This window comes from Corvus hawaiiensis, chromosome 2, assembly GCF_020740725.1.
Source record: "Corvus hawaiiensis isolate bCorHaw1 chromosome 2, bCorHaw1.pri.cur, whole genome shotgun sequence".
NCBI lineage: Eukaryota > Metazoa > Chordata > Aves > Passeriformes > Corvidae > Corvus > Corvus hawaiiensis.
Window position 1 is genome coordinate 32,188,457 of NC_063214.1, and position 113,489 is coordinate 32,301,945.

The window sequence follows — 113,489 nt, forward strand, 5'->3', positions numbered from 1 at the left end:
GTTGTGAAAATTATCTTCCTTGACTATTATATCAATCAATCTTTATAGTGTGACAGTGTATTAATTTTGTTAACATATATTAGTTCACATTATAGACTGTATTGTCACAAAGTTGTGAAGTTTTACTGAAGTTAGTATTGTTCCTGCTTAAGTAAAAGAAGCTAAAGGATGACCTAGTCCTAGAAATATGGACTTTGACAACCAAGATAACAGCAGCATCTTAGACCACATCTTCCCAGCATCTTCTGGCATCATAGCAAGTAATTATAGCAAGACGGACTCCAGGGATGTCTGGATCAACAGATAAGCAGTAAGAATTCTGCAAAAATGCAGGTGCTTTGCAGAGATTTACTGTTATTAATAATCAGGAGTGTGGGTGTAAGTGATTAGTCAAATCATGTATTACCTGCATGTTTGAAGGGTATATGAATTGTGTGTAAAACCACATGCAGGCTGCCCCAGTTTGGCTGGGACACCTCATGCACGTGAATTAACATTTGCCCATTGTAATTCTACGCTTTGCATCCTAACCTCTCTCCTCAGTTGGCACGGGCCAGTTGCAAATTTTCATGAACAGTCTCAAAGGCGAAGAAACAGCTATACTTGTGCCAATTCACTGCAGCTACAGTCTGAATGTCTGTTTATCTATCCATTTTCCAGCATCCTACCTATGCAACCCTAGTGTTCTGACACACTCATCACACAGAGAGAATGCCAGTGTTCATCATGCCAACACCTAGAGGGAAAAACAGTCATTTATGCTGTGGACCAGGATTTGGGGAACTTTAAAAAGAGAATGGCTGCCTGGGATCCATGACTGGTTTTACACCAAGCCTAGTTCCATGCTGGGACTGGACACTATTTAGTCAATTCTGTGCAGACCTGCAATCCAGCTGTGTAAGTTCAATACTGCTACTAGGTTTTACCTGAATGCCCAGACCTTGTAAATTAATTTTTTGCTTACTGGAACATGAGACACTACAGGGTTTCTGAAGCTGCCAAAGGGAGAAAATGTAAAATTCATGAGCTCTACAGCCATGGCCCAGGAACAGAAATGCGCAGTGAGGGAGATGTACATTTATCTTGTATATGTTGTTATTAAAGTCCTATGAACTCCCTAGAAAGTATGAATGTATAGGTATATCTTTTAAAGAGGTATTGAAGTTATGAACTTGTATGTTTTGCAATCTCCTTTATATTCTATAAAGCACCTAAGACTAACCCTATCTGCTGATCCATGTTGATCCATGTTCCAAGCTTCACTCACTTCCTTTGGATGTGTGCTGCAACCACAGTTCTTGACCAAGCATAAAATTCCTAATTTCTGCTTGTGAAAACCAGAAACAGCAAACTCCTGTTGGAATAGCACGGACCGAGTACCACTGTATTTTTTTCAGTATTGTCTGTTTGACTTGGAAGGAAGAGGGGCTCAAATAAACTCTAATTATCCTACTGTTCTGTTGCTTCCATAAGAGGATTTGGAAGTGTTCCATACTTAAAGGAGATCTGTGCTAGATTCAGGTGACTGTTGCTCATCTGAAGAATGACTCCAGAAAACTGCAGAAGATTCCGAAAAGCTCTGTTTTCGGTTGCACGCCTATGCTTTAGTGGAAAAAATGGACCAACAGTTACGCAGATGGAAAGGGAAGTTGCACTTCCTAAGTGCCCTGGGATTTAAGCAAAATCGCCCTGCTAAAAAGATCACATAACATAAAGCTTATTCTTGGAAGCCCAGTAGAAAAATAAGGACATTAAGTCACTGGCATTGAAAGGCAGAGAGGTGAGGGCTCCACACCCTCAGGAAGCTGAACAGAATGGAGCTGAGGTTCTGTGAGAGAATGTAAGGTACCCACAGGATTTTTCTTTTTGGCTGCCAGAGATGGTGACTGGTGCCACCCTATGTCCAGATCCATCAGTAAAGGTCTGTGAGCCTGCTCAAACTTGCAGCAAGGGATTACATAAATGACTGCCTTTTTCATTTAGCTCTTGGCTGAAAAATGAGTAGGAAAGGAGAACTACAAATTTAGTTGGGAATAAAATGATTTATTTTCTTTCCTAGAGAAAAAGAACGTGGGAAGTGTTAAAACAATTTTGTTTAGCATGAAACTCCATTTAATGTAATTATTTCAGGAGTTTTTCAGAGAAGGGAATGAATGGCTGGATACATTTCCTGGCAGGAAAAGTGTTTCATGAACAGAACCACTCCAAACCCTGGCAGTTCCTGGGTCTCAGTCTGCTGCCTGGATGCCAGCTTCTTTCCCAAGGAATGCTTAATTACTTGTAAGATATGGAAACATCTCAACAGAAAGATTAATTTCTCATTCCATCTCCCATGCACAGACTGGAATATTCAGAACCCAGAGGTGGCAACATATTTATAGAAAACAGTTTAAAAGCAGTGTAGTGCAAAATGGGAATTTACTTCTAAGGGCGTAGTCCCACAGACATTTCAACCCCAGAAGAATACGAACCTCTACTGAGACAGGTGACCTTACACTCTTTTTTTTCTCTACCCTTTCCTCATCACCTTCCCAGTGCTATCAGCAAAGATTTGTGCAGTGATCTGGATCAAGGACCTGATCTGTCTGAAAACTAATTCATCAAAAATTATATGTACAATTTTACTTTATGGAACTGAATAAATGCTACAGCTAGAAGATGGATGGGAAGGCAAAGGGTGTGCAGGTTGGGAGGGGACAGTCAAGAGAGTTGATGTTTGTTTTAAGTGGACATATGCCAGTCCCCAGAGTATGAGGCCTTTGAAACTGAGTATCCCGTAACAGGGATGTGTTTTCAGTACCCCTTGCTGTTGCGGTCTGTGTATGAAACTGTTCTCTTCCCACCAAAAATAAAGCTGCAAAAAGAAAGAAAGAAAATAGCTAAGAAAGTATGCAAGAATATGAAGCTAAACCTGAAAATGCCTCCAGAAATTGTTGAAATGCCCTTGTTGAGTAAATCTGGAAAAAACTGAGGGTGTGGAGGTGTGAAGTCACACAGGTTTAGCCACAGGGTAACATGAAAAGAGTAAACCCCTTAGGCATTAGGCAGCACACCTGCAGAAGGTGAGTAAGCACCTTCAAGGTAACAAAAGCAATGAACAACTGCTTCTCTTCATCGTGTTGGGAGTAATCTATACAATCACATCAGCTCTCCTGCTTATCACCCTGAATCATAGAATCATAGAGTCACAGAATACCTTGAGTTGCAAGGGACCCATGAGGATCATTGAGTCCAACTCCCTGCTCCTCACAGAACTGCCTAAATCTAAACCATATGACTAAGTGCTCCTTGAGCTCCAACAAACTTGGGGCCAAGACCACTTCCCTGGGGAGCGTGTTCCAGTGACCGACAGTGCTCTCAGTGAAGGAATTTTTCCTAATGGCCAATGTAAACTTCCCCTAACACAGCTTCATATAATTTCAGGGGAATGAAAAGACAATAAAAATGTTTTTATAAATACATCAGCAACAAATGGAGGGCTGAGGAGAATCTCCATCCTTTACTGGATGCTGCAGGGGAAACAGTGACAAAGGATGAGGAAAAGGTACATAATAGACCTTCCTTGCCTCAGTCCTTAAAAACAAGGCCAGTTGTTCTTCAGGTACCCATCTCCCTGAGATGGAAGACAGGGATAGGGAACAGAATGCAGCCCCCATAAACCAATGGAAATGCTCAGTGACCTGCTGCACCACTTAGACACACACAGGGCTTTGGGTCCAGATGGGATCCACCTGAGGGACCTGGATCACCAGGGAGGGCCAGTTGACTGGACATTGACAAATGTGATGCCCATCCACAAGAAGGGCCAGAAGGAAGATCCAGGGAACTAAGGACCTGTCAGGCTGACCTCAGTGCTGGGGAAGGTCATGGAACAGCTCATCCTGAGTGCCATCACACAGTCATGTGCAGGGAAACCAGGGATTCAAGCCCACCAGCATGGATTTAGGAAAGGCAAGTCCTGCTTGACCAACCTGCTCTCCTTCCATGACAGGGTGACCTGCCTAGTGGGTGAGGGAAAGGCTGTGGATGTTATCTTCTACCTGGACTACAGTAAAGCCTTTGACACCATTTCCCACAACATTCTCTTGGAGAAACTGGCTGCTCATCACTTGGACAGGTGTACTTTTCACTGGACTAAAAACTGGCTGGATGGCTGGGCCCAGGAAGTGGTAGTGAATGGAGTTACATCCAAGTGGTATCTGGTCACAGGTGGTGTCCCCCAGGGCTCAGTGTTGGGGCCAGTCCTGTTTAATATCTTTATCCGTGGTCTGGATGAGGGGATCAAGTTTGCAGGAGACATCAAACTGGGTGGGAGTGTTGATCTGCTGGAGGGCAGGAGGACTCTGCAGAGGGGTCTGGACAGGCTGGATTGATGGGTCAAGGCCAGTTTTGAGAGGTTCAATAAAGCCCAGGTGGCCAAGAAGGCCAATGGCATCTTGGCCTGTATCAGCAATAGCGTGTCCAGCAGGACCAGGGCAGTGATCATCCCCTATCTCCTTGGCACTGCTGAGGCCACACCTCGAGTGCTGTGTCCAGTTCCAGGCCCCTCAGTACAAGAAGGACATTGAGGTGCTGGAGCATGTCCAGAGAAGGGCAACAGAGCTGGGGAAGGGTCTGGAGCACAGGTCCTATGAGGAGCTGCTGAGGGAGCTGGGGGTGTTTAGCCTGGAGAAAAAGAGGCTCAGGGGGACCTTATCATGCTCCACAACTCCCTGAAAGGAGTGTGTAGCCAGGTGGGGGTGAGTCTATTTTTCCATGTAACAAGCAACAGAACAAGAGGAAACAACCTTGAGTTGTGCCAGGGCAGGTTTAGATTGGAAATGAAGTAAGATTTGTTCACCAAAAGGTTTATCAAACACTGGAACAGGCTGTCCAGGAAAGTGGATTAGTCACTATCCCTGGAGGCATTTAAAAGATGTGCAAATGTGGCAATTAGGGACACATCTTAGACTTGGCAGGGTTGGGTTTATGGTTGGATTTGATGACCTTAAAGGTGTTTTCCAACCTTAATGATTCTAGATTTCCTTGTGTCCTATCTTGGGTCACCAGAGAGAGGAGATCAGCACCTCCCACTCCATTCACCCCATGAGGAAGCTGTAGATCACTCCTCAGCCTTCTTTAAGCTGAACAAACCAAGTGACCTCTTGCTCTGGAGAACTTTGATCATCTTGGTCACCCTCCTCTGGACACACTCTAATAATAACCTGATGTTCCTCTTACACTGTGGTGCCCAAAACTGCACCCAGACTTGAGGTGAGGTCACATCAGTGCAGTGCAGTGCAGAGCAGAGCAGAGCAGAGCAGGACAATCCCCTCTGTTGCCCGGCAGGCGATGCTGTGCCTGATGCCCCCCAGGACACGGTTGGCCCTTTTGGCTGCCAGGGCACTGCTGACTCATGTTCCACTTGCCATCCACCCAAACCCCCACATCCCTTTCCACAGGGCTCTCCAGCCTCTCGTCCCCCAGTTTGTATGTATTAGAGTCCAGGCTGTGAACAGAGAGGACTAAGATTTGTGAAAAAGGTACAAAAAAAAAATTGAAGAAAAACATGGAATAGGGAGTGTAATTTTCAACTAGAGCTCAGGAGAATATTGAGCCGGTGAATGTGTCTGGAGAACAAGCAATACATTTTTCCTTGCGCTGAAGCCTGAACACGGGGTAAAGATATCATGTGGAGGGGCCTAGAATGTCTCTGGCTCTTTCAGGAGAGCCCGGAACTCCAGCTGTCTGTGGGCGTGAAGTCACCCAAGGCAGGCGATTTCGGGGCGCCCCTTCCAGAGGCTGCACGCTGGGGCCGGGGGGCGGTTCTGCGGCTGAACGGTGCCGCCCGGTGGTCACAGCTGGTATTGCCGGCCGGCGGAACCATCCGAGCGCCCCAAAGCACCGGCTCCGCCCCACCGACCGCCGGCTCATCCCTCACGCTTACCAGAACCAGGGGTATGAAAGCATTGCGTATGCAAATTTTAGAAATTCCATGAAATAAAGAACCCCAAAACTTGGAAAAGGACTTGGAAAGGTACTAACCGTCTCCTTTTCTGGGTCCTTACTAGCACTGCACAGTTCAGGGTACTGAACTCGGTAGGGAAAAGTAATTTGAAACTATCTACCTAATCTCTAGCATTTCAAGGATAGTCATGAATTCTAAGTGATGCTGCCTGTGGTTTAAGTAAGTCTTTTTTTCCTGAGTTTATGATTTCCTCTGTGATGCTTGTTGAAGCTGTACTTTCAGCCAACATAGTCAGGAAGGATCCTGAGTGCACCAATAAGCCTCAATTGTTCTAGACAAACTCACTTGCACTCTCCAACAGTGCAGTTTCTGTCCCTTGCCCCAAAAGCTGTATTTAAACTCAAATGTCGGCACAGATTCCTTGTCTAAGCTATGCTGTGAGCAGATCTTCACCTTTGTTTTTGGTAAGATGGGTGAAATGCACCACCAGCCTGCAGATCCCTCCTTGCATTTGTTGTTAGAAAAAGCTCCAGTGATCTTTTATGGACCATATTTACAAATTGCTTGTTCTCATGTGGACAGTCTCCTGCTGGCTCATCTAAAGGCTTTCTCTCCTACTTAGTGACCACTGGATTGATGCATAAACGTTCTTGGGAGCATTTTAAAGGCAGATTGTCATTCAGGAACGGCCAGCTTAAGGTCTTTGCCACTCACACAAGTGGCTACATTACTTTGCCAAAATACAGACATTTTTATCAGATCCCATTAGCATCACTGAGACAATAAATCTTGTACAGGCAAGAGCAGAGAAATGTCATCTTAAAAATACAGTAGGTTTTATGGAAAATGTCATGGAACTACTTCTACAAGGTCTATCAATTAGAGTCAGGCTTGTGAGGACCATAGGTACTTAGATCTCACCTGCACTGCAGCTCACTTGCTGCATAAAAGAAGTAACAGTTTTGACAAGGTATAACCAAGTGAAGAGTAGAGAGCTGCAGGGAAAAAAAAGAAAGAAAAAAAAATGGGGAGCTTGCTGCTGTGCTTTGCAGCAAGATTGGACAGGTCATCCAAATAAACAAACAAACAAACAAATAAATAAATATTATGTATGCATGCAAAATGTGTGGTATGGTTGTTGTTTTGCTATAGTTGATTATGTGTCTGCTCAGAGAGGACATAGCAAACAGCTTGTCTGGGCACAAAATGCAGATGAGGAAGAGGACACCTCTCCTAAAAGCAGCTAATGTAGGCTGCTTGCAGTGAGGTGCTTTCTGGTTTCACATTCAATAATATGAACAAGGATGTGGTTGGAAGGTTTCTATCTGTAACTGCAAGTTTGCATCCTTGACAAAGAATTCTCTGGCTCAGAAAAAAAAAAAGCTTCAAAAAAAATGCTGCAGCTTCAGATAAATTCAAGACTGTTTTTGAGGGTCAGTTTGTGGCCTGTAAAGAAAGTAAAGCTATTTTGTCCATGGTAAGGTGGGTTTGCTTTTTTTCCTTAAACAAACTAGCCTAGTGTCTTGCTTCTACCTCAGTGTCCTAGGGACAGACCTTAGTCCCAAATTACCTATCTTTTGCTTTCTGTAAGTCCATTTTTCCTTTCTCATTCACATTTATCCTAAAACACAGCCTGTGTCAACCCGCCTTACAATGAGTGTGTGATAGTCTAATCAGGCAGTCTAGTATTTCTATCTACCAACTTCTTGTCATTCCTTTCATATGAAGTGCTTTTTAATGAACTGCTGAAATTCTTCATTTTCCTGGACTGAGCTACTGCCTGAGCAAGACTGAGTCAATAAATGTTTTGAGCCAATCATTTAAGAGAAGAGGTAGTTGCCACATGCAAAGAGGTTCATGCCTAGTCAGTTCAGGGTTCAGCATCCTATACTCAAGTTCACATGTGAAGAAGAACAGAAAATAATGTGAAAAATTCACGTTTAAGGTACATTTGTCTTTTCTTTCAAAGATGGAACATAACTCATAAAAGGAATACTCCAGGAAAATGGGACTGATTTCATAACCAGTTTTTCAGTAATTCTCTGGTAAAATGATTCTATGGAAGTGGAATGTTGAATAGGAAAAGTATTAACTTCCGATTTTTTTCAGGAAATTAAAAAGAGAATTAAAGAGGGAGGATTGGGAATAAAGAGAGACTCTAGTAAAAGTAGAGAAAATAAGAGCCACAGCATGACCAAATAAATCCAGTGGAATGAATTAATGAAGACTGAAAAAAGGAAGGTTTTGTAGGGAAAAATAAAATCCAGGCAACACATAGAACATCTGGTTTCAAAGTGCCTGATGTCTCTTGCTGACATCAGTGCAGTTGCAGGACAGGAAAATGCTGACATGGTTTGTTGCAGTGGGGATCCTGCAACACGCATATATCAAACCAGGAGTCCCGTGGAAAGGAAATATATACGGACAGACAGATTCTTGATAGCTGTTTCAGAGATGTTTATTTCTCCAGCCGCATGGCCGGAGCTCTGCCCAGGAACTGTTCCAGTCACGGGACCAAGGGTCCTTCTGCCCGCGCAGGGAACACAAACCAACCAATGGGAACGAGGCTGAGCAGGGACAGGGTAGCCCCGTGTCTGTGCCCTCAGGGCCCCTCTCCCAGGGCTCCATGGCAGGGGAGGGACCCCAACACCTCACCCGTTTTATTTTAATAAAAGGAGAATGAAAACAACTGGATAAACATAACAAGAACAGTTTCAAAACAAAACAAGCCACCCTCCTGAGTCTTTAAATGTCCAAACAGATTCTCTGGAACATCTTAGGGCTGACAGAAGGGAGACAGAACTCTGAGCATGCTTTGTGGGGAAACTGAGGCAGGAGAGGGTTTAACTTCTTCCCTCCCCCTTTTCATCCCCCACTCGGCATTGGAAAGGGATTTTTGGGGAAACAATTGGCAAAAGCATGGTTTTGTGAGGGAAACCATGGATGAAAAAACGGATTGGGAATACACTGGGGGTAATAGGACATAGGGTAAAAGGGAAAGGTGGGATTAGGAAAGGGAAACTGTAGGGGGGGCTTACAATGGAGATACTGTCTAACATGACTACGATTTTTTGCATATATACTGCCTTTTACAGGAACACCATCAGGCCCAGTGACCTGCGATGCTTGTAACCCTTTTCTCCCTAGTACAATATTAAATTCCACCACCTCTCCATCTCCCAAGCTTGGGATGCATTTTTCAGGGTTATTCTTTTTAATAGCAGTTCTATGCACGAATATGTCTTGCTGGTTGTCACACCTTGTTATAAAACCATAATTTTGCTTAACATTATACCATTTTACTATCCCTAAGGTCTTAGTTGCTACGATCTTTTCCTTTTTCCGAGTGGCTGCTGTTTTCTGTCTCGCTGCGTCTTTGCTGTCTCCTTCGGTCGCTCCCGTGTTGGAATTGTCGAGGCTGCTCGTGCCTGCGCGCTCTTCCCGGGGTTGCGTTCGGGGCTGTGCGGGCCGGGCCGGGCCACGCCGCTCAGTCCTCCGTGCGTCGCCTCCTCTGGTCGCAGCTTCGCTGCCGCTGCCGGGCGCTGCACCCACGTCTCGGCCGGGCCCCCGAGCGACGACTCCCCCGCGCCCCGCTCCAGCGCGCGTTTCGGCTGGGCGCGGCTCCGTTCCACCGCCATCGCCGCCAGCCGCCGCCCGCGCGCCGCCCCTCTCAGTCGGGCGTTCACGGGGCTCGCTCCACCACGCACTGCACAGGACCGGGCAGGCACCGCCGGGTCCCGCCGCGCCTCGCTCCGCCACCGACACTGCGGCTCGCGTGGCTCCGCCCGCGCGCGGGAACTGCCTCGCTGCTGCTCTCAGAGCGCTCGGCGCACGTGGCCTGGGCCGCACGGTCCCTGCGCCACGCTTCCCTTCACCAGGACACAGCTGACATTGCTCAACAGTCTCAGTAACTAAATAATATTCACGAAAATATTCTTCCATCGGCATATATTTTGACTCCAGTATTAACTGTGTCCAAACGGTTTTCCAAAAGCCCTTGGTAAGAATTAAATCCCAAGAAACATAGAAAAAGTTCTTAAACAACCATGCCAGGAAGTGTTTCAGTTCTTTTTGAGCTTGAATCAAGCTAAAATTTACAAATCGTTGTTCAAGAATCATTTTAAGTTTAAGATAAATGTCCATATGCGGCTCTGAGAGCCAAGAGTCTTCCCACGGTTCCTCCATAGTTCAGATATGGAATAGCAAAGCAAAACCAAGAAGAGGAATCCAAAGTTTCCAGGGTTTACTCACACAAATCAGTCGCTTAGGGATCGGGGATCGTTCTGCTCACAAATCTCCACCATTTGTTGCAGTGGGGATCCTGCAACACGCATATATCAAACCAGGAGTCCCGTGGAAAGGAAATATATACGGACAGACAGATTCTTGATAGCTGTTTCAGAGATGTTTATTTCTCCAGCCGCATGGCCGGAGCTCTGCCCAGGAACTGTTCCAGTCACGGGACCAAGGGTCCTTCTCCCCGCGCAGGGAACACAAACCAACCAATGGGAACGAGGCTGAGCAGGGACAGGGAAACCCCGTGTCTGTGCCCTCAGGGCCCCTCTCCCAGGGCTCCATGGCAGGGGAGGGACCCCAACAATGGTTGTTGTTTTTGTTCCTTCTTACAGCTGCTGAATGCAAGAACACACTGGAGCTGTCAGGATCAAGAGGTGTGACTTCTTTTTTTCCCCCTCCTTTCTCTCAGATGAGTGTTCTCAGACCTTCTAGTAGCCTCCCTGTTTCAGTTTTCAGCTCCAGGGATCATCAGTCCAGCTTCTTGGAAAGCTGCAGTGGCAACATTCCTCTGAACCAGCAGCTAGCCCGTGAGGAAGCTTTCCCAGCGCCGGGGCTTTGTGCTGCTCCGGACAGTGCGAGCATCCTGCACAAACATGTCGTGGCTGGCGGGCAGAAGAGGCAGCTCCCATGAGCACAAGGAGTTTCATTAGCAGTGACACAAGAGGTGTGTTGCTGGTGCCTGGAGCCTCCTGCTGAGCCACGCAAAGACAGCTCTTGCCCAGAGCTCTTTACCAGCTGAGCAGAGCTGTGCTGGTTTCAGCTGGCACTTCCCACCCTCTCTGAAGGGAGGTACCCCGGACTGCTTCCTCATAAATACAGGCTGCTTACCTTTTGTTAACCCCGGAAGACGAATGAAAAAGGAACACCTCATTAGTAAAGTCTTTTCAGGGGTTTTATTTCAGATCAAAAGCACAATTACTCCCAAATGCCAAAGAAAATTCTGAGTTAATCAAAAGGCTTTTTATTGATTTTTGCCAATACCTCTGATAAGTTTTGTACATTTTTTTTCATTGCTAGTTTACATATAAAAATGAGATTCACTGGAAGATATAAAACTGCCTTCTCCTTGAGAGTGTTCTTAAAATCTGCATTTTCAGGATGTATGGAATGTGGTTCATCCACCTCAGTCTAAGGAATGCTCATCAGTGAGAAATCCACAGAAAGGTGAGCCCTAGAGTGTGTTCATGCCCTAGGGGAAGGGGAAATAGGATCAGCTCACAGTCAGTTGAATTATGTGTGGGAGGGACAATTTCTTTTGACTCTTGACTGCGCTCAGATTTTACTAATGAATAGGGAACAGGTTGTTCTTAAATCTTGTTTAAGGATTGTGCCTGTTCAGTAAAATGCTGCTCAGGAGATGGCTGGCACAGCTCCTGGTCAGGCCTGGTGTAGGCTGGGGGCAGACACTGGGTCAAAGAGAGAGCGCCAGTAGGCAGGACAGGTGCCCAGAAAGGGGCAAAGGGCCATTATGCAGCCATTGTCACCTGCAGATCGCTGGTTCCTGCAGCCATCGTCTCCGTCTGGCACTTTCTGCACAATCTGCTAATTTACGAAAATTATTTAGACCAAACCTTTAGCTGGAAGATACAAAAGCAGTAGCAGCTGGATTGCTGGGACTTCCATGCTTCCCGGTGTTTCACGGGGGATGCCCAAATGATGGAAGAGGAAGGATGAACATTCTCACTATCGGCTAGATTTTTTTTTTTTTCCTCGTAAGTGTTGGGGTCCCTCCCCTGCCGTGTAGCCCTGGGAGAGGGGCCCTGAGGGCACAGACATGGGGCTACCCTGTCCCTGCTCAGCCTCGTTCCCATTGGTTGGTTTGTGTTCCCTGCGCGGGCAGAAGGACCCTTGGTCCCATGACTGGAACAGTTCCTGGGCAGAGCTCCGGCCATGCGGCTGGAGAAATAAACATCTCTCTGAAACAGCTATCAAGAATCTGTCTGTCCATATATTTTTCCTTTCCACGGGACTCCTGGTTTGATATATGCGTGTTGCAGTATCCCCACTGCAACAAATGGTGGAGATTTGTGAGCAGAACGATCCCCGATCCCTAAGCGACTGATTTGTGTGAGTAAACCCTGGAAACTTTGGATTCCTCTTCTTGGTTTTGCTTTGCTATTCCATATCTGAACTATGGAGGAACCGTGGGAAGACTCTTGGCTCTCAGAGCCGCATATGGACATTTATCTTAAACTTAAAATGATTCTTGAACAACGATTTGTAAATTTTAGCTTGATTCAAGCTCAAAAAGAACTGAAACACTTCCTGGCATGGTTGTTTAAGAACTTTTTCTATGTTTCTTGGGATTTAATTCTTACCAAGGGCTTTTGGAAAACCGTTTGGACACAGTTAATACTGGAGTCAAAATATATGCCGATGGAAGAATATTTTCATGAATATTATTTAATTACTGAGACTGTTGAGCAATGTCAGCTGTGTCCTGGCGAAGGGAAGCCTGGCGCAGGGACCTTGCAGCCTCGGCCACGTGCACCGAGTACTCTGCGAGCAGCAGCGAGGCAGTTCCCGCGCGCGGGCGGAGCCAAGCGAGCTGCAGTGTCGGCGGCGGAGCGAGGAGCGGCGGGAGCAGCGGGACCCGGCGGGACCCGCACGGCCGCGTGCAGCGCGTGGTGGAGCGAGCCCCGTGAACGCCCGACCGAGAGGGGCGGCGCGCGGGCGGCGGCTGGCGGCGGTGGCGGTGGAACGGAGCCGCGCCCAGCCGAGACGCGCGCTGGAGCAGGGCGCGGGGGAGTCGTCGCTCAGGGGCCCGGCCGAGACGTGGGTGCAGCGCCCGGCAGCGGCAGCGAAGCTGCGACCAGAGGAGGCGACGCACGGAGAACTGAGCGGCGTGGCCCGGCCCGGCCCGCGCAGCCCCGAACGCGACCCCGGGAAGAGCGCGCAGGCACCAGCAGCCCCGACAATTCCAACACGGGAGCGACCGAAAGAGACAGCAAAGACGCAGCGAGACAGAAAACAGCAGCCACTCGAAAAAACGAAAAGATCATAGTAACTAAGACCTTAGGGATAGTAAAATGGTATAATGTTAAGCAAAATTATGGTTTTATAACAAGGTGTGACAACCAGCAAGACATATTCGTGCATAGAACTGCTATTAAAAAGAATAACCCTGAAAAATGCATCCCAAGCTTGGGAGATGGAGAGGTGGTGGAATTTAATATTGTACTAGGGAGAAAAGGGTTACAAGCATCGCAGGTCACTGGGCCTGATGGTGTTCCTGTAAAAGGCAGTATATATGCAAAAAATCGTAGTCATGTTAGACAGTATCTCCATTGTAAGCCCCCCCTACAGTTTCCCTTTCCTAATCCCACCTTTCCCTTTTACCCTATATCCTATTACCCCCAGTGTATTCCCAATCCGTTTTTTCATCCATGGTTTCCCTCACAAAACCATGCTTTTGCCAATTGTTTCCCCAAAAATCCCTTTCCAATGCCGAGTGGGGGATGAAAAGGGGGAGGGAAGAAGTTAAACCCTCTCCTGCCTCAGTTTCCCCACAAAGCATGCTCAGAGAATTCTGTCTCCCTTCTGTCAGCCCTAAGATGTTCCAGAGAATCTGTTTGGACATTTAAAGACTCAGGAGGGTGGCTTGTTTTGTTTTGAAACTGTTCTTGTTATGTTTATCCAGTTGTTTTCATTCTCCTTTTATTAAAATAAAACGGGTGAGGTGTTGGGGTCCCTCCCCTGCCGTGTAGCCCTGGCAGAGGGGCCCTGAGGGCACAGACACGGGGTTTCCCTGCCCCTGCTCAGCCTCGTTCCCATTGGTTGGTTTGTGTTCCCTGCGCGGGCAGAAGGACCCTTGGTCCCGTGACTGGAACAGTTCCTCAGCAGAGCCCCGGCCATGCAGCTGGAGAAATAAACATCTCTGAAACAGCTATCAAGAATCTGTCTGTCCGTATATATATTTCCTTTCCACGGGACTCCTGGTTTGATATATGCGTGTTGCAGGATCCCCACTGCAACACGTAAGGGCATGAATTAACAATTATGGGTTCTAAGTTTTGAAACCGTATGATTTGAATGCTGAATAAGTGAATTCCTGTGATAGACTAGTCTAGGCAAAAGGGGGTTGAGCTCCTGTTTGTCAGACTGGCTGCATTTCTTTATAAGCTCATGAAATAAAGTTTAGATCACAGGTATTTTATCCTGTAAATTTGAGATCTCCCAATAGACCATGACGACGTATTTGATTTGATAGCACCTCAAAACACTGAGTATATCCTAATGCTGCTCTATATGCAGACTTTTCTAGAGATACTTGACATTTTCCCTCAGGTCGAGGAAAACTGAGGGTAAATGATGCATAAGAACTTGTTTTAGGGACAGAAAAATGTTGAAAAATTCCAAGTAGGAAAAACAAGGCTATAAATAACGTTTTCGCTGGACTGCATTACGAGAGGCAAGCTAATGTCTTTACAAACAATTCGATGGGTGAAGGTATGGGTGTTAATGTCTTTGAAATGGGTCTTAATGTCTCTACTAACTTTGGGCAGCAGGTTTGCTGCAGAGCCCACACAGCTTGGCTCCTGAAACCCACAAGGGTCTGCACAAGCCTGAACTTCTGAAGTTTAGGGTAAAACAGTAGGTTCGAGGGGGGAAGATGTGGGAGGCGGTTCGGGAAGGCTGTACCTTCCCTGTACCTGAGCCAGTGGGGAAAGGAAGAGGGCAACATGCGGCCGGGAGTTTGGGATAAAAGGAAGCTGTGCCCTCCGAAACCTCGAGAGAGAAAACCCCGCGGGCGTGTGCCCCGGTGGGCTCTCTCCCTTTATTCGAATGAAGTTGCAGGACTCCTCTGTCTCCTTTTTGGACATAAACCCTGGCGTTTGTGGATTTTCCTGACAACTCTAACAGTTTTTTAATATAAATAAACTTTGTCTTCTGCTTTCTTTTAGAGTATCTTAATACAAATTTAACTATAGTGAATAATATGAATAGGAAAACATCCTTTAGCCCTCCTGCTGGTAGAAATCCAGCCTAGTTCTTCTTAAATCATCTTGTATAACTGCAGAAATAAGAGATTAATTGATTTCTAGTCTTTTATATTCCTATGTGTCTGCATATACTAATTTATTGACATATATTTGATAAGAGATTAATTGATTTCTAGTCTTTTATATTCCTATGTGTCTGCATATACTAATTTATTGACATATATTTGATGACTGCTTTATTTCATAGTTTGAGAGAAAATTGTGCTATCACATTTTGCATGTACATCAATACAAGTTCATTCCTATAATCACATTGCTCCCCAAACTCTTTTTTTAGCTTCACTAAACAGCTTCAAAAGCTTGTAAAGAAAATGTAGTAAGTGTTCTTCTGTGGATTCAAGTATATTTGTTAAAGTCAATAGTGTTAAAGCAACGGAGAAACTCACATATATCTTAGTTATGAAAGTTTATTAATGCTTATTTAAAATCCTTTGTCTTTCTCTATGAAAAAGTCAAGGTACTCAAGTTTTCAAATGGAATTGTAAAGTTTATTTGTACTTTATTGTCCTGGTTTCAGCTGGCATAGAATTAATTTCTTCTCTGTTGCTGTTGCAGTGCTGCGTGTTGATTTGGAAAGAGAATGGTGTTGGTAACACACTGATGTTTTGGTTTTTTGCTAAGTCATATTTATCATGAGTAATTTATCACCCCTTTTTCCATGTCTCATACTCTGCCAGTGAGGAAGTACACAAAAGAAGCTGGGAGGAAGTATAGCTGGGACAGGTGACCCAAACTGGCCAGAGGGATATTCCACACCATAAAACGTCATGCCCAGTGTTTAAACTGGGGGGAGTTCATGGGAGTTCATGTTCACAGTCAGTTCACAGCCAGCCTGGGGTTGGGAAGTGAGGTCTGGCATTGGTCAGAGGGTGGTGAGCAATTGCACTGTGCATCACGCGTTTGTTTCATTATTATTATTACCAGTAATAATCATTGTTATTCTATTTGACTTTATTTTCAGGTATTAAACTGTTCTTATCTCAACAGAGAAGTTTTATTTTGATCCCCCCCTCCCCATTCCACCGTGGGGAGTGGGGGGAGGCAGAGGGGGGTCAGCAGCTGTGTGGTGTTTCATCTCCAGCTGAGCTTAAACCCACCACAGTCCTTTTTGCCAGTGTGGGGCATGAAGGGTTGACATAAGAACAGATCCAACCAGAGCGTGTTGAGATTTTTTTTCTTGCAAGAAGTACTTTGATTACCAACAGAACATCAAACATCACCACAAAGAAGGGTGTTTATGGACTTAACTGTTATTTCTGATTCTCGTCTTCTTTCCCAAAGAAGAAGTGTGTTCAAGCAAGTATAACTAACTGCATGAGTTCTTTTCTCAGGGTGTGATAAGAATTAGGAAGTATTATAGGGCTTCTGTACATTGTTGCACAGTGAAAGTGGCCTGATAGATCATGCTCATCAAACTACAGAAAAAGTTATTAATGGCACTCAGATTCAGCCCACCTTCCTCTCCATGTTTAGCTGGTCACAGAATCAGCTTCTAGTCAATTTTAGCCAGTATGTAATAATCTGAACAGTGAAAAAATGGATAGTTGTCACAGATACATAAATAGTAGTATTCTTTCTCAATCACATCCTAAGTGCACATACCAAATATATTGTTATATCATTAATTAGAACTGCCTTAAATACTGTAGGGTTATACCTCTGTGTTGTAGTATCATCAGCCAGAAAGATTTCTTCCTTCTCCCATACAGTCCTGCTAGCATCATAAAATGCAAGCTGTGTTTCTTGGTCCTGCCAGTATGTGCCTCTCACTTTATTCACTGCCTGGCTCCATGTTATTTTTATGTTCTTTGCAAAGCCAAATGCTTTGGGTTTATTTTTTTTTAATCATATGGGTAAGACTGGGTGGGAGCAAAGAAATTAATTTTGTTTGGTGGTTATATGTGAGATTTTGTACAGATGTGCCAGAAAGAGAACGCTGCAATTAAATACTTTTATCCCTGTGTGATAAAATACAGTTTCAGGCTGGTTTTAAGGTTTTGCTGACTTGTCTTCTTTCCTTGGTTTTTCAGTAAACTGTTGAATAGTTAATGAGCAGTATCTTCTACTCAAGAACGTGAGGCAGCCAGCATCCTTTAGGATTTATTTGCAGCTGTGCTGTAAAGCATTCTTCTTTACTTACATCAGATTTTAGAGGTCTATAGCTTTTGCTTCCTCTGCAAAGTATTTTATTGGCTGCACTGACAGCAAATATACTCAAAATCAATACCTTGAGTGTTAGGCATTGCTTAGGTGAAGGACAAGCAGATATAATTGCTGCATCTCGGTTCACAGCATTGCAAGTTGACTAAACGTCCTTTCCTTGACATTCTGTTCTCTTTATTTGAGCCTCCACCTAGCTCTGTTCAGGCTGAAGCAATACACCTGTTGGTCTCCTGTCTGCTATTTCCAGTTCTATCTTCCCTCTCACCACAGTAGTTGCACTGTTTATAGACAAGAGGACTTAGCTTTATGCCAACTTTTCTCTTTTACCATTTGACTCCTAATGCTGCCTGTTCTCCCACTGGCTCTCCTTTCTAAAGCACTCACAAGCTGGTCTATTAGTCAGAAGCAAAAGATCAGTAGGCCTGCAACACGCTTGATGCTGGCAGCTAAAAGAGGAGGCAGACTACTAGGAGTTGTGATCAGCTGCCCAAGAAGTTATCAGTCCTGCAGGGCATGATATTCATGGCTTCTGAGTAGTGTGATATGAAAGACGAAACCTGTGAATATGAGGATGTGCTTTATTCTACTGTTGACTGCCAAAATGAAGGAGGCTTTCAGTATAATTCCTCTCACTCTGTATCTGTGTTTGAAAGAACAGAGGGTAGAATTTGCTGGATGAGGTTGTGTAGTTCATCGTACCAGATGAGTGGGTGGGGGAAGCCTGAGAGTTTCTTGTGTTCTTAAAAACTTACAAGATGACAAAAAGTAATCATCTGAAGGTCTAGTAGTGGAAATTTTAAAAGGTTGCTTTGTAATCCGGAGATTAACAAAAGTAGAGTTTGATCAAAACTGTGAGGTTTGGCAGGCCTTGATGCAAAAGGACCACTTAGTTGGTACAGGTACATTGTTTAGAAATTATGAATTTTAGTTGAGGAAGAGGAAAAGCAAGAAGATGAGAAGAGAGGAGAATGGAAGTAATCTGTAAAAGTGTTGCATGCGAATTCTAGAGCAAATCAGGGATAAGCTTAAGGTTAATACAAATGGCAGGGGAAGATAGAAAGTCTGAAATGTTATGTGATTCAACTTATCTGTAGCTTTTACCTGCCTGGAGGAAGGAAAATTATCTGAGATCAGTAATGTTAAAGGAAAGAAAGATACCTGGGTAGCCATTGCTGCTTCTTTTTATCATGACATTCACTAAATACGTGAGGAGAAATTATCTGCTGTGCATGAGAAGACTTTTTCCTTTCTCTGGGTTTGTTGGTTTGTTTGTTTGTTTCCCTCTTTCCCTCTTTCCCTCTTTCTTTCTCTCTTTCTCTCTTTCTCTCTTTCTCTTTTTCCTTCCTTCTGTCCTTCCTTCTCTCTTCCCTTCTCTCTTCCCTTCTCTCTTCCCTTCTCTCTTCCCTTCTTTCCTTCTTCCTTTTTCTTTTCCAGGTGGATTCTCTTGATTATCCACCAGGAGGGGCACAGAGACAATCTTGCATTTACTGCTTCCAACAACCAGTTCAGGGAGTTAAGACAGCATATTAAAGTGCAGGCAGCAGAAGTTTACACTGAGCATAAAACCACCTTGTCAGAAAAAAAAGAAAACCCAAAACATTGGGATGCATTACTGTGCCAGGAGCCTTCAGTATGACTGAGCACATGCAGGTCCTGCAACAACAAAAAATAATCTCATTTACTCTCAATTGTGAGTTGCTGAACAGACGTTTCTGTCAGTAGGCCAGTTTCTTTCCCTTCCACCCTCACCAATGGATGTTCCTGTAATAAACAGTCCATGCTTTAATTCTATTATATCTGCAATAAGAATTTAGAACTGGTTCAAATGAAAAAAACAAAGAAGCCATCCTGAAAAAAGTGGATTGAAATTCTGGGCCTGGGTAGAAAGGAGCCAGTACCAAACTTTCATTTCCAGTGTTTTAGCTGTGATGGCAACCATCTTGTGTTGAAACTTCCATGACCTTTATTGAGCAACACACAGGGTTCTGAAACAGAGGCACCATCAGGGAGTTAGGGATCTCCTGAAAGAAAACCTATCACTCAGTCCTAAATAATAATAGCGTTCAAAATTCTGACCTTGAAGAGAGCTAAGAGACCCTTAATTTATGAGATAACTATTTTTGCAACATCTCTGGATGTTATGAAATCCACACTCAAACCCAGACTGTTACAGTGGGCAGACTGAAATCCTTCTTTGTGTAACTCATCCTCACCAGAAGTGTTGTCTGAAATTAAACTGACCAGAGAAGAGATTATGGAACGTGCAAATGATACTAAATGCCATTATCATACATTTTTCAAATAAAAATGCTGTGACAATGCTAGTCTGAAACAGCTGGCTTACAGACAGGATTGAGTTTTCTCTCATGCAAAATGTTCCTGATACCCATGACTGGAAGGTGGCATATGTAACACTAATTTTTAAATAAACTTGACAAATCTAGGAAGAAAAGGGCATGTTTTCTACATCTCGTCTGGGCTTTTTTTCCTGACAGGATAATAGTTAGAGCATTCAAACAATTTTTTTCCACCTAAAAAAAGAAGAAAGAAAAAAAAAAGAAAAATGGGGGGAAAAAGGCACACTATTTTTTCTAAATTTTTTTAAATTGCAGGAGTAATAGTCTAATTTTTTTTCCTGAAAGAAGTATTTGTATTTACTGGATTAGTTCCACTAACATTGCTAGTAACAACTTTCTTCCACATCTTGTAATGTCAGAGTCATACAAAAATTTAAAAAAAACCATGGCTGAAAGGATAATAATGACATTTGTTGAGAGTGAAGCCCATGTTACATGTGTTCATTCCCATTAAGAAGAAAGTAAGCCTCTCACAGCACTGAGCTGATGATTTGGTGAATAGGTTATTGGCCACGTTATGCTCAGAGTGACAGCAAGACATTTTGATGCCTTTACTTTTACAGCTTCATCAGGAAGACCAACCTCCCAACAAACTCACTGCCAGGATTAGGTGATGAGGTCTCTCTCTCCCACACGTAACCACTTAGACTTAACTACTGGTGTGCGACAGGATGTTGTGAGTCAGGTTTTCTTCTTGAAATTCTTTAACTTTGTATTAAATACTTAAATATTTATTGATCATGGAATCTGCTCCATGTGGAAAGTCTAGGCTATAAATCTGTATTTTTTATACAGTTGAAAAACATGAGTCATTAATCCCTTTGTGATACCCTACAGCACAGTGCACTGGAGAGCTGGTTTGTCTGGATTCAGATCCTGTCTTGAAAAAACAACAACATGGGATTTTAATCTAGATATTGTTCTCAAAAGTTTTACCTATAATATTGCTGTAGACCCCTCTTCTGCCCCCTGTGCCACATAAACCCAAAGGAAAACTCTTAGCTCTGTGTTCTGTGTGAAAAAAGGTTTCTTTTTCCAGCCCATCTACCTGGACCTTGTGACAACTTTTACAGCTTATCTAGTTAGGAACTTCATTGGCTACTCCACACACTAGTTCCCCTCCTCATCTGCATTATGTTTTTGAAACCCCATTCTCAATATCAGCTCTGAGATTTTTCTTGTCCAGATTAAGAGCCTGTGTACTTGTGAGTCAACACTTCCAATGCAGCATTTCACAGTCTCCAGTTTAACGACAGACATACGTATCTCTGCTACATTAGTTCCAGTCCCTTTTCCATGAATATCTGCCAATGCAAAAATAAAGAACCGTGAGAAATAATCCTCTAAGGATCACAGTAAACACGCCCTCACTCCACCAGATGGTACCCTTTCACTTAAATAAGAAAGAATAGTTCCAGTAGCACAGATCCTGTATTGCTTGATATGAGCACTGGCCCCTGGGGCCACACTTCAAAGCTATAAATGGCAAATGTGAATGCTGTGATGGTTCCCTCTGTACTTCCAAAATACCATGGTACGACAGCAATCACTCTTCTTAACACAGGTTAAAAGGTTGTGTCAGAATCAGTGGTATCACTCTGGATCCTGCAAGATGCAGTTACAATTAGTACAGATACTTCTGGACAAGAAGTTGTTAGATACTTGCTTCAGGAATAACCCAATTTTCCTTCATTTTTGCTGTGTGCTAAGGCTGCAACAAGCTCCCATGTAAAACTCTTACAAAATAATATCATGCATGCTTATCCTAACAGGTGGAAAAGGAAGAAAAATAAAGTCTAAGCATAGGTATTGTGTTTTTCCAGAAAGAAAAAATCCAGCAGTTACCAATACAAAATAATACCACTTTATTTTGTTACACTAAACATTTTCTGGTTTATTCTGGAAACAAAATATCAAAAGGTGAAATAAGACATGCAAGGGTTAATAAAACCTCAGTTGTCACACATGACAACATCCTGTCTGGTAGAGTACGAAAAGCTTCCAGATGAGTCAGTTTGAAACTTTGTGTGTGTTTTCAACACATGCACTTCAAATAAAGTGTTTGCTTGAAATCTTGCAGGAAGGAGCTTGTTTTTCAGCATAGATGTAGCTGTTACAGAGCTATCTGCTATTGGTTTAAGGGAAGCAGGTGAAACAGACCTATATAAGTCCCATGTAGGGTAGGTTTACTGACTACCAAGGCAGAAATGAGGATGTGGACAGCTCTGTGTGTGGCCATGTACTTCTTTGGAACAAGTAAGGAATCAGTAGAGCCATAATACCTGCTCTGCTGCTGGGAGAATGTGGCTTACTTGTTTTACTGTGTTTTTGTTTTGTTTTGTCTTACAGGAGCTGAAATCACCCAAACCCCAAGTCTTGTGGTGAGAGAAGATGAGAAAGCTACTCTGAAATGCAGTCAAAATAATGGTCACTCTTCTATGTACTGGTATCTGCAGCAGCCAGGAAACGGAATGCAATTGATTTATTCTTCCTATGGAGCAAATCAAAAGCAAGAGGGTGACGTTCGCGCTGGATTCCAAGCAAACCGGCCAAGGACTGAAGAATTCTATTTGGATATTTTGTCTGTGAAGTTGAACCACTCAGGCATCTATTTCTGTGCCAGTAGTTTGGACACAACACTTCAAAGACACTTGCTTTCTTTACATAAACCTCTCCCCTTTCAGCACCTTCCCTCCGAAGGGAGACACTCTCAGCACAGGAAAAGGGTGCGTAGGGCAATCACCTACTCACAAACCAGATGTTACCGAGAAGGGGGAACAAGAATCGGTAGAAATAAGACCTAGGCAAAATAGGTATTTGAAGTGCAGGTTAATGCTGAGCTCCTCTTTCCTGGTCAGCCATTTATCCTCCATCTCATCAGGACAATCAATAACAATGGTTAACCAAAATAAAATAAAGTAAATGTAAATTCTAGCCTACACAGCCACAAGTTATTGTCCTCTAAGACATTTTCTTGCCTGACACAGAACAATTGCTTGACATATACAAGTCTGAAATACTTTAGAGATCGTGACTCCTATGTGCACTCTTATTCTTTCCTGAACCACAGTGGTTTTTATTGTGCTTGGAAAGGTTACCCTAATCACAAGAAAAGTCCAGAATTACCATTGACAGCAGTGATGAAAAGGAGTCTGAACAAAAGATGATGCAGGAATAGAATCTGAACAGAACTAATATGCAACAGATTGGATTGAGAAGAGTCATTGCCATGACCTACAAGTGCATAGAAAAAATCCTGAAAAGTTATATGTGTATGGAGGGTATGAAGTGGAATGAGAGGTAGTCAAAGTAGTATGCACCTTAGAATGAATTCACATTCAAGAAAAAATAGCATGTAGGTTTTCATTTGTTCAGAAATTGTTCTGACTATGGAGTTTATTTCTGGCTGCATAGTGATTCCCATGCCACTATGTGCATCACATCTATCTATCTATCTATCTATCTATCTGTCTATCTATCTACCGCTCTCTCAACTCAATAAGCAGCAACAATCAGTACTAATCTGGTTTATTCCTTCTCTCTATGGCTGAGTTCTGAGGGCTTTTTTTATCCAAGGCAACTTTGCAATGTTTCTCAAGGTCTTGTGGGTTTCTGACTGTGAGCTAAGTCCTGATATGAACACTGCTTCAGAGAGCATCCATATTTTGAAGACAAAAATATAGAGGGATGAACAAACAGGATGTGAATGTAAATTTATTTACTACATAACCTCTCCCTGACAGGATATTTCTGGTTTTGTATGAAGACTCTTGTGTGTCAAACAAAAAGATTTTCCAGTGTCTTTCCATCACCACCATTCTCCCAGGCAGTGTAATTGATGCAGTGGGATTAGTCATAGCCTGAGATACTCTTTGGTGTAAGCCTTTCACGATGATAATATAACAAATTGTCTTAAATTGCTCTAAACCAAAAAAGCACTAAGCAAGGTTCTTGTGATGTATAAAAGTCACCTGCATAATGTGCTAGTTCTGAAATTAATAATAATAATAATGTGTTTCCATTTTGGAAAGCTTTAAATACAGGATGTAGAATGGGAACATTCCATAATTAGACATAGCATCCACACTGTGAAATTATTCTTAGCCCAGTCTGAATTATGTCAGATTATATTGTAAGTGTTGTAGGGCAAAAGAGTATTACAACACATGCAGGATAACCATACTGATCTCCAAGGGAAAATTTCAATTTGGGATTATTGTGCAGAGTTTCTTCATTGGGAAGGGAATTATTGGATTACAGGCACATCCCTGGAGAAGAGGTGAAAGAGCCTTTATGTGAGTCCTTTAAATATCAGCTGAATGGCTAGGAGAACGACTTTGCAGAAAAGTAATTGAACGTGGATAGGCAGCAAGCCCTTTCAGTACTGAAGGCTAGTTGCATTTTTGGTTGCATTAGCAAGGGTGTAGTTAGCATGTTGAAGCACTCCTGAGACTACATCTGGAATGCCACCTCTCTAGTCCATACACATGCCTGCCCCAGCCCCAGCCCCAGGGCAACGGAGATACCAAAAATGGTAGGGTGAAGCAGAGAGTCAGTCACCTAGATGATGAAGGCACTGGAGCAGAAACATAAGAGAGGTTGAGGGAACTGATTTTGTTCATCATGGAGAGAAGGCTAAAAGATGAATAATTGCATGACTCCAACTGCCTAAACAGTGTTGTAGTCTTAGAGGGGCACAGTGGAATCAAGTGGGAACAAGCCACAGCAAGATAAATTCTGATTAGACATAAAAAAAATACTTTCTCTTGATGATGCTTCAGCACTGGAACAGGATTCTCGGAGATCTTATCAAATCTCTGTCCTTGAAATATTCAGAAATCATCTGGACAAAGCTCTGAGCAACATGAGTTGGAGCACTGAAGTTAGCCCTGTTTTGAACAGGAATTTGCGTTGAGACACCTCCAGAAGTCCCCTCCCATCATAATTTTTCTACAAGTCTGTGATTTTTATTGTCTTGCTTTGCTGATTTGAGATGCCTAGAAAAACCATTAGGGTTTTTTTAATTTGTAAAAGCAAACAACTCCCCCAAACCCTCAAATCTTTTAATTTTTTTTATGTTGCACAACAGAAACAGCAGCTGCACATGCAGGACCCATCTGCAGACTTGAGCAAGAAGATTGTGTGATAACTTGAGGCAAAACACCCAACAGCTTTCATGAGACCGTTTATGTGTCACTTTTTCTGTCCAACTGTAAAATGGTGAATAGAAAGCCACATCCTGTGCCTCGTCCTGAGAAGCTGGGGTGGTGTTGTGGTAAGAGAGGCTGATGCGTTATCAAAATGGTTTTTTGAGTAAATGTCAAACCACATCCTGTTTTGCTAAAATTTAACTGCTGTTGCCTTAAAGAGATATTTTCCAGCACATTTTGGCACACGACCTGCTCTCATTCTGAGGTACCATTTTCTGCTGAGGCCTTTAGAGACATTTTCCCCTGCTGTTGACTCTATGTTAGAAAGAAATTCCCTTTAGGGTCTCCACTCTATGCCTCCTACTCCTTTTCCCTTGCTGGTGCATTCTCAGATCTTCTGCTTCCAAAGCTCCACAGGTGCTCCCCTACCATGGTCTGTGTTATTCCTGTGTCTATTTGGGAAACATTTATACATAAAATCTATGACTCAGTTCTTCATCTACTCCTGCGTGTGCTACTACTGAATTACCAATGGTTTAACTTGTGGTGTGAGGTAATAATGAGATGCAAAGTGGATGAAGGATCACCAGAAACACTCTTCAGGTTTAGTAATCCCTTGGTTTTATAGTTTATGTTGCACAGAAAAGGTGCCCCTAAACACAGTTTTACACTCTGGTTCCCTTTGCTCCTCCACTACAGATTAGATTCCCACCCCTCAATCAATACAATGTTTCAACTGTATCCTTTTTTCCCTATCTCTAAGTTATGTCTTTATTTTCACTCCCCCATCGCTTTTCTTAGGTCTTTATTTTCTTGTTTTCTTACTCTTCCTAATTTTCCTTTTTACTGTTTTCTTTAAAAGGTCAACACAATCTTATCATACTTCTGCCATTGTCATATGCAGTATCTCCCTGGAATTTTTTTCCTCTTTTTGTCTAAAACCCTTCCCTTCATTCTCATTAGCTGGTTCCCTTGAAAATTATAAGAGACACAGTGTAATTGTAGAGAAGTGGACTTACATAAATATCACCTGGAAGACCTCACTGTGTCCAAAGCGGTCTCCTGTATGGTTAGAATGAGTGATAACAAATGTGTGCAGAACAGAATTCTGCTGCTCTCCTTGGACCTAAGCATCAGCCCCATCACAAACATCCTCTGTACAAACCACTCTTGAAAATGAGCTTCATGGACAAAAACTTTCCTTTAAACATACTTCAAACCAAAAGAAAAAAAAAGAGGAGATATTATATGAGCCCAGATATGTATCTGCCCATCTTTTAAAGTGCTCTCTTTGCACAATCACTCTTACAATCAAGGGAGTGTGTGGGCAGGAGAATTACATGGCTTGTAGCAAGCTTGGAACAGAACAGGATTGGACTCCTGTGCTTGGTCTCAGTTTCCAGCAACTGAGAGCTATGAATTCAGTGTGGGAACATTCTTCTTATTCCAGAATCTTAAAGGAAGTCTCTGTCACTTACCAAATTCTTTTCTTCCATAGAACTGCTTAGTTGTGTCCCTCTTTCCAAATGTAGCTTGTCTGCTCCAAAACTCCTATGCCCAAGTTTGTCCTCTGTTCACTTTGACCAAGTTCTGCCATGACCACTCTGAAAGTCTGTGTGTGAGAATGGATCTGGGGGTTTGTCTGACAGCCTTGATAAATGCAGCCATTTTCACCAAATGTCCTAATGACTTATATTCATCTTAATGTGTTTCAGACTGAGCTAGAATTATTTTTTAATATTCCATTCTGCTGTGCGCCAGTCTACTCTAACCTCATAGAATATGAATAATGAGGCATCTTGGGAAAAGAGCCCATCGTCAGAATTGAGAGACTTCTCTCTTTGTTTACCTTTGTCACACTCCCTGAAATGTGCCCCTTGCACAACCTTCTCACAATTCCCACTTGCCAAGAGCTGTTCCTTTGGTTTTGTCTCCAAAGAAGAAGGGGACACCTTTCTCTAGACTAGGTTGTTCACATCCTGTGAATGTAAGAACTTTAGAAGCATTTTTGTAAAAAGTGTTTATCAGGAAACAGTTCTCCTTTTTGTTTGAAGCAGCCATGAGACTCCGTAAGTAATTTCTGTAATCATAACACCAAAGAAATCTCTTGGTTCAATAGGATATTTTCTCCTGTTCTGAAGTGTTATGAGGAGATTAAAGTAGTGACAAGCACAGAGCAGGAAAAAGAACTCCATTTCTCAGCATTATACCCATCTGTCCTCTAGCACTAAGATACAGCTTTTCTCTTTAACGACTTAAAAAGAGGTATCCCATATTCCTCTCAAATTTGTCATCAAATTCTTTTGAAACAATGCATTAAATGTCAGGTGACTTTTAATCTATCCACCAAATTTTTCTTCATTTCCACAGTGAGTCTGCTGCCATCGCCAAGCTCACCTGAAGAAAAAATAACGGTGAGAGACAAGGCAGCTGCCATGCCTCTCCTGATAGGATGTGAAAGGATGTCACTTCTCATTTGGCTGAAATTCTGTTTCCTTCTCTATCACCTTTGAATTATGCATCTATTTTGGCTCAAAATCAGCCCCTGGTGAGGGCAAGCCTCTAAAGCCTGCAGCCCTGCTCCGCTTGTTGGTACACAGTGTAAGTACTGGATGAGTCTCTACTGTTCCCATGACAGGTAAGTTATTCCTATAAGGATTATCAGTGAATGATCTTTAAAGGGAATTCCTTCAGATGCTATTCATCACTGAAAATTGTATAGTAGGACGTCATTACTAGTGAAGACCAAATTAAAAACAAGAACTCATGCTTTTTCAAGGGAAAAGGAGCTAAAACTTTATTCCTAAATCAATTTGATGAGTTCTCAGCCTCTGAGCATTACAAAGGTGCTAGTTTTAAAGAGATGTTACAATAAAATAGGATACAATATGATATGGAAGTACAGAGAAAACTCAGCAGTGATTACAACAAAGTGAAGAACAGGAGGGCAAGAGACAATCACAAGAAAACTATATGCAGAAGTTCTTAGAATCATAGACACTTTGCTATGGAAAGATTGAGAACTTGCTGTCTTCCTGCTGATGTGATGAAGAGGGCTCTTCATTTATTCTCTAGATAACTTGGCACCAGTCTAATTGAAAACAAAATGGAGTAAAATAATGAGAATAATAAAATAACAATGATAATAACAACATCAAGGAGCACCAAACAGCAGAAACAAATACAGGAATTGGCTGGATGACCTTGCCCAAAGATTTACCAGCAATGGCTCAATGTTCAAGTGGTAACCAGTCACAAAAGGTTTCCCTCAAGGGTCTCTACTGGGACCAAAACCATTCAATACTTTCATCAGTGTGTCATTGACACTGGGATCAAGTGTACCCTCAGCAAGTTCACAGATGACATGGAGCTGTGTGGCCATTGATGTGTCTGAGGGAAGGGATGACATCCAGAGGGACCGGGACAAACTTAGAGACTGGGCCCACATGAACACTGCAACCACCAGGATCAGTACAGACCAGGGGATGAATGGCTTTAGAGCAGCCCTTTGGAGAAGGAATCTGGGATACTGGTGGATGGAAAGTTGTAGGTCAGCCCGCCTTGTGTACTTGCAGCCCAAATGGGCAACCATATCCGGGCCTACATCAAAAACAGTGGGGCTGGCAGGCCTGGGCAAGCGATTCTGCCCCTTTGCTCTGCTCTCAGGTGACCCCCACCACGGCACCTGGAGTTCCGTGGCCAGCTCTGCAGGCCCGGCACAAGAACACAAGGACATGTTAGAGCAGGTCCAGAGGAGGCCCACAAAAATAGCCATAGGGCTCTAGTGTATGAAGACAGGCTGAGACAACAACTCCTCTTCAGACTGGAGAAGAGAAGCCTCTGGAGAGGCCTGCCTGAGGCCTTTCATTAAATGGGGCGGGGTGGCTTTTACGAAAAACAGAGATGTTTTACCAAGGCCTGCAGTGACAGGGCAAAGGGCACTGCTTTTAAATTAATATGGGGTAACTTCAGATCAAAGGAAGAAATTTGTTCAGGTGAGAGTGGTGAGAGAGTGGAACAGGTTTCTCAGAAAAGTTGTGGATACCCCATCCCTGGAAGTGTTTAAGGCTTGGTTGCATGGGGCTCAAGCAACCTGGTCTAGCAAAAGATGCCCCTGCCCATTTCAGGGTGGAGGTGGAGCTAGACGACCTTTAAAGGTTCTTTCTCACCTGAACCATTCTGTGATTCTATGACTATGATCCAGAAAAGGAGAAATCTACCCCATCCAGTATATCCTTGCAAAAGAACCAAAACTATACCTGAGACTCTCATCATCCTTGCCCTCAACTCTACCAGGTCACTTTTCAAATACATCTCCCTGTTCTGCTTGTAAAAGAGACAAGTGCTGAGGCTTTTGCTGCTCTCACTGGGTATATCTTTTAGCCATAGAAAAAACTTACTAATAAAAAGCATTTCCCGGCAGTTAGTTCAATTTATCCCATTTGTTCAGATTGATCCCACTGGTTTTTGTAAGTCCTTGTAAAGGTTTGATCAGATTTATCCCCTGTATCACCTCAAAAAAACTGCTTCTTACTTTCACTGCAGGCATAAGCCCCTTTACAATGGTTACGGAAAAGCATGATATAGCTGATATTTCCCTTATTTACTTTCTGGAGAATTTCGCCTTAACTCTCATCTTTTTCACGTGTTTAAAGAGGATTGTGAGAAGGAATTTCTCTGCTAGATGGCATTGATTTTATTTGAGTCCTGGAAAAACAGTAATAGAAAACCCATCACTTGTGATTTTTCAAGCCAGGCTGCACAAAGCCTGGCAGAGCCCATGCAGAACAACCACACCTCTGAGAGCAGGTTTAGCCTGCATCCACTGTTCCTTGACTAGTGAGGAAGCCCAGCCTTCCAGGGGCACTCGGACTTACCTTGGCTGTCCACACCAGACCGCTCACCAAAACTGCATAGACCAAGGCTTTGCCACAGAGGATGAGGTAAGTGAGCTTCAGAGAATTTCCATACCGCAAGTACGACTCTGCAAGTCAAGCACCATTTGTGTATTCAATTATCATCATCATCATCATCACGAGATGCTGGATCTAATGGAGCTTTTATCAAATGTGAACCCTTGAAATCTTTAGCTAAGCAACATAAAGGAAGCCGAGCTGAATGAGTGGCTCTGTTGACACCAGAGAGCAGGGGATGGGACAGAACATAGGGACTCAAAGAACCAAAAGAGAAAGCAAGTCCAGGAAAGACAGAGATTGGCTTTATGCTAGCAAAGTGCGGTGTTGCCACACCTACTGATAAACTGGGCTGTTCATCTGAACATTCCTGTTAGGAATGCAGAATAGGCTGCATCAAAAGATACCAATTTTTTATTTTGTCTCATTATTGTCAGTGGCCTTATGAGTGCTGCTCAAGGAAGTTTTACAAAGCCCAGAATAACTTCGAGAACTTTTATTCTTGTCGATTTTTTCACTCTTAAGGGGTTGCCGTACTGTTGAGATACCAGCTCAATCTTGGTTCAGCCTTAAGATTCCTGAAGCCTTAAAGAAGTGGGTGACAAACAGGAGTGTGCAAATATGTATACAAAGAGGAGAGAAATGTAATTTGCAATATGGCTATCCTCCATACGTGACACCAGTGTGGAGGGGGATGTGGCTTGTCACGGGAAGTGTTCTGAGTTTGACACCAAGAAATTTTCAGAATGTCATATCCTGAATCTTGATGTCAAAATCACTTGGATAAGTAGGGATCATTTCTTTCATGGCTGAGCAAGAATATTCCCAACAGAAGTCAGTGTCTAGGAGCGGAGGAGGTGATAAAGAGGAAATTACAGTCTACAGGAAGATTCCATGATTTCTTCTGTTTTTTCAAAATGGAATCATGTGGAAGAGATAAACCCCAAAACAGAGCTAGATACAATATGCACAAACAGCCCTCCCAAAGAATTTGCTTCTCTTTTTTTTTCTTCTTTAATGTCACATACAAATCACTTAGATGAGAAAGTAGAAGCTATTCATACAGCAGATATCTCCCGCCCGTTGTACTTAGTGTCAGTAAAGCTGGAATTAAAATGCACACTGATATTTGCCTGAGAGAAGAGGCAAAGTTCTCTTTATGTGAGAAGCCACACGTACCTTCCGTGAGTGCACAACCTGAAAGACAAAAATGAACTGAAAGTCATGTTTCTCTTCAAAGCAAACAGAACACAGATTTTAGAAATTTCCATTTACAAAACACTGCCTCATTCATTTTACATTATTAAGTGTTTTATTATACTGTACAACTTACTATACTACAGAGATTTGTCAGTGGAAAGCCTGAGGAAACTACAGATGTTTAATGGCAATGTAGGTACAAAGGCCCAGGAATGTGAAGAGACACATGCTAATACTGACATATTTCGACATGTATTTCTGCATAACAACACCCTGCATGGAAGCTCTATATAGATGTGTTTCATATCGTAGCACATGCTCTTTTGATTAGTGATTTCCATCTTGTACAGCATGGGGGGGGGGTGTCTTTCTTTACTCACCAGCATCGCCATAGATAAATTTTTGCGCTGATTGCGTTGTTCCATTCTGAAAAAAATTGGCAACACACTCAAAGCGATTCAAAGGGTTGAACCATTCCCAGGCTGGCATCCTCAGTCGGCTGGTCAGTGAGTAGGTACTCCCATTCCGTGTGGAGGACTCATCTGTCCCCACCCCTTCGGTCCTTTTCACACCATTCACCCTCCAGGCCAGAGTCAGGTGGTCAGGGTAGAAACCAGAGGCCAGGCACACCAGTGTGGCCTTGCTCTTCTGCTGGATCTCTTGCTTTGATGGGGAAAAGATGGCCACAGCTGGAGGTATGATTTCATCGTTCTTCCCTGAAACACAGAGCAACATGGCCCAGAGCCTCCATCACTCTATGCAATCAGAAACCCCTGAAAATGGTCCTGAGTTTGTGCCCTGTTACTCCTGAAAGACCTGGCCTTTTAGCAGCTGTCTATTGGACAATTAATGTCTATTGGGTATCAGACACAAGGACACTGGAAGCATTTGGTTTCACTCGTTACACAGAAACATAAAGGGTCTGGCCACAGAAATGCACAAGCCTAAGAATTTCTTGTATTGCCTCTGTCAGAAGAATAGACAGCTGGAAAGGAGCTGAGCAAACAGGTGGGCAGAAACGTCCCCAGTTTTGCTGTAAGGCCTGTATTTGCAATACTGTATTAATAGATAGGAGTCTCTTCAGTAGGCTGAGGTACATTCCTGGAGATGGAGTTAAGACATGGTGGTCATTGCAGCGTTCAGAATTATACTGTCATGGGATACCCTACTTGGCCCCCCATCTAAGAGATGACTTGGAAGGAAAGAAGGAAGGAAAGAGCTGATCTTTCTCACTGTCTGAAGTCAAGAACACTTGAAGCAGGTAACATGAATCTGCCAGGGACAGGTTTTGCCTTTTATCTTAACGTGCAATCCACTTCCAAGAATATTAAACATCTCTTTATGTAATTTATTATTTAGGTGATCCTAGGTACAAGAAGCCTTGATCCTAGGCTACCCACTCTCCCAAATCTCATCCCAATGATGCAGGATTCTATACACTCACAAACCAACAGTTGTTCCCTGCCTTAAAGTGATTAATACCTACTTGTAAGACTAATGAGAACAGACTTCAGTCAAAAGCATGTACAAGACAGCAATGAGAAATTACTCAGAAGCCAAGCAGTGACCCTAAAAGCCAGGGGGTTTTGCATATACTATTTAGAGTGCCTTTTTTGCTCATCTAGCATGAGAAACCCATGAGATCTGTAGAGTGCCGCTGGAAAAAGAAAGGCAGAGAAAACTATGAAGCCAAAGAGAAAATTATTACTCCAGGTTGGGTTTTTTTGTATGAAGGCACTATAAATTGTAGCTGTTCTTCCTGATCACTCTCTCCTTTGCAGAGGAAGAGAGCTAGCAGAATTAGCAGAAATTAATATCTTGCATGGATCTTGTCCCCTAAGCCCTCATGTTTACATTCAAATGTTGCCTTAATCGTGACCACCAGTGCTCACTCTGCAAAGATCCCTGGGCTGCCTCTGTGTGGGCTTGTACAGACTTTAGATGACTTAGATGTTAATAGAGAGGACTGCCTAGAAGGTTTAGCACTGCTCTGCTTTCCTTCCAGTGGGTACAAAGAGAGTTTGATCGCTTCTACTTCTCCCTTCTAGTACTTGGCATTAGGATTTCTTTTCCTATTCAGAAGTATTTCTGACAGATTCTTCTGCTCCTAGCCTAAACAGCTAATGAGTGAAGAGATGGAAACAGATAGGAAGACACAAAAGAAAAGGAGAGGTTTAAAAGACTAAAGAAAGAAAGAAACAAACAAAAAAAGGAGGGGAAGGTAGGTGAAAAATGGAGACAGAAAGAAAGAATGATAAAACTACTGAAACTACTGGAAAGACAAAGAAAACCAGAAAATGAGCATGCTTGAAATGGAATAAGGAGACTGCTAAAAGCAAGAACTGGAAGGAAAAGTCTGATCAGCAGCCCCTTTTGTTTTGGTCTTCCACACTGCTCATGGTAGACACTGACACAAAGCTTGATCACTTCCATGCATAAACTCATGCATTCCCTGTCATACAGTTTTCACCCAGCTGAGAGCAAAGTACCACAGCTCCTCCATTCCCATCATGGCAAGGTCAGTTTCATAATTTCTTGTTATCTTTCCCTGCTACTTTTATTTTAAAATCATCTGTGTATATGCTACATATCGTTAATGCAAGGGAAATTTTCAAGTGTTCTCCTCACGGAACACTTGGGTTAAGAACAACTCCTTACCTATAACTCTGAGCACAGTGCCAACTCCAAAGTTAAGCTGCAGGTTTGCACAGCTGTACAAAGTCAGGCTATAAGGCACAGTGTCATTATGCTCTTCCTGCCAGCCACATTGTTCCTTAAAATGGTACTGTTTAAAGGATCAGGCACCACTGAGTATTTCTACAGTTTGCTATCAGATGGGGCAGTAGCAGATGGAAAAGGTAACTTTGCCCTGTGATTCCAACCTGCCTTGATATAGGTGATGTTAAATCCTTTGCTGGGATGGGAGAAGAAAGAGAAAGCAAATGGGGACAAGGAAAAAGAATACGGGAGAAAAGTATGCGGAGAGAAAAAGAACACAGTCCTTGCTGAGCAGTAGAAGTTGTGAGAAGGATTGTTAGCAGAAGCAAGCACCCCAAAGCAACTTTAGACAGCCTGCCAACCATCTATAGAGAGGCAAGCAAAGTGCCAGCAAGATTACTCTTTCCCTCTCTGATTCCGCACACTGGAGAATCCAGACTCTACCTCCAAAATGCTGCTTTGGATCATTACACAGATGAACTGCAAAAACCTGCAGACCAGAGAAGCGTTTTTCATTCCCAACTTCTATAGTGTTTTCTTGGAGAATGGGAGGAAACAAAATTATTTATTCCCTTCTCCCTTTGTGAAGTTCCCAGAAATGAAAGACAAAGGCTGCAGACACAAGGACCTCAACATTTGTGCCTCCAAATCCTACACTTCTGTAATAGCACATCTCATTTAATAAGCAACCAGTAAAGCATTAATCCTGCTCTCATGGCTGTATGAAAAATTATCATCATTCAGCTTTTAATTAAGAATGTTCTTGTCCCCTAAACCAGTATCACATAGATCACAGAGATCTGACTTTGGACTTACCCATGACCGTAAGTTTTGTCCCACTGCCAAAGGACAGTCTATTATTATTCACACCGTTTTGCAGCTGCAGAAAAACCTCTCCTCTACTCCCAGTCCTCTGAGCCAAGCCTGTGGACTAACCCTCCCCTCATGTGGTACCAGCAAGAGGAAAAACACAACGTACATTTATCTCAGGTCTCCTAAAAAACAGGTCTGTAAGGGAACACCAGCAAATCTGTGTATCTGAACAGGTGAGATCAACATCAGAAATACCCTGTCCAGAGCCCTTTTGCTTCAGGCTTAGGTGAATCACTTGCTGGAGCTTCCACCATTTCTTTAGAGGGTATTTACCAATTTATCTAGGTGTCACATTAGAATATTAGAGAATATTTCCCATATACAGACATTCCCTGAGAGATTCTTCTCTTTGCTATGAATCATATATTCTTTTTCTCTGCTTTCCAGTGGCTGTTTAGCAACTATTCTGAAATAGTAAGGCCATTGTCCTTTGTGATCTCTGTATGAGCCTGTTTAGTGAAAAGAAACTGGGTCTGCTGTGGAGAGCTACTTTCTATAACAACAGGCACTTAAGCAGCTGCAGAGAGATTTTAGTATTGCCTATTATATAGCTGAGTATTTATTTGTGCTTCCTGTTTTATCAACCAAAAATGCTAGCACACTTGTTTTCCCAGTTATCTGAGATAACACATGCTGTAACTTACCCTGGGAAGATCCAAGGTAATTTAGGCTTGTGTCATCTTCATTTTGTTTTCTAGACCCCTTCAAAGTGGAACTGTAAGTCAGTTCTTTGCAGACAGATAAACAGCTTTTCACTGACTTGTCCTTAATCATCCGTAGCCCCAGCAGAACCAGCGTTATAGAGAATAGATATACTTTTGGAGAATTTTTGCATGTTGACTCATTAACAAAACATTTTTTTATGTCATGCACGTTATTTATGCCACTCCTTATCCTAATTCTTTCTATGGGCAGCTTTTTCTTTACTGAAAATGCATTCATTCAGTTCTTCAAAATGAAAGATGTGTCCCTACCTAGAGGACTCAACTTATTCTATTCTCTGAAGTAGACAGGGTGGCTAGCACACCAGGAGAATGCCAGTTTAATGATCAAAGGGAGGATAATAATGAAATTCTCGAATGGGAAGACATAGCATTTGAAGTGAATTGCAAGAGAAAACAGAAATTTCTTACCCATTACTGTAATTTTTGTGCCACTGCCGAAACGCATATCAGCATTACGCACAGTGACAAAGTGATGTATCAGAAGCTAAGAGAAGGGATGCACTGGAGCTGGTTTACTATGAGCAGAAGCTTAAGAAATCACTACTGTATTTGAAATTCCAGAAATCATGCAATCTCTGTCTGAGGTGATTTGCCTTTGGCAGTGAACTAAAACAAATCCCTTTGTTTTCCTTTCCATGGCAGGCCAGCTGTCTTGAATAGTCTTTCAGGATCCCATTCAATTTTCTATATAGGTTAAAACAATCCACACAAGGAGAGCCCAGAAGAATCTGTTGACTGGTCCCAGACAAACCCTTGATATCCATTAGGAAGAACTGCAGTGAGACAGTAGGGACAAGGATTAGAGGCAACCTTTGTTCTCACAGGCATGAGGCAGTCAGCAGATATTGGAGGCTTATTTAAGAGAGAAAACCCCAACACATTTTATGAAGTGCCTCTGAGAGATACCTGCTACATGTGTAGAATTCTTCTTGTAACACTTGTACCAAATTAAGAAAGAACCTTTTTGTCATCTGTTGCAAACATTGGCGAATCAGGAAAAATTAATCAGAAAACTAATTCCTGCTTTGCATGCTCTGATGGGCTTTAGGTGCATCTGCAGTCAATGTGGTTTGCTGAAAATTAATTTCAATATCCCAGAATTTCCTAGCTTGCTTCCCAGAGAGGGCAGTTCTCAGGTGATGAAAGTAAGTCCCAGCATACAAGGTCTGTTAAGGGAAACCAAGGCAGAGCACGTCTGCTCTGCTGCAGGATGCTCTGCAGCTGCCTTCACATGCTGTGCCACAAGGCTCATGCACCTCTGGGTTTTTGTAAAGCCTTCCTGGCAAATGTATCATCGTGGCCCCCCTGCCCCCCCCATCCCCACAATGATACAACCTGGGACAAAAACAATCCCACCCATGGCTCCACCCCCTGTTTTGTCAACCAGGAAGGACTGCCATGAGAACCTCTGCTGGTTCAGGGGGACTGTGGTAGACCTAATTTCCTTCACAGTGGCTATGGTGGGGTTGTGTTTTGGGCTTGTTCTGCAAACACTGTTGACAAGATAGAAATGTTTTTGTTATTGCTGCAATGCTTGCACAGCACTCAAGGGCTTTTCTGCTTCTCATACCAGCATGCTGGCAAGGAGGCTGGTGGTGCATGAGAACTTGGCAGGAGGGACAGCAGGGACAGCTGATCCCAACTGATCCACGGGGTATTCCATATCCTGTGGCATCATTCTCAGTATGTGAAACGGGTGAGAAGGGGGAAGAAGAAGGAAGAGAGGGACATTTGGAGTGATGGTGTTTGTCTTCCCAAGTCACCGTGACGTGTGATGGGGCCCTGCCATCCTGGGAAGGGCTGAACACCTGCCCGCCCATGGGACGTGGTGAATGAATTCCTTGTTTTGCTTTGCCTCTGTGCAGAGTTTTTGCTTTGCCTCTTAAACTGCCTTTACCTCAAGCCACGAGTTGCTCACTTGTGCTTTTGCAATTCTCTCCCCAGTCCTGCTGGTGGGAAGTGAGCGAGCAGCTGAGTGGGGCTTGATCCTGCCTGGGGCTAAACCATGAGAGAACCACAGACCACATCCTTCCTTTGCCATTGCCATTTCTATGTGATAGTCCAATTACCTCTTAGTGTATCCATTATCCCTCAATTTATAATCTCAAGATTTTTTGCTTATAGTGAAAAAGCTAACACTTGTTTTTCTTTGCTTGCTTGGCTTTAAATGCAGTAATTTTTCACTTGGTAGCATCCTGGCAGTGTTCCAGGCTGCTTTCCTTTCCACTCTTTCTCTCTTCTGCCCCCAGGATGACAAACCAACTTCAAGCCCACAGCAACTGGTTTGCAATGTGGGTAATTTGCTTACTACAGGCTGGTGTCTGTCTTGGTAGCTTGGTCTTGCTTGAGAGCATCCTCCCAGGGCTTGTGACTCTCCTATGAAAAGGCTTCATCTAGGAGTAAGAGCAAGCCTTCCTTCTGCAGACTGTCTGAAGGGATGGGAACTGATGGGAACAGGTAACAGGCTACTTTTATCTCCCTCCCTTAAGCATAAGAGGCCCAGTCTTCTCTCACAAAGTGTCAACACATAGTTACCAACCTAACCAAGTACCTGCAGTAAACATGTTTTTCATATTGGTCTTTAATGTCTTCATTTGAGTCTAACTTGATATGAAAAAGAGACTGTAAAACACAGGACAAAATCCTTCAAAACGAGGTCATTCTACTAGGAAAATCACAAAAAATTTTCTATTGTTTTCAAATATTCCAGATCTTCTGCATCCAAAGCTGCACAAGCGCTCATCTGACTTGGTCTGTGTTATTCCTACATGTATGCAGGAAACATTTATACATAAAATGTATGACTCTGTTCTTCATTTAGTCCTGTGTCAGCTTCCTCTGCATTAACAATTTTTAAACTTGTGGTGTGAGGTAATAATGAGATGTAAAGTGGATGAAAGATCACCAGAAACACTCTCCAGGTTTAGTAATCCTTTAGTTTTATAGTTTATGTTGCACAGAAAAGGTGCCCACAAACACAGTTTTACAGATACACACTCTGGATCCTTTTGCTCCTCCACTACAGATTAGATTTTCTTCCCTGTTTCTCAACTGTATCCTTTTTACCCTGTCTCTAAGTTGTGTCTTTATTTCCATTCCTCCTTTGCTTTTCTTGGTCTTTGTTTTTCTTTTTTCTTATTTATCCTACTTTTCCTATTACTGGTTTCTTTAAATGGTCAACACAATTTTATCATACTTCCTCCATTGTTTAGTGCGCCTGGACATCTTTCCTTCTTTTTGTCTAAAACCCTCACCTTCATTCTCACTATCTGGTTCTCTTGAAAATTATAAGAGACACAGTGTAATTGTAGAGAAGTGGACTTACATAAATATCACCTGGAAGACTTCACTGTGTCCAAAGCGGTCTCCTGTATGGTTAGAATGAGTGATAACAAATGTGTGCAGAACAGAATTCTGCTGCTCTCCTTGGACCTAAGCATCAGCCCCATCACAAACATCCTCTGTACAAACCACTCTTGAAAATGAGCTTCATGGACAAAAACTTTCCTTTAAACATACTTCAAACCAAAAGAAAAAAAAGAGGAGATATTATATGAGCCCAGATATGTATCTGCCCATCTTTTAAAGTGCTCTCTTTGCACAATCACTCCTACAATCAAGGGAGTGTGTGGGCATGAGAATTACATGGCTTGTAGCAAGCTTGGAACAGAACAGGATTGGACTCCTGTGCTTGGTCTCAGTTTCCAGCAACTGAGAGCTATGAATTCAGTGTGGGAACATTCTTCTTATTCCAGAATCTTAAAGGAAGTCTCTGTCACTTACCAAATTCTTTTCTTCCATAGAACTGCTTAGTTGTGTCCCTCTTTCCAAATGTAGCTTGTCTGCTCCAAAACTCCTATGCCCAAGTTTGTCCTCTGTTCACTTTGACCAAGTTCTGCCATGACCACTCTGAAAGTCTGTGTGTGAGAATGGATCTGGGGGTTTGTCTGACAGCCTTGATAAATGCAGCCATTTTCACCAAATGTCCTAATGACTTATATTCATCTTAATGTGTTTCAGACTGAGCTAGAATTATTTTTTAATATTCCATTCTGCTGTGCGCCAGTCTACTCTAACCTCATAGAATATGAATAATGAGGCATCTTGGGAAAAGAGCCCATCGTCAGAATTGAGAGACTTCTCTCTTTGTTTACCTTTGTCACACTCCCTGAAATGTGCCCCTTGCACAACCTTCTCACAATTCCCACTTGCCAAGAGCTGTTCCTTTGGTTTTGTCTCCAAAGAAGAAGGGGACACCTTTCTCTAGACTAGGTTGTTCACATCCTGTGAATGTAAGAACTTTAGAAGCATTTTTGTAAAAAGTGTTAATCAGGAAACAGTTCTCCTTTTTGTTTGAAGCAGCCATGAGACTCCGTAAGTAATTTCTGTAATCATAACACCAAAGAAATCTCTTGGTTCAATAGGATATTTTCTCCTGTTCTGAAGTGTTATGAGGAGATTAAAGTAGTGACAAGCACAGAGCAGGAAAAAGAACTCCATTTCTCAGCATTATACCCATCTGTCCTCTAGCACTAAGATACAGCTTTTCTCTTTAACGACTTAAAAAGAGGTATCCCATATTCCTCTCAAATTTGTCATCAAATTCTTTTGAAACAATGCATTAAATGTCAGGTGACTTTTAATCTATCCACCAAATTTTTCTTCATTTCCACAGTGAGTCTGCTGCCATCGCCAAGCTCACCTGAAGAAAAAATAACGGTGAGAGACAAGGCAGCTGCCATGCCTCTCCTGATAGGATGTGAAAGGATGTCACTTCTCATTTGGCTGAAATTCTGTTTCCTTCTCTATCACCTTTGAATTATGCATCTATTTTGGCTCAAAATCAGCCCCTGGTGAGGGCAAGCCTCTAAAGCCTGCAGCCCTGCTCCGCTTGTTGGTACACAGTGTAAGTACTGGATGAGTCTCTACTGTTCCCATGACAGGTAAGTTATTCCTATAAGGATTATCAGTGAATGATCTTTAAAGGGAATTCCTTCAGATGCTATTCGTCACTGAAAATTGTATAGTAGGACGTCATTACTAGTGAAGACCAAATTAAAAACAAGAACTCATGCTTTTTCAAGGGAAAAGGAGCTAAAACTTTATTCCTAAATCAATTTGATGAGTTCTCAGCCTCTGAGCATTACAAAGGTGCTAGTTTTAAAGAGATGTTACAATAAAATAGGATACAATATGATATGGAAGTACAGAGAAAACTCAGCAGTGATTACAACAAAGTGAAGAACAGGAGGGCAAGAGACAATCACAAGAAAACTATATGCAGAAGTTCTTAGAATCATAGACACTTTGCTATGGAAAGATTGAGAACTTGCTGTCTTCCTGCTGATGTGATGAAGAGGGCTCTTCATTTATTCTCTAGATAACTTGGCACCAGTCTAATTGAAAACAAAATGGAGTAAAATAATGAGAATAATAAAATAACAATGATAATAACAACATCAAGGAGCACCAAACAGCAGAAACAAATACAGGAATTGGCTGGATGACCTTGCCCAAAGATTTACCAGCAATGGCTCAATGTTCAAGTGGTAACCAGTCACAAAAGGTTTCCCTCAAGGGTCTCTACTGGGACCAAAACCATTCAATACTTTCATCAGTGTGTCATTGACACTGGGATCAAGTGTACCCTCAGCAAGTTCACAGATGACATGAAGCTGTGTGGCCATTGATGTGTCTGAGGGAAGGGATGACATCCAGAGGGACCGGGACAAACTTAGAGACTGGGCCCACATGAACACTGCAACCACCAGGATCAGTACAGACCAGGGGATGAATGGCTTTAGAGCAGCCCTTTGGAGAAGGAATCTGGGATACTGGTGGATGGAAAGTTGTAGGTCAGCCCGCCTTGTGTACTTGCAGCCCAAATGGGCAACCATATCCGGGCCTACATCAAAAACAGTGGGGCTGGCAGGCCTGGGCAAGCGATTCTGCCCCTTTGCTCTGCTCTCAGGTGACCCCCACCACGGCACCTGGAGTTCCGTGGCCAGCTCTGCAGGCCCGGCACAAGAACACAAGGACATGTTAGAGCAGGTCCAGAGGAGGCCCACAAAAATAGCCATAGGGCTCTAGTGTATGAAGACAGGCTGAGACAACAACTCCTCTTCAGACTGGAGAAGAGAAGCCTCTGGAGAGGCCTGCCTGAGGCCTTTCATTAAATGGGGCGGGGTGGCTTTTACGAAAAACAGAGATGTTTTACCAAGGCCTGCAGTGACAGGGCAAAGGGCACTGCTTTTAAATTAATATGGGGTAACTTCAGATCAAAGGAAGAAATTTGTTCAGGTGAGAGTGGTGAGAGAGTGGAACAGGTTTCTCAGAAAAGTTGTGGATACCCCATCCCTGGAAGTGTTTAAGGCTTGGTTGCATGGGGCTCAAGCAACCTGGTCTAGCAAAAGATGCCCCTGCCCATTTCAGGGTGGAGGTGGAGCTAGACGACCTTTAAAGGTTCTTTCTCACCTGAACCATTCTGTGATTCTATGACTATGATCCAGAAAAGGAGAAATCTACCCCGTCCAGTATATCCTTGCAAAAGAACCAAAACTATACCTGAGACTCTCATCATCCTTGCCCTCAACTCTACCAGGTCACTTTTCAAATACATCTCCCTGTTCTGCTTGTAAAAGAGACAAGTGCTGAGGCTTTTGCTGCTCTCACTGGGTATATCTTTTAGCCATAGAAAAAACTTACTAATAAAAAGCATTTCCCGGCAGTTAGTTCAATTTATCCCATTTGTTCAGATTGATCCCACTGGTTTTTGTAAGTCCTTGTAAAGGTTTGATCAGATTTATCCCCTGTATCACCTCAAAAAAACTGCTTCTTACTTTCACTGCAGGCATAAGCCCCTTTACAATGGTTACGGAAAAGCATGATATAGCTGATATTTCCCTTATTTACTTTCTGGAGAATTTCGCCTTAACTCTCATCTTTTTCACGTGTTTAAAGAGGATTGTGAGAAGGAATTTCTCTGCTAGATGGCATTGATTTTATTTGAGTCCTGGAAAAACAGTAATAGAAAACCCATCACTTGTGATTTTTCAAGCCAGGCTGCACAAAGCCTGGCAGAGCCCATGCAGAACAACCACACCTCTGAGAGCAGGTTTAGCCTGCATCCACTTTTCCTTGACTAGTGAGGAAGCCCAGCCTTCCAGGGGCACTCGGACTTACCTTGGCTGTCCACACCAGACCGCTCACCAAAACTGCATAGACCAAGGCTTTGCCACAGAGGATGAGGTAAGTGAGCTTCAGAGAATTTCCATACCGCAAGTACGACTCTGCAAGTCAAGCACCATTTGTGTATTCAATTATCATCATCATCATCATCACGAGATGCTGGATCTAATGGAGCTTTTATCAAATGTGAACCCTTGAAATCTTTAGCTAAGCAACATAAAGGAAGCCGAGCTGAATGAGTGGCTCTGTTGACACCAGAGAGCAGGGGATGGGACAGAACATAGGGACTCAAAGAACCAAAAGAGAAAGCAAGTCCAGGAAAGACAGAGATTGGCTTTATGCTAGCAAAGTGCGGTGTTGCCACACCTACTGATAAACTGGGCTGTTCATCTGAACATTCCTGTTAGGAATGCAGAATAGGCTGCATCAAAAGATACCAATTTTTTATTTTGTCTCATTATTGTCAGTGGCCTTATGAGTGCTGCTCAAGGAAGTTTTACAAAGCCCAGAATAACTTCGAGAACTTTTATTCTTGTCGATTTTTTCACTCTTAAGGGGTTGCCGTACTGTTGAGATACCAGCTCAATCTTGGTTCAGCCTTAAGATTCCTGAAGCCTTAAAGAAGTGGGTGACAAACAGGAGTGTGCAAATATGTATACAAAGAGGAGAGAAATGTAATTTGCAATATGGCTATCCTCCATACGTGACACCAGTGTGGAGGGGGATGTGGCTTGTCACGGGAAGTGTTCTGAGTTTGACACCAAGAAATTTTCAGAATGTCATATCCTGAATCTTGATGTCAAAATCACTTGGATAAGTAGGGATCATTTCTTTCATGGCTGAGCAAGAATATTCCCAACAGAAGTCAGTGTCTAGGAGCGGAGGAGGTGATAAAGAGGAAATTACAGTCTACAGGAAGATTCCATGATTTCTTCTGTTTTTTCAAAATGGAATCATGTGGAAGAGATAAACCCCAAAACAGAGCTAGATACAATATGCACAAACAGCCCTCCCAAAGAATTTGCTTCTCTTTTTTTTTCTTCTTTAATGTCACATACAAATCACTTAGATGAGAAAGTAGAAGCTATTCATACAGCAGATATCTCCCGCCCGTTGTACTTAGTGTCAGTAAAGCTGGAATTAAAATGCACACTGATATTTGCCTGAGAGAAGAGGCAAAGTTCTCTTTATGTGAGAAGCCACACGTACCTTCCGTGAGTGCACAACCTGAAAGACAAAAATGAACTGAAAGTCATGTTTCTCTTCAAAGCAAACAGAACACAGATTTTAGAAATTTCCATTTACAAAACACTGCCTCATTCATTTTACATTATTAAGTGTTTTATTATACTGTACAACTTACTATACTACAGAGATTTGTCAGTGGAAAGCCTGAGGAAACTACAGATGTTTAATGGCAATGTAGGTACAAAGGCCCAGGAATGTGAAGAGACACATGCTAATACTGACATATTTCGACATGTATTTCTGCATAACAACACCCTGCATGGAAGCTCTATATAGATGTGTTTCATATCGTAGCACATGCTCTTTTGATTAGTGATTTCCATCTTGTACAGCATGGGGGGGGGGGTCTTTCTTTACTCACCAGCATCGCCATAGATAAATTTTTGCGCTGATTGCGTTGTTCCATTCTGAAAAAAATTGGCAACACACTCAAAGCGATTCAAAGGGTTGAACCATTCCCAGGCTGGCATCCTCAGTCGGCTGGTCAGTGAGTAGGTACTCCCATTCCGTGTGGAGGACTCATCTGTCCCCACCCCTTCGGTCCTTTTCACACCATTCACCCTCCAGGCCAGAGTCAGGTGGTCAGGGTAGAAACCAGAGGCCAGGCACACCAGTGTGGCCTTGCTCTTCTGCTGGATCTCTTGCTTTGATGGGGAAAAGATGGCCACAGCTGGAGGTATGATTTCATCGTTCTTCCCTGAAACACAGAGCAACATGGCCCAGAGCCTCCATCACTCTATGCAATCAGAAACCCCTGAAAATGGTCCTGAGTTTGTGCCCTGTTACTCCTGAAAGACCTGGCCTTTTAGCAGCTGTCTATTGGACAATTAATGTCTATTGGGTATCAGACACAAGGACACTGGAAGCATTTGGTTTCACTCGTTACACAGAAACATAAAGGGTCTGGCCACAGAAATGCACAAGCCTAAGAATTTCTTGTATTGCCTCTGTCAGAAGAATAGACAGCTGGAAAGGAGCTGAGCAAACAGGTGGGCAGAAACGTCCCCAGTTTTGCTGTAAGGCCTGTATTTGCAATACTGTATTAATAGATAGGAGTCTCTTCAGTAGGCTGAGGTACATTCCTGGAGATGGAGTTAAGACATGGTGGTCATTGCAGCGTTCAGAATTATACTGTCATGGGATACCCTACTTGGTCCCCCATCTAAGAGATGACTTGGAAGGAAGGAAGGAAGGAAAGAGCTGATCTTTCTCACTGTCTGAAGTCAAGAACACTTGAAGCAGGTAACATGAATCTGCCAGGGACAGGTTTTGCCTTTTATCTTAACGTGCAATCCACTTCCAAGAATATTAAACATCTCTTTATGTAATTTATTATTTAGGTGATCCTAGGTACAAGAAGCCTTGATCCTAGGCTACCCACTCTCCCAAATCTCATCCCAATGATGCAGGATTCTATACACTCACAAACCAACAGTTGTTCCCTGCCTTAAAGTGATTAATACCTACTTGTAAGACTAATGAGAACAGACTTCAGTCAAAAGCATGTACAAGACAGCAATGAGAAATTACTCAGAAGCCAAGCAGTGACCCTAAAAGCCAGGGGGTTTTGCATATACTATTTAGAGTGCCTTTTTTGCTCATCTAGCATGAGAAACCCATGAGATCTGTAGAGTGCCGCTGGAAAAAGAAAGGCAGAGAAAACTATGGAGCCAAAGAGAAAATTATTACTCCAGGTTGGGTTTTTTTGTATGAAGGCACTATAAATTGTAGCTGTTCTTCCTGATCACTCTCTCCTTTGCAGAGGAAGAGAGCTAGCAGAATTAGCAGAAATTAATATCTTGCATGGATCTTGTCCCCTAAGCCCTCATGTTTACATTCAAATGTTGCCTTAATCGTGACCACCAGTGCTCACTCTGCAAAGATCCCTGGGCTGCCTCTGTGTGGGCTTGTACAGACTTTAGATGACTTAGATGTTAATAGAGAGGACTGCCTAGAAGGTTTAGCACTGCTCTGCTTTCCTTCCAGTGGGTACAAAGAGAGTTTGATCGCTTCTACTTCTCCCTTCTAGTACTTGGCATTAGGATTTCTTTTCCTATTCAGAAGTATTTCTGACAGATTCTTCTGCTCCTAGCCTAAACAGCTAATGAGTGAAGAGATGGAAACAGATAGGAAGACACAAAAGAAAAGGAGAGGTTTAAAAGACTAAAGAAAGAAAGAAACAAACAAAAAAAGGAGGGGAAGGTAGGTGAAAAATGGAGACAGAAAGAAAGAATGATAAAACTACTGAAACTACTGGAAAGACAAAGAAAACCAGAAAATGAGCATGCTTGAAATGGAATAAGGAGACTGCTAAAAGCAAGAACTGGAAGGAAAAGTCTGATCAGCAGCCCCTTTTGTTTTGGTCTTCCACACTGCTCATGGTAGACACTGATACAAAGCTTGATCACTTCCATGCATAAACTCATGCATTCCCTGTCATACAGTTTTCACCCAGCTGAGAGCAAAGTACCACAGCTCCTCCATTCCCATCATGGCAAGGTCAGTTTCATAATTTCTTGTTATCTTTCCCTGCTACTTTTATTTTAAAATCATCTGTGTATATGCTACATATCATTAATGCAAGGGGAATTTTCAAGTGTTCCCCTCACGGAACACTTGGGTTAAGAACAACTCCTTACCTATAACTCTGAGCACAGTGCCAACTCCAAAGTTAAGCTGCAGGTTTGCACAGCTGTACAAAGTCAGGCTATAAGGCACAGTGTCATTATGCTCTTCCTGCCAGCCACATTGTTCCTTAAAATGGTACTGTTTAAAGGATCAGGCACCACTGAGTATTTCTACAGTTTGCTATCAGATGGGGCAGTAGCAGATGGAAAAGGTAACTTTGCCCTGTGATTCCAACCTGCCTTGATATAGGTGATGTTAAATCCTTTGCTGGGATGGGAGAAGAACGAGAAAGCAAATGGGGACACGGAAAAAGAATACGGGAGAAAAGTATGCGGAGAGAAAAAGAACACAGTCCTTGCTGAGCAGTAGAAGTTGTGAGAAGGATTGTTAGCAGAAGCAAGCACCCCAAAGCAACTTTAGACAGCCTGCCAACCATCTATGGAGAGGCAAGCAAAGTGCCAGCAAGATTACTCTTTCCCTCTCTGATTCAGCACACTGGAGAATCCAGACTCTACCTCCAAAATGCTGCTTTGGATCATTACACAGATGAACTGCAAAAACTTGCAGACCAGAGAAGCGTTTTTCATTCCCAACCTCTATAGTGTTTTCTTGGAGAATGGGAGGAAACAAAATTATTTATTCCCTTCTCCCTTTGTGAAGTTCCCAGAAATGAAAGACAAAGGCTGCAGACACAAGGACCTCAACATTTGTGCCTCCAAATCCTACACTTCTGTAATAGCACATCTCATTTAATAAGCAACCAGTAAAGCATTAATCCTGCTCTCATGGCTGTATGAAAAATTATCATCATTCAGCTTTTAATTAAGAATGTTCTTGTCCCCTAAACCAGTATCACATAGATCACAGAGATCTGACTTTGGACTTACCCATGACCGTAAGTTTTGTCCCACTGCCAAAGGACAGTCTCTTATTATTCACACCATTTTGCAGCTGCAGAAAAACCTCTCCTCTACTCCCAGTCCTCTGAGCCAAGCCTGTGGACTAACCCTCCCCTCATGTGGTACCAGCAAGAGAAGAAACACATTTATCTCAGGTCTCCTAAAAAACAGGTCTGTAAGGGAACACCAGCAAATCTGTGTGTCTGAACAGGTGAGATCAACATCAGAAATACCCTGTCCAGAGCCCTTTTGCTTCAGGCTTAGGTGAATCACTTGCTGGAGCTTCCACCATTTCTTTAGAGGATATTTACCAATTTATCCAGGTGTCACATTAGAATATTACAAAATATTTCCCATGTGCAGACTGAGTAATTTCTTATTCTCAGCTAAATAACCACATTTCTTTTTAATTTTTTTCAACATTATGAATATTCTTAATTTGTAAAATAAATGCCTATTTTTTTCTTGCAAAATAATTTTTAATAGATATCACAGTGTCCTGGTCCATTCTGCTCTTTGTGGAAGTTCCTAAACTTGCCCCCTTTCTCTTTCCCTGGAAGGAAGTCTCTGCTTTTATTGCCTATGTTCTCTTGGTGATGATTATTCAATTTAGCTGCATAAATTACTATGGTCAATGAGGGATCAGTGTTTTCATTTTCATCAGCTCAGGCACCTCAGGTAAATATTGGAGATCAAAAAAATGTGCTGATCCCTGATTTTTTTCATATGGAGATTGAATTTTACCACTTGTTATCAATTTATTCTGTAGTGGCACAAATGTGGTACAAATATCTGAGGCATCAATTCCCAGGAGCAACGCAAGGAGAAGAAGAGATCACCATCGGTTATCAGCATCTCAGCAGCAGTCCTGTTTTCCCCCAGATTTGGACAGTCCAAATCCATCAGTGTGGCTCAGAAAGAAACATTCCCTGAGAGCTCTTTCTCTTTGAAACAAATCATACATTCTTTTTTATGGTTTTCAGTGGCTGTTTAGCAACTATTCTGAAATAGTAAGACGTTGTCCTTAATGTTATTTTTATCACCATCCTGGTGAGCCTGTTTAGTGAAAAGAAACTGGGTCTGCTGTGGAGAGCTACTTTCTGTAACAACAGGCACTTAAGCAGCTGCAGAGAGATTTTAGTATTGCCTATTATATAGCTGAGTATTTATTTGTGCTTCCTGTTTTATCAACCAAAAATGCTAGCACACTTGTTTTCCCAGTTATCTGAGATAACACATGCTGTAACTTACCCTGGGAAGATCCAAGGTAATTTAGGCTTGTGTCATCTTCATTTTGTTTTCTAGACCCCTTCAAAGTGGAACTGTAAGTCAGTTCTTTGCAGACAGATAAACAGCTTTTCACTGACTTGTCCTTAATCATCCGTAGCCCCAGCAGAACCAGCGTTATAGAGAATAGATATACTTTTGGAGAATTTTTGCATGTTGACTCATTAACAAAACATTTTTTTATGTCATGCATACGTTGTTTATGCCACTCCTTATCCTAATTCTTTCTATGGGCAGCTTTTTCTTTACTGAAAATGCATTCATTCAGTTCTTCAAAATGAAAGATGTGTCCCTACCTAGAGGACTCAACTTATTCTATTCTCTGAAGTAGACAGGGTGGCTAGCACACCAGGAGAATGCCAGTTTAATGATCAAAGGGAGGATAATAATGAAATTCTCGAATGGGAAGACATAGCATTTGAAGTGAATTGCAAGAGAAAACAGAAATTTCTTACCCATTACTGTAATTTTTGTGCCACTGCCGAAAGACAAACCAGAATTATACACTGTGACAAAGTGATGTATCATAAGCTAAGAGAAGGGATACACTGCAGCGGGCTTACTAGGAGCAAAAGCTTAAGAAATCGTTTCTGCACTTGGAATTCCACACATCACTCAAGTCTCTGTCTGAAGGGTTTTGACAGAAAACCAGCTTGAAATCAATTGTATAATCTGTAGAATTCATAAAAGCATTTCCCAGATTTGTTTACTTTTTCTACATTTGACCCCAAGTTCTTTTTGCCATCTTTCTCCAATCTCTATGTCATGTTACTGATTTTACCTGCTATTCTCATTTTGCACATCTCAAAAACAAGCAGACATACCCAAAGGTTGTCACTGTCTAGAAATAGAACTCCTCTGCAACTAGAACTTCCTTACTGTCAGTCTTGTATTCCAAGCATCGTGAAGCCTTTTTTTTCTGTAACTTGTGAAGTTAATAATCTAATGATACTTGCTTTGTGGTTTTCATAATCGAATGCAGGTGATCCACCTTTGGCAGTGAACTAAAACAAATCCCTTTGTTTTCCCTTCCATGGCAGGCCAGCTGTCTTGAATAGTCTTTCAGGATCCCATTCAATTTTCTATATAGGTTAAAACAATCCACACAAGGAGAGCCCAGAAGAATCTGTTGACTGGTCCCAGACAAACCCTTGATATCCATTAGGAAGAACTGCAGTGAGACAGTAGGGACAAGGATTAGAGGCAACCTTTGTTCTCACAGGCATGAGGCAGTCAGCAGATATTGGAGGCTTATTTAAGAGAGAAAACCCCAACACATTTTATGAAGTGCCTCTGAGAGATACCTGCTACATGTGTAGAATTCTTCTTGTAACACTTGTACCAAATTAAGAAAGAACCTTTTTGTCATCTGTTGCAAACATTGGCGAATCAGGAAAAATTAATCAGAAAACTAATTCCTGCTTTGCATGTTCTGATGGGCTTTAGGTGCATCTGCAGTCAATGTGGTTTGCTGAAAATTAATTTCAATATCTCAGAATTTCCTAGCTTGCTTCCCAGAGAGGGCAGTTCTCAGGTGATGAAAGTAAGTCCCAGAATACAAGGTCTGTTAAGGGAAACCAAGGCAGAGCACGTCTGCTCTGCTGCAGGATGCTCTGCAGCTGCCTTCACATGCTGTGCCACAAGGCTCATGCACCTCTGGGTTTTTGTAAAGCCTTCCTGGCAAATGTATCATTGTGGATCCCCCTGTCCCCACAATGATACAGCCTCCTACAAAAACAATCCCACCCATGGCTCCACCCCCTGTTTTGTCAACCAGGAAGGACTGCCATGAGAACCTCTGCTGGTTCAGGGGGACTGTGGTAGACCTAATTTCCTTCACAGTGGCTATGGTGGGGTTGTGTTTTGGGCTTGTTCTGCAAACACTGTTGACAAGATAGAAATGTTTTTGTTATTGCTGCAATGCTTGCACAGCACTCAAGGGCTTTTCTGCTTCTCATACCAGCATGCTGGCAAGGAGGCTGGTGGTGCATGAGAACTTGGCAGGAGGGACAGCAGGGACAGCTGATCCCAACTGATCCACGGGGTATTCCATATCCTGTGGCATCATTCTTAGTATGTGAAACGGGTGAGAAGGGGGAAGAAGAAGGAAGAGAGGGACATTTGGAGTGATGGTGTTTGTCTTCCCAAGTCACCGTGACGTGTGATGGGGCCCTGCCATCCTGGGAAGGGCTGAACACCTGCCCGCCCATGGGACGTGGTGAATGAATTCCTTGTTTTGCTTTGCCTCTGTGCAGAGTTTTTGCTTTGCCTCTTAAACTGCCTTTACCTCAAGCCACGAGTTGCTCACTTGTGCTTTTGCAATTCTCTCCCCAGTCCTGCTGGTGGGAAGTGAGCGAGCAGCTGAGTGGGGCTTGATCCTGCCTGGGGTTAAACCATGAGAGAACCACAGACCACATCCTTCCTTTGCCATTGCCATTTCTATGTGATAGTCCAATTACCTCTTAGTGTATCCATTATCCCTCAATTTATAATCTCAAGATTTTTTGCTTATAGTGAAAAAGCTAACACTTGTTTTTCTTTTCTTTGCTTGCTTGGCTTTAAATGCAGTAATTTTTCACTTGGTAGCATCCTGGCAGTGTTCCAGGCTGCTTTCCTTTCCACTCTTTCTCTCTTCTGCCCCCAGGATGACAAACCAACTTCAAGCCCACAGCAACTGGTTTGCAATGTGGGTAATTTGCTTACTACAGGCTGGTGTCTGTCTTGGTAGCTTGGTCTTGCTTGAGAGCATCCTCCCAGGGCTTGTGACTCTCCTATGAAAAGGCTTCATCTAGGAGTAAGAGCAAGCCTTCCTTCTGCAGACTGTCTGAAGGGATGGGAACTGATGGGAACAGGTAACAGGCTACTTTTATCTCCCTCCCTTAAGCATAAGAGGCCCAGTCTTCTCTCACAAAGTGTCAACACATAGTTACCAACCTAACCAAGTACCTGCAGTAAACATGTTTTTCATATTGGTCTTGATATGAAAGATAGACTGTAAAGCACAGGACAAAATCCTTCAAAACAAGGTCATTCTACTAGGAAAATCACAGATTTTTTTTTTTCTATTATTTTCAGATTTCACAGAAGAAGCCATAACTTCTGATATAGCCTGTTTAGCTGGGGAGAGCCCTTAGTGTCCCAGAGAAGGGAATGATAAACATAGACTAAGCTGTAACATGTAGGATCAAGAGATAGGACTACAGAACACAAGGTGTTGGACAGGTCATCTCGGAATGCCCTAGGTTGTCCTCTCTTCTACAACAGGAAACTGAGTACTTAAGTCACTAATTATGTCTGTTTATATCGAACATTTGTTTGTATATATTGAATTCTTTCCAAAAATACTTCTAGGATTTTTTTTGGCTGTCACTGCCAAATAATAAAACTAATAGTGGAATATTATTTTCCTGCCTCGGTCTTAGTCTGCCTCTCATCTCAACACAATTTATTCAGGGTCTTAACCCATTGTACTAAAATTCATTTAAGATTATTCTGTCTTCCTCTCCAGTCTAGAGCTCTATTAATGTCCTTACTGTCACTAACAGACTCTCTTCCATGAGGTGTCTTTCATTTAAAAAGAAGGAAGTCACCCCTCTATTAGTTTTTAAAGACTATGTGGTGCTATCAGTTCCTCAGGGCATGTTCAAAAGGCAATTTCCAAGACATGCCAGCAGAGACCAGTCTTGTTTCACCTTAATGTTTCATTGTAGCCTGTCAAAAGGAAATTGCAGGCCATGAATTCAAATAAATGTGAGTGAGAGAACAAAGGGGACACAGATCCTTGATTTTTATTTCCAAGTCTTTCATAGGAGGCTTTTTGGGCTTTGGAGGCTATTCTGTATAAGACTTCAGACAAGATAAAACTAGAACATGTAAGGAAGAAACATTTAGGGACATATTTTCTAACAATGATATCCTTTTAGTGGGAAATTTCACAGGAAAGTAGCGATTGCATCAGTTATACCAGTCCTGGATTCTTTGGAATTTACAGAAGAAGCAGCTACAAAGAAGCCGGCCATACTACAGAGACTCCCTGAGATTTACAGATTTGTTTTAGAGACACTAGGAAGCTTTCCATAAACATTCAGTCCTTTTGACCACAACCTGCTAAAGTTAAGCAACAACTCTTTTTCAGGGCATATCTGTGCACTGAAAAGAAATGATGGTGGAAGGAGGGATCTGATTTTATAATTTTTTTTTTGAAGACAGAGGCTGCTGCAGTGCTCTGTCGCCCCTTCAAAACATACTGCGTCTATTCCCCCAACTTCTTCCTAGTCTTCTTTCTGCTCTTCCTCTGCCCCTCTCCTGACTGTCTCACATTTTTCAAAGACTCCATCTCTCACTCAGAGAAGGTGGGGATTTTATCTTAGTGCACAACCCCCTTGCTACACCGTGTGATCACTCGCAGCACAGAAATATGTGGCTTCATCCTTGGGTGTCAGATTCTTGATTGTCATCAGAGTGTATTCAGTACTCTCTCTGTTAACTTCAAACTTGGCCTCACTGTAACCATCCTCGTAAGAGTTACGAGTCCATGTACTACCGCTGACAACTAACTTCAAACCATTTCTTGGAGGCTGCTGGTACCAGAACACATAGGCAAGGTTACTGTAATTCTGGTAACAGAAGATGGTCACAGAGTCTCCAGCTCTTTTTAGGGTTTTTTCTGGCCACTGTGCAATGTAGGCTCCGATCCCAACACCTGCATTAGAAAGAGATAACAAGAGAGAGTGAGGAGTAGGAGTACAGATGATGGCCGAAGGGGTCCTCTACCTAACATTAGCCCTGCATGGCCTGGGTGAGAGCCATGCTGCAGATGGATCTGCTGTCTCTCACCAGGTAAAAGAGCAAGCAAAACAGCCAGCATGGCTCTCAGCTGTCCCAGGACAATGTGTTCCTACTCACCATGAGGTAAGAGACACTGATGCCCCTCCCCTTGCTCTGATTTGTCTGTCAAGCCTGGAGAAGAGAGAAGGGACTGTCCAGTTTTGATACTTTCTTTGGTGAGCTATTCAAAGCAAAGCTACATATTCAAGTGGCTTCAAGTTCTGCTTTAGCCTTTCCACAAGACAGGCAGTATTCTGAGCTCCTGGCAAAAATGAGGAATTTCCTGCAGACCAGTATGTTGCTGGCTGAATGCTGAGCTGTCATTCCATGATTGAGAAGGTCTGGGTGTTGGAGATCAGACAGGAACCTGGGATCAGTGGATTCATAAATAACTTTTTGACTCATTTACATCAGTGGATGGGCCATCTTTGCAGAAGGCTTTCCAGCAAAAGTACACCTGTATTCTTTCATTCTGAAGAGTTGTTCTTAATATATGGAGCATGGTACCTCACAACTCAGAACTTGTTAGTCAGAAACAAAGATGATAGATCAAGACAGCAAAGGCACAAAATTCGTGTTTAATCATACCCTAATTTCTTCAGTTTTCCAGCCAGGGATGCACATTCCCAGCCATTTAATCTTTCTGGGAGCTCTAAGTCACTTTTACAAAAAACAAGACATCTTTGCCAGCCATTTTTTCTGAAAGTAAAAACTGTAGTTAAACATAAACCTCATGAACACTCCTGGTTTTTTCTAGCCTGCCAGATACATCCTAGTTAGCCTATTCTATATATAGAATGTATTCTATTCTATTCTATACAGTTCTATATATAGACCTCTCCATTCTTTTCTGATTATGTAAGATTCAAAAAGCTTCTATCATTGCAACTGCTTCTTTTCTCCCTAGTTCTTTTAATGAAACACACACATTTAATTCCAATGATCTTCAGTAATCCTGATATTGCATCTTCCAAAAACTGAGGGATACTTCTGAAGTTTTCTCTTTTTCTTCACATTTTGTTGTTTTCCCCTCTCCCATATTTGCCTGATGCTCTAGAGAGATTTATATCTTCCCTTGGCTTCTAGATATTTATATAAAAGGCATGTTCTGTCTGTGAGCCTGGCAATGTTGTACTTTCTTTGGGACTAAGGCTGAGTTCCTGAATCCTGCATGATTCAGAGCAGTGGGAATCTCAAAAACTTGGTAGTGAATGTTCCCTATCTCACTTTTTAAATCCTTCTTTATAAGCGAGTTAGCAGAAATTACCTGAGAAGCTATAGCTTCTTCCCAGTCAGGAACGAAAATGCATTTTATATGGTGTATAAAAATTTTGTATGATCTCCAGTGTCATGGACACTTTGCATCTAAGAAGTATGGTTTTGGCCATTTCTTGCCGCTGTGGGTTTTCTCAGGAGAAATTATTCCTTACCTGTGCTGAAGTGAGGCTGAGCCCTGTGCTGGAGACATTACAGTTTCAGTGACTTGTCAAGGAATTGCAGGTGATATGGACCTTTTTGGTTTTTTAATTACCTTCCATAATTTTTACATTTTTCTTTGATTTTTTTTTCCAAATCAATACATCAGTTAGCAAATAAATTTGAATAAATTTAATATCCTTCCATATTCTTTTATGTTTCGACACCGATTATCCTTTGATGCATATTTTTAGCTTTTACTCCTCACAACCTTTTCTTCTTTTTATGGAAGGTTTATTTTGATTTTACTTGTTCTTCATTTGATTTTATTGATCTTTTGCCCTTTCACCTTACTGCTAGGATGGGTCACTGTTAGACACTTCCATGGACCCTGTTGAGACAGTTCCATAAGAACTCCTGCTCTGATCAATGTCCCAAAATGCATGCCTTTTGCACAGAGACAGCAAAGGATTTTTAGTTTGATTATTGTCTGTCATGCCAAACCTGTTTAAAGCCTTTTTTTCCAGTAGTAATCAGACATTAAGTCCTGGCGGGAGAAACCGCTTTGGAGATTTGATGGGAAATGAAACAGATCGTGGAGACTGTGAGAATTAATACTAAGATGATGCTGTGTAAGAACTCTGAGACAAGGCAAAATCATTTCAGTGCATTTGGGCTACATCTTCTTCTCTAATCACATATGTTAGAATTTATTACTCATTCCAGGATGAAGATTTTTATTCAGAGTAACTTTTCTGTCTCAGGAAACAAAAGATGATTGAAGACTCTCCAAAGGAAGGATGTACCTGGAAGATGTAACTCAGGACCTCTAGTGTGTCTCTCAGGAATTGCTTACTATGTTACTGCCTTTTGAAGAGTAGCTAAATTGACAACCCTTTCATTTTTCAGTTCAGAATGTCTAATTCTTTCAGTCTATTTTCTTTTAAGATTAAAGATGAAAGAAGAGAAAACAAAAAAGTACCAAGATAAAGACAGGTATGGTCAAGCTTCCCAAGTAAGACCCTGAACTACTGTATTTGGGGAAGAACAGATGCAGAAAAGTGGAGGAATACAGTTATAAAAGGGGCCACTCACAGATAAACAGGATGCTGATGAGTATGCTTGTCTGGCTATGCTTTGTACTGGCTTAGCTCAGTGTATCCATGTCTTACTAAGTTCCATTTCTAAGTATTTACCTGAGGGAGGAACCGTCTGTTCTGTGTGCATGTGTTTTGTGTCTGGACATCTAAGGGCTAGGAGCTGGAGTCAGACCACAGGCACCAGCAGCTGGAGAGACCAAAGTGAGTGAACTTAAGCAGCAGACACTGGAGTAGGGCCCAGGCAAGAAGGGCCATGTGCTCACCATGCTGGCAGCTGGGCGAGGGAGGGTGTGTGAGTGTGTGATCACTGGTGAACGTGAAGCCAGACTATCTGCCAAGTAAGTGAGGTGACCTGGGCTCCAGGTGTGTGTCTCTAATGGCAAGAACAGTGAGAGGTGGCAACCGTAGGGAGCAGGGGAGTCCCAGGCATTTACTGGAGAGGGAGATGTGTGAGAGCTCTGTGTGTGTGTGTGGACATAAAGGCAATTGAAATGGGGCTGCAGAACCTGGGGGCTCAGAGGTCTAAGGGCCGGCACATGTGCTGACTGGGGTCCAGTGCCAGCCACAGGACTCAGTGTCTAAGCATGGAAACCTATGGAAAGCTTGCTCACTGTGCCTATGTATACATGTATTTCCCACTATTGAACCCTTGCCTAGAACCGTTATTTCCCACTATGGACCCCAGCCAAAGAGGGACAAAAGATGAGGCCCTTGGTGCTGTTTCTGTGGGTGCATCTGCGTTGATCTGTGTGTTCAGCTGTGTATCCATGTATGTATGCTTGGTATTTATCTGTATGTCAACTGGGGAGACATTCTCATTCTTACTACCAGCTGGACCAGGGGGTCTGGAGCTGTGGCAGCCTCCCCCCTGTCAGCCCAGCCTACCAGTGAGCCTTGTGAAAACTGTGAGATCTCCTCCCTAAGGGTAAAAGAGACTGTAGCAGAGTTATGACAATGAGGAAAGGGCTGAGGTACACTGCACACATGGAAGAGAACCAAAGGAATAAGGAAATGATTCCTACTGAAGAGTCTTAAACATAAACCGGGAACAGTAAGTACTGGCTTAGCAGAGGTTTGTGCTGGATTTGGAAACTAATGTAATGAAACAAGTATCAGGCAAAGGTGGGCTTCCCTGTCCCAAACGATAGAGAAAAATGCCTGTTGCAATGCGAGGAAAGCACTGACAACCCATTTTCAGACCTACATGTAGGCTTAGTGCATAAGGTCTGAACTAGGACTGTATCCAAGTCAGTGGTGACTGTGAACAGATGGCTCTTTAGTCTTAGGGGATTTAAGGCACCTCAGGCCAGTTCCTTTCAGTAGTCTACACGAGTACAGGAAGTTTCTCCAGGGCCAAATCTTTGCAGAAAATTCTTAGAGAAATCCTTCCTCCTCAGGCTTGTCACCCCTTGCCCATTCTGACCCATGCTGCTCCTTTCACAACTCTTATCCCCAACCAGTCCAGTCTAATTCTATTTCTAATGGAAGCAGCTTGTCTGCTTGTTTGGTGAAAGTTCCTCTTCCTCATCCATTCTATTTCACTGTGCCAGCCTTGCTGGCTTCCACCTCTAAACTTCTTCCCGAGTTTTTCAGACCATCTGACTTTCTACGTCACCACTTTTACACTTTTCCCAGTCTTTCTTTGTCTTCCTTTTTGTTTCCCTAACTCTCCATCCCATATTCTTATAGCAAAGAGTCAGCTTCTAGGTTTGGAGATGTTAAAATTTCCCAGAAGTGGCCCAGTTCATAGAAGTTTGGGGTACACAGACCCTCCAGGGAAGGTTCTTCAGGCTGCTCTCTTGCAGATCATGTGCTGGATGAGATGGATTAAATAAATCCTTTCAAATCTGATCTCCCCCATCCACCATGTCCTTTCAAAGCCCTTTCTTTCTGGTCCAGCCATTTGCTGAAGATTACTGGGACACAGTCTGTTTCCCACCTCAAAGGCTGAGGCTTTATAACCACATCTGGTGCCATGTGGGACCCCGTTCTTAGGATTTTCCTACCCTCCTCCCTAGTATCATGCTCTTTTCTTACTATTTATTCCCTCAGTGCCTCTGGTCACAGTCATCCAGAATCCCTTCCGAGTTCCTGAGCTCAGGCACTCTAAAAGAAGTCATAACTTTCCTTCTTTGCCCCCCAAAAATAAACAAAAACCAGAACTGCTGCAGGATAGTGAAGAAGTCAGAGAGTACATGAAGGCTCTGCAGAATTGGACACTGTTGGACACTGGATGTTATAGCAAAATATAAGAAACCCCATGTGAAATACTTTTTGACAGTACTAGAACAGTGTTCTCCAAAAATATTTCATTGTACACCCCTATCAGTAAAGTATTTCTAAACACATACACCCAGTATATGTACATTTAGTAGCTGATAATTATATATGTATAACACTAAAGTTCTAATGCTTCCACCCCACACCTCTGTGCATCGTTGTGCACAGCCCCAGGGGTGCATGCACCCCACTTTGAAGACTCCTGCACAGGAACATCATAAGCCAGCAGCCTGTCTCTGAATATCGATTACAGATGCAAAGACTAGATGATGCACAGCCCTTCACCAAACACTCTCCTGGCCACCCAGCAACTGAGAAGTTGATGTTCCCAGTCCTAGGTGTGCCTGTCCAGAAACACCTCACTGGCAGGAGACACTTGGGAAGAGGGTAGAAATGGTGACTCCACCATGAAGCTCTGTGAGATCACAGAATCACAGAGTATTCTGAGTTGGAAGGGACCCACAAGGTTCATCAAGTCCAACTCATAAGTGAATGGCTCATACAGGGGATCAAACCCATGACTGAAATGTAAAAGGACTAAGCTCAGAAACTTCATGTTTTATGCTTATGGGAAGTTTTATCTCTGGCAGCCCATGGTCTTACCAGGTTTCTCTTTCCCAGGATCTTGCATCAGTCTGGACAAATGTATTTCCTTTATCTGAGTCCTGTAATGATACAGCTGACTGAAATACTTGAACTAGGAACATGGAGTTCTAGAAATACCAGCTGCCATTGCTTGTCCATTGATAAAACCTAACACAACTGCCCTTCAGTCACCAGCCCTCCCCCATCCTGTGCCCCTGGAGCCACCAGCTTTCTACTTCAGCATCACTGCATGCAATGAGAAACTTGTTTGCAGCAATGGATATATACTTGAGTATATTCTTTGAAGGATCCTGTAAAAAGCCTTTCAGTGGGTCTGTGGAATGTTTGGCAGCACTGAGCAGAAGGAGTTATTAATGTTTCAGACAGGGATTTGCCCTCCTAAAGAAAGAAAACAGGGTCATCAGAGGTGTTCTGATTTCAACTGTAATTCAGACGGGTCTGTTCATCCTTCACAGTTCTCATGGAAAGGCCTGAAGGGCTGCTCCGAGACTGTCTGAATCATGAGTCAGAAACACTATTTGCCTACATTTGACATCAGTTTGCCCCGTGAACAGGGCACACGCCCTGGAGTTCTGGGCGTCATGGGAGCCTCTAGGAGTGTCAGAAAGGCTGTTAGGAGAATGAGAGAGACTTGGGTGAGGTATGTTCACTAGATACCTGCCATCAAGGACTTAGGAACACAAGAGTCACCGGAGCTATTATCCAGATCTTTGGCCGTGAGCTTTAGCAGTAGCCTGGGAAGAGGTTGGGAGTCTTCTCCTGCTGATTTAAGCACATAGCATAGGGAAGCACAGAGATCCTGTTCTTCTTGGGGATTATCAGCCAGCCCTATACCATGCTGCTGTTAAGAATAATTTATAAGTTTAAGATCAGAGTAGATTAAATAAGTAACAAAGAAAAACAATAAAAAGTACCAAGATAAAGGCGAGTAAGCTTCCTGATTCAAATGCTCACTTCCTAATTCCTCTGAAATTTGTGTGGACATTAAACCAAATGTGAAACCCCCTAAAAAGAAGGAAAGGGAACCAGTCGTAGCCTAAGAGTTACCTAATAGGATATGAGAGCTATTGATCAGGAAAAATATTGTTGTAAAATATCAGTCTGTTTCTATGCCAATGGCATGTTTTGGACAAAGAAATTATAAATCCGCAGATCAAATAAAACACTATTGTAAACTGGAAACTTTTCTTGCTCTGCTTAGTTATGACAGGATTGGACAGCTTTGGGTTTTTTTTGACACTCTTAGTCCTATTATGGACATTTTCCTTTGCCACAGGAAGCTTCTAAATCCTTCTTTCTGTCACAGGATAAAACATGCTTGTAAGAAAGTGGTGCACTGATGCCAGTTTAGAGGCCAACAGAATTCATGCACCCCCTTGGAGGAGTCACCGGCCTTGGACTTGTACTTTATCATGAAGAAAAAATTGCATCTGGACACTGACAAACTTGTGTATCAATCCTCCAGGCCTGCAAAAAAATTAATCAAGAAATGGAGTAGGAAGAGTATTCCTATTTAGTCTCTCAAGCTATTCCAGCATCTCCAAACAAACGGCTTCTCTTTACTGTCTCTGGAGAGAATCCTGTGTCTTTCAGGAGCTAACATGATGAAGTTGGCAGCTGCTTGGAAAATGAAAATGATTATTCAGCAAAGCATTAAGCTTTAGTAAACTTTGCATCATGACAGAAATCCCCACTCCTGCAGAGAGGGATTTCAGAAGATCTCACCATTTGTGTTTGCAGGATTATTGCTCCTCTACATTACATTCATAAACATCAGCATTATACTGAAGTTCTTGTGTGGCAAAAATTAGTCTCTGTAGAACATTCCAAAGATGAATAAAAACATGGTTTGGTACTTAGGCAGATCTTTTCATACAGGCTAGGAGAGAGAAATTAGGAAAGGGAGATGCTGAGCATTGCCATATTGGAATTATTTAACTTGGGAAGCAATGGGGGGCACAGGATAGTTTTTCTATCCTCCCTTTTGAAATTACAATGCAGGAATTTGATTTAGGAAAACACTGTGTTGCATACGATAAAAACACACATTAGTCAAGAAAAGGAATTTGCTGAAATAAACTTAACAAAGTTAACCACTGGCTTTGCTGGCTTTTTTTTTTTTTCCAATAAATTCATTGTATCTTTCTGTCTACTACCTACAATATTCAGCTTCTGGTAAAAATACGCATTTTTTAGAAAGACACCATCAGCACAGAGGAATCTGAAAGAGGTTTGAGAGTTCTTCTCAACAGGTGCTGCGTATAAGAATCAGACAGACAAACAACTACACATCTTCCAAAGCCAAAATGTATTTTTAGATTGAAGGCTACCCTCTAGAATAATTTAAAATAGCTCTCTATCTTAGCAGAGGTTTATGATTAACAGGTATGTTATTTGTGCGTTCTACCAATGCCTGTTAATGCCCACATTTGGATCTTCAAATTTTCCACTGTGTACTTTTTGTCTGGAGAAAACCTTGGACTAGAGATAAGGCCATTACCAAAAACGTATTTCTAGCAGCTCCGACTTCCAGTTGGCCTGCCTGGGCTTGAGGTTGAATCAAGACCATGAAGTGCCTGCTGCTTCTCGCCTTTATTGGGGTGGCTGGTGAGTATATTTTTTATTTCTATTTCTGTAATTTAATAGGATGCTGATTTTCTAAGCAAAATTGCAAGGTGGCCTATTGTGGGAAAGCCAAGTCCAGTTTCGACTTGCAGAAGTTTGAAGGTGGAGCCCTGCAACTTCTGTCTTCTGTCTGTTCATAATGCCTTGTGCCACAACCTGGGGAATGGACGCCTTCATAGAGGTTCCTGACCCAGCTATAGAGATGTGGCCATAGCTACAGAAAAAGGCTGCCTCCCTCTTCAGGACTAAGGAGTGCACAAGGAATAGTTCTGGCCCAGGAAGTCCTAAAGCAGCTGCAAAATGTTGGACGCTGGGTGGGTGCTCCAAGAAAATGTCACTGCACATTTGGTTTGACTTTTTCCCGCAGTCCACTCTTGACTGTTTCTGCAAACGGGGTCCTGGGAAAGACACACCTGTGATCTGGTCCAACATAAGAACATTTCTATGTCCTTATGTTCCCTCAGGGAGTAGCCAGCAGGGCTTTAGTTGCAGATATGAGAGGCACCAGTGTAAGTCTGATCCCCTTCTTTTCTGAGGCTGCAGCAAATGAATGTGCCTTAGACTTGCCCACCACTGCTGCCCTGAGTGTCCATAGAAGGGGAGCCTACAATGAGGGGCTTCAAAGAGGCAGTCACAGGGCACCAGATTACCTTAGGCCAGCTGTTGACACATGGCCCTTCTTATCTCGCAGTTGCCTTCCCCACCTTTGCTGAAGATGATGATGACAAGATTGTGGGAGGCTACACCTGTGCAGAGAACTCTGTGCCCTATCAGGTGTCCCTGAATTCTGGGTATCACTTCTGTGGAGGCTCCCTCATCAGCAGCCAGTGGGTCGTGTCAGCTGCTCACTGCTACAAATCGTGAGTGGAAAAAATGACATCCTTCTATAACCTACTTCTGTCTTCCAGTTCACTTCTAGCAGGAATTCTGAGCTATGAGATAGAAATATGTAAGTGCCTCCATTCTGACCGGACACAGCCAAGGGATGGGTGGATCGTTCAGGAAGCTGGGCCGAGGCATCCTGAGGGCTTTTCCACTTCTGCAAATGTTTCTGTGACTGCAGAGCACTGTCTGAAATAACAAGGGGATAATCAAGCAACGAGTGCTGAGCTCTTATCAAGTGATTTCTTATCAATTGCATGAATCTTGCTAAAGCATTCTCCCTGGAGAACAGGAAAAGGAGTGAGGTCAGGCTAGAGCAGTTTGATTTGTTGCAGAACATTTGTATGAAGTGCTGCTATGTATTTAACTGCTGTCATGTAGTTGCAAACCTGGAGAAATTCACCACTCCTACTGGGAGTGGGTTAAGGTCTCAGTGTGGATCCCCAGGGCTCCCTGCAGACAAGAAAGATCACCTGCCCCAGAGAGCTTCTGTGGCAGTGATGTTGGAGCAAGTGCACTCAGTGACAGGGAGGTTCCTCTCAACCTGCCAGTAGCAGTAAAGTACGTGCTGTGCCTTCTCTTTTCCAGTCGCATCCAAGTGCAGCTCGGGAAACACAACCTGGCTCTCACAGAATCCACACAGCAGTTTATCAACTCTGCTAAAGTCATCCGCAACCCTGGCTACAGTGCCTACACCCTGGACAATGACATCATGCTCATCAAGCTGGCCACCCCAGCCCAGCTCACCAAAGCTGTCCAGACAATTCCTCTGCCAACCAGCTGCGTGGCCACCGGCACCACCTGCCTGATCTCTGGCTGGGGCAACACTCTCAGCAGTGGCAGTGAGTACTCTGGGGGAATGTACAGCCCCCTGGGGGCCCGGGACAGTCTCCAAGACCTCACCATTAACCCCCAACAGGACAGGCTAAAACAGAGAGAAGTGCTGTGGCACGGGTTTCTTTGAGCGATGGGTCAGTGTAGGGTCAGCATAGTGGATTCAGCTCATGTCAACAGAGTTGTCAGTTCTCTGAGAATAAGGGTGAAGTCCGAGACTGTAGATCTAGAATTCCTACTAGAGACCTCCATTCTCTTACACCAATGGTCAGAGATGTGCATGGCGAGTGGTGTCTATTCCACTGATGACATCTAGACCTGCACCAGAGGAGAAGACGGTTTTCCTGAGGCTCTGGTTTCTTCCAGGGCATTTGGCACAGGAGTGGCCCCACTGTTGTAAATTGATGGAATTCCAGGTACCCAAAAAGTTGAGGTGGCTGCAGTGTAGAGTGGTGGGTCCTTGGGTAGAATTTGTTGCATCTCTACAGAAGGAACCCATGCTGTGCTTACTGTTGAGAGGAAGCAGGATGGCTGCAAGAACAGAATGTGTCCAGCATTTGCTTTTCTGCTAAGATCTTCTCTGAGCTCTGAAAGGGACTCAGCAATGCCATCAGCCATCTCTCCCTATTTCCTTGTAGCTAACTACCCAGACACCTTGCAGTGCCTGAAGGCTCCGGTCCTCTCCGCCGCCGACTGCTCTGATTCCTACCCTGGGCAAATTACCAAGAACATGATGTGTGTAGGATTCCTGGAGGGAGGAAAAGACTCCTGCCAGGTAAATCATCTGCCTCTCCCATTCATTTCTCTCCTGCCTTTTCCCAGCTGAAGAGGCCTTCACGTTACAGAGTTCAGCTATACTCACTGCACTGGCACACCTGAGTTTTTGAATGACAGCTGAGGCTTCAGGCGCACGTATCCTGAATGTTTGCCAAGTACCACAAAAACTGGCAGCTGACTCATCCTTAGCTGTGGTGCCCTTGGAGCTAAAGTCAGGCACAGTAGCATCAGGTGGAGAGGGGGAATCAGAAAGGGCCGTTGTAGAACTTCTGTGCAGAGTAAGCCTGACAGGGCTTCCGCCAAAGTCAGTGATCTCAGGGATCTCTGGCTCGTTGCTCAGGCTGATGCCATTTGCTGAATATCCCTATCCTTTGTGTGCACAGGGAGATTCCGGCGGTCCCGTGGTCTGCAATGGAGAGCTCCAGGGCATTGTTTCCTGGGGTATCGGATGTGCCCAGAGGGGCTATCCTGGAGTTTACACCAAGGTTTGCAACTACGTCTCCTGGATCCAGTCCACCATAGCTGCCAACTGAGACACTCCTTTGGTGTGACCTGTATTTTCTCATCATCATTTCTGCTCTTTTGGGTCTGGACAAGCAAAAATTATGAAAAACTAATAAAGACTTTCAGGCACCCCTACTCTGTGCACTGTTTCTTTGGGAACTTCAATGGGCTGTGATATGGAGCACAGAGGCAGTGAATGCCACTCAGGAGAAAGGATTTAATATTTGTAATCCTGTAGAAGTGGAGGGATCTTGGAACACTTTACCGACTCCTCATCAGGAATCTTTTAGTCGGTTACTTGCTCTTGTTTCTGGAACAGAACATTATTTATGTTCTTTTTGAAAAGGACAAGCAATAGCTCACATTTCCACAGTTCTTGAAGTGATTCTGAAATTCATCCTCAAGTTCTGCCTTTCCCCCTTCCTCTGAGAACACTACCAGCTGCAGCATGTCATCCTTTCTTTTAGCCTGCTTATACCACTGAAGGGAGGAATGGAAGAGGGAGGAAGGAAGTGTTTTGACAGGAGGTCAGCAGGAGGCAGGGCATTGGAGTAGAGACTTTGGACCTGCCACGTGAAAGAGTTGGTCCTTGTCAGGAGGCTGATTGGGATGTCATGTTCTGTGCTTGCAGAGTCTGAGAACAAGGCCTTACAATCCCAAATCCCAAGAAGAAAAGGCCAGGAGAGAGGAAGGTGGGAAGAGAGGAAGGAGGGCAGAAAAGCTGCAGGAAGGAAGGACTTAAGGATGGGAGGGAAGCTGGCACACATGCCAGAAAGGGAGGAAGGCAAGGAAGGAAGCAGGAGAGCAGGAAGGTAAAAAAAAAGTAAAAATCTAGGAAAGAAAAAAAAACCTCAAAGGAGGACTGGAAATGAAAGTTGCAGGAGGGCAGGAAAAAAGGCTCAGAGAGTGATGGTAGCCATGAGCATCTGCTGGTGCCTGGGGTTCTTTACCTACAGTCCCTGGATACTCTCAAAACTTGGGCTACATCACAAACATCAGATTCTTCAGATGCCAGGGTAGTGGTGTGACTTGGGGTCCCTGCTGCGCAGCTGTGTGCCCATTGCCTGGAGACCAGTGGGGCCAAGGACCAGTTGGCCTTGTCCTTCCTGCTGGTGGAGAAGGAAGGCGCTGTGCAAAGCATTCCACATGGTGCTTCTGCATGAGCTGAGGTAGCAGACTGAAAGGAAGGAGAGATGGATGAGAATGAAGGAAATAGGAAGGTGTCGGAGGATGGAGAGGAAAGGTCAGGGGGACAGAGTATTTCTCTGTGAATGGCAGAGAAATGAGGTGAGACAGTGAGGACAAGAAGAAAGGAGAGTCAAAAGGTGATTCCCCCATGGGAAAGAATAGAGAAGCTGCTAGAGACCATGAAGAAGACAGACAGATGCACAGACAGAAAGACAGACAAGCATAACCTCGTCTCTCCTGAAGAGCTGGAGGGCAAGTGAAGAAAATGGCGTTCGGTCAAACACAGGGCTCAGTGTGTGCTGGTGGCAGATCCCTGTTTGCCTGGAAAGGTTTGTGCTGTGCTGCACCAGCCTTTGAGTCACTGTGGATCTTGTTCAGCACAGAAATATGTGCCCGAGTCATTGAGTAGGGCATGATCTATCTTCACAGATAAACGGTTGTTCCGAGTCCCATTACTCTGGAAGCGATTTCTGAATTCCTTCTCAATATCTGCTTTGCCACCTTCCACTGAGTATACAACCAACTGCATGCTGGCACCCTTCTCCATGGGCAACTTGTACCAGTACATGGACCTGATTGCACTCCCTGATCCAGAACATTCCAGAGTCACAGGGTCTCCCTCCCGGACGACTGTATCTGGTGATTGCTGAAGGGCCCAGCCTGGAAAGACAGGAGAAGAAATGTGGGAAGTGAAATACATTGAAGAGGACAAAAATACACATCCTTGCAGTGTGTCATGGGATGGAACGCCACCAGGATACCAGAAAGCTGTGGGACAGTGCCCTGTTTCTGCAAAAAAGATACATGGGATGAAAAAGCCCCAAACAAACCAGTTTTAAATACAATGGTAAATCTGCTTTGAGAAAGAATGACTTTGGTACTTTCAGGTGAAGTATTGAAATGGGACAGGAAAAAAGAAATCTGTAGCTGTGCAGAGTTTCCTGATTCAATAGGTGGTGGAAAAGCTCCCTTGGTTCATTGCCCATCCTCCCCCTGGATGCCTTGGGGAAGGGGCACTGGGGGCACAGGTGAGGAGGCAGCAGCAGCTCCAGTGCAGCTGTTGAAGGGGAAGGGAAGCCCACTTACCCACAGGCAGCAGGATGGCCACAAGGAACCGGGGGAAATCCATAGAGAAAGGCCACCTCCTTCCAGCAACCTGGGCCTGGTGACAGCACAGACACGGAGATGTGCAAAGAGGAGAGGAGGAGAGGAAGAGATGCGTCTCTCAGTGGGTGGGCAGGGGAGGGAGAGGGAGTCTGAAATGTGACAAGGCAGTTGGCTGTCCGGGAGCGGTGGGGAATGACACCTGCAGGCAGCCATGAGGTGCATGTGCTCTGCTCCTCTGGCTTCCTGCTGGCTGTGAGCGTGGGTGTGCACGAGCAGGTGGGAGTTCAGTAGGTGGGAGAGTTCAGTGCTCTCAGGGAGCATGACGGGGCTGTGTGGCAGCCTGAACGTGTGCACAGGAATGCACAGAATGGCAGAAAAGGATGGGAAGAGAAGGAGATCCCAGGAATGCGTGTTCGTGTCTGTGTTCCCCAGTTTGTGTCCTCTGCAGCCACCCTCACACTCACAGATTCCCAGCCCTGCAAGCTGCAAGGTGGAATCCCCGCTCGTCCCAGGCAGAGCTGAGATGTTGTCCAGGTATGGGAAAAGCTCCTGACCTGTCAACCTGGTGTCTCCTGTAGCAAGACAGAGAATAGTTCTGTAACACCTCCAGCTCCAAAGGGGGGTCTCAAGGAGAGAAAAGGCTGGTTGTGGCTCTGCGCTGGGACTGCCCCTTCAGAGGCTGCACCTCAGAGAGATTTCTGAAGAGAAGGAGAATGCCCCACAGGATATGCTGCTACAGACTGCCCTTCTCCATGCCAGGGAAGAACTGATACTCTCCTTGTCTCTTTGTTGCAGCACTCTGCAAAAGAGCAACAGGACACAAATGGACTGAGCTGGAGAAAAGAATGTGTTCTTCTCTGCACACGGCCTTGTTCAGCAGCCCAAGGCAGTGGGAAATCAGTGTAGGCAGGAAGAGACACTCGTAGTTTGTGTGCACTGAGTTTGGGTACAGAGGTCTGACAGAGACCCAGCCCATCCGTGCTGTGCTGTGTGCCCAGCGGTGCACGGCAGTGTAAGGCTGGCCCACACAGGACATCAAGTGACCCAGCAGCTCCAGGCTGTCATGGGCTTTGCAGTGAAGATGTTCCCCTGTGTCCTTTCAGCAGAGGGGAGCAGCAGTGCCTCCAGCTCCCAAACCCTCTGCTGCAGGTCTAAGTGTGTCCCATTGCATTCATTTCCCCAGCTGCCTGGAGAAGATTCAGGAAACACCCGCGGTTCACGTGAAGAAAAGGGAGAAAAAAGCAAAGAGAGTGGGCTGCATTGTAGAAACCCCAGATCTTCACAGCACAGCAGCACTCCAGCTGAGAGGAGGCTGTGCCTGATGGGTCCATGGAAAGGGTCTGCAATTCCCTGGGCTGTGCAGAGGGCACAGCAGTGCGTGGGGAGCCTTGTAGAAGACACGGTGTTTGAGGAGTTAGTGATGTTGAACAGGCATGGCTGCTCTGTGGGGCCCTGTGTTTAGGTCCTGAGAAGCTTGTGTGTTAGCATGGGAATCTGCAGGGTGGGAACCACCTGGAGCGGCCCATGCAGGCCTGTGCTGTGCACCGGTGTGTGTTATGCATGACAGAAGCACGGAATGGGTCAGCTGAGAAGGGACCTCAGGGAGTCATCTGATCCAACATCCCTGCTCAAGCAGGGGCTTCCTAGAGCACATGGCACAGGATTGCATCCAGATGGTTCTGGAGTATCGAGAGAGAGAGACTCCAGAACTTCTCCGGGCAATCTGATCCAGTGCACAGTCACCCACACTGCAAAGATCTCATCTCATATTCAGGTGGAAGTTCCTGGGCATCAGTTTCTGCCCACTGCTCCTTGTCCTAGTGCTTGGCACCACAGAGAAGAGCCTGGATGCACCTCTTGGTGGCCTCCCTTCACATTATAGACATTGATGAAGTGGCCACTTTGTTGCTTCTTCTTGAGGCCCAACAGGCCAAGCTCCCTCAGCCTTTGCTCATGAGAGAGATGCTCCACTCCATTAATCATCTTTCTTTTCCTCTGCTGGACCTGCTCCAGGAGCTCCATGTCTCTGTGGGACTGAGGAGCCCAGAACTGGACACAGCACCCCAGATTCACCTCACCAGGGCTGACTGCAGGGGCAGGGTCACCTCCCTCGCCCTGCTGGCAATGTTCTTCCTAATGAACCCAGGACACCAGTGGTGTTCTTGGCCACCATGACACACTGCTGGCTCATGGACAGCTTTTTGGCCACCAGGACCCCCAGGTCCTTCTCTGCAGAGCTACTTTCCAGCAAGTCAGCCCCCAGCCTGTGCAGGTACATGGGGCTCTTCCTCCCCAGGTGCAGAACCCTGCATTTGCCTCTGCTGAATTTCAGAAGGTTCCTCTCTGCCCATCTCTCCAAGCTGTCGAGGTCCCTCTGAAGGGCTGCACAGCCCTCTGGAGTATCAGCCACTCCTCCCAGCTTGGTGGCATCAATGAACTCGATGAGGAGACTCTCTAGCCCTCCATCTGAGTCTCTGATTAATGGAACACTGTAACCTGTTGGAAATCTCTATTAGCTGTAGTTCTTGCTAACATAACCTCTAATTGTTATCATGTATTTGGTAAAGATAAGCTGTCCGTGGATCACAGGGTGGAAGGCAGGTGGATCCTGCCCCAGAGGCCACTGTAGAAGGAGGTATTACTGATCCACATAACACTTAACCTGAGTAAGCACAGGCTTTGGCTCTGCTGTAAATACTCCTTGGCCACAGAACAACCACAGACAAGTCGTTGTAACAGAGGAGCATGTGGGCAGCTCCCACACACTACTGGCTACTTCAGCACCTGCCTGGCCTTGCCTTTACCTACAGGTGCACCAAGAACTTCCCACACAAGCATTCTTTCTGTTTGGCAGTGAGAATCATGAGCAGGCTTGACTGGAGTTAAGTAAGAGGAAGGCAGTGGAGTGCAGATTGAAGACAGAAAGAACAAGGTGGGGAAGGAAAGGGAGGCAGAGAGAAGAAGAAGGGTTGGCAGAAGTTAAGTGTATTGCAAGTAAGAGTTAAACCAAGAGTAACAAAAAGGGAGGCGTGGAGTGGCAAGGAGAGAAGGCAGGACAAATAAACTCTCAGCATGTGAGAAGAGGAAAAAGGGAAGGCTGGGAAGCAGAGGAGCTAATGAGTGAGAAGAGATCACCCTGCCTCCTGCAGCACCCATGAGGTGGAAAGCAGGTCCTGTTTGTGCAGGGAGAAGTTTGTGCTCAGCTCCATCAGCAGCCTCACCACTGTGTTCACTCTCAGCACAGAAATATGTGCCAGAGTGATTGAGAAAGGCATGGTCTATTGAGAGGGTGATACTGTCTCCTTTTATATTGCTGCTCTTGAAATGGTTCTCAAACTCCTTCTCCACAGCTGCATTACTGCCTTGTATTGCAGAAGCCAGTAGGGTCAGACTGGAATTCTTCTCTGAAGGCAGCATGAACCAGTACATAGCTGAGCTGGAGGATTTCTTCTTGGAACATTCCACTTTCACGGACTGGCCTTCTTTTATCACCATGTCTGGAGACTGTTCCAGGGCTAACACTGGAAAGAAAAAGAAGGAGCAGTGAGGAGAAGGAAAAAATAGGAAAATTTTTAACTAGGCACCGTGGGTTGGGAGGGCAAGGGTGAGAAGAAATAGGGCAGGCAAGGGAGCAGTTCAAGGCATGGGACAGATCTCCAGATAACAAGTGAATTTCCATTCTCTCTTCAGTAGGCAAGATGCATTCCTGGACAGTTTGTGTCCAAAACCAGGAATAATCTATGGGCTGCACAAAGAAAGACAAATAGACAGCCATTGCAGAAGATTCAGGGATTCCTGCCCACCACATTCATTGCTTATCCTCAGCACAGGAAGCTCTGCAGAATGAAGCACTGCCAGCAACTGGTTACACAGCTGGGAGAGCAGCAGTGGGATGGATGGATGGAGGTGCTCAGGGCTGAGTTGAGTTCACTTACCCAGAGGGGCCAGCATAGCCACAAAGAAACAGCAGGGAACCATGGGAGAAAAGCCCCTACCCTCTCAGCAACCTGCCCCTTGCAGCTGCCCAAAGATATGTGAAGAGGGAGCAGTGAGTGAGGGTGAGACACCTTGGGGTGGGGCCGGCCAAGAAATGCGAGCAGGCATTGGCTGGCTGGGAACCCTGGGGAATGACCCAAACTGTGGCAGGAAAGCAGAAACCCTGCAGAGATGCAGCAGGTGGAAGGGGCAGGCAGGGCATGGGTGGGGAGGGAAGGGAGGGAGGGGTTGTATGGGCAGAACTGTGCTGAGGTTGCATGGGAGGCTGAGTGCGTGCAAGGCCGAGGAAGGCTGGCCGCTGCCCTCCTGCTTCTGAAGTCCTTGGGAGATGGAGGAATGAGGGATAAAGGCCACATAGGGCTCCCTTGAATTTTCCCATGCGCTTTCCCTGTCTTCCCCAGACGTGGCTGGTTCAGTTCCTGCCTGGCCATCCCACTTTGCACCCAGCTGTGTGATGGCTCTTTTTCTCTATGCAGCACTGTGGGCACAGCAAATAACATCAGTGAGAGAGAGGCAGGAACCCAAAGACACCACAGCAGCCCAAGCACTCGGACTTGGGCTGGCTCTCATGGGCGTTGCTGTGAGAGCCGTAGGAGAGGGAGGTAAATACCTGTGAAGAGCTGAGGGACAGTCAATGCCCTGGCATGGGAAGAGAGAAAGGATCGAGTGTGGCCCACAGGGACAGCCGAGTGGGTGACAGGGTGCTCAGGATCGGTGTCAGAGTGGCCTCTCCTTGCTGGCTGGAAATAGGCAGAGTTCCCCCAGAGATGGCTTCTCCCTGGCACCTGGGGCCTAGCTGGGGAGCCCAGGCTGTGGCAGACTGGTGCTGCCTGTGGCACAAGGGCTTCCAGAGGTTTGGCTTCAGGAACACACTGCATTTGGCAAATCCAGGCCACTGAGAGCATCAGTGTCATTGCCCCCTCTGCCCTGTGAAGTGACCTGTCCAAGGAGATTTGCTTTCCTGGCACGACTGAGCTTGTCCTCCAGCGGGGTGTGGAGGCTGCCGCTGGGATTCAGCCAGTGGGAGCACTGGGGTCTAGAAAGGAGCTGCACAGTGCAAGTTCATTCACTCGTGCTCTGCCAGTGACACCTCTCTGCTGCTCTGCTCCCAGGCTGAGGTGACCCAGGCCACTGCATCCTCTCCACTGCGCCCTCAGGTGTTTCTGCTCTGAAGAACATCCACGTGGCCTCTCCTGCGTGGGACAACCTCTACATAGGATAGCTGGGGAACCCGATGAGCACAGGGATCAACATTTGGGACAGTGGGAAGGGTGACAGGAACACAGGGACCGAGTGACAGGCCATTCTACTGAGGTCTTCTGGCATCACATTTCGCTCATCCTCTCCTTCCTGTGCCTGGAGCTCTGCCTGACAATAGGCAAGGAGAAACAAGTTGAAATGGGATAGGTTACCTGCTGGAACTTCTGCCCATGGACTCTGGGAAGGACCAGGGTAGTGGGGTGTCAGCCAACTCAGTGTTCCTCTGAAGGAGAAATTCAGTGGAAGTCCTGAGGAAAACCCGATGCAGGTGCTAAACAGGAGACAGGATCAACTGGTGGAGACTGTGTTACAGTGCTGTGGTCTGAATTCACCATGAGAATAATGTTGATAACAGAGTTTTAGTTGTAGTTAAGCACTGCTTTCCCCAAATCGAGGACCTTGCAGTGTCTCATGCTCTGCCAGAGAGCAGGTGCACAAGCAGCTGGAAGGGAGCATTTCCAGGACAGCTGACCCAAACTGGCCAAAAGGATATTTCCTCCCCTGCAACATGATGCTCAGGATGGAAACTGAGGGGAGCTGGCTAGGGGCTCCCTATCACTGCTCGGGGACAGGCTGGGCCCCGTGTCAGTGGGTGGTGAGTGACAGTATTGTGCATCACATGGATTTTGATGAGTTTTATTTCTCTCTCTTTCCCTTTTTATTTACTCCTATTCTTGCTCTGTTTGTATCTCAACCCATAAGTTTTACCCTTTCTCCCATCCCAGCAGGAGAAGGGGGTGGTGAGTGAGTGTCTGTGACACCGAGTTGCTGACTGGGCTTAAACCACAACAACTTGAGCAGAAGACAGCACCTCCCTGTCCCCACAGCGATGGGCTGAGCTGCAGCACCTCTGACCAAGCCTGTGCCTCACACTCCAGTAAGGAATTTCCAGCTTCTGTTCTTGATGGATTATGAAAATTTCTGTGAGCATCAGATTCCCCTGGGCCCTTGCACTCTGTTTTGTGCTGGAGATAAAGAGGAATAAGCAAGGCAGGGCAGCCCTTGTGTCTTGCAGCAAGCAACAGGGGATGTAGTGGATGGGCCAGACAAGATGCTGGCAAACACCAACGACCCCTGCTGAAGAGTTCACTCAGACTTCTTCCTCCCAGTCCTTGCCCTGGTCACCAGGGACATTCCATGGCCAACTTGGGCTGTCTCCTCCTGTGCACTCAGGACAGTTCTCAAACATCAGAGTCTTCAGATGCCAGGGTAGTGGTGTGACTTGGGGTCCCTGCTGCGCAGCTGTGTGCCCATTGCCTGGAGACCAGTGGGGCCAAGGACCAGTTGGCCTTGTCCTTCCTGCTGGTGGAGAAGGAAGGGGCTGTGCAAAGCATTCCACATGGTGCTTCTGCATGAGCTGAGGTAGCAGACTGAAAGGAAGGAGAGATGGATGAGAATGAAGGAAATAGGAAGGTGTCGGAGGATGGAGAGGAAAGGTCAGGGGGACAGAGTATTTCCCTGTGAATGGCAGAGAAATGAGGTGAGACAGTGAGGACAAGAAGAAAGGAGAGTCAAAAGGTGATTCCCCCATGGGAAAGAATAGAGAAGCTGCTAGAGACCATGAAGAAGACAGACAGATGCACAGACAGAAAGACAGACAAGCATAACCTCATCTCTCCTGGAGAGCTGGAGGGCAAGTGAAGAAAATGGCGTTCGGTCAAACACAGGGCTCAGTGTGTGCTGGTGGCAGATCCCTGTTTGCCTGGAAAGGTTTGTGCTGTGCTGCACCAGCCTTTGAGTCACTGTGGATCTTGTTCAGCACAGAAATATGTGCCCGAGTCATTGAGTAGGGCATGATCTATCTTCACAGATAAACGGTTGTTCCGAGTCCCATTACTCTGGAAGCGATTTCTGAATTCCTTCTCAATATCTGCTTTGCTACCTGCAGCTGAGTATACAACCAACTGCATGCTGGCATCCTTCTCCATGGGCAACTTGTACCAGGACATGGACCAGAATGCATTCCCTGATCCAGAACATTCCAGAGTCACAGGGTCTCCCTCCCGGACGACTGTATCTGGTGATTGCTGAAGGGCCCAGCCTGGAAAGACAGGAGAAGAAATGTGGGAAGTGAAATACATTGAAGAGGACAAAAATACACATCCTTGCAGTGTGTCATGGGATGGAACGCCACCAGGATACCAGAAAGCTATGGGACAGTGCCCTGTTTCTGCAAAAAAAGACACATGGGATGAAAAAACCCCAAACAAACCAGTTTTAAATACAATGGTAAATCTGCTTTGAGAAAGAATGACTTTGGTACTTTCAGGTGAAGTATTGAAATGGGACAGGAAAAAAGAAATTTGTAGCTGTGCAGAGTTTCCTGATTCAATAGGTGGTGGAAAAGCTCCCTTGGTTCATTGCCCATCCTCCCCCTGGACGCCTTGGGGAAGGGGCACTGGGGGCACAGGTGAGGAGGCAGCAGCAGCTCCAGTGCAGCTGTTGAAGGGGAAGGGAAGCCCACTTACCCACAGGCAGCAGGATGGCCACAAGGAACCGGGGGAAATCCATAGAGAAAGGCCACCTCCTTCCAGCAACCTGGGCCTGGTGACAGCACAGACACGGAGATGTGCAAAGAGGAGAGGAGGAGAGGAAGAGATGCATCTCTCAGTGGGTGGGCAGGGGAGGGAGAGGGAGTCTGAAATGTGACAAGGCAGTTGGCTGTCTGGGAGCGGTGGGGAATGACACCTGCAGGCAGCCATGAGGTGCATGTGCTCTGCTCCTCTGGCTTCCTGCTGGCTGTGAGCGTGGGTGTGCACGAGCAGGTGGGAGTTCAGTAGGTGGGAGAGTTCAGTGCTCTCAGGGAGCATGATGGGGCTGTGTGGCAGCCTGAGCGTGTGCACAGGAATGCACAGAATGGCAGAAAAGGATGGGAATGGAAGGAGAACCCAGGAATGCGTGTTTGTGTCTGTATCCTGCTGTTTGTGTCCTCTGCAGCCACCCTCACACTCACAGACTCCCAGCCCTGCAAGCTGCAAGGTGGAATCCCTGCTCGTCCCAGTCAGAGCTGAGATGTTGTCCAGGTATGGGAAAAGCTAGTGACCTGTCAACCTGGTGTCTCCTGTAGCAAGACAGAGAATAGTTCTGTAACACCTCCAGCTCCAAAGGGGGGTCTCAAGGAGAGAAAAGGCTGGTTGTGGCTCTGCACTGGGACTGCCCCTTCAGAGGCTGCACCTCAGAGAGATTTCTGAAGAGAAGGAAGTGCCCCACAGGATATGCTGCTACAGACTGCCCTTCTCCATGCCAGGGAAGAACTGATACTCTCCTTGTCTCTTTGTTGCAGCACTCTGCAAAAGAGCAACAGGACACAAATGGACTGAGCTGGAGAAAAGAATGTGTTCTCTGCACACAGCCTTGTTCAGCAGCCCAAGGCAGTGGGAAATCAGTGTAGGCAGGAAGAGACACTCGTAGTTTGTGTGCACTGAGTTTGGGTACAGAGGTCTGACAGAGACCCAGCCCATCCGTGCTGTGCTGTGTGCCCAGCAGTGAAGGTTCCTCTCTGCCCATCTCTCCATGCTTTCGAGGTCCCTCTGAAGGGCTGCACAGCCCTCTGGAGTATCAGCCACTCCTCCCAGCTTGGTGGCATCAATGAACTCGATGAGGAGACTCTCTAGCCCTCCATCTGAGTCTCTGATTAATGGAACACTGTAACCTGTTGGAAATCTCTATTAGCTGCAGTTCTTGCTAACATAACCTCTAATTGTTATCATGTATTTGGTAAAGATAAGCTGTCCGTGGATCACAGGGTGGAAGGCAGGTGGATCCTGCCCCAGAGGCCACTGTAGAAGGAGGTATTACTGATCCACATAACACTTAACCTGAGTAAGCACAGGCTTTGGCTCTGCTGTAAATACTCCTTGGCCACAGAACAACCACAGACAAGTCGTTGTAACAGAGGAGCATGTGGGCAGCTCCCACACACTACTGGCTACTTCAGCACCTGCCTGGCCTTGCCTTTACCTACAGGTGCACCAAGAACTTCCCACACAAGCATTCTTTCTGTTTGGCAGTGAGAATCATGAGCAGGCTTGACTGGAGTTAAGTAAGAGGAAGGCAGTGGAGTGCAGATTGAAGACAGAAAGAGCAAGGTGGGGAAGGAAAGGGAGGCAGAGAGGAGAAGAAGGGTTGGCAGAAGTTAAATGTATTGCAAGTAAGAGTTAAACCAAGAGTAACAAAAAGGGAGGCGTGGAGTGGCAAGGAGAGAAGGCAGGACAAATAAACTCTCAGCATGTGAGAAGAGGAAAAAGGGAAGGCTGGGAAGCAGAGGAGCTAATGAGTGAGAAGAGATCACCCTGCCTCCTGCAGCACCCATGAGGTGGAAAGCAGGTCCTGTTTGTGCAGGGAGAAGTTTGTGCTCAGCTCCCTCAGCAGCCTCACCACTGTGTTCACTCTCAGCACAGAAATATGTGCCAGAGTCATTGAGAAAGGCATGGTCTATCGAGAGGGTGATACTGTCTCCTTTTATATTGCTGCTCTTGAAATGGTTCTCAAACTCCTTCTCCACAGCTGCATTACTGCCTTGTATTGCAGAAGCCAGTAGGGTCAGACTGGAATTCTTCTCTGAAGGCAGCATGTACCAGTACATAACTGTGTTGCTGGGTTTCTTCTTGGAACATTCCACTTTCACGGACTGGCCTTCTTTTATCACCATGTCTGGAGACTGTTCCAGGGCTAACACTGGAAAGGAAAAGAAGGAGCAGTGAGGAGAAGGAAAAAATGGGAACATTTTAACTAGGCACCGTGGGTTGGGAGGGAAAGGGTGAGATGAAATAGGGCAGGCAAGGGAGCAGATCAAGGCATGGGACAGATCTCCAGATCAGCAAGTGAATTTCCATTCTCTCTTCAGTAGGCAAGATGCATTCCTGGGCAGTTTGTGTCCAAAACCAGGAATAATCTATGGGCTGCACAAAGAAAGACAAATAGACAGCCATTGCAGAAGATTCAGGGATTCCTGCCCACCACATTCTTTGCTTATCCTCAGCACAGGGAGCTCTGCAGAATGAAGCACTGCCAGCAACTGGCTACACAGCTGGGAGAGCAGCAGTGGGATGGATGGATGGAGGTGCTCAGGGCTGAGTTGAGTTCACTTACCCAGAGGGGCCAGCATGGCCACAAAGAAACAGCAGGGAACCATGGGGGAAAAGCCCCTACCCTCTCAGCAACCTGCCCCTTGCAGCTGCCCAAAGATATGTGAAGAGGGAGCAGTGAGTGAGGGTGAGACACCTTGGGGTGGGGCCGGCCAAGAAATGCGAGCAGGCATTGGCTGGCTGGGAACCCTGGGGAATGACCCAAACTGTGGCAGGAAAGCAGAAACCCTGCAGAGATGCAGCAGGTGGAAGGGGCAGGCAGGGCATGGGTGGGGAGGGAAGGGAGGGAGGGGTTGTATGGGCAGAACTGTGCTGAGGTTGCATGGGAGGCTGAGTGCGTGCAAGGCCGAGGAAGGCTGGCCGCTGCCCTCCTGCTTCTGAAGTCCTTGGGAGATGGAGGAATGAGGGATAAAGGCCACATAGGGCTCCCTTGAATTTTCCCATGCGCTTTCCCTGTCTTCCCCAGACGTGGCTGGTTCAGTTCCTGCCTGGCCATCCCACTTTGCACCCAGCTGTGTGATGGCTCTTTTTCTCTATGCAGCACTGTGGGCACAGCAAATAACATCAGTGAGAGAGAGGCAGGAACCCAAAGACACCACAGCAGCCCAAGCACTCGGACTTGGGCTAGCTCTCATGGGCGTTGCTGTGAGAGCCGTAGGAGAGGGAGGTAAATACCTGTGAAGAGCCGAGGGACAGTCAATGCCCTGGCATGGGAAGAGAGAAAGGATCGAGTGTGGCCCACAGGGACAACCGAGTGGGTGACAGGGTGCTCAGGATCGGTGTCAGAGTGGCCTCTCCTTGCTGGCTGGAAATAGGCAGAGTTCCCCCAGAGATGGCTTCTCCCTGGCACCTGGGGCCTAGCTGGGGAGCCCAGGCTGTGGCAGACTGGTGCTGCCTGTGGCACAAGGGCTTCCAGAAGTTTGGCTTCAGGAACACACTGCATTTGGCAAATTCAGGCCACTGAGAACATCAGTGTCATTGCCCCCTCTGCCCTGTGAAGTGACCTGTCCAAGGAGATTTGCTTTCCTGGCACGACTGAGCTTGTCCTCCAGCGGGGTGTGGAGGCTGCCGCTGGGATTCAGCCAGTGGGAGCACTGGGGTCTAGAAAGGAGCTGCACAGTGCAAGTTCATTCACTCGTGCTCTGCCAGTGACACCTCTCTGCTGCTCTGCTCCCAGGCTGAGGTGACCCAGGCCACTGCATCCTCTCCACTGCGCCCTCAGGTGTTTCTGCTCTGAAGAACATCCACGTGGCCTCTCCTGCGTGGGACAACCTCTGCATAGGATAGCTGGGGAACCCGATGAGCACAGAGATCAACATTTGGGACAGTGGGAAGGGTGACAGGAACACAGGGACCAAGTGACAGGCCATTCTCCTAAGATCTGTTAGCATCACATTTCCCTCAACCTTCTCCTTCCTGTGCCTGGAGCTCTGCCTGACAATAGGCAAGGAGAAACAAGGGGAAATCGGCAAGGATCCCTGCTGGAACTTCTGCCCCAGAACTCTGGGAAGGACCAGGCTAGTGGGGTGTCAGCCAACTCAGTGTTCCTCTGAAGGAGAAATTCAGTGGAAGTCCTGAGGAAAACTCTATGCAGGTGCTAAACAGGAGACAGGATCAACTGGTGGAGACTGTGTTACAGTGCTGTGGTCTGAATTCACCATGAGAATAATATTGATAACAGAGTTTTAGTTGTAGTTAAGCACTGCTTACCCCAAATCGAGGACTGTCATAGGTTAGCAAGCATAGTCCTGGAAGGGATGTCCTTGCTAAGGGGTGCTTACAGTTTCCTCTGGGAACTGATAGAACCTATCAGCTGGCCAGTTTGAATATGGACAATTCTCTAAACCACTTAAAGTTGTGATCACCTCTGTGATACACATTTAGGAATAGGCAAACTCCCCCTCCAAGCTCTCTCTCGTTTCTGGCGCTGGGACAGGTGGCTGCGGGCCCCGTGCGGGGGCCAGCGGGCCCAGCCCCTGCTTGGGCCAGGCCGGGCCGGGCCACGGCCATCCTGGAGCCGATGGACCTGTTCCAGCCGTGGAACCCCCCCCCCACTGCCTTGCTGTGGGCAGCCGGAGCGGCTCGGCTCTCCCCCCTCTCCACTTCGATAAGAAAAATTCAACATTCCAGCTGCAAAGCCGAGGTGAGATTAACCCTTTTACTGCTGTGAAGAGCTGAAAACCTGAGGGAAGAGAGAGAGGAGATGCTTAAAGCTGAAATTCTGTTGTGAAGCTATGATATATCAGAGTATCCTGTTGTAATTTCATGAAGATATGGGGGGTGGAGTGTTCAACTCGTAAGCAAAAGCACCTGCGCTGAGATAGGCAGATGCTGACGCAGCTGTAATTTCATGAGAAGTTTGGACAGGGAGAGATGGACCAGATGAGGACTTTTGCTCCAAATGGGAAAGGAGAAAACCTCAGTCCCTAGAGATGCTCCCAGAGATAGTCCTAAAGATGAAGATGATGAAGACCCTTTGCTCCCAGGGAAGGAGAATGGCCTCTGTTTTTGTTTCTGAACGGCTCAACCTTAAAATTGTACCCCAAAAAACTTCAAGAGTGGACCCTCGAAAGCAGTTGTGGGAAAAGCTGCAAGTCGGGGGAAGGGACTCACATGGGAGCAGAGAGACTCCTCTTCCTAAATGGACTGAACAATATTTGGAAGCGGGCGGCTGTCTCATTGTGATAATGTTTTCATAGCACGAGCAAGAAGAGACTTCTCTTTCTAAATGGACTGAACAAGGTTATTATGGAAATGGTGAACAGACTGAACATCTTAAGGGTTGTCTTTTTACATTGCCAGTGGGAGAAGGGAGGAAGGTGGGGGGAGGAGGAGAGTTCTGAAGGTGGTATAACTTTTTTTTTCCCCTCTTTTAGGTCTGTTAATAAACTTCTTTATATTCTTTCAAGTTTGGTGCCTGCTTTGCATTTCTCCTAATTCTTATCTCACAGAAGATAAACAGTAATGAGTATTTTAGTCCAAACCACTACAAGGACCTTGCAGTGTCTCATGCTCTGCCAGAGAGCAGGTGCACAAGCAGCTGGAAGGGGGCATTTCCAGGACAGCTGACCCAAACTGGCCAAAAGGATATTTCCTCCCCTGCAACATGATGCTCAGGATGGAAACTGAGGGGAGCTGGCCAGGGGCTCCCTATCACTGCTCGGGGACAGGCTGGGCCCCGTGTCAGTGGGTGGTGAGTGACAGTATTGTGCATCACATGGATTTTGATGAGTTTTATTTCTCTCTCTTTCCCTTTTTATTTACTCCTATTCTTGCTCTGTTTGTATCTCAACCCATAAGTTTTACCCTTTCTCCCATCCCAGCAGGAGAAGGGGGTGGTGAGTGACAGTATTTTGCATCACATGGATTTTGATGAGTTTTATTTCTCTCTCTTTCCCTTTTTATTTACTCCTATTCTTGCTCTGTTTGTATCTCAACCCATAAGTTTTACCCTTTCTCCCATCCCAGCAGGAGAAGGGGGTGGTGAGTGAGTGTCTGTGACACCGAGTTGCTGACTGGGCTTAAACCACAACAACTTGAGCAGAAGACAGCACCTCCCTGTCCCCACAGCGATGGGCTGAGCTGCAGCACCTCTGACCAAGCCTGTGCCTCACACTCCAGTAAGGAATTTCCAGCTTCTGTTCTTGATGGATTATGAAAATTTCTGTGAGCATCAGATTCCCCTGGGCCCTTGCACTCTGTTTTGTGCTGGAGATAAAGAGGAATAAGCAAGGCAGGGCAGCCCTCATGTCTTGCAGCAAGCAGCAGGGGATGTAGTGGATGGGCCAGACAAGATGCTGGCAAACACCAACGACCCCTGCTGAAGAGTTCACTCAGACTTCTTCCTCCCAGTCCTTGCCCTGGTCACCAGGGACATTCCATGGCCAACTTGGGCTGTCTCCTCCTGTGCACTCAGGACAGCTCTCAAACATCAGAGTCTTCAGATGCCAGGGTGTTGGGGAAGATGAAACAGGAAAGCCTTGGAAATATGATTGCCTGACAAAAGATTTTGGGAATATGAAAACTACAGGCAACATCGAAATGAAAGCCACTTTTGAAATACCAGGTCTTAGTTACTGAACAACTAGAAAACAATGGTATGGCCACTGAAGTAATCCCCTCTTGATGGAACAATACCCTCTGCTTGCAAACAGGTCCAAGGGTCAGAGCAGACCCTACTAGCTCAGCAGAAGGGGTCCAAAGAGTAGTTTTTAGAAGTTAAGATGTAACACTCTATGGTAATATAAGAACTCTTATAGGCTGTATGTAAATGCTATAGGATTTGTATCTTGTATTAGATTGGTTAGTGACAATTAGAATATTCAGTGCAGAAGATGATTTATTGTATTGTAACCAGGACTTCAGACATTCTCATTCTCATTCTCTCACTCTCTCTCTTCTTCTCATTCTCAATTCTCATTCTCAATTCTCTCTCTCTCTCACCCGTTCACTCTCTTGCTCTCTTGGGCCTGCTCAGAGCTGAGTCTACCAGCTCTGAGCAGTGCCCCAATACCCACGCCCTTTACAATAAACCGACTGTGTCCCAAGACCTGCCTATAGAGATCTCTCGTCTCCATCCGTCACCGTCTATGTCCGGCCGTCCCGACTGGACCCCAGAACCCCATAACCTACAGTCTGGCGCCCACCGTGATTGCCGAACCCACACCCAGCACCTGCAGCCTGGCGCACAACGTGATTGAACGCCCGGTTCAGCTTTCTCCATCTGTAGGACTTTTCTCCATGGACGGTAACTAAAAGACCAGTTATAGCCACCTAGAACGTGTCGTGAGCACGGCATACCGATGCTGCGCATCGTAATAGCTGGAGCTCTGTAATTCTGCTGAGGCAGCCTTCGAGCACAGGGTTTACCTGGAGCTCTTGGAGGGAATTGCCTGGCAGTCCTCGAGCACGGGCCGCCACTGCTGCGCAGCGGCCCCCTGGAGCTCTTTGAGGAGGTCTGCCGTATCACCCCTCGAGCACGGACACGCTGCTAAGCAGTACTGACCGGAGCTCTGCGGAGGGAAATCTGCCGCACGCCCCGAGCACAGGCGAGTAGTGCTGAGCACCGCCCGCGCTGGAGCTCAGTGCGGACCCACCCGTGAGGTCCTGAGCACGGAAAGCCGTTGCCAAGCGACGCCTGAAACCGGAGCTCTGGGAAAGGACCGAAAAGCGGCGTCCTGAGTGCTGAGTGGAGTGCCTGGCCAGCCCCCCACGACAGACATCTGAGTAAGGACGCTGCTCCTGCGACATCACCTAAGTGAGTATCATACTGGTCTAAAAAATGGGACAAACCCACTCTGCCCATGACAGAGATCTCTATAAGCAACTTAAGCATTTACTTATAAGCTCTGGTCCTAGTCAGTTGCCTAAACACGAGCTAAAAAATCTTTTAGAATGGACCCGACTTAATTTCCCAAATGCTGACCGTTCAGCCGTCTTTACAAGAGACTTTTGGGACACAGTTGGAGTTAAGCTCTTTAATAATATCTCCTACCGGGATATGGCAGCTGCACAGCTGCTCCCAGCTTGCAGAGCGCTGGTAGAGCTGTTTGCTGCGGTGGCGCCGCCCGCAGCAGTCACCCCGCCGAGCCTGGTTCCAGCTGCGAGTCCGCCCCTTGCCGTCGCGAGCCCGCAGCGGAGCATGGCCCCCGCCCCTCCGCCGGACCCCGCGGCTCCGATACCCGCGGTCCAGCTGACTCGCGCCGCCCCGCCCCCCGCGCTCGCGGTCCTGGCACCCGTTACCCCGGCCCCAGCCACCCCACCGGACCCTACGGCCCCTCCCGCCATCCCGTTCCTCCCCGCTGCCCCATCCCCCGCAGCCCCCGCTGCCCCATCCCCCGCGGCCCCCGCCTTCAGTGCCAGCGTCTCCGCGGCCCCGCCCCTTGCCCCTGCCCCCCCGTGCCCCCCCCCCGGTTCCGTCACCGCGGCTCCACCCCCCCCTGCTGCCGTCATTGCTACCCCACCCCCCGCTGCTGACATCATGATGGCCCCGCCCCCCGGCGGTACCCCGGCGGGGCCAGCGCCTACCCCCCTGCTACCTACGGGTGTTACCCCTCCCCCAGCCGCGCCGGTTATGGCCATGGCTGCCATTATAGCCGGCCCCCCCCAAAGCCAAGCGGCGACCCTTCTTCCAGCCCCCCAGGTCCCCCCCCCCCCACACGGCGCCGATGGTAGCCATTGTTCCATCTGCGTCCGCCGCTGCTGCGTCTTCACAGTCCCCTGCCGCTCCCGAAACACTGGTGCCTACAGCGCCGGCCACGGCCGCGCTGGTGTCCCCGGCACCCCCTGTGCACGTTACCGCAGGAACCCTACCCCCCCCACCCTGCCGTTCAAGCGCGCACAGCACGCCCCGAGCGGTCCCCCGGCCCCGTGGCGGCACAGCAGCCGCCTGTGTCTACTCCCGCTCCTCCTGCCGTTTCTGTGCGGTTCCCCAATCCCGGCACACCATCGCTTGCGCTGGGAGCGCCCCAGCTCCGCGAGCCACTTGATGCCGGTGCCCGCGCTGCCTGCACGAATGTCTGCAGTCTCCCCCGTACCTGCCCCTGCTCCAGCTACGTCTCCCGGCACTGCAGCCCCGTCTCCCGCGGCACCACCACCCACCCCAGCCCAGCCTACAAGCTTCCAGCAGCAGCACGCCGCCATCCAGCCACCAGCCCTCCTGCCTCCCGCGACCGCAGCCCCAGCCCCTGGTTCTGCAGTCCTGCCATCTTTCGCTCCGCCCGAACCGCCCGCCACACGGACTGCTGCCCTTACAGCCTACCGCGCGGACCTGATGACGCAACACGCGCATGCGCCATTGCTGCAACTCCCGGACCAGTGGTATCAGTCCGCTCAGACTTCTCCAACCTCAGCACCGCTCCCGGGACCAGCCGCGCATCCTCCCGCGACTCCGCCGCGCAGCTCCACCCCGCCTCCTCGCCCGCCGCCACCGAGATCGGCTGCACCACTCCCGAACTCTGCCGTTCCATCGCTGCCCCTGCCGGGTCCCATCCCCGCGCCGCAGCCGCCCCCGCCGGGGTCCCCCGACACCGTACAGCCGTATCCCTCCGCGCAGCGCAGCCTTGCCTCAGAAGACGCGAGCAGGGGGGGAACCGAGAGCAATAATGCAGCTCCAGTGGCAGGGGAGACGGAGAGCCCCTCTGCCGGAGCTGATGCTTTAAATCTAACACAAGTAAACTCTGAAAAGCAGCCAGATTTGTTTGCAATAAGCCCCAGAGTCCCGCCGGCAAGCGGCGGGGATCTTGCAACCCAGAAAGAGAAAACGAGTTCTGAAAGTTTGTCAGCACTACCTTCTGAATCAAAAAATCCTCCAAAGTGCTCAGATTATTCTAAATTAACAGATTGCCATGAAATAAGACCCCAAATCTATAAAGATGAAAGTCTTAGTCTATTAACTAAGCCTGTGATAGCTAGCCAACAGCCTGACAGTCCTAAAATGCGGGCTCCCATCTCCACTCTCCAAATTAAAGAACTAAAAAGTGCTGTAAGATACAGTGGCATTTGCTCACCGTATCTTAAACAACTGCCAAAAAGTACCCTAAAAGGAACACATCAAACTTTAAAACGCATTTTAAATCAACAGAAAAGGGGAAAAGCCCAGGCTACACCTCAAAGAAGGTTGAATAAAGCCTTGTATGTTTTTAATTTCTTGAACAGCTCTGCAGAAGAGCCTGATCCCCCCATCTTCAGACATTTCTTAAACAACAAAAAAGCAAAACTGAAAGAGCACCCCCTAGTTTTAATCAAGAATCTAGAATCAGGAAAAATAGAAGGACCATACAATCTTATAACATGGGGGAAGGGGTTTGCATGTGTTTCCACAGGTGAAGGGACCAAGTGGATTCCAGCAAAGAACGTGAAGCTGTACCACGCATCAAAGCCCACTGTCTGTTCCACACCAGCCAGTGACCCCGCGAGTAGAAGCCGAGAAGCCGGCACTGAAATGTGAACTCGGCAGAACCACTGAGAGAAGATTGTCTGCCAGAAACAGCTCGAGAAAAGAATGGAGTTTTAGCATTATTTGTGTAGATGCATGTTGCTTTTAACCTTTTGTTTTTGTTTTTATAATGAAGCTTTACCTGTAAATCAACCAAAGACAAAACCTAAGGGACCTAGCTAACCAAATTACAACAGATAACTTGTCTTGGCTAGACAGTTTGTTTGATGGTTGGAGCTTTGCACCCTGGCTAAGGGAACTCTGTAAAATAGGCTTGATTATTCTAGTAGTAATAATTATAGTTTTAGTAGCAGTACCTTGTATACTTCAGTGTGTGCAAAAAATAACGAGTAAGACTATGTCTAATATCTTAATTGTCCGTCGAAAAGGGGGAGATGTTGGGGAAGATGAAACAGGAAAGCCTTGGAAATATGATTGCCTGACAAAAGATTTTGGGAATATGAAAACTACAGGCAACATCGAAATGAAAGCCACTTTTGAAATACCAGGTCTTAGTTACTGAACAACTAGAAAACAATGGTATGGCCACTGAAGTAATCCCCTCTTGATGGAACAATACCCTCTGCTTGCAAACAGGTCCAAGGGTCAGAGCAGACCCTACTAGCTCAGCAGAAGGGGTCCAAAGAGTAGTTTTTAGAAGTTAAGATGTAACACTCTATGGTAATATAAGAACTCTTATAGGCTGTATGTAAATGCTATAGGATTTGTATCTTGTATTAGATTGGTTAGTGACAATTAGAATATTCAGTGCAGAAGATGATTTATTGTATTGTAACCAGGACTTCAGACATTCTCATTCTCATTCTCTCACTCTCTCTCTTCTTCTCATTCTCAATTCTCATTCTCAATTCTCTCTCTCTCTCTCTCTCACCCGTTCACTCTCTTGCTCTCTTGGGCCTGCTCAGAGCTGAGTCTACCAGCTCTGAGCAGTGCCCCAATACCCACGCCCTTTACAATAAACCGACTGTGTCCCAAGACCTGCCTATAGAGATCTCTCGTCTCCATCCGTCACCGTCTATGTCCGGCCGTCCCGACTGGACCCCAGAACCCCATAACCTACACCAGGGTAGTGGTGTGACTTGGGGTCCCTGCTGCGCAGCTGTGTGCCCATTGCCTGGAGACCAGTGGGGCCAAGGACCAGTTGGCCTTGTCCTTCCTGCTGGTGGAGAAGGAAGGGGCTGTGCAAAGCATTCCACATGGTGCTTCTGCATGAGCTGAGGTAGCAGACTGAAAGGAAGGAGAGATGGATGAGAATGAAGGAAATAGGAAGGTGTCGGAGGATGGAGAGGAAAGGTCAGGGGGACAGAGTATTTCTCTGTGAATGGCAGAGAAATGAGGTGAGACAGTGAGGACAAGAAGAAAGGTGATACCCACATGAGAGAGAATAGAGAAGCTGCTAGAGACCATGAAGAAGACAGACAGATGCACAGACAGAAAGACAGACAAGCATAACCTCATCTCTCCTGGAGAGCTGGAGGGCAAGTGAAGAAAATGGCGTTCGGTCAAACACAGGGCTCAGTGTGTGCTGGTGGCAGATCCCTGTTTGCCTGGAAAGGTTTGTGCTGTGCTGCACCAGCCTTTGAGTCACTGTGGATCTTGTTCAGCACAGAAATATGTGCCCGAGTCATTGAGTAGGGCATGATCTATCTTCACAGATAAACGGTTGTTCCGAGTCCCATTACTCTGGAAGCGATTTCTGAATTCCTTCTCAATATCTGCTTTGCCACCTTCCACTGAGTATACAACCAACTGCATGCTGGCACCCTTCTCCATGGGCAACTTGTACCAGTACATGGGCCTCACTGCACTCCCTGATCCAGAACATTCCAGAGTCACAGGGTCTCCCTCCCGGACGACTGTATCTGGTGATTGCTGAAGGGCCCAGCCTGGAAAGACAGGAGAAGAAATGTGGGAAGTGAAATACATTGAAGAGGACAAAAATACACATCCTTGAAGTGTGTCATGGGATGGAATGCCACCAGGATACCAGAAAGCTGTGGGACAGTGCCCTGTTTCTGCAAAAAAGACACATGGGATGAAAAAGCCCCAAACAAACCAGTTTTAAATACAATGGTAAATCTGCTTTGAGAAAGAATGACTTTGGTACTTTCAGGTGAAGTATTGAAATGGGACAGGAAAAAAGAAATCTGTAGCTGTGCAGAGTTTCCTGATTCAATAGGTGGTGGAAAAGCTCCCTTGGTTCATTGCCCATCCTCCCCCTGGACGCCTTGGGGAAGGGGCACTGGGGGCACAGGTGAGGAGGCAGCAGCAGCTCCAGTGCAGCTGTTGAAGGGGAAGGGAAGCCCACTTACCCACAGGCAGCAGGATGGCCACAAGGAACCGGGGGAAATCCATAGAGAAAGGCCACCTCCTTCCAGCAACCTGGGCCTGGTGACAGCACAGACACGGAGATGTGCAAAGAGGAGAGGAGGAGAGGAAGAGATGCGTCTCTCAGTGGGTGGGCAGGGGAGGGAGAGGGAGTCTGAAATGTGACAAGGCAGTTGGCTGTCCGGGAGCGGTGGGGAATGACACCTGCAGGCAGCCATGAGGTGCATGTGCTCTGCTCCTCTGGCTTCCTGCTGGCTGTGAGCGTGGGTGTGCACGAGCAGGTGGGAGTTCAGTAGGTGGGAGAGTTCAGTGCTCTCACGGAGCATGATGGGGCTGTGTGGCAGCCTGAGCGTGTGCACAGGAATGCACAGAATGGCAGAAAAGGATGGGAAGAGAAGGAGATCCCAGGAATGCGTGTTCGTGTCTGTGTCCCGCAGTTTGTGTCCTCTGCAGCCACCCTCACACTCACAGATTCCCAGCCCTGCAAGCTGCCAGGTGGAATCCCTGCTCGTCCCAGTCAGAGCTGAGATGTTGTCCAGGTATGGGAAAAGCTCCTGACCTGTCAACCTGGTGTCTCCTGTAGCAAGACAGAGAATAGTTCTGTAACTCCTCCAGCTCCAAAGGGGGGTCTCAAGGAGGCAAAAGGCTGGTTGTGGCTCTGCACTGGGACTGCGCCTTAGAGAGATTTCTGAAGAGAAGGAAGTGCCCCACAGGATATGCTGCTACAGACTGCCCTTCTCCATGCCAGGGAAGAACTGATACTCTCCTTGTCTCTTTGTGGCAGCACTCTGCAAAAGAGCAACAGGACACAAATGGACTGAGCTGGAGAAAAGAATGTGTTCTTCTCTGCACACGGCCTTGTTCAGCAGCCCAAGGCAGTGGGAAATCAGTGTAGGCAGGAAGAGACACTCGTAGTTTGTGTGCACTGAGTTTGGGTACAGAGGTCTGACAGAGACCCAGCCCATCCGTGCTGTGCTGTGTGCCCAGCAGTGAAGGTTCCTCTCTGCCCATCTCTCCAAGCTGTCGAGGTCCCTCTGAAGGGCTGCACAGCCCTCTGGAGTATCAGCCACTCCTCCCAGCTTGGTGGCGTCAATGAACTCGATGAGGAGACTCTAGCCCTCCATCTGAGTCTCTGATTAATGGAACACTGTAACCTGTTGGAAATCTCTATTAGCTGCAGTTCTTGCTAACATAACCTCTAATTGTTATCATGTATTTGGTAAAGATAAGCTGTCCGTGGATCATGGGGTGGAAGGCAGGTGGATCCTGCCCCAGAGGCCACTGTAGAAGGAGGTATTACTGATCCACATAACACTTAACCTGAGTAAGCACAGGCTTTGGCTCTGCCGTAAATACTCCTTGGCCACAGAACAACCACAGACAAGTCGTTGTAACAGAGGAGCATGTGGGCAGCTCCCACACACTACTGGCTACTTCAGCACCTGCCTGGCCTTGCCTTTACCTACAGGTGCACCAAGAACTTCCCACACAAGCATTCTTTCTGTTTGGCAGTGAGAATCATGAGCAGGCTTGACTGGAGTTAAGTAAGAGGAAGGCAGTGGAGTGCAGATTGAAGACAAAAAGAACAAGGTGGGGAAGGAAAGGGAGGCAGAGAGGAGAAGAAGGGTTGGCAGAAGTTAAGTGTATTGCAAGTAAGAGTTAAACCAAGAGTAACAAAAAGGGAGGCATGGAGTGGCAAGGAGAGAAGGCAGGACAAATAAACTCTCAGCATGTGAGAAGAGGAAAAAGGGAAGGCTGGGAAGCAGAGGAGCTAATGAGTGAGAAGAGATCACCCTGCCTCCTGCAGCACCCATGAGGTGGAAAGCAGGTCCTGTTTGTGCAGGGAGAAGTTTGTGCTCAGCTCCCTCAGCAGCCTCACCACTGTGTTCACTCTCAGCACAGAAATATGTGCCAGAGTGATTGAGAAAGGCATGGTCTATTGAGAGGGTGATACTGTCTCCTTTTATATTGCTGCTCTTGAAATGGTTCTCAAACTCCTTCTCCACAGCTGCATTACCGCCTTGTATTGCAGAAGCCAGTAGGGTCAGACTGGAATTCTTCTCTGAAGGCAGCATGTACCAGTACATAACTGTGTTGCTGGGTTTCTTCTTGGAACATTCCACTTTCACGGACTGGCCTTCTTTTATCACCATGTCTGAAGACTGTTCCAGGGCTAACACTGGAAAGGAAAAGAAAGAGCAGTGAGGAGAAGGAAAAAATGGGAACATTTTAACTAGGCACCGTGGGTTGGGAGGGAAAGGGTGAGATGAAATAGGGCAGGCAAGGGAGCAGTTCAAGGCATGGGACAGATCTCCAGATCAGCAAGTGAATTTCCAATCTCTCTTCAGTAGGCAAGATGCATTCCTGGACAGTTTGTGTCCAAAACCAGGAACCATCTACGGGCTGCACAAAGAAAGACAAATAGACAGCCATTGCAGAAGATTCAGGGATTCCTGCCCACCACATTCTTTGCTTATCCTCAGCACAGGGAGCTCTGCAGAATGAAGCACTGCCAGCAACTGGCTACACAGCTGGGAGAGCAGCAGTGGGATGGATGGATGGAGGTGCTCAGGGCTGAGTTGAGTTCACTTACCCAGAGGGGCCAGCATAGCCACAAAGAAATAGCAGGGAACCATGGGGGAAAAGCCCCTACCCTCTCAGCAACCTGCCCCTTGCAGCTGCCCAAAGATATGTGAAGAGGGAGCAGTGAGTGAGGGTGAGACACCTTGGGGTGGGGCCGGCCAAGAAATGCGAGCAGGCATTGGCTGGCTGGGAACCCTGGGGAATGACCCAAACTGTGGCAGGAAAGCAGAAACCCTGCAGAGATGCAGCAGGTGGAAGGGGCAGGCAGGGCATGGGTGGGGAGGGAAGGGAGGGAGGGGTTGTATGGGCAGAACTGTGCTGAGGTTGCATGGGAGGCTGAGTGCGTGCAAGGCCGAGGAAGGCTGGCCGCTGCCCTCCTGCTTCTGAAGTCCTTGGGAGATGGAGGAATGAGGGATAAAGGCCACATAGGGCTCCCTTGAATTTTCCCATGCGCTTTCCCTGTCTTCCCCAGACGTGGCTGGTTCAGTTCCTGCCTGGCCATCCCACTTTGCACCCAGCTGTGTGATGGCTCTTTTTCTCTATGCAGCACTGTGGGCACAGCAAATAACATCAGTGAGAGAGAGGCAGGAACCCAAAGACACCACAGCAGCCCAAGCACTCGGACTTGGGCTGGCTCTCATGGGCGTTGCTGTGAGAGCCGTAGGAGAGGGAGGTAAATACCTGTGAAGAGCTGAGGGACAGTCAATGCCCTGGCATGGGAAGAGAGAAAGGATCGAGTGTGGCCCACAGGGACAGCCGAGTGGGTGACAGGGTGCTCAGGATCGGTGTCAGAGTGGCCTCTCCTTGCTGGCTGGAAATAGGCAAAGTTCCCCCAGAGATGGCTTCTCCCTGGCACCTGGGGCCTAGCTGGGGAGCCCAGGCTGTGGCAGACTGGTGCTGCCTGTGGCACAAGGGCTTCCAGAGGTTTGGCTTCAGGAACACACTGCATTTGGCAAATCCAGGCCACTGAGAGCATCAGTGTCATTGCCCCCTCTGCCCTGTGAAGTGACCTGTCCAAGGAGATTTGCTTTCCTGGCACGACTGAGCTTGTCCTCCAGCGGGGTGTGGAGGCTGCCGCTGGGATTCAGCCAGTGGGAGCACTGGGGTCTAGAAAGGAGCTGCACAGTGCAAGTTCATTCACTCGTGCTCTGCCAGTGACACCTCTCTGCTCTCTGCTCCCAGGCTGAGGTGACCCAGGCCACTGCATCCTCTCCACTGCGCCCTCAGGTGTTTCTGCTCTGAAGAACATCCACGTGGCCTCTCCTGCGTGGGACAACCTCTGCATAGGATAGCTGGGGAACCCAATGAGCACAGGGATCAACATTTGGGACAGTGGGAAGGGTGACAGGAACACAGGGACCGAGTGACAGGCCATTCTACCGAGGTCTGCTGTTGGGGTTCCCCCCCCCGGCGTGGGGTCCGAGGGGAGGCGACCCGGGAGTAGAGGCTTGGCCTACAGGGTTTCCCCACTCCCTGGTCAATCCTGTTCCCCATTGGTGGTTTTTGTGTTCCCCTGCGCGGGGAGGACCCTGGTTGTCCCGTGTTTGCTCGGTTCTTCAGCAGGACCCCGGCCATGCGGCTGCAGAATAAAGATCTCTGAAACATGATCTGTTCAAGAATCGTTCCCTATTTCTTTCTGCGGCCCTCGCTGTCTATACATGTTGCAGAAATCCCCGCCGCAACAGATGGTGAGGAATGCATATCAATCCCTGGAGGCAGCAACCGTGAAACAATCAAGATTTTGAAGATCCCAAAAATTCGTGAGTAAAGAAACTCTCTCGATCTCTCTCCTTGCTTTTGTTTGGCTGTTCTCTCTGGACTATGCAGGAATCGTGGGAAATGGGGCTGTCTAAGCCACAGAAGGAAATGTATCTGGAAGTTAAAGAAATCCTGGCACAGCCAGACATGAAACTTTCTCTGGGAGATCTAGAACATTTTTTTGACTGGCTTTTCAAAAATTTCCCTTATGTTTCTCGAGACTTCCTTTTTGATGTTAGTCCCCCTAAAACTGGTCTCTACGATTTTTGGTCCGAGATCTTGGATAAGATAATGGCTCAATCAAAACATGTACTAGTGATAGAACCTCTCTGTGCATTTCCTGTAATTAATGAAGCCCTTGGGAAGCATGTGCATGGTCCCATTACCTCTATGGCAGAAGATGACTGTCATCACATGGCTGAGACCACGCGGCAGCCTTCCCAGGCGCACTGTACCGGTTTGGCCAAATTTAGAAATATATCCTCTGAGAGAAGGCACAACCAGCCCTCCCCCACACCAGGTTTGGGAATAATAAATTTTCCTCGAAGGAAAGTGAAGGTGATAAATCTATTTATTTACCAAACACACAGGAAAAGGAAAATAATACTAAATAATAAAATCACTCGCTGTGGAGAAAAAGACCTGGGAAAAAGTGTTGGAGTCCTCCCTTTGGTCTCCTTGGAGCTGGGACTTGGCCCAGGGCCAGGCCCTCTGTGCCTAGTGGAAAGTCCTCCTGATGTGCACTGAGGTTGAAGCAGTCCAGCAGAAAAGGCAGAAAATCTGAAATTCCAGGGAAGGAAAAGCAAAGTTCAACTCTCAGTCTCTCTCCGGAGAAAAAAAGAAACTGAACAACTGGCCAAAACCTGACCGGGAAGTCGCAAGCCGGCTGCTTCCCCTGCCACAGCTAGAAAAAAAAGTCCCTATCTCTGTGTGACCTTGAACAAGCTGCAAACTGCTTTGAGAAAGTTTTGCTCAGTTTTCCTTCCCCCTCTCAGGCTCAATTTAAAGGCATGGAAAGGCACAAGAATTAATTTCTGGGCATTGAGCAGTGATATGGGATACACATCCCAAAGTCACCCCAAGACAGGCACGTGTCTGCAGCCACAGGATCTCCCCTGCCCGAGCTGGCAGAGGTGCCTTCGCTGGATGCGCCCAGCCCCTTGGGAGCGCATGCCTTGTCGCAGACCCCATCCCTGTCTCGGGGTCCCCTGCTGTGCAACTGCAAGTGGGGGAGCGATGCCGCAGGTGCCGCGGGTGCCATGGGTCACATGCAGCAGAGAGGAGACTCGTGCGAACAGCCAGGAACCAAGAACCAGCACGTGGGACTGCTCTTGCCCCTTCCCCGGCTGTTTACACGAGAAACTGCACAGTGCAGCACTGAGCCAAAACGGGGCCGCTCTCAAAGCAGCGTGGAGTTGGCGGAGCAGAACCACTCACAGGGCACAGGGCTGGCAGCGATGGTAACGCGGGGCCATGCAGGGCCCAGACATGCACTGGAGCAGCGCCGCGTGGAGCAGCCGCAACGTGGGGGCCCGGCCAAGACGTTGGCGTCGGCGAAGCAGCAGCCGCGTAGGACCCGCAGCCACAACACTGATGCAAGCACATAATAGGAGAAGTTGTAGCCACAAAAATCACAGGAATTGTGAAATGGTACAATGTCAAAAACAACTACAGCTTTATAACACAAGATGACACAGGGGAAGATGTATTCATCCATAGAACTGCCATTAAGAAGAATAACCCTGAAAAATACCTCCAAAGTGTAGGAGATGGGGAAGTTGTACATTTTGATATTGTACAAGGAAGAAAAGGCCCATAGACAGCCCACATGACAGGGCCTGGGGGTATTCAGGTCAAAGGCAGCCATTATGCAGCAAATTGTAAACAATAGCCATACCAGCAACCTCCCTACCCACAGCCTTCTTTCCCCTTTTACCCAATTGTCATGGGTTAGCAAGCATAGTCCTGGAAGTGATGTTCTTGAAAAGGGGTGCTTACAGCTTCCTCTGTGACCTGACCTGACAGAACCTATCAGCTGGCCAGTTAGAATATGGACAATTCTTTGAGCCCCTTAAAATTGTGACCACCTCTATGATCCACACTTAAGAATAGACTAACCCCCCCACAGCTCTGTCTCATTTCCAGTGTTGGGACAGGTGGCTGCGGGCCCTGTGTGGGGGCCAGCGGGCCCAGCCCAGGCCCTGCTTGGGCCAGGCTGGGCCAGGCCACAGCCATCCTGGAGCCGATGGACCTGTTCCACCCGTGGAACCACCCCCCCCCCCCCCCCCCCCCCAGCCCCCCAGCCCTGCTGTGGGCAGCTGGAGCGGCTCAGCTCCCCCCCTCTCCAGTGCTGCCAAGATTTCAGCAAAAGTGGCACCGCTGTCTGGCAGAGATCATGTGACCAGCAGCAATAAGCTTCATTCCAGCTGCAAGGCCTAGGTGAGATTAACCCCTTTAGTGCTGTGAAGAGCTGAAAACCTGAGGGAAGAGAAAGAGGAGATGCTTAAAGCTGAAATTCTGTTGTGAAGCTATGATATATCAGAGTACCCGTTGTAATTTCATGAAGGCATGGGGGGTGGAGCGTTCAACTTGTACTTGTGAGCAAAAGCACCTGCACTGAGATAGGCAGATGCTGTAGCAGCTGTAATTTGATGAGAAGTTTGAACAGGGAGAGATGGAAGTGGTGAGGACTTTTGCTCCAAATGGAAAAGGAGAAAACCTCAGTTCCTAGAGATGCTCCCAGACATAGTCCTAAAGATGAAGATGAGGAAGACCCTTTGCTCCCAGGGAAGGAGAAGGGCCTCTGTTCTTAGAGATGAAATGTTCCCAGAGATGGGTGAAGAGAACTTTTATTTCTGAATGGCTCAACCTTAAAATTTTACCCCAGTAATTTCAAGAGTGGACACTCGAAAGCAGTTGTGGGAAAAGCTGCAGGTCGGGGAAGGGACTCACATGCGAGCAGAGAACCAACCTGGGCGGCTGTCTCGTTGTGATAATGTTTTCATAGCATGGGCAAGAGAGACTCCTCTTCCTAAATGGACTGAACAAGGTTATTATGGAAGTGATAAACAGACTGAACATCTCAAGGGTTGTCTTTTTACATTGTCAGTGGGAGAAAGGAGAAAGGTGGGGGGGTGGGGCGAGGAGAAGAGTTCTGAAGGTGTGGTATGATTTTTTTCTTCTTTTAGGTCTGTTAATAAACTTCTTTATATTCTTTCAAGTTTGGTGCCCGCTTTGCGTTTCTCCTAATTCTTATCTCACAGAAGATAAACAGTAATGAGTATTTTGGACCAAACCACTATACTAAATTGGTGTTTCTGCTCGGTTACAAACCCAACCCACTACACCAATATGAACGCTTTCCAAAGTTTACCCCATCCCTAATTTATTCCTAATCCGTTTTTCACCCCATGGCTTCCCAATACAATTCCCTTTCCCAGCAATTCCTCTCTGATGCCAAGGCGGGGATGAAAAGGGGGAGGGAAGAAATTAACTGTCATTGTTTGGAGTCCCAACAGGTACAGATGAAAGAAACCCTCTCCTGCCTCAGTTTCCCCACAGAGCATGCTCAGAGAGTCCTGTCACCCTTCTGCCAGTCCTAAGATGTTCCAGAAAAAAAATCTGTTTGGACATTTAGAGACTAAGGAGGGTGGCTTGTTTTCTTTTAAAACTGTGCTTGTTATCTTATGTTTATCCAGTTGTTTCCAATGTGAAGTTTTAAATCCCTTTTAGTTAAAACAAAAGGGTGAAGTGTTGGGGTTCCCCCCCAGGTGTGGGGACCGAGGGGAGGGGACCCTGGAGTAGAGGCTTGGCCTACAGAGTTTCCCCACTCCCTGATCAATCTTGTTCCCCATTGGTTGTTTTGTGTTCCCCTGCGCGGGGAGGACCCTGGTTGTCCCATGTTTGCTCGGTTCTTCAGCAGGACCCCGGCCATGCGGCTGCAGAATAAAGATCTCTGAAACATGATCTATCAAGAATTGGTCCCTATTTCTTTCCACGGCCCTCGCTGTCTGTAAATGTTGCAGAAATCCCTGCTACAACAGTCTGCTGGCATCACATTTCCCTCAACCTTCTCCTTCCTGTGCCTGGAGCTCTGCCTGACAATAGGCAAGGAGAAACAAGTGGAAATCGGCAAGGATCCCTGCTGGAACTTCTGCCCATGGACTCTGGGAAGGAGAAGGCTAGTGGGGTGTCAGCCAACTCAGTGTTCCTCTGAAGGAGAAATTCAGTGGAAGTCCTGAGGAAAACTCTATGCAGGTGCTAAACAGGAGACAGGATCAACTGGTGGAGACTGTGTTACAGTGCTGTGGTCTGAATTCACCATGAGAATAATATTGATAACAGAGTTTTAGTTGTAGTTAAGCACTGCTTACCCCAAATCGAGGACTGTCATAGGTTAGCAAGCATAGTCCTGGAAGGGATGTCCTTGCTAAGGGGTGCTTACAGTTTCCTCTGGGAACTGATAGAACCTATCAGCTGGCCAGTTTGAATATGGACAATTCTCTAAACCACTTAAAGTTGTGATCACCTCTGTGATACACATTTAGGAATAGGCAAACTCCCCCTCCAAGCTCTCTCTCGTTTCTGGCGCTGGGACAGGTGGCTGCGGGCCCCGTGCGGGGGCCAGCGGGCCCAGCCAGGCCCTGCTTGGGCCAGGCCGGGCCGGGCCACGGCCATCCTGGAGCCGATGGACCTGTTCCAGCCCTGGAACCCCCCCCCCCACTGCCTTGCTGTGGGCAGCCGGAGCGGCTCGGCTCTCCCCCCTCTCCACTTCGATAAGAAAAATTCAACATTCCAGCTGCAAAGCCGAGGTGAGATTAACCCTTTTACTGCTGTGAAGAGCTGAAAACCTGAGGGAAGAGAGAGAGAGGAGATGCTTAAAGCTGAAATTCTGTTGTGAAGCTATGATATATCAGAGTATCCTGTTGTAATTTCATGAAGATATGGGGGGTGGAGTGTTCAACTCGTAAGCAAAAGCACCTGCGCTGAGATAGGCAGATGCTGACGCAGCTGTAATTTCATGAGAAGTTTGGACAGGGAGAGATGGACCAGATGAGGACTTTTGCTCCAAATGGGAAAGGAGAAAACCTCAGTCCCTAGAGATGCTCCCAGAGATAGTCCTAAAGATGAAGATGATGAAGACCCTTTGCTCCCAGGGAAGGAGAATGGCCTCTGTTTTTGTTTCTGAACGGCTCAACCTTAAAATTGTACCCCAAAAAACTTCAAGAGTGGACCCTCGAAAGCAGTTGCGGGAAAAGCTGCAAGTCGGGGGAAGGGACTCACACGCAGGCAGAGAGACTCCTCTTCCTAAATGGACTGAACAATATTTGGAAGCGGGCGGCTGTCTCATTGTGATAATGTTTTCATAGCACGAGCAAGAAGAGACTTCTCTTTCTAAATGGACTGAACAAGGTTATTATGGAAATGGTGAACAGACTGAACATCTTAAGGGTTGTCTTTTTACATTGCCAGTGGGAGAAGGGAGGAAGGTGGGGGGAGGAGGAGAGTTCTGAAGGTGGTATAACTTTTTTTTTCCCCTCTTTTAGGTCTGTTAATAAACTTCTTTATATTCTTTCAAGTTTGGTGCCTGCTTTGCATTTCTCCTAATTCTTATCTCACAGAAGATAAACAGTAATGAGTATTTTAGTCCAAACCACTACAAGGACCTTGCAGTGTCTCATGCTCTGCCAGAGAGCAGGTGCACAAGCAGCTGGAAGGGGGCATTTCCAGGACAGCTGACCCAAACTGGCCAAAAGGATATTTCCTCCCCTGCAACATGATGCTCAGGATGGAAACTGAGGGGAGCTGGCCAGGGGCTCCCTATCACTGCTCGGGGACAGGCTGGGCCCCGTGTCAGTGGGTGGTGAGTGACAGTATTGTGCATCACATGGATTTTGATGAGTTTTATTTCTCTCTCTTTCCCTTTTTATTTACTCCTATTCTTGCTCTGTTTGTATCTCAACCCATAAGTTTTACCCTTTCTCCCATCCCAGCAGGAGAAGGGGGTGGTGAGTGAGTGTCTGTGACACCGAGTTGCTGACTGGGCTTAAACCACAACAACTTGAGCAGAAGACAGCACCTCCCTGTCCCCACAGCGATGGGCTGAGCTGCAGCACCTCTGACCAAGCCTGTGCCTCACACTCCAGTAAGGAATTTCCAGCTTCTGTTCTTGATGGATTATGAAAATTTCTGTGAGCATCAGATTCCCCTGGGCCCTTGCACTCTGTTTTGTGCTGGAGATAAAGAGGAATAAGCAAGGCAGGGCAGCCCTCATGTCTTGCAGCAAGCAGCAGGGGATGTAGTGGATGGGCCAGACAAGATGCTGGCAAACACCAACGACCCCTGCTGAAGAGTTCACTCAGACTTCTTCCTCCCAGTCCTTGCCCTGGTCACCAGGGACATTCCATGGCCAACTTGGGCTGTCTCCTCCTGTGCACTCAGGACAGCTCTCAAACATCAGAGTCTTCAGATGCCAGGGTAGTGGTGTGACTTGGGGTCCCTGCTGCACAGCAGTGTGCCCATTGCCTGGAGACCAGTGGGGCCAAGGACCAGTTGGCCTTGTCCTTCCTGCTGGTGGAGAAGGAAGGGGCTGTGCAAAGCATTCCACATGGTGCTTCTGCATGAGCTGAGGTAGCAGACTGAAAGGAAGGAGAGATGGATGAGAATGAAGGAAATAGGAAGGTGTCGGAGGATGGAGAGGAAAGGTCAGGGGGACAGAGTATTTCTCTGTGAATGGCAGAGAAATGAGGTGAGACAGTGAGGACAAGAAGAAAGGTGATACCCACATGGGAGAGAATAGAGAAGCTGCTAGAGACCATGAAGAAGACAGACAGATGCACAGACAGAAAGACAGACAAGCATAACCTCGTCTCTCCTGGAGAGCTGGAGGGCAAGTGAAGAAAATGGCGTTCGGTCAAACACAGGGCTCAGTGTGTGCTGGTGGCAGATCCCTGTTTGCCTGGAAAGGTTTGTGCTGTGCTGCACCAGCCTTTGAGTCACTGTGGATCTTGTTCAGCACAGAAATATGTGCCCGAGTCATTGAGTAGGGCATGATCTATCTTCACAGATAAACGGTTGTTCCGAGTCCCATTACTCTGGAAGCGATTTCTGAATTCCTTCTCAATATCTGCTTTGCCACCTTCCACTGAGTATACAACCAACTGCATGCTGGCACCCTTCTCCATGGGCAACTTGTACCAGTACATGGGCCTCACTGCACTCCCTGATCCAGAACATTCCAGAGTCACAGGGTCTCCCTCCCGGACGACTGTATCTGGTGATTGCTGAAGGGCCCAGCCTGGAAAGACAGGAGAAGAAATGTGGGAAGTGAAATACATTGAAGAGGACAAAAATACACATCCTTGAAGTGTGTCATGGGATGGAATGCCACCAGGATACCAGAAAGCTGTGGGACAGTGCCCTGTTTCTGCAAAAAAGACACATGGGATGAAAAAGCCCCAAACAAACCAGTTTTAAATACAATGGTAAATCTGCTTTGAGAAAGAATGACTTTGGTACTTTCAGGTGAAGTATTGAAATGGGACAGGAAAAAAGAAATCTGTAGCTGTGCAGAGTTTCCTGATTCAATAGGTGGTGGAAAAGCTCCCTTGGTTCATTGCCCATCCTCCCCCTGGACGCCTTGGGGAAGGGGCACTGGGGGCACAGGTGAGGAGGCAGCAGCAGCTCCAGTGCAGCTGTTGAAGGGGAAGGGAAGCCCACTTACCCACAGGCAGCAGGATGGCCACAAGGAACCGGGGGAAATCCATAGAGAAAGGCCACCTCCTTCCAGCAACCTGGGCCTGGTGACAGCACAGACACGGAGATGTGCAAAGAGGAGAGGAGGAGAGGAAGAGATGCATCTCTCAGTGGGTGGGCAGGGGAGGGAGAGGGAGTCTGAAATGTGACAAGGCAGTTGGCTGTCCGGGAGCGGTGGGGAATGACACCTGCAGGCAGCCATGAGGTGCATGTGCTCTGCTCCTCTGGCTTCCTGCTGGCTGTGAGCGTGGGTGTGCACGAGCAGGTGGGAGTTCAGTAGGTGGGAGAGTTCAGTGCTCTCACGGAGCATGATGGGGCTGTGTGGCAGCCTGAGCGTGTGCACAGGAATGCACAGAATGGCAGAAAAGGATGGGAAGAGAAGGAGATCCCAGGAATGCGTGTTCGTGTCTGTGTCCCGCAGTTTGTGTCCTCTGCAGCCACCCTCACACTCACAGATTCCCAGCCCTGCAAGCTGCCAGGTGGAATCCCTGCTCGTCCCAGTCAGAGCTGAGATGTTGTCCAGGTATGGGAAAAGCTCCTGACCTGTCAACCTGGTGTCTCCTGTAGCAAGACAGAGAATAGTTCTGTAACTCCTCCAGCTCCAAAGGGGGGTCTCAAGGAGGCAAAAGGCTGGTTGTGGCTCTGCACTGGGACTGCGCCTTAGAGAGATTTCTGAAGAGAAGGAAGTGCCCCACAGGATATGCTGCTACAGACTGCCCTTCTCCATGCCAGGGAAGAACTGATACTCTCCTTGTCTCTTTGTGGCAGCACTCTGCAAAAGAGCAACAGGACACAAATGAACTGAGCTGGAGAAAAGAATGTGTTCTTCTCTGCACACGGCCTTGTTCAGCAGCCCAAGGCAGTGGGAAATCAGTGTAGGCAGGAAGAGACACTCGTAGTTTGTGTGCACTGAGTTTGGGTACAGAGGTCTGACAGAGACCCAGCCCATCCGTGCTGTGCTGTGTGCCCAGCAGTGAAGGTTCCTCTCTGCCCATCTCTCCAAGCTGTCGAGGTCCCTCTGAAGGGCTGCACAGCCCTCTGGAGTATCAGCCACTCCTCCCAGCTTGGTGGCGTCAATGAACTCGATGAGGAGACTCTAGCCCTCCATCTGAGTCTCTGATTAATGGAACACTGTAACCTGTTGGAAATCTCTATTAGCTGCAGTTCTTGCTAACATAACCTCTAATTGTTATCATGTATTTGGTAAAGATAAGCTGTCCGTGGATCATGGGGTGGAAGGCAGGTGGATCCTGCCCCAGAGGCCACTGTAGAAGGAGGTATTACTGATCCACATAACACTTAACCTGAGTAAGCACAGGCTTTGGCTCTGCCGTAAATACTCCTTGGCCACAGAACAACCACAGACAAGTCGTTGTAACAGAGGAGCATGTGGGCAGCTCCCACACACTACTGGCTACTTCAGCACCTGCCTGGCCTTGCCTTTACCTACAGGTGCACCAAGAACTTCCCACACAAGCATTCTTTCTGTTTGGCAGTGAGAATCATGAGCAGGCTTGACTGGAGTTAAGTAAGAGGAAGGCAGTGGAGTGCAGATTGAAGACAAAAAGAACAAGGTGGGGAAGGAAAGGGAGGCAGAGAGGAGAAGAAGGGTTGGCAGAAGTTAAGTGTATTGCAAGTAAGAGTTAAACCAAGAGTAACAAAAAGGGAGGCATGGAGTGGCAAGGAGAGAAGGCAGGACAAATAAACTCTCAGCATGTGAGAAGAGGAAAAAGGGAAGGCTGGGAAGCAGAGGAGCTAATGAGTGAGAAGAGATCACCCTGCCTCCTGCAGCACCCATGAGGTGGAAAGCAGGTCCTATTTGTGCAGGGAGAAGTTTGTGCTCAGCTCCCTCAGCAGCCTCACCACTGTGTTCACTCTCAGCACAGAAATATGTGCCAGAGTGATTGAGAAAGGCATGGTCTATTGAGAGGGTGATACTGTCTCCTTTTATATTGCTGCTCTTGAAATGGTTCTCAAACTCCTTCTCCACAGCTGCATTACCGCCTTGTATTGCAGAAGCCAGTAGGGTCAGACTGGAATTCTTCTCTGAAGGCAGCATGTACCAGTACATAACTGTGTTGCTGGGTTTCTTCTTGGAACATTCCACTTTCACGGACTGGCCTTCTTTTATCACCATGTCTGAAGACTGTTCCAGGGCTAACACTGGAAAGGAAAAGAAAGAGCAGTGAGGAGAAGGAAAAAATGGGAACATTTTAACTAGGCACCGTGGGTTGGGAGGGAAAGGGTGAGATGAAATAGGGCAGGCAAGGGAGCAGTTCAAGGCATGGGACAGATCTCCAGATCAGCAAGTGAATTTCCAATCTCTCTTCAGTAGGCAAGATGCATTCCTGGACAGTTTGTGTCCAAAACCAGGAACCATCTACGGGCTGCACAAAGAAAGACAAATAGACAGCCATTGCAGAAGATTCAGGGATTCCTGCCCACCACATTCTTTGCTTATCCTCAGCACAGGGAGCTCTGCAGAATGAAGCACTGCCAGCAACTGGCTACACAGCTGGGAGAGCAGCAGTGGGATGGATGGATGGAGGTGCTCAGGGCTGAGTTGAGTTCACTTACCCAGAGGGGCCAGCATAGCCACAAAGAAATAGCAGGGAACCATGGGGGAAAAGCCCCTACCCTCTCAGCAACCTGCCCCTTGCAGCTGCCCAAAGATATGTGAAGAGGGAGCAGTGAGTGAGGGTGAGACACCTTGGGGTGGGGCCGGCCAAGAAATGCGAGCAGGCATTGGCTGGCTGGGAACCCTGGGGAATGACCCAAACTGTGGCAGGAAAGCAGAAACCCTGCAGAGATGCAGCAGGTGGAAGGGGCAGGCAGGGCATGGGTGGGGAGGGAAGGGAGGGAGGGGTTGTATGGGCAGAACTGTGCTGAGCTTGCATGGGAGGCTGAGTGCGTGCAAGGCCGAGGAAGGCTGGCCGCTGCCCTCCTGCTTCTGAAGTCCTTGGGAGATGGAGGAATGAGGGATAAAGGCCACATAGGGCTCCCTTGAATTTTCCCATGCGCTTTCCCTGTCTTCCCCAGACGTGGCTGGTTCAGTTCCTGCCTGGCCATCCCACTTTGCACCCAGCTGTGTGATGGCTCTTTTTCTCTATGCAGCACTGTGGGCACAGCAAATAACATCAGTGAGAGAGAGGCAGGAACCCAAAGACACCACAGCAGCCCAAGCACTCGGACTTGGGCTGGCTCTCATGGGCGTTGCTGTGAGAGCCGTAGGAGAGGGAGGTAAATACCTGTGAAGAGCTGAGGGACAGTCAATGCCCTGGCATGGGAAGAGAGAAAGGATCGAGTGTGGCCCACAGGGACAGCCGAGTGGGTGACAGGGTGCTCAGGATCGGTGTCAGAGTGGCCTCTCCTTGCTGGCTGGAAATAGGCAAAGTTCCCCCAGAGATGGCTTCTCCCTGGCACCTGGGGCCTAGCTGGGGAGCCCAGGCTGTGGCAGACTGGTGCTGCCTGTGGCACAAGGGCTTCCAGAGGTTTGGCTTCAGGAACACACTGCATTTGGCAAATCCAGGCCACTGAGAGCATCAGTGTCATTGCCCCCTCTGCCCTGTGAAGTGACCTGTCCAAGGAGATTTGCTTTCCTGGCACGACTGAGCTTGTCCTCCAGCGGGGTGTGGAGGCTGCCGCTGGGATTCAGCCAGTGGGAGCACTGGGGTCTAGAAAGGAGCTGCACAGTGCAAGTTCATTCACTCGTGCTCTGCCAGTGACACCTCTCTGCTCTCTGCTCCCAGGCTGAGGTGACCCAGGCCACTGCATCCTCTCCACTGCGCCCTCAGGTGTTTCTGCTCTGAAGAACATCCACGTGGCCTCTCCTGCGTGGGACAACCTCTGCATAGGATAGCTGGGGAACCCAATGAGCACAGGGATCAACATTTGGGACAGTGGGAAGGGTGACAGGAACACAGGGACCGAGTGACAGGCCATTCTACCGAGGTCTGCTGTTGGGGTTCCCCCCCCCGGCGTGGGGTCCGAGGGGAGGCGACCCGGGAGTAGAGGCTTGGCCTACAGGGTTTCCCCACTCCCTGGTCAATCCTGTTCCCCATTGGTGGTTTTTGTGTTCCCCTGCGCGGGGAGGACCCTGGTTGTCCCGTGTTTGCTCGGTTCTTCAGCAGGACCCCGGCCATGCGGCTGCAGAATAAAGATCTCTGAAACATGATCTGTTCAAGAATCGTTCCCTATTTCTTTCTGCGGCCCTCGCTGTCTATACATGTTGCAGAAATCCCCGCCGCAACAGATGGTGAGGAATGCATATCAATCCCTGGAGGCAGCAACCGTGAAACAATCAAGATTTTGAAGATCCCAAAAATTCGTGAGTAAAGAAACTCTCTCGATCTCTCTCCTTGCTTTTGTTTGGCTGTTCTCTCTGGACTATGCAGGAATCGTGGGAAATGGGGCTGTCTAAGCCACAGAAGGAAATGTATCTGGAAGTTAAAGAAATCCTGGCACAGCCAGACATGAAACTTTCTCTGGGAGATCTAGAACATTTTTTTGACTGGCTTTTCAAAAATTTCCCTTATGTTTCTCGAGACTTCCTTTTTGATGTTAGTCCCCCTAAAACTGGTCTCTACGATTTTTGGTCCGAGATCTTGGATAAGATAATGGCTCAATCAAAACATGTACTAGTGATAGAACCTCTCTGTGCATTTCCTGTAATTAATGAAGCCCTTGGGAAGCATGTGCATGGTCCCATTACCTCTATGGCAGAAGATGACTGTCATCACATGGCTGAGACCACGCGGCAGCCTTCCCAGGCGCACTGTACCGGTTTGGCCAAATTTAGAAATATATCCTCTGAGAGAAGGCACAACCAGCCCTCCCCCACACCAGGTTTGGGAATAATAAATTTTCCTCGAAGGAAAGTGAAGGTGATAAATCTATTTATTTACCAAACACACAGGAAAAGGAAAATAATACTAAATAATAAAATCACTCGCTGTGGAGAAAAAGACCTGGGAAAAAGTGTTGGAGTCCTCCCTTTGGTCTCCTTGGAGCTGGGACTTGGCCCAGGGCCAGGCCCTCTGTGCCTAGTGGAAAGTCCTCCTGATGTGCACTGAGGTTGAAGCAGTCCAGCAGAAAAGGCAGAAAATCTGAAATTCCAGGGAAGGAAAAGCAAAGTTCAACTCTCAGTCTCTCTCCGGAGAAAAAAAGAAACTGAACAACTGGCCAAAACCTGACCGGGAAGTCGCAAGCCGGCTGCTTCCCCTGCCACAGCTAGAAAAAAAAGTCCCTATCTCTGTGTGACCTTGAACAAGCTGCAAACTGCTTTGAGAAAGTTTTGCTCAGTTTTCCTTCCCCCTCTCAGGCTCAATTTAAAGGCATGGAAAGGCACAAGAATTAATTTCTGGGCATTGAGCAGTGATATGGGATACACATCCCAAAGTCACCCCAAGACAGGCACGTGTCTGCAGCCACAGGATCTCCCCTGCCCGAGCTGGCAGAGGTGCCTTCGCTGGATGCGCCCAGCCCCTTGGGAGCGCATGCCTTGTCGCAGACCCCATCCCTGTCTCGGGGTCCCCTGCTGTGCAACTGCAAGTGGGGGAGCGATGCCGCAGGTGCCGCGGGTGCCATGGGTCACATGCAGCAGAGAGGAGACTCGTGCGAACAGCCAGGAACCAAGAACCAGCACGTGGGACTGCTCTTGCCCCTTCCCCGGCTGTTTACACGAGAAACTGCACAGTGCAGCACTGAGCCAAAACGGGGCCGCTCTCAAAGCAGCGTGGAGTTGGCGGAGCAGAACCACTCACAGGGCACAGGGCTGGCAGCGATGGTAACGCGGGGCCATGCAGGGCCCAGACATGCACTGGAGCAGCGCCGCGTGGAGCAGCCGCAACGTGGGGGCCCGGCCAAGACGTTGGCGTCGGCGAAGCAGCAGCCGCGTAGGACCCGCAGCCACAACACTGATGCAAGCACATAATAGGAGAAGTTGTAGCCACAAAAATCACAGGAATTGTGAAATGGTACAATGTCAAAAACAACTACAGCTTTATAACACAAGATGACACAGGGGAAGATGTATTCATCCATAGAACTGCCATTAAGAAGAATAACCCTGAAAAATACCTCCAAAGTGTAGGAGATGGGGAAGTTGTACATTTTGATATTGTACAAGGAAGAAAAGGCCCATAGACAGCCCACATGACAGGGCCTGGGGGTATTCAGGTCAAAGGCAGCCATTATGCAGCAAATTGTAAACAATAGCCATACCAGCAACCTCCCTACCCACAGCCTTCTTTCCCCTTTTACCCAATTGTCATGGGTTAGCAAGCATAGTCCTGGAAGTGATGTTCTTGAAAAGGGGTGCTTACAGCTTCCTCTGTGACCTGACCTGACAGAACCTATCAGCTGGCCAGTTAGAATATGGACAATTCTTTGAGCCCCTTAAAATTGTGACCACCTCTATGATCCACACTTAAGAATAGACTAACCCCCCCACAGCTCTGTCTCATTTCCAGTGTTGGGACAGGTGGCTGCGGGCCCTGTGTGGGGGCCAGCGGGCCCAGCCCAGGCCCTGCTTGGGCCAGGCTGGGCCAGGCCACAGCCATCCTGGAGCCGATGGACCTGTTCCACCCGTGGAACCACCCCCCCCCCCCCCCCCCCCCCCCAGCCCCCCAGCCCTGCTGTGGGCAGCTGGAGCGGCTCAGCTCCCCCCCTCTCCAGTGCTGCCAAGATTTCAGCAAAAGTGGCACCGCTGTCTGGCAGAGATCATGTGACCAGCAGCAATAAGCTTCATTCCAGCTGCAAGGCCTAGGTGAGATTAACCCCTTTAGTGCTGTGAAGAGCTGAAAACCTGAGGGAAGAGAAAGAGGAGATGCTTAAAGCTGAAATTCTGTTGTGAAGCTATGATATATCAGAGTACCCGTTGTAATTTCATGAAGGCACGGGGGGTGGAGCGTTCAACTTGTACTTGTGAGCAAAAGCACCTGCACTGAGATAGGCAGATGCTGTAGCAGCTGTAATTTGATGAGAAGTTTGAACAGGGAGAGATGGAAGTGGTGAGGACTTTTGCTCCAAATGGAAAAGGAGAAAACCTCAGTTCCTAGAGATGCTCCCAGACATAGTCCTAAAGATGAAGATGAGGAAGACCCTTTGCTCCCAGGGAAGGAGAAGGGCCTCTGTTCTTAGAGATGAAATGTTCCCAGAGATGGGTGAAGAGAACTTTTATTTCTGAATGGCTCAACCTTAAAATTTTACCCCAGTAATTTCAAGAGTGGACACTCGAAAGCAGTTGTGGGAAAAGCTGCAGGTCGGGGAAGGGACTCACATGCGAGCAGAGAACCAACCTGGGCGGCTGTCTCGTTGTGATAATGTTTTCATAGCATGGGCAAGAGAGACTCCTCTTCCTAAATGGACTGAACAAGGTTATTATGGAAGTGATAAACAGACTGAACATCTCAAGGGTTGTCTTTTTACATTGTCAGTGGGAGAAAGGAGAAAGGTGGGGGGGTGGGGCGAGGAGAAGAGTTCTGAAGGTGTGGTATGATTTTTTTCTTCTTTTAGGTCTGTTAATAAACTTCTTTATATTCTTTCAAGTTTGGTGCCCGCTTTGCGTTTCTCCTAATTCTTATCTCACAGAAGATAAACAGTAATGAGTATTTTGGACCAAACCACTATACTAAATTGGTGTTTCTGCTCGGTTACAAACCCAACCCACTACACCAATATGAACGCTTTCCAAAGTTTACCCCATCCCTAATTTATTCCTAATCCGTTTTTCACCCCATGGCTTCCCAATACAATTCCCTTTCCCAGCAATTCCTCTCTGATGCCAAGGCGGGGATGAAAAGGGGGAGGGAAGAAATTAACTGTCATTGTTTGGAGTCCCAACAGGTACAGATGAAAGAAACCCTCTCCTGCCTCAGTTTCCCCACAGAGCATGCTCAGAGAGTCCTGTCACCCTTCTGCCAGTCCTAAGATGTTCCAGAAAAAAAATCTGTTTGGACATTTAGAGACTAAGGAGGGTGGCTTGTTTTCTTTTAAAACTGTGCTTGTTATCTTATGTTTATCCAGTTGTTTCCAATGTGAAGTTTTAAATCCCTTTTAGTTAAAACAAAAGGGTGAAGTGTTGGGGTTCCCCCCCAGGTGTGGGGACCGAGGGGAGGGGACCCTGGAGTAGAGGCTTGGCCTACAGAGTTTCCCCACTCCCTGATCAATCTTGTTCCCCATTGGTTGTTTTGTGTTCCCCTGCGCGGGGAGGACCCTGGTTGTCCCATGTTTGCTCGGTTCTTCAGCAGGACCCCGGCCATGCGGCTGCAGAATAAAGATCTCTGAAACATGATCTATCAAGAATTGGTCCCTATTTCTTTCCACGGCCCTCGCTGTCTGTAAATGTTGCAGAAATCCCTGCTACAACAGTCTGCTGGCATCACATTTCCCTCAACCTTCTCCTTCCTGTGCCTGGAGCTCTGCCTGACAATAGGCAAGGAGAAACAAGTGGAAATCGGCAAGGATCCCTGCTGGAACTTCTGCCCATGGACTCTGGGAAGGAGAAGGCTAGTGGGGTGTCAGCCAACTCAGTGTTCCTCTGAAGGAGAAATTCAGTGGAAGTCCTGAGGAAAACTCTATGCAGGTGCTAAACAGGAGACAGGATCAACTGGTGGAGACTGTGTTACAGTGCTGTGGTCTGAATTCACCATGAGAATAATATTGATAACAGAGTTTTAGTTGTAGTTAAGCACTGCTTACCCCAAATCGAGGACTGTCATAGGTTAGCAAGCATAGTCCTGGAAGGGATGTCCTTGCTAAGGGGTGCTTACAGTTTCCTCTGGGAACTGATAGAACCTATCAGCTGGCCAGTTTGAATATGGACAATTCTCTAAACCACTTAAAGTTGTGATCACCTCTGTGATACACATTTAGGAATAGGCAAACTCCCCCTCCAAGCTCTCTCTCGTTTCTGGCGCTGGGACAGGTGGCTGCGGGCCCCGTGCGGGGGCCAGCGGGCCCAGCCAGGCCCTGCTTGGGCCAGGCCGGGCCGGGCCACGGCCATCCTGGAGCCGATGGACCTGTTCCAGCCCTGGAACCCCCCCCCCCACTGCCTTGCTGTGGGCAGCCGGAGCGGCTCGGCTCTCCCCCCTCTCCACTTCGATAAGAAAAATTCAACATTCCAGCTGCAAAGCCGAGGTGAGATTAACCCTTTTACTGCTGTGAAGAGCTGAAAACCTGAGGGAAGAGAGAGAGAGGAGATGCTTAAAGCTGAAATTCTGTTGTGAAGCTATGATATATCAGAGTATCCTGTTGTAATTTCATGAAGATATGGGGGGTGGAGTGTTCAACTCGTAAGCAAAAGCACCTGCGCTGAGATAGGCAGATGCTGACGCAGCTGTAATTTCATGAGAAGTTTGGACAGGGAGAGATGGACCAGATGAGGACTTTTGCTCCAAATGGGAAAGGAGAAAACCTCAGTCCCTAGAGATGCTCCCAGAGATAGTCCTAAAGATGAAGATGATGAAGACCCTTTGCTCCCAGGGAAGGAGAATGGCCTCTGTTTTTGTTTCTGAACGGCTCAACCTTAAAATTGTACCCCAAAAAACTTCAAGAGTGGACCCTCGAAAGCAGTTGCGGGAAAAGCTGCAAGTCGGGGGAAGGGACTCACACGCAGGCAGAGAGACTCCTCTTCCTAAATGGACTGAACAATATTTGGAAGCGGGCGGCTGTCTCATTGTGATAATGTTTTCATAGCACGAGCAAGAAGAGACTTCTCTTTCTAAATGGACTGAACAAGGTTATTATGGAAATGGTGAACAGACTGAACATCTTAAGGGTTGTCTTTTTACATTGCCAGTGGGAGAAGGGAGGAAGGTGGGGGGAGGAGGAGAGTTCTGAAGGTGGTATAACTTTTTTTTTCCCCTCTTTTAGGTCTGTTAATAAACTTCTTTATATTCTTTCAAGTTTGGTGCCTGCTTTGCATTTCTCCTAATTCTTATCTCACAGAAGATAAACAGTAATGAGTATTTTAGTCCAAACCACTACAAGGACCTTGCAGTGTCTCATGCTCTGCCAGAGAGCAGGTGCACAAGCAGCTGGAAGGGGGCATTTCCAGGACAGCTGACCCAAACTGGCCAAAAGGATATTTCCTCCCCTGCAACATGATGCTCAGGATGGAAACTGAGGGGAGCTGGCCAGGGGCTCCCTATCACTGCTCGGGGACAGGCTGGGCCCCGTGTCAGTGGGTGGTGAGTGACAGTATTGTGCATCACATGGATTTTGATGAGTTTTATTTCTCTCTCTTTCCCTTTTTATTTACTCCTATTCTTGCTCTGTTTGTATCTCAACCCATAAGTTTTACCCTTTCTCCCATCCCAGCAGGAGAAGGGGGTGGTGAGTGAGTGTCTGTGACACCGAGTTGCTGACTGGGCTTAACCCACAACAACTTGAGCAGAAGACAGCACCTCCCTGTCCCCACAGCGATGGGCTGAGCTGCAGCACCTCTGACCAAGCCTGTGCCTCACACTCCAGTAAGGAATTTCCAGCTTCTGTTCTTGATGGATTATGAAAATTTCTGTGAGCATCAGATTCCCCTGGGCCCTTGCACTCTGTTTTGTGCTGGAGATAAAGAGGAATAAGCAAGGCAGGGCAGCCCTCATGTCTTGCAGCAAGCAGCAGGGGATGTAGTGGATGGGCCAGACAAGATGCTGGCAAACACCAACGACCCCTGCTGAAGAGTTCACTCAGACTTCTTCCTCCCAGTCCTTGCCCTGGTCACCAGGGACATTCCATGGCCAACTTGGGCTGTCTCCTCCTGTGCACTCAGGACAGCTCTCAAACATCAGAGTCTTCAGATGCCAGGGTAGTGGTGTGACTTGGGGTCCCTGCTGCACAGCAGTGTGCCCATTGCCTGGAGACCAGTGGGGCCAAGGACCAGTTGGCCTTGTCCTTCCTGCTGGTGGAGAAGGAAGGGGCTGTGCAAAGCATTCCACATGGTGCTTCTGCATGAGCTGAGGTAGCAGACTGAAAGGAAGGAGAGATGGATGAGAATGAAGGAAATAGGAAGGTGTCGGAGGATGGAGAGGAAAGGTCAGGGGGACAGAGTATTTCTCTGTGAATGGCAGAGAAATGAGGTGAGACAGTGAGGACAAGAAGAAAGGTGATACCCACATGGGAGAGAATAGAGAAGCTGCTAGAGACCATGAAGAAGACAGACAGATGCACAGACAGAAAGACAGACAAGCATAACCTCGTCTCTCCTGGAGAGCTGGAGGGCAAGTGAAGAAAATGGCGTTCGGTCAAACACAGGGCTCAGTGTGTGCTGGTGGCAGATCCCTGTTTGCCTGGAAAGGTTTGTGCTGTGCTGCACCAGCCTTTGAGTCACTGTGGATCTTGTTCAGCACAGAAATATGTGCCCGAGTCATTGAGTAGGGCATGATCTATCTTCACAGATAAACGGTTGTTCCGAGTCCCATTACTCTGGAAGCGATTTCTGAATTCCTTCTCAATATCTGCTTTGCCACCTTCCACTGAATATACAACCAACTGCATGCTGGCATCCTTCTCCATGGGCAACTTGTACCAGTACATGTTTACGAAAGTTTTCCCTGATGCAGAACATTCCAGAGTCACAGGGTCTCCCTCCCGGACGACTGTATCTGGTGATTGCTGAAGGGCCCAGCCTGGAAAGACAAGAGAAGAAATGTGGGAAGTGAAATACATTGAAGAGGACAAAAATACACATCCTTGCAGTGTGTCATGGGATGGAATGCCACCAGGATACCAGAAAGCTATGGGACAGTGCCCTGTTTCTGCAAAAAAGACACATGGGATGAAAAAGCCCCAAACAAACCAGTTTTAAATACAATGGGAAATCTGCTTTGAGAAAGAATGACTTTGGTACTTTCAGGTGAAGTATTGAAATGGGACAGGAAAAAAGAAATTTGTAGCTGTGCAGAGTTTCCTGATTCAATAGGTGGTGGAAAAGCTCCCTTGGTTCATTGCCCATCCTCCCCCTGGACGCCTTGGGGAAGGGGCACTGGGGGCACAGGTGAGGAGGCAGCAGCAGCTCCAGTGCAGCTGTTGAAGGGGAAGGGAAGCCCACTTACCCACAGGCAGCAGGATGGCCACAAGGAACCGGGGGAAATCCATAGAGAAAGGCCACCTCCTTCCAGCAACCTGGGCCTGGTGACAGCACAGACACGGAGATGTGCAAAGAGGAGAGGAGGAGAGGAAGAGATGCGTCTCTCAGTGGGTGGGCAGGGGAGGGAGAGGGAGTCTGAAATGTGACAAGGCAGTTGGCTGTCCGGGAGCGGTGGGGAATGACACCTGCAGGCAGCCATGAGGTGCATGTGCTCTGCTCCTCTGGCTTCCTGCTGGCTGTGAGCGTGGGTGTGCACGAGCAGGTGGGAGTTCAGTAGGTGAGAGAGTTCAGTGCTCTCAGGGAGCATGACGGGGCTGTGTGGCAGCCTGAACGTGTGCACAGGAATGCACAGAATGGCAGAAAAGGATGGGAAGAGAAGGAGATCCCAGGAATGCGTGTTCGTGTCTGTGTTCCCGTTTGTGTCCTCTGCAGCCACCCTCACACTCACAGATTCCCAGCCCTGCAAGCTGCCAGGTGGAATCCCCGCTCGTCCCAGGCAGAGCTGACATGTTGTCCAGGTATGGGAAAAGCTCCTGACCTGTCAACCTGGTGTCTCCTGTAGCAAGACAGAGAATAGTTCTGTAACTCCTCCAGCTCCAAAGGGGGGTCTCAAGGAGAGAAAAGGCTGGTTGTGGCTCTGCACTGGGACTGCCCCTTCAGAGGCTGCACCTCAGAGAGATTTCTGAAGAGAAGGGGATGCCCTATAGGATATGCTGCTACAGACTGCCCTTCTCCATGCCAGGGAAGAACTGATACTCTCCTTGTCTCTTTGTTGCAGCACTTTGCAAAAGAGCAACAGGACACAAATGGACTGAGCTGGAGAAAAGAATGTGTTCTTCTCTGCACACGGCCTTGTTCAGCAGCCCAAGGCAGTGGGAAATCAGTGTAGGCAGGAAGAGACACTCGTAGTTTGTGTGCACTGAGTTTGGGTACAGAGGTCTGACAGAGACCCAGCCCATCCGTGCTGTGCTATGTGCCCAGCGGTGCACGGCAGTGTAAGGCTGGCCCACACAGGACATCAAGTGACCCAGCAGCTCCAGGCTGTCATGGGCTTTGCAGTGAAGATGTTCCCCTGTGTCCTTTCAGCAGAGGGGAGCAGCAGTGCCTCCAGCTCCCAAACCCTCTGCTGCAGGTCTAAGTGTGTCCCATTGCATTCATTTCCCCAGCTGCCTGGAGAAGATTCAGGAAACACCCGCGGTTCACGTGAAGAAAAGGGAGAAAAAAGCAAAGAGAGTGGGCTGCATTGTAGAAACCCCAGATCCTCACAGCACAGCAGCACTCCAGCTGAGAGGAGGCTGTGCCTGATGGGTCCATGGAAAGGGTCTGCAATTCCCTGGGCTGTGCAGAGGGCACAGCAGTGCGTGGGGAGCCTTGTAGAAGACACGGTGTTTGAGGAGTTAGTGATGTTGAACAGGCATGGCTGCTCTGTGGGGCCCTGTGTTTAGGTCCTGAGAAGCTTGTGTGTTAGCATGGGAATCTGCAGGGTGGGAACCACCTGGAGCAGCCCATGCAGGCCTGTGCTGTGCACCGGTGTGTGTTATGCATGACAGAAGCACGGAATGGGTCAGCTGAGAAGGGACCTCAGGGAGTCATCTGATCCAACATCCCTGCTCAAGCAGGGGCTTCCTAGAGCACATGGCACAGGATTGCATCCAGATGGTTCTGGAGTATCGAGAGAGAGGGACTCCAGAACTTCTCCGGGCAATCTGATCCAGTGCACAGTCACCCACACTGCAAAGATCTCATCTCATATTCAGGTGGAAGTTCCTGGGCATCAGTTTCTGCCCACTGCTCCTTGTCCTAGTGCTTGGCACCACAGAGAAGAGCCTGGATGCACCTCTTGGTGGCCTCCCTTCACATTATAGACATTGATGAAGTGGCCACTTTGTTGCTTCTTCTTGAGGCCCAACAGGCCAAGCTCCCTCAGCCTTTGCTCATG

At 46.8% G+C, this 113,489-nt stretch overlaps 2 protein-coding genes and 5 gene segments (V, D, J or C); 1 reads left to right on the top strand and 6 right to left on the bottom strand.

Moving 5' to 3' along the window:
* Positions 1-27,686: 27,686 nt before the first annotated feature.
* Positions 27,687-35,840, bottom strand: LOC125322043 (T cell receptor beta chain MC.7.G5-like). The gene is made up of 5 exons (XM_048295583.1): positions 35,754-35,840; positions 31,410-31,745; positions 31,009-31,026; positions 29,794-29,900; positions 27,687-28,007 (listed from the first exon to the last, which is right to left on the bottom strand). Exons 1-5 carry the CDS (start codon positions 35,788-35,790, stop codon positions 27,981-27,983), a joined length of 525 nt encoding a protein of 174 aa, XP_048151540.1. The 5' UTR covers positions 35,791-35,840; the 3' UTR covers positions 27,687-27,980.
* Positions 35,841-40,420: 4,580 nt separating this feature from the next.
* On the bottom strand, positions 40,421-66,961 carry LOC125321773. The segment is given in 8 exon segments: positions 40,421-40,741; positions 42,528-42,634; positions 43,743-43,760; positions 44,143-44,478; positions 47,297-47,336; positions 60,271-60,283; positions 65,997-66,294; positions 66,721-66,961. Coding segments are annotated over 8 exon segments (882 nt in total).
* LOC125321771 (trypsin-like) lies at positions 60,112-64,581 on the top strand. Its single transcript, XM_048295073.1, has 5 exons — positions 60,112-61,431; positions 62,141-62,309; positions 62,920-63,173; positions 63,804-63,940; positions 64,326-64,581. The coding sequence occupies exons 1-5, from the start codon at positions 61,392-61,394 to the stop codon at positions 64,473-64,475; spliced, it is 750 nt and encodes a 249-aa protein (XP_048151030.1). The 5' UTR covers positions 60,112-61,391; the 3' UTR covers positions 64,476-64,581.
* Positions 66,962-73,659: 6,698 nt separating the features above from the next.
* On the bottom strand, positions 73,660-74,591 carry LOC125321772. The segment is given in 2 exon segments: positions 73,660-74,038; positions 74,466-74,591. Coding segments are annotated over 2 exon segments (345 nt in total).
* Positions 74,592-86,554: 11,963 nt separating this feature from the next.
* LOC125322152 lies at positions 86,555-87,878 on the bottom strand. The segment is given in 2 exon segments: positions 86,555-86,927; positions 87,354-87,878. Coding segments are annotated over 2 exon segments (345 nt in total).
* A 10,743-nt stretch (positions 87,879-98,621) lies between these two features.
* On the bottom strand, positions 98,622-99,574 carry LOC125322058. The segment is given in 2 exon segments: positions 98,622-99,007; positions 99,434-99,574. Coding segments are annotated over 2 exon segments (438 nt in total).
* Positions 99,575-110,701: 11,127 nt separating this feature from the next.
* LOC125322059 lies at positions 110,702-111,804 on the bottom strand. The segment is given in 2 exon segments: positions 110,702-111,089; positions 111,516-111,804. Coding segments are annotated over 2 exon segments (345 nt in total).
* Positions 111,805-113,489: the final 1,685 nt, after the last annotated feature.

What these genes read in the sequence shown, in the direction of transcription:
- LOC125321771 (XM_048295073.1), top strand. Translation starts at nt 61,392, where the DNA reads ATGAAGTGCCTGCTGCTTCTCGCCTTTATTGGGGTGGCTG. An exon ending in CGCCTTTATTGGGGTGGCTG is followed by an intron (nt 61,432 to 62,140) that starts GTGAGTATATTT and finishes CTTATCTCGCAG; the next exon opens with TTGCCTTCCCCACCTTTGCT. An exon ending in CAACACTCTCAGCAGTGGCA is followed by an intron (nt 63,174 to 63,803) that starts GTGAGTACTCTG and finishes ATTTCCTTGTAG; the next exon opens with CTAACTACCCAGACACCTTG.
- LOC125322043 (XM_048295583.1), bottom strand. Translation starts at nt 35,790, where the DNA reads ATGCGTTTCGGCAGTGGCACAAAAATTACAGTAATGG. An exon ending in CACAAAAATTACAGTAATGG is followed by an intron (nt 31,746 to 35,753) that starts GTAAGAAATTTC and finishes TCTGTGTTTCAG; the next exon opens with GGAAGAACGATGAAATCATA. An exon ending in GTCTGGTGTGGACAGCCAAG is followed by an intron (nt 28,008 to 29,793) that starts GTAAGTCCGAGT and finishes GTTTTCAATTAG; the next exon opens with ACTGGTGCCAAGTTATCTAG.